This window comes from Aristolochia californica, unplaced genomic scaffold (genome assembly GCF_029961685.1).
Source record: "Aristolochia californica isolate CCGP_79_NKW_82.1479 unplaced genomic scaffold, dmAriCali1.0.hap1 SCAF_2, whole genome shotgun sequence".
Lineage (NCBI taxonomy): Eukaryota > Viridiplantae > Streptophyta > Magnoliopsida > Piperales > Aristolochiaceae > Aristolochia > Aristolochia californica.
In genome coordinates, this window is record NW_027181881.1 from 33385651 (window position 1) to 33529829 (window position 144179).

General features: G+C 37.8%; 3 protein-coding genes across 6 annotated transcripts; 1 reads left to right on the top strand and 2 right to left on the bottom strand.

Annotated features, from left to right (window-relative positions):
- The first annotated feature begins 3293 nt into the window (after window positions 1–3293).
- LOC137955723 (probable GTP diphosphokinase RSH2, chloroplastic) lies at window positions 3294–8199 on the top strand. The gene is made up of 6 exons (XM_068802816.1): window positions 3294–4542; window positions 4640–4825; window positions 6303–6763; window positions 7122–7280; window positions 7365–7716; window positions 7801–8199. Exons 1-6 carry the CDS (start codon window positions 3808–3810, stop codon window positions 8086–8088), a joined length of 2181 nt encoding a protein of 726 aa, XP_068658917.1. The 5' UTR covers window positions 3294–3807; the 3' UTR covers window positions 8089–8199.
- Window positions 8200–29642: 21443 nt separating this feature from the next.
- On the bottom strand, window positions 29643–38649 carry LOC137956216 (transcription initiation factor TFIID subunit 9). 4 transcript variants are annotated; one of them, XM_068803600.1, is made up of 4 exons: window positions 38496–38646; window positions 31906–32236; window positions 31105–31398; window positions 29643–29969 (listed from the first exon to the last, which is right to left on the bottom strand). In XM_068803600.1, the coding sequence occupies exons 2-3, from the start codon at window positions 32167–32169 to the stop codon at window positions 31126–31128; spliced, it is 537 nt and encodes a 178-aa protein (XP_068659701.1). In that variant the 5' UTR covers window positions 32170–32236; window positions 38496–38646; the 3' UTR covers window positions 29643–29969; window positions 31105–31125. The 4 variants fall into 4 exon arrangements, with proteins under 4 accessions (XP_068659701.1, XP_068659703.1, XP_068659702.1 ...); XM_068803602.1 differs by having other exon boundaries at window positions 29959–30002; window positions 38496–38649; XM_068803601.1 differs by lacking the exon at window positions 29643–29969 and having other exon boundaries at window positions 30947–31398; window positions 31906–32279.
- Window positions 38650–48360: 9711 nt separating this feature from the next.
- LOC137956686 (uncharacterized) lies at window positions 48361–116794 on the bottom strand. Its single transcript, XM_068804273.1, has 15 exons — window positions 116315–116794; window positions 110654–110899; window positions 101440–101564; window positions 82379–82592; window positions 82031–82156; window positions 81670–81926; window positions 81455–81562; window positions 80051–80192; window positions 79812–79977; window positions 67983–68140; window positions 66816–67139; window positions 60350–60424; window positions 60112–60181; window positions 59856–60013; window positions 48361–48835 (listed from the first exon to the last, which is right to left on the bottom strand). The coding sequence occupies exons 1-15, from the start codon at window positions 116582–116584 to the stop codon at window positions 48683–48685; spliced, it is 2592 nt and encodes an 863-aa protein (XP_068660374.1). The 5' UTR covers window positions 116585–116794; the 3' UTR covers window positions 48361–48682.
- Window positions 116795–144179: the final 27385 nt, after the last annotated feature.

Below are 144179 nucleotides of genomic sequence, written 5' to 3' on the forward strand. Positions count from 1 at the left end.
CGGTGCATGTACCAGTACCTTGAATCTTTGTTTGGGACTCATGTGTAATAGATACAAATCATTCTAAAGTGCATGGGGTCACACATGAAAACTTTTCAATTTTACCTGTGAGGTGTTTGGAGGCTCCAAAATTAATGATCCATGGGAATGACCTAGAACATGAAAGAAAAGACTACATACCAGTAGTAGCAATTGTGTCTAAAGTGTTGCTTTGAGGAGTGACCATCATATTCTTCCTTTGGAGGAATATGAGGATGGTTCACTAGTGGTGGAAGTTGATGCTTGATTAATTTTGAAGTATGGAGGTTTCCCATGTAGGTTCCAATAATTCTCAACCAAGTGATTGTTGAGCCCACAAAAAGTACACTTCCTTTCGTTGACCACTAATGTTATTTGAACTAGAGGTAGGAACATTCCCAACTTTGCCTCTTCTTTTTATTGATGTCTTCCCACCTCTTCCTTTACCTTTACAATAACCATTGGAAAACATAGCCGAATTTTCCACTTGGTCTGGTTGATTGTTGGACTCCTTAACAGGAATCCGTAACATGGTAGCACATACATCATTGAATGAAGGTTTTTCTATAGAGCTTAGCATTGAAGGAAGGTTTTTCTATAGAGCTTAGTACTTGTGACTTGGTAACATCCAAGTAAGATGGTAGATTTACAAGACATATAGTGGAAACAAGGTCCTCTCTCTGCTTTTCTTGTGTAGCAATATCAAAAGCATATGGTTATTCAACTTTCCACTCATGTAGTAACCCTCTGAATCTAGTAAAGTACTCATGAAGGTTGTCTTTACTTTGTGTTGCACATCTCCTGAAAAGTACTATAAATCTTCGAAGACTATCATGAGTAGAATATAACTCAAAACATGTGTCCCATATTATTTTGGCGATTTCTAGATGCACCACATTGTTCGCTGCATATTAATCCATGCTATTTATTAGCCAATTGATAACTAGAGTGTCTTCCTTTAACTGCTTGTGATAAAAATGGTCAACTATATGCAATGATGGTTGAGTTATATGCCCAACAAGGTCTCTAGTAATCAAGAAATGTTCAACACATTGAGACCAACATAAATAATTACTCAACCCTTTTAGTGGAATTGTAGTAATTCTCAAGGGATTTCCTTTGCTGAAACCAATATATGGAGACGAGGAAGATGAGTTCACAACTTCAAACATGATGACTTTTTTTTTTTTTTTGGAATAACAACACTCTTGAATGAATTTTAGAAGGAAGAGGACAAGATAGAATCAAAGGAACAAAAACTTGATGCAATGGAATTCAAAAACAACACTAACAACGCATTGAATTCAATAATCAAGCAAGAGAATAAACATAGCCTTTAAGCATACGAATGTGACTTCCCTTTTTTGTATATTTTTTTATCATTTTAAAGTTTAAACGAAAAATCTAATTAGCCAACAATCACTATTAATTAGCCAAACATAAATGAAATAAAAATTGGTATGAAAGTGGTCCTAAACACAATTGAACTATAGACTACTTTCCAAAACCAACTCCTCAACCCCTAACTTAGGATTTCAATGGATTAATTGATCAATTAATTTTTCAACAAGTCTGAACTCAAGGAGAACTTTTAGATAAAATTATTAAATATTATTGAAGAATTTTTTGTATAAAAAACAAGGCAAGGCATGAACTACATAATCAACATATGCGCATGCAAGTTTCAACCATTGAACTAGAAGAAAAACATTTTTTTTTTTTTGAGAATTTACTAGGCTTGACCATGAACAATTTTTAACTTTCAAAGATATGAAATTGATCCCTCATAATGTAAAAGATAAAGTGGAACTTAGTTGATTAAAGAGATACCATGCTGAGTTGATTGCAACCTTTTTCTTTCTTCAAGTTGGCTGAACCATGTATTGCTTGAAGGTTGATTTTGAGACACCTTTTCTCTACACTGGCATGACTTGAATAATTTTGATTTAAACCCTAGAATTCTAGCTCTGATACCATGTTAAATTCTAGGGTTTAATTCCTAGGAACTAGGTTTGAGAAGAAGAAGAAGGAAAAGAAGGAAAGGAGAAGAGAAAAGGAGAAGATGAAGAGAAGAGAGTTTGTGAGAGACACAAGGTTGGAGTGAAGATTAAGGTTTAGAGGAGCTCGAATAAACTTCCCCCCCCCCCCCCCCCCCCCCCCCCCACACACACACACACACACACTATGTTACTTATATAGCTGGGGGTTGAATGCCCTAGTACATAAGCAAATAAAGAAATTACTCTTTAACTTATAACTAATTACAACCTATGCCACTTGAATGTTTTCAACAAAGAGAAAGAGGGGAATCACTATTTGCCACCCACGATTCTATTTTATCATCATCCCAATTACCATTTATTTTTTTTTTCTTATAAATGACTAGATCTCTTTACTTTATAATGGGATTGGTATGATATTTATGAGATCGATGATAATTTTTTCCCCTATTTATCCTTCCTTTATTTTCTCTCCTGATTCCATGTTTCACAGAGAGAAAATCACATAAGAAAGGAGAGAAAGAAGTTTTCTCTTTTATTTTATTTTTTCCTAAATGTTCTATTATGGAAAATTGACTTTTATTTTTTTCTTCTTTTATTTTCTAGGCCATGGAACAAGTTATAAATACTATTATAATTAGAGCCTATAAACAGATGTACCAGGACGTTTCTAGTAGCGGCTCCATAGAGAAGATCTTCAAAGAAAAATACCAAGGGAAAAGCGTGTACAACAACGAACACAATTTTCTTGTGGCGTGTGAGGGAAAGGAATGGTTGGATTTGGGTTGACTTTGGATAGTGATCTTTTTCTGGATCGTTGAAGCCCTGCCTTGCACGCCGCATGCTTCTGTCGTGCAAGCACTGACCACGTTGCGGCCGCGTGACGATGACAATGAGACAGCTCCGACACGAGTTGATATAGAGCTCCCCACGCGTTGACGACGGACGCTAAACTTCTGACACGTGTTTGAACTACGCCGTCGAGTAGTAATCAGCGGAAAGCGGCGATGAAGCTGTCCTCGCTGGCTGTCGGCGATGAATCTGTCCTCCCGCCTCCACTCAGGACTAGTTGATACTCTCCAGAGGTCGTCTGGAGAAATATTAGCAAAATAGTACCTGGCAGCGCTTCTCACATTAGTGACCTCTCATTGTATTTTTTCGCAGATACTACTGTTCCGTGTCAACCTTGCGAAACTTGAGCTACGCTGACGTAATTCGACAGCATTCCAAGGAGAGTGGGGTAATTCTATTGTTAACTTTCCATTGCCGCATAGCAATCAGCTGTGTCGGGCTTCGCTACTCCCGAATCTTCCTTCTCTTCGATCTTCTTTCACATTCATCCCCCCAAAGTTCCAAGTTGCAAGTTTTCTTCCTCTTTCCTTCTCCTCCCACGCTGAAAGCCAGATCTAGGGCCTCGTTCATAATCACTATTCCGCGATTTCTCCCCTCTTTCCACGCCTTTGAATCCTGAATTGTTCTTTTCTAGCCGTCTCTGATTATTTTCATCTTGTTTTCCCTTTTTTCTCGCAAGAAATTTGGCACTTTGTACAGTTTCGAATTCCATAAGTTAGCTTCTCCTGTCAGTTCTTGTAAAGGATCGGATTCACGTCTTGCCAACGGAAGAAGAAGGATCAATTAGGGCTTTTTGCAGATATTAAATCCTCCACCTTCCTGGAAATCGATTAAATATTGATTCCGATCCTCTCGTACCGTTAAATGCCTCTTTCTTTTAGCTCTAGGTTTTAAATTTAAGGGAGAAGGAAGGAAGTTCCAATCTTCTTACGCGCCCATGGCCGTTCCCACGATCGCGCTTTATGCAAGCCCTCCTAGCAGTGTCTGCTCGACGCCCTATCCCTGCCAAATCAATTCCCACACTTCGTCCGATTATGACATCAACTATCGTCCGCCTTCCTCAGCTTCTACTCAAAAGCCCATTGTTGGGGGCCTCTCATGCCTCTTCTCTTCCCCCTCCATATGGCATGCGTCTTCCTCTTCCACCTTTGCTGGGGACGACCTCGGTCCTCTCTGGCACGACAGAAGCGAAGATTTCAATAGCTCTTTTTCTTACTCGTCTTATTCTTCCTTGAGTTCGTCCTTAAAATGTAGAGATCAGAGTCCTGTCTCGGTCTTTCAAGGTCCTATCTCGTGCAGCGCGGCAAGTTCCTCTCGAAGCCCGCCCACTAGGAGCTTGCGAGACCGGAATGGGGACGTTCATCTCCAGGCGTCTTTCAGGGCGAATCGCGATGGGCTGTTTAATGGATTTGTTCGGAATGCTTTGGGGCCTTGTCTCGATTACGACTCCTCTAGTTTTCCGATGCCCGGTGGAAGTGTTGTGCGGGACAACGAAGAGTCATCGGTTTCTCTTGTTGACGAGTTCACATTCACGATGGAGGGCACTTTCGCCGAGAGCTGCGGACCCTATGCTAAGGAGTTGCTCGTAGGAGCCCAGGCGAGGCATAAGATTTTCTATGATGAATTTGTTGTCAAGGCTTTTTATGAAGCTGAGAAGGCGCACAAGGGACAGGTAGCATTCTCACTGGAACCTCTGATGAACTTCTACTGTAACTTGAAACTTATTGTGGGACTCATTGATCTTTATTGTTTTTTTTTCTTGGTTTTAGATGCGAGCCAGTGGGGATCCCTACTTGCAGCATTGTGTGGAAACGGCGGTTTTGCTTGCAACAATTGGTGCTAATTCCACTATAGTTGCAGCAGGTCTTCTTCACGATACACTAGACGATTCTTTTATGAGCTATGATTATATTTTTCGGACCTTTGGAGCCGGGGTCGCTGATTTGGTTGAAGGGGTATGTGCTCTATATGGTTGTACTTTTGTCTTCGATGGCACATTTCGTATAAATATGCCGTGCACTTGTTTGTGTTGCGTTATGTGTGGAATGTTTACTGACTTGTATATTAATTGCATTGAAGTTTTGTGATCATCTATTATTTCACTATCTTGTTGATCTTAGCCATAAACCAGCTGAAAGATAATAGTTTCTTATGAACTGCAAGATTGAGATACGGAGCGTTTAATGTTCATCTACTCAAGCACATTTCTCTACCCCATATGTTTGAATGTCCATAAGTACAATCAAATATTTTCTTGAAATATTCATGAAAAATGGAAGTATATTTACTTCTGGATACTGTTCTGTAAAATTTCTTCCATCGTCACTGCCAATCATTAGACTTATGTGCAGAATGTAGCCATTAAAGAGTTATCCATCAAAGAGGCCACACAAACTTTGCTTGGACCAATTACTTACAAAAGATGGAACTAGCCTTGCCAGCGTTTGTCCTCAAACTTGATCTTGGCCTGTGCTATTCGTGACTGCATATCTATGAAGCAACTATGCAGAAGGGAAAGAAAAAAGTTATAAGCTCTAAAAATAGGAAAATATTGATGACACAATCTTGACTTGAAATATTGCAATGCTAGATTTCCATTGCTGGGCATGTTTTGTCTTTTTTTTCCCTCTGGAGTTGTTCTCTATGAAAATTCTGCTGATTACATCATTAATTTTCTTTTTCTACAAAAACATCATTAATTTCCTCAAAACAAAAAAAAAAAAATCATTTAGTCGAAGTAACAAGCCAACTGTTTGATGTGAAATATCTTGTTGTTATTGATTTTGAGATCAGGGTGCCACTGGGATGGATTAATTGAATCTATTATGCACCCATGAGGAAATCATTCCACAAAGGCACACCATGATCTAATGTCTTTATGGCACATTATTTTACAGAATTAAATATAATATTATGATGTTCTTTTATTATCAAAATTTTTCTGTTAAAGTAAGACAACCTGATTTAACTGACCTTGTTAAGAAAACTCGGATGTTTCAGTTGGTTTATGAGTGAGAAAGTAACTCTGGGCTTGAATGAGAGCGCCTAGATGGGGTTTGGTGAGGGTTAGGTGTTCAGACCTGCTGGTGGTCCTGATTCCCTGTCAGGCCAGTCAAGCTACTCATGATTTTATATTGTCTCCTTTATCATTATGGAGTACATACTGTGTGCTTTAATGTAGTTTTTTATTGGCTAGGTATTGTTTACTACCAATGTCGTGTAGTCGTTTGGAGCAACTTTAAAATCTTAGTTGTATAACCAGTTGGTGATCTTATTCCTTTCTTAACAGCAGCATAGCCACAAGGCTGTCTTATTGCTTTCCTTATCCACTCCGTCTTTCTTTTCTTGAAGGGAATTACTATAAAAAAATTTCTTCATTCGACTGATTTTTACTAGAGTAAGGGTTTCTTATTTAGTGATTTCCATACACAGGTTTCTAAGTTAAGCCAGTTGAGCAAACTTGCTCGTGAGAGTAATACTGCTAGTAAGACAGTGGAAGCAGATAGATTGCATACCATGTTTCTTGCCATGGCCGACGCCCGAGCTGTTCTAGTGAAATTGGCAGACAGACTGCATAATATGATGACACTGGAGGCTCTTCCGATGATCAAGCAACAAAGGTTTGCAAAGGAAACCTTGGAGATATTTGCTCCTTTGGCTAACCGTTTGGGGATTTCAAGTTGGAAGGACCAACTTGAAAACCTCTGCTTCAAGCACCTTAATCCGGAGCAGCACAAAGAGCTCTCTTCCAAACTAATCAAGTCTTTTGATGAGGAGATGAATAGCTCGGCCATTGAAAAACTTGAAAAGGCTCTCAAAGAAGGGGGGGTGTCTTATCATGTCCTTTCAGGGAGACACAAGAGCTTGTACAGCATTTACAGAAAAATGATGAAGTATGCTTTCCACCTTTCTTATAGATTTTATTTCTGATTTGGGACTATTATTATCTGAAAGAGCCTCTCATGCATGATTTTGCATTTAATATCTGCTAGGTTTTTATAGTTGACTTTCGGAAGCATGAGTCTTAATTAATAAACAGCAAAACAAAAGCCTATTGTGCTTCTTTTGCAATTTGTAAATATTGATAGCTACTATGAAGAAGTATTTGTTAGTCTCATAGGTGTTTGACAGCTGTCTGAGAAATTGTGTTTCTAGCTCCTGTTTCTTCCTTTTTATTACAAGATTTGTACTTGACTTGTGAAATACTGATTTATTGTAACGAAATAATGATGTATCGACATATTCATGCAGGAAAAAGTTAGCGATGGATGAAATTCATGACATACATGGCCTCAGATTGATAGTTGAAAATGACAAAGACTGTTACACTGCTCTCGACATTGTTCATCAGCTGTGGCCTAAAGTTCCTGGAAAGCTAAAGGATTACATTACTCATCCCAAGTTCAACGGGTGTGTACTGGATAAAGCCTACCGATTACATATGATGTATTGAGTTTACATGTCTTTCTCACATATAATTGGTATTGTTCTCAGGTATCAGTCGTTGCATACAGTTGTGACAAGTGAAGATATGGTGCCTTTGGAAGTTCAGATTCGAACCAAGGAGATGCATCTGCAAGCGGAATTTGGAATTGCTGCTCATTGGAGATACAAGGAAGGCGATTGTAAGCATTCCTCATCGGTGCTTCAAATGGTGGAATGGGCACGCTGGGTTGTGACCTGGCAGTGTGAGATGACGAGCAAAGAACAGACATCTTCTCTTGGCACTGATTCGATTAGGCCTCCCTGCCCATTTCCTTCTCACGCCAACGGTTGCCCCTATTCCTACTCTCCACACTGCAACCATGACGGGCCTGTGTTTGTCATCATGATAGAAAATGAAAAGGTTTGTTTTATAACACAATTCCGTATCTATTTCACACTTTATTTAGTTCGAAATTCTGAAAGTAAATATTCGTGTCGGCTGCAGATGTCTGTCCAGGAGTTTCCAGCAAACTCCACGGTAATGGACCTGGTGGAGAGACTTGGGCGTGGGAGCTCGAGATGGGCAACTTACAGGTTTCCTGTGAAGGAAGAATTGAGGCCAAGGCTCAACCATGAGCCGGTTAGTGATCCCATGAGCAAACTCAGGATGGGAGATGTAGTGGAGCTGACCCCGACGATTCCAGACAAGTCTCTGACCGAGTACAGAGAGGAAATTCAGCGTATGTATGACCGAGATCCGACGGTCATGACAAGGGCAAGCTGGAGAAGCTGACACTAACACCATTTATTCACACCATAGTCAATTTCCCTAGCTGCTTACATTGTTTTCGTGTATATATTAACATTTTGTACATAAGATGTTCCATTCAGGACGAAGGGCTCCTGTTACTGAAATAAAAATCCATTTCGTATTTCAGTTCTTTTTAAACGTTGCAAAATTAAAATTTAAGTGTGAAAGAATTTAAATAAAAATATAATTATTAAGTTAAAAATTATATATTGTAAATAACATCAAATATTTTGTTATCGATGTTTTTTATTGATATTTATTGTTAAATTTTTTTTTTTTTTATGAATATTAGTTTTAATAGTTTATAATTTATAAGAAAGATTTTGACTCTCTTTCAAATTATGTATGATTAAATATACGATTATAATATAATTTTTTTAAGAGATTAATTATATTTTAACTCTAGCACACTTTTCTATTTAGATTGAACAAGGTTTTGGATAAACCTATATAGCAAATGAAAATTATATAATAAAGAAAAACTTACACCTTTAGATTTGTCAAGAAATAATTTTCTCCTTGAAATGCCTAAGCCTCTAGCTTTTGATGCATAATGGGATGGATAGGAGTTTAACTAGAATGGGTTCAAGGAGTGGAATTTGAGAAAAGATGCAATGAATTTGCAAAAATATGCTCTTTCATTCTCAAAAAAGGAATTTTTAAAAAATTGAGAATAGTGTGCCGTAGGTGTGCCAACAAAAACTCATTAATTTCTCAAAAGAATGTTTGATAGGGTTATTATAAATTTCTCAAGCCAAGTTATCCATTTTTTATCCTGTTTTGTAAAAAGGTGACTTTACGTTGATCGATTAGTGTAAAATATTGATAGATTAATCCTGTGTAATGGCTATATTTTTTTTAGAAATTCACTTATTGATTGATGATATGATTGATTAATATCCTCCTATTGGGGCTGACAATTTAAGTTGATCAATCAATGTACATGGTATAATAGATCAGTTAGACTTCTTATAGGCAATGCATAACAAGTATGATCGATCAATGGCTTCGCTATGATCAATCATGCTTTATGTCCCTAGGTAGTAAAGTTCTAGATGATCGATCAATGTCTGGAGGTTGATCGATCAAACAACAAAATATCACATTGCCTGGACAATATTGATCGATTAGTCCCCTAGGGCTGATTGATCATGCTTTATAGCACAATTTAGCCATATTTTGAATGATTGATCAATCAACCCAGATCGATCGATCATGCTTTATATTTTTTGCCTGTGCACTTCTCGTTGATCAATCAATCCAGTGCCAGTTCATCAAGTGTTTTTTTAAGGTATTAATTGTTGGCCTATATAGCTTCTCAAGAAGGGGGTGAATTGAGATATTCAAATTAAAAGCGAGTTGTGCGTGTGATAAAAATTCATGCATAACAACTTCAATATAAAGTATAACATGCACATACTAGAAGAAAAAATAGATTTTTTCTTATCGATGTTCCCTTAGTGGTAGTCACCTCCCAAGAACCCTTGCTTCGAAAAATTCTAATAATTGCTCTAATAGTTGGAAAAATACAAAAGATATTTTTGGCTCTCTTTGGCCACACATAGCTCAATACAAGATTTGTACAAACTCAATCTCTCCAAAATATTGCTGTTAGATTCTAGCTTTAAAGGTCTTTCTATTTGGATTAAACAAGTTCTAGATAAAACCTTTCACAATTATAAATAAAAGAAAGGGAAAAAATTACACCTTTGGAGAGATCCTTCTTCTCGAGAGATTCAAGTTTCCTTCTCCTTTGTTGCACGTTGTGAAATGATTAAGGAACTTGGCCTATATGAATGCAAGGATGATTGAAAGAGAATAAACATTTCAAAGTGTGAAACTCTCTCTCTTTCACTCTAAAACACTTTTAATGGAAAATTGCAAGATAAAGAGTAATGGATTGAAGATTTGCCAATTAATGCTCATTCACTCATTGACTCATGGTTTGGTGGGGTAGTTATAGATTCCCCAACTCAAACTAGTTGTGATTTGCCCGTTTGCAAAAATCATTACTTTAATTGATTGATCATAACAACTAATTTTCTATCAGACAATGACTTATTGATCGATTGATTGATCGATAAATATTTTACCATTGGTCAATCGACTTTGGTTGATCGATCATGTTTTATATTTTTGACTTGCACAGTTCTGGATGATCGATCATTACCAGTGGTTGATCGATCATTCCAATGCCAGTTAAGAAGTGTAGACTTTTAAAGCATGAAAAATTTTCTCTAAGTGCTCTAGCATGTTATAAATGATGTTTATAATGTGCCTAAACATATTTGTATACAATTAATAACTTAAAGCTCTGATTTCACATATGTACTTAAGGAAAGGGAGTTTAAAAGACGCTTTTACAAAAATGACCGAGTATAGACATTTGTCTATTACACTTGAACTTTAGTCTTCTCGTTGTCTTCTTCCTTGTGGGTGCTTCTTCAAGATATGTTCTTCAATTGTTCTTGAGGTATTGAGTTTGGCTTTAAGCTTTAGACATTGAGATGCATTTACTCTTGAAGGTAAAATATATGAAATACTTAGATTTTTAAGTTGTTAGATCAATTAGGTTTTGTTATCATCAAAAGCAATATGAGAGTCAACCTACGGTCAACATGAATAAAAATTATCCTAAGTGACTCTAACATGTTTGAAATGTGTGTATGTTTTGGTAAAACATGTAGAAATGCACCTAAAGCTCCAAAAGTTTTCATTATTCCTCAATTTTGGAAGGTTTGGCGTGCTCTATTACATAGATCGAGTTTTGAGATTTTCATGACTTCCTAAACTCTAGTATTCAATGCTTTGCTTCTTATTTCTTAGGGTGCTATTAGCCCTGGTGGCTTCTTAAGGTGGGTGGGGGTGATGATTTGAGTTTTTGCAATTTTAAACTTAAAAGTATGTTGTAAACAAAGTAAAAAAAAATGCAAATAAAGATAAAAAAATTCACACGCCACAATTGAACACTTGTTTTATCAATATTCCCCTATTAGTATTCATCATCCAAGTACCCCCGCATGGAAAATTCCTCCAATAATATCTCTATTAGCTTGGAATTACAAGAAAAAGATTTGTCTCTCCTTCAAGCCATGTTTATGCTCAAATACATGATTACAAGTTAATCTCTCCAAGAAATTAGTTAGATTCTAGATCTAGTAGGCCTTTCTATCTAGATTGAGTAAGGTTTTAGATGCACGTATTAAGAAATAAAAAATTACAAAAAAAGGTAAGACTTACACCCTTAAAACCAATGGAGGGATAACCTCCAGCCTTTGATACGCAATGGAGTAGATATGAAGTTGACTATTATGAATGCAAGGAGATGGAAATGAGAAAGGAATAAAAGAGATGTGCAAAATAGACTCTCTATCTCAAAATAGAACTTAGGAAGTAATTTTAAAAGAATTCTAATGAAGTACAATAGGTATACCAATAAAAGCTCATTAAATTCTAAATGGAAGGTTTGGTGGGTTATTTACAAGTTTCTCAAGCCAAATTTGCAGTTTTTTGCCTGTTTGCAAAAAAGTTGACTTTATAAGACTCTATTTATAATAAAAGAAACAAGTACAATCCAATTAAAATTAAACTACTTAAACACTAAAAGATAAGTCCTAGAACAATTGAACAACAAACTTTAAATAGAAGACTAACATAACTAACTCTTCTGTGAGACCTCCTCTTGTGAGACTCTTGTAAGACTCAACCATATTAATTATGGCTTCGTGAGACTTCTTACTGTGAGAGAAGAAAATCACTTTTAGCTGTACGACAAAACTCCATATACAAATCAAAATGGTTAGAGTCTAAAACACACTTCACTCAATTTAAAGTCGAAAAATTGCCCAACTTTAGGGTTTAACAAACAAACTACTCACTTTTTAAGGGTTGCTCAAATGTAAATCACCTCTTAGGTGAAGAATAAAAGACTTGACTCAAGATAGATGTTGGGATACTCCTATAATTTTTAGGTAGTGGGTCTAAACAATGCTCTAAAGTGATAAAACATAAGATGATAAATTGAAGAAATACTAGAGGAAAACAACTTTAACTGAAAGGAAACGACTATGCAAGATTCATACTTCCAAAGTGACACACACACACACACACACACACACACATATATATATATATATTTGAAAACTTGGGGAGAATATAATGGTAGAACTTAATATATTTTAAAACACAAGAATTTGGCATAAATCAAGAAACAAAAACACAAAACTTGAAAACAACATCAAAGCAAGAAGTTTTTGCATACCTTGAACGAGCACATCATGGAGTGATTAAGTCTAACCAAGAATTTGTGATACAAGAAAAAATTGGTTAAAAAATCAGATTTTATGAGAAAGGGAAACTCAATTCACATCAATGCATGGAGGGATATTAAGAGAGAAAATAGGAAAAAAAATATTTTCAGTATAATTGACCTTTGGTAATTTTGATATCAATATCTCCCAAAATATAGCTTAGAATAATCATAAACGGTTTGTTGGTAAAGAATTTAGACTCAAATATATTTAATTTTATACCTAATTTTACATAAAAAGATCCATTCTTGAATCTTTTATGACCTTTTGATTTTCTTCATTCTTTAACTTAAGCCTTGCCGACTCCAATGTGAATATCTCCTTAAATATAGATCAGATTGACATAAAATTTTCTCTTTATGAAACTAGAATTTATTAAAATATAAAATTTATTCATAATATATAATTCTTTTTAGAGAAATAATCTGATAGATCTCAAACTCTATAATCTGGCCGAACTAAGTACCCTTTCTTCTTTGGCCAACATGCCTATTGACTCTTCCGAGATGGATATCTCCCTCTAGAAAACTCAGATTGAGATTTTTTTTGAAAAGATAGAAAATAGACTTACAAATATTTCTTTTGACATACATTTATCCATATAAAATCTCATCATTTATTGCTTAAAATGGATCAAAAAGTGAAGCTTTCTGCTACTGCTCAAACCTCTTTTTGCAGTTTGAGCTTGTCTGCCTCAAATATCAATTTCCCTTTGTAGAAAACACCTACTACTAAAATTATTTTTGAGTTGGAAATTAGACTCGAAGATATTTCTTCAATTTAAAATTTAAAATATTAAAAAAATTATTATGGAGGTACAAATGCCAAGAAACTAATAGTATTGGGACAGGAAAGAATGAAAAAAAGATAGAATACGAACCTAAACTACTAGAGATGATAGATCAGAAAAAGATCACACTATCTTTGTAGATTGATTGTGTCAACTCACATAATCCACTTTGATACCATGTTAAATTTTTGTAAAGACAAACTTTATTGAGTTGTTGTAATTTGAATACATAAGTCTCTATTTATAATAGAGGAAACAAGTACAATCCAATTACAATTAAACTACCATTGTCCCAATTACACCCAAATTTAAATTCTAAAAGATAAGTCTTAGAACAATTGAATATAAATAGAAGACTAACATAACTAAAAGTCCTTTAATTGAGACTCTTCTATGAGACCTCTTCTTGTTAGACTCTTAGTAAGACTCCACCATATTAATTTTGCTTTAGTGGGACTTTTTATTGTGAGGGTCATGTAAGACACTTCCTTATATGCTCTTCACCAAGAACCAAATATGATATCATCCACATAGATTTGAACGATAATCAAGTTTTGATAATGGTTCTTAGTGAATAATGTCTTATCTACACTTCTTCTTTTATGAACATTCTTTTCTATGAAGTCCCTTAATCTTTCATACCACGTTCTAGGAGCTTGTTTCAACCTATATAAAGCTTTATGTAATTTTAATACATGGTCAAACTTGCTCAATAGCTTCAAAACCTTTGGGCTTGTTCAACATATACTTTTTCTTCAATGTACCCATTTAAAATGCACTCTTTACATCCATATGGTACAATTTGAATTTCGTGTGACAAACATAGGCTACGAGGATTTGAATTGCCTCTAGTTTATCCACGGGAGCATAAGTTTCTTTGAAATTAGTATGTTCTTCTTGATTACATTCTTTGGCAACTAACCTAGCTTTGTTTCTCACTACTTGATTTTTTTCATTTACTTTGTTCCTAAAGACTCATTTTGTTCCTATGACTTGTTGATTTTCGGGTCTAGGTACAAGAGTCCAAACTTTGTTTGTTTCAAATTGATTCAATTCTTCTTGCATTGCAATAAACCAAAAATCATCCTTTTCGGCTACGACAAACTTTTTGGCTTCATTTGAGAAACAAATGCACTATTTGCCATTGTCTCATGAGTTGCTATTCTAGTTAAAAAATTTCCTTGAGGGTCACCAATGATTTGTTCTAGAGGATGATTAGGCATGAACTTATAGTTCTTTAGCTCCATTGGTAGTTCTTCTTGGATATTTAGGTCATTTGGGTTCTGTTCAAGATTTTGGTCTTTAGGTTGAGATCTCGGGTATGAATAGAAGGGGTTTCCCTCTTCGTCATTAGAAATTGGAGTTTGCGTTGGATTTCGCAAATCAGATTCGTCACACTCAACATGAACTAACTCATCCACCCTCATATATGTCTTGTTATAAACTCTATATGCTTTGCTATGAGTAGAATAACCGAAGAAAATTTTTATATCAACCCTAGAGTCAAACTTCCTTAGTTTTTCCTTTGGTTCTTTCTATATGAACACTTTGCATCCAAAAGTTCTAAAGTAAGTTGTTGGAACATACCTCAAAGTGGCATCGATGTGATTACCTTCCCCACGTCAAGGAGGTGGCAAAGGAGGTAATTTATAGGTTTTTTCATAAGGATGGTACAAGGGTGTAATTATCTAAGAAGATGTATATCTATTTGTCTTTTCTTTTTCAAAGCTTGTAGCCCTAAGGGCATTGTAGTCATTGTAAATTTCCTTCCACAACCATAAATAGAGGCTCAAGGCATGGGGTAGATCATTAAGTCTCCCCTCTTCTCTCTCAAATTTGTCCTTAGAATTGTCTCCTCTCCTAAGCTCCCTCTCTCCATCTGTCTAGTCTAGTTCTCTCTTATTTCTCTCTTCTCCTTACTTCTTCCCCTTTTGTTCCTCTCCTCTTTCACTACCTTGGTCGAGGAACTTGTCATGGGATCCTAAATTCAACATAAGTAATGTTGGGAAGGGTGCTCATATACAACTCATATGGAATTTTGTTGAGAAGTGGCCTTATGCTAACTTGGTTAATGATATAACATGGCACGTTTACAGCTTCAGCCCAAAACATATATGGTGTGTTGTATGCATGAATCATAGTTCTAGCCATTTCAATTAAGGTTCAGTTTCTTCTCTCAATAATACCTTTTTTTAGGAGTTTGAGGAGCTAAAAATGTATGGTCTATACCATTTTTTGAACAATATTCCTCAAAGTGTGAATTTTCAAATTCTCTTCCATGGTCACTTCTAATTTTGACAATGTTATGCCTTGCTCTTTTTGAACTTTTTCATATAGTTTAGTGAAGGTTGTAAAAGTATCATCCTTATGATCTAGGAAATCTACACATGTGAACCTGGAATAGTCATCTACTACCACTAGGGTGAGATGCTTCCCATCTAGGCTTAGGGTTCAAGTAGTTTCATCTAAGTCCATGTGGATTAGTTGAAGAGGATGAGAGGTTGAAATTACATTCTTAGATTTTAAAGAAATTTTCTGTTGCTTTTGAAGTTGGCAAGCATCGCAAGGTCTCTCTTTAACAATTGTTTTATCAGGTAGTCCTATCACTAGGTTCTTTTTCACTAATTTTTTCAAGTAATCTATTCCTATATATCCTAGTCCTTGTGCCATAACCAAGATTCGTTGATTTTTGCACCCAAATAGATGGCACTAGTTGAGGGCAAATTAACTATGTTAACTACATAGAGATTACTATTTCTATGTCCCTCTATAAATAGTTCATTGTTTTTGTTCTTTACTAGTCTTTTGTCTATTTCAAATGAAACTTTGTTTCCCTTGTCACAAAATTGACTAATGTTAAGTAAGTCATGCATCAACCCTTCTACATAATAGTTATCAGATATGAAAGAGGTTGAGGCACTGATTTTACCAATTCCTTTAATGGGACCTTTTGCTTTTGTCTCCAAAATTTACATGACCTCCATCTTTGATATTGACTTGAACTATTATGGGTTCATGACCCACATGGTCCTGGGGTTAAATATCTATGCCTTCCACTACTAACAGGCCGGTCTTTTGGGTAGTATTAGCTAGGTACTCAACATTTGGTATCAGAGTAGGCCAACATGGGGGAGTCATCCAACAATGAGGAATTGATAGCCAAGCTCGGGGAGATGATACACACAGGACAAGAAGAGAGTGAAAGTCGAATGGCTGCAAGGCAAGAAGAAAGTGAGGGTCGACTGGCTACGTTGTTGGACAACAGAGTCTCTCACCAGGTAAATTCACAAATCTAAGCTTTATCTAATAAATTGTATGAATTAATTGGGGGTAGAAACCTAACCTCACGAGAAGAGGGAAGAAGCCCTGCGACCAGGCAGTGGGAGCACTATGTTGAATGCGTAGAACATCTAGCACAGGGAGGGGGTTTTAGTCCAGGAGGAGGGACAACCCCAGATACACCAAACGGGATTTTCCTATGTTTAACGGGGTCAGAGGACCCTCTGATTGGGTTTTATAGGTGTGAATTTTTTTTTCTGACCAAAGGACAGTTGAAATAGACAAGGTAGGGCTAGCCGCCTTCCACATGCTCGATGAAGCGCAGCTATGGGGCCATCAATTGGAAATGGAAAACCCGAGCATAGAGTGGGATGAATTTAAATAATTGTGTACAATTCGGTTTAGGCCACCCACTCAAAGCAATCCATTAGGCGATTTAGTGCTGCTGCGACAAACGGGTAGTGTCGAACAATATCAAAAATTATTCCAAGAAAAATTGCAAGGGCCAGTAAAGTGGTGAGGGTAGACTAACAAGTCGGTCTGTTTACTGCTGGCTTGACAGAAGCCCTGCAACTGGAAGTAGAACTACTTGCTCCTACCAATCTAGCATGAGCAATGAATTTGGCCAGAGCATTGGAGCAAAAAATTCAAACTCGAAGGCCAACTTGGCAGTGGGTAAAAATAATGCTGGAGTGACCACTACAGCACCATCGTGGAGAACTAATGTGTCTACGGGTGCTCCTCAAGCCCCTAAGCCCATTCCTTCTAACCTAGCATACATCAAGAAATTGAACTAGGCAGAGATGGAAGAAAGGCGATCGAAAGGATTAAGTTATAATTGTGATGAGCAATATACGTTTGGTCATCAATGTAAAAAATTATTCTGGTTGGAAGTGGATGATGAGGATGAAGAAGCCCCAGAGGTAGAACAACAAGAGGTTGAGGACCCTGCAATTTCTCTACACGCTATCACAGGACTCCAGTCCACCAAAACTATCCAAGTATGTGCCCTAGTCAACGATCAACCACTCTTAAGTCTTGTGGACTCAGGGAGTACTCATAATTTTTTGAGTTTCAATGCCGCCAAACATTTACAACTTCAGATTCAACCTTGGCCAATAGCTTCGGTTTCGGTGGCAAATGGGGAAAAGGTTCCAAGCTACGGGGTCAGTAAGGCAGTTATGTTTTTAGTTGATGGTAACCAATTTTCTGCGGAATTTTTTATCATTCCACTAGCGGGATTTGATATGGTCTTGGGCATCAAATGGCTTCAAACATTGGGTCCAATCTTGTGGGATTTCGCAAGATTGACCATGAACTTTGAAATTGAAGGTCATACGGTTACATTACAGAGTCGTAAGGCTGATGTTACATCACATGTACATGGACTTCAGCAACAACAACATACAACTACCACTATAGAAAACTTGTTGGAGGATTTTACCGACCTCTTTTAGGAAACTACGACTGTACCGCCATTGAGACATTGTGACCACCAGATTTGTTTGAAGACCGGGTCTGAAGTGGTAGTTGTACTACCATATAGGTACCCACACCTCCAAAAGGATGAAATAGAATGTCAATGCAAAGTTATACTCAAACAAGGCCTCATCAGACCGAGTAAGTCTCCTTTCTCATCTCCAGTCTTATTGGTGAAGAAACATGACAATACTTGGAGGTTTTGCATGGACTACCGAGAATTAAATGCAAAGACAATCAAAGACAAGTTCCCTATCCTCGTAGTGGATGAGCTATTAGATGAATTAAATGGGGCTAATTGGACTTGCGCTCGGGGTATCATCATGTTAGAATGTTTCCTCCAGATATTGAGAAGACATCATTCCGTAGTCACCAAGGCCACTTTGAATTCATAGTAATGCCCTTCGGTCTGTCCAATGTGTCATCAACTTTCCAGGCCCTAATGAATGAGGTATTTAGTGCCTATCTCAGAAAGTTTTTTTTAGTATTCTTTGATGATATTTTAATCTTCAACAAGTCATGGAATCAGCATTTAGAAGACTTACGTTTGGTTTTCCAACTTATTCTAGCACATCAACGTTACTTAAAACGGTCAAAGTGCTCCTTTGGTAGAACACAAGTGGCCTATCTGAGGCATATTATTACAGCGTCAGGGGTCACAGTGGACCCGAAAAAAATTGCAGCTATCACACATTGGCCTCCACCGAGAAATATTTCAGCATTGTGGGATTTTTGGGCCTACCGGGATATTATCGAAAGTTCATTCCTAATTATGCGCTACTAGCAGCTCCTTTATTCAACCTTCTCTGACGCAATGCCTTTGAGTGGAATGAAGAAACCGATCAAGCATTCCAGAAACTTAAGTAAGCATTGGCCTATGTGCCTGTATTATAGTTACCAGATTTTGAGGCAGGTTTTTATGGTAGAATGTGATGCTTCAGGAGGAGGTATTGGGGCGGTGCTTCAACAATCTCAGCACCCTATTCCCTATTTCAGCCGCCAACTCGTAAACCACCATCGCAAATTACCACCCTACAAACGCGAACTCATTGGATTAGCTAAGGCGGTCCGCCATTGGAGACCTTACTTGTGGGCAAGTATTTTATCATCCGCACTGACCACTACAGTTTAAAATTTTTGTTGGATCGGCGCATATCAACTTCCCCCCAACAACATTGGATCAACAAGTTAATGGGGTTTGATTTTACGGTGGAACATAAGGCGGGTACATTGAACAAAGCTGTTGATGCACTCTCACGTCGGTCTGAAGATCCAGCAAAATTGTGTGCAATTAGTCATCCAAAACCCCTAATTTTGGAGTCCATAAAGGAGGAAACCTAGCTCACACCAGAACTGCAGGAGTTGTCTCACAATATTGCCGCATGGACATAGCCAAAAAAATGGTCCTTGCATGACAACCTTATTTTGTATAACCGGCGTATTTATTTATCTCACTCCTCACCTTTGGTGCCAGTGGTGTTATCCTCTTACCATGACAGTTATCATGAAGGCACTCAGAAAACATTAAATCAGATTCGCGGGGATTTTTAGTGAGAAGGGATGAAATCCTCAATTGCCACATATGTGACTGCATGTTAAGTTTGTCAAATAAACAAAGCAGATCATTTAAGCCCCGCGGGGGTGCTGCAACCACTCGCTCTTTCAACACAAGTTTGGTCCAATATCTCGATGGACTTTATTGAGGGCCTCCCTCAGGCTTCGGGGAAATCTATTCTTTTTGTGGTCACGGACAAATTTTAAAAATATGCCCACTTCATTCCTTTGGAGCACCCATATACAGCGGCGACCGTAGCACATGTCTTCTTCTCCAATATTGTTTGCCTCCACGGTATTCCGGAATCAATTGTAAGTGATAGGGATGTAGTCTTTACAAGTCAATTCTGGAGAGACCTTTTCAAGCTATGTGGCTCCAAACTCAATTATTCATCCGCTTATCACCCTCAATTGGATGGACAGATCAAAGTGGTGAACCGCACCATTGAAATGTATTTAAGGTATTTGGTGGGAGATCACCCTAAACGGTGGGTGGAATGAATTCCATGGGCAGAGTACTGCTACAATACATCTTTCCACACGGCCTTACAGGAGACTCCCTTCCGGATATTATATGGGCGGGATCCCCCTCACTTGCTTTCTTATGCTCATGGTTCCACTAGAGTGGAGGCCTTTGACCAAGCTCTTATGGATCAAGATCAATTACTGGAATCTACTCTCCAACGGCTTCGGAAAGCTCAAACATGAATGAAGGACTATTACGATCAGGGCCACAGGGATGTTCAGTACAATCCAGGTGATATAGTATGGCTCCGTCTATAGCCTTACCATTAAACTTCACTGGCGGGCAGTCGGCACAAGCTTTCTCCGAAATATTTTGGGCCATTCAAAATTATCCAGCGTGTGGGTCAAGTAGCATATAAGCTGCACCTTCCTCCAGAGTCAAAGTTCCACAATGTTTTTCATGTCTCTCTCCTCAAGCCATTCAAAGGACCAGATCCACCTTCTACTCCCTCTTTACCACCGATTGAGGACGGCAAAGTTTCTCTCATGCCCGCCAAATTTTTAAATGCTCCCCAGAATCGGAATAGGAGGGAAGTCCTAGTTCAGTGGACACACACAAACATCACCAATGCCACTTGGGAGGATCTAGAAGTATTTCAACATGTCTACCCTATGTTTGAGCTTGGGGACAAGCTCGTTTTCCAGGGGGGAGTGATGTTGTGGACTCGATAGCGGAACGAGTCATGCAGAGGGGACGCGGGTGAGTGGTAACTCAGTAGGACCTTCAAGTGCATTAGGAATTATGAGTTTACTTTATTTAAAACTCTCATTTCGATGCCTTGGCGTGATTAGCCTTTAAGGGGCTCACGGGGATGAAGGAAAGGTAAGCAGAGTTTACCCTAATTCAGGATCGGTGTTCTCCTTCATTGAACCCAGGATCAGCGTTCTCCTTGACGAACCCAAGGGTACATGTTTCCCCTTGACGAGCCTGATCATTCCATTCCATTTTCTCATCTCAAATCGCCATCATAGGTCACCCAGGTAAATCAATACATCCCAATTTACCCTCTGATTCCCTAAACGACCTCTCCCTTTGCTAAATCACACGATCCATGGTCAGAGACCACAAAAATTTGGTATCAGAGCTAGCGCTTGGTCACGAGTTCGATTCCCGGCGTGGGCATTCACGATTCCCAGACGTTGGCAATACTGTGATAATATAATAGCCTCCCCCCTCGCCGCTAGTGTGAGCCTTCGTGGACGTCGGCTCGTGAAGGTGGGTATGATGTTATGGGCTCATGACCCACTTGGTCCTGGGGTTAAGTACTTATGCCTTCCGCTCCTAACAAGTCGATCTTTTGGGTAGTATTGGCTAGGTACTCAACATGAACAAACTTTTTCTTATTATCGATGATGTACCTCAAGCAAGCGCTGTCCAAAATTCAAACATTTGTTGGTGTTGTTGAGGAGAAAACGTGGAAGAGTCTTACATGACTCTCACAAACCCATAATTAATATGGTGGAGTCTTACATGAGTCTCGGGAGGTATCACGGAAGAGTCTTAGTTAAAGGTATTTTAGTTATGTTAGTCTTTTATTTAAGTTTACTTGTTCAATTATTCTAGGACTTATCTTTTAGTATTTAACTTTGGGTAGGATATGGGTAATTTAATTGTAATTGGATTCTACTTGTTTCCTCGTTTATAAACAGAGGCTCATGTTCTAAAATTACAACAAGTCAATGAACTTTTTCTCTTTTTCATAAATTCAAGGCTCGGAGACAAACTTACATAATGAAAAGTTTAACCCTTAGAGATTCATTTTTGGTTGGGTCCCTTTGGGAAGACATTTGAAGTGCTAGATGATTTGGGCTTCAAAATTTGTTTTCCCAAGTTCTTTAGGGTTAGACAACCTTTTCGGTTGATTTGGGTACCCAAGTTATTTTGATGTCATTTTCATTATTAGCTTTTCAAATGTGGGCATAGTGACCCACTTCATTGCAAAGGTGGCATCAAATGTGAGGAAGGGGAGAGAATTTCTTGATTTGCTTTTTCTTGTTCTTCCCAACTTTGCTCTTGGGTGTGGATTTAAAAGATAAGAGTTTGACTTACTATTCTTAGTCTAAGCTCTTCTTCTCAAATGTATGTCTATCACTTGATAGTTTGTCTATTGATCCACATTGTCTCTAGGCATTGGCTATATGGCTTCATTAACCTCCTTCAAGACAATAAGCTTTTTCTTGAGCTTTGCAATCTCATGTAATTGAGCATTGTATCTTTTTTTTTATTTGTTTAGACTATGAATAGATTTTTCATGGTGTGTGTTGAAGAGCAAGTATGAAAAAGTCTCACATGACTCTCACAACAAGAAGTCTTATGGAGCCATAATATTATGGTAGGAAGTTTTATAGAATATTTTCAGTTAAAAAATGTTTTAGCTATGTTAGTCTTCTATTTATATTCAGTTATTCAATTGTTCTAGGACTTATCTTTTAGTGTTTAACATTAGTGTAACTGGGATAAAGGTAATTTAATTATAATTGGATTCTACTTGTTTCCTCTATTATCAATAGAAGTTCATGTACTCAAATTATAACAAGTCAGTGAAGGTTTTCTCTTTTCCAAAAAATCAACATGGAATCAGAGTAGGTTTTGTGACTTGACTTAGTTAATGCACAAAGATAATGTGAAACACAACCAATCAAAGACATAAAAAACCATTGCAAAGACCAGCAACCTTATAAAAAAAATCCTCCTCAACAACCTCTCAAACAATATTTTTTCGAGCTCTTTAGGAAGAAACAAGAGGATAAACAACTAACCGATATAATAATTCAAAAAATGGTTGAAAAAAGCTTAAATCATAGTAAACTTGGATTCCAATAAAAGAAATATTGTGAACTTTGATTCTTATAAAAATTCTAGTCACGAACATCAGCATAATATGCAAGAGAGCAATATCACAATTGGTCATGCAAGGGGAATAAAAACTGAGCATAATCACTATGGGCGAGCCACTTTCAAAGCCAAAAATATAATCACCGACTTCTCATTCAGATTAGATGAGAAAGCCATCCATAAACCATCTTTTAGAGATAAATAACTATCAGTGTCACAAGGTGGAACCCACCATGATCACATGAGGTGACATGATGAGTCATCACACGAGCTAGAATCTTTATCACATGAGTTGGAAGATTTGGCAATCTTCCTTGATTAATGTAATCGATTTATCTTCCCTTGATTTATGTAGATTTGGATAATCATGAAGGATGTAATTAGCGATATTAGAGAGCATATCTTGTCTCTTAATATGTAATTGAAATAGTATAAATAGGGGTATTGGTTGAGGGTTCAATCAAGCTCTCCACTTCTCAACTCGTGAAGAATCTCTCTCTAGCCTAAACTCTTTTCTCTCTTTTTCTCTTCTCTCCACTCTACTCGAGCTCTCTTTCTCACTCTCTTTGCTCTTTTTCTTCTCCCTCTCTCGTCTTGCTCGAGGTTTCAATCATGGGGTCCTAAATTCCACATGGTATCAGAGCATCAAATTTAGGATGCCCACAACAAAAGAATGCTCTAAGAAATTATGATCAAAGTTACTCATAGAAGGCTCTTTGTGAAGCAAGATTGAAGCTTGTGAGATAAGTTTTTCATTCTTGTTATTATTACTTCATACTCTTGGTTTTTAGATCTTTAGAAGATGGTTCAGAGATTATGTTATTGTTGTCTTCATCTTATGAAGTTATAGAGATTTATGCTTCTTGGATTAGAAGAAGTTTACCAAGGCAATTTTGCTGGTTTGCAAGTTCTTTGCTAAAAATCGGTTTATGTTGAGATTTCCTGCATAAAAGTTATAATTTTGTGGGAACAAGATTTTCCTGATGAAGAAAAATGTTCTTGAGCGTATTATGAGTGGTTTTTTATCCAATGGATTTCAGAAATCTAATTATTTAGATTCCATGCTAAGCTTCTACATTACCCGAGATTTTTGAAAACCTCTGCTCGATTTTGTGATTTTTTGGAGAATGTTTTGAGAGCCACGAGTTGGTTGATTGTTCTTGGAAAATCAAGAATAGAATATTGTATTTTACATAAAAAGAATCAAGCACAAAGTAATAAATGAAGTCACCTTTGAAAGTGTAGTTGACACCAATCCATTTAAAGAAAGATTGTTGTTTTAAAATTTCTCACAATATCTTATTGATTTGGCCTGATTTTATTTTATTTTAGATCAATCATATATTGCCTAATTCATGAGGAACTGAATCTAAACTGGTTTATCCCAAGCTGGAGTCAAATATATTTTTGGAAGGATCTTGGAAAGATCTAATTAGGAATCTCTTGAAGACTCACTAGTACTTTTACTCTACCTCTGCCTCTACCAAAACCTTTGGCTCAGCCCATTCCTTGATAATCTTACCTCGACCTTGACTAACCATGGTTTATGTCTCAAAAGGATCAGTTATTTTCTTAGTATGTTAGGCTGGAATCCAAAGTATTGTTGCACATATGTCCCCAAATGAGGGCTTTGCATATGAACTTAGAATTTCGATATTGGCAACATCCAAGTATGGGTGTAGATTATCAAGACAAATAGCCCCAACTAATTCCAGTATGGGTGTAGATTATCAAGACAAATAGCCCCAACTAATTCCTCTCTTAGTCGTTCTTGAACAATAATGCCAATGGAATAAGGTTGAGCAAGCTTCCACTCTTGCAAGAATCCTCTAAAATAGGTAAAGTACTCATCTAATTACTTTGTATTATAAATGACTTGAAAAACATCATAGAGCTTTTGAAGGCTATCAATACTAGAATAAAGTTTGAGGCACGTATCCCTTGTGTTTTTTTCAGTTTCAAGGTGGATGACATCATTAGCCACAAACTCTTTCATATTGTTAATCAACCAATTAATCACCAAAGTGTCTTCTTTAAGCTATTTTTTGTTGTTAGAATCTTATTCATTCAATGAAGGAGGTGGCTTTATGCGTTTCTCATCTAAGTCATGAGTGATGGCAATTCTCTTCGACCAATTGAGAACAACCCAAATTAGTTGGGACACCTATGAAAGGAATTGTAGTAACTCTTAAGAAATCATTTTTTTTTCTAAATTCATAGAAAGAAGATGAGTGGTGTAAAAAACATAATTTTAAAACTTTCAAGAACTCAATTCAATACGAGAAGAGAAAATATGGAGAGTGATTCTCATAAATATAGGAATCAGCAAAAGGAAACTTCTAAGAATAAGACTTAAATCAAAAATTTTAGCATGTAAGAGTCAAAAAGACAAAAGTATATGCAGAATTTGAATTCTCAATGTTAGAATATAAAAGCACGATATTGACTTTTACAAAACTTTTTGATGCCAAAACATATTTATGGGATGACTCGCCTTAAGGAAAGCTCTTATATGCACTAGAAGTAGAATCAATGATTGAATTCCATCAAACCCTAAATTAGGGTTTTAATTTTCATATGAGATAAAATAACTTAGAAAGTATAAAAATTTAAGGAGAATAAGTCAAAGGGAGTGGTAAAAAATTTCATGACCATAATATATTCCAAATCTGGCCTCTTTTGAGAAGATTTAAGAGGTTTTCAAAAAATAGAGTTCTTATGGCAATAACGATGGGGGAGGGGGGGGGGGGGGGGGGGAACAATGGGAGGGGGGAGTTGAATTGAGTTTTTGCAAATTAAAGTTGAGTGTACTCGATTTGGCTCTCTTTTAAGCCAAGTGTGTGCTCAAATACATGATTAAAAGAATCACCGCAAAGATTTGGCTAGATTTTAGTTCTAGCACGCTCTTTTATCTAGAATTCAAGGTCCTAGATGAACTTATAAGTTGAAATGTAAAAATATGAGAATAACAAAACTTTACACCCTTTGTTTGATGGAGAGATAACCTTCTCCTTTGAATTCCCCAAGCCTCCAACTTTGACGCATGAAAGAAAAGGATTTGGGGCTTGTATAAAAGTGAAAAGAGAGAATTAGAGAGGAGTTGATGAAAATACATTTTTCTAAGGATTTTTCAAGAACGAATGCTTTGATCAATATGGGTATGCCAATAAATACTCATTGAATTTTCAAAGGCACATTTGGTGGGTTATTTATAAGTTCCCCAAGCCAAACTTACAATTATTTGGCCATTTGTAAGAAGTTGACAACAAAATGATTGATCAATGTAAAGGTATGATTGATAAATCTTGTCTAACTGCTATATTTTTTGTCACTCTTTTGACCAGTTGAACAATGGAATGATTGATCATATTTGTTCGTGGGGTCTGACAAGTTAAGTTGATCAACCTATGCACTTAAATTGATCGATCATGCAATGATCCTACTAGTTGTGCAATACATGAATGATCAATCAATGTCAAGGGTATGATCGATCATGCATTTTGTCCCTCATTGGCATACTTCTCTATGATCGACCAGTTAGATGGTAGAATCGATCATGCTTTATACTTTTTCAATGCTTGGATAAGGTTGATAGATCAGTCTATCGAAAATGATTTATCATCTTTATAACACATTCTGGCTAAGTTATGATAGATCGATCAATTACCCCTGATTGATCAATCATGCTTTATATTTTCAGCTAGTACACATTTTGGATGATCGATCATTGGCAATGATCAATCATGCCAATGCCAAGTTTATATTCTAGGCTTCAAAGCATGATGAAATTGTTTCCTAAGTTATTCTAACATGTTTGTGAGTAGGTATGCATCCATGAAACATGTTATGAATACAACATATCTTATAGCTCCAAAATTTTCAATTGTACCTCAAGTTGAAGAATTGAGACTACTCTCTTACATAAATAGAGTTCTTGAGATTTACTAGATTACTTAGGCTCTAATCTTCAATTCTTCATTTCTTCCCATGTAGGTGTTTCTTCAAGATGACTTCACACATATGTGGAGTTTAAGGTCTTGAGATTCTTGTGCCGGTTCTTTTGCATAAACCATGATGTTTTGTGTCTCTTGAAGGAAATGCATCTGAAATGCTAAATTTGTAATTTTTAGATCAATTAACTTTTGTTATCATCAAAATATAGATGAAAGTCAACACTCGGTCAACATGGGGGATTCCAAAAAACATTAAAAATAAGAAACTCAAATTGAACCTTTAGGAACTCAAGGAGAGATTCTAAAAACACATGGATTATGAATACTAATCTTCATTGAGAGATTTCTCAAAAAAAAACTCAAACTTTTGGAAAACCCTTGGTTGAATTACAACTTTTGGTTGCTTCCTTATATGGCACATGAGTTTTGAGTTCCTCTAGAATTTCATGGAAAAATCTGATCAACTTCAAATTGAACCCTTAGAATCCCTACTCTAATACCATGTTGAATTCTAGGGTTTCATAGTCATTAGGGAAGAAAAAGAAGAAGAAGAATAAGGAAGAGAAGAAGAGAGAAAAGAGCAAGATAGGGAGTAATAAACCAAGAGGATAAAGAGAACTTCAGAGTATGTTGAGGAGCTCCCCCTAAGGCCCAGAATGAGGACAAGCTCCTATAGCATATATTTATATTATGGGGTTAGTTATACATTACATGTATGTCTTTAAGGTTTCTTATGAATAATGCAAGAGAACCAAAGTAACTAACTGAAGATAACAAGTTCACATGACATGTTGTACTCATTTCCTCAACCCACGTAAGGGTACATTTTTTAGACTCCCCCTTAGGTTGTTTTATTCATTTCCTCAACCCACTTAAGGGTACATTTTTTAGACTCACTACTATAGATGAGTTTTGGTTATGGGCATTGATGGGGAAGATCAAACTTGGTTTCACCTACGTTGTTTTGCTTAGGACGATCGACGTGGCCAACAATGTTCAGGCTTATGGTTTACCATTAGGGATAATCATTACTATGATTATGGTATGTAAGGGTATGGACTTTGATCTGGAGGTCTTCTCCCAAAGTAATTGGTCATTGGAGAAGTGAAGGTGGGCAAGTTTGGTTCGAGAAGGTCCGTGGAGAATGGATCCCCAAGCATATCCGAGGAAAGGTACCCCAAGAGGTGGAGTGCTCGGTGGATAAGCCTGGTTCTCATAGGGACCAGACCGACTAGTTTGCATTTATGAAAAAACAAGAGAGGTGAGAGGTTTTCTTAGCTCGAATCGGCTGACTTGGTTAAAAGATGACGTGCATGAGCTAAAGGAAGACTAGAAAGAGAAAAGAAGCTCAGATGGAATTGAAGACTTCTCAGGCATGGATGGACGAACTTTTACACACCATCCTCGCTTGTGTTAACTCTTACACCACCACCACGTCCACTTGATGCATGGAGTCTAGGCTCCATAGTTGTTTTGTCTAGGTTGACATATTGTATTTAATTTCTTTTTCAATACTTTGTACTTGATGTCTTGTAATCATATTTCATCATAATGCAATGAAAATCTTTTTGATAATCTTTCTCTCACTATAATTTTTTGTTTTATCTTAATGAATAATAAAAAAAGGGGAGATAAATAAGCATACTTTAAGGGAGAGTAAAATTTGAAAACTTTCAACTACATCCTTTATGATCAATCTTACACTTAGTTCCATGATCGATCAAATAAAAAACAACAAACCTTCAGCATAAATCATAATTGATCATATTGTATGCTGACAGGCAAGTTTAGAAAGCATGATTGATCATACACCTAGTTACATGATCGCTCATACGAAAACAACAAACCCTCAACATAAAGCATGATGTGCTTTATAGTTTGTTGACCGGCAAGCTCAGAAAGCATGACCGATTAACCCCCTTGGACATGATCTATCATACAGGATGTTGCAGGCAGAATTTATAAAGCATGAGTGACCAGCCTATGTAAGCATTATCGATCAACCAAGGCCAATGTATAAACCATGATTGATGCACATACAGTAGTATGATTGATCATTCGTTTAGCAAACACTTTGATCAATGCTATGATCGACTATAGCAACTCCAAAATATAGTTGTGGGACGAGCAATTGATCGATCAAGGAAAGTTATGATTGATCATCCCTTCTATGTAGTGTTTGTACAAATATCTAAAATGGCTAGTTTCATAAAAAAAAAAGTTATATATAGGGGCTCAAACTTAATCCTGAACAATTAGCAAACTTAAGCTTTCAAGAAAAATATGTTTGGATTGTACCCTTTTATAAGAGAAAATCCTGATTCCTGCCATATCCTTTCAAATCTCCTTGTTCTTGGCATTCCTAATTCCTTCAAAGCTCCAAACACATCATTATTTGTGCCTAAAGTGCTGAAAACTTCAAAATACTATGCATGTGACTATCTTTCAAAAGAAGGTTTAAGTTTTTCGATTTATCTTTTGAATTTTTCACATTTTTCAAAAGATTTTTTGGAACCTTCAATTCTAGAAGGGAGTTACCCACTAGAGATAAAATCTAGTTCTTTGAGAATATTTTTGGGAGAAATTGGGAAGTGTAATTGGGTATTACACAGCTTGTTCAGAATATCTTTTATAATTTTTTGCTAATAGACATATTAGTGAATTTTTCCTGAGTAAAGGTTCTAGGACTGTTATTACCACTAAGGGAACATCAAAAACAAAAAAAAATTGGCCTCTTGTTTGTTATGTGCATCTTTATGTAGTTTCTCAAATTTATTTGAACATCAAGCACTTCATTTTTAATTGTCATTCTCAATTCACCCTTGTCTTGAGACGCCAACTGGGCCTACAAAATCATCACGAGTTTGCAACAAATAGAAATTTTGCTTCAAATCTGTTAAATTCCCTTAAAGTCGTAAGGGAACTTGCACCAAGTAAGCATTTTGCCACAATTGTGTTGTTGTCCCTCTCAATGCCTCAAACTACAAGTTTAGCTTGAATCCCTACCATATTTCAATAGTAAAGTAGCAACAAGTTATTATCTTAGCAAACTACTTTCCGTACCATCTTAGGAGTCGTTGCCGAAATCCAAATCCAAATTTCCTTATCAAGCATCAAGTACAGACTAGATATAAAACCTGTGTCAGTCAACCATGGGAGGTTCCAAGTCACTACACAAACAATTCAAGGCTCAAATCAAGTTCACATGTCAAGATCCAATTAGAGAACCAAACCAGATATAGGACCTCATATAACTGAATTCTTGTAATTTTCCTTGTATTTGCAATCACATCGTTTCTTGAACCAGGTCTCTTTGTTCGTCGACATCAATATAAGGTATTATAGGTATTTAGAATCAACTATTCTATATATCATTTATTACCTATTAATCAGACAATAGAATGAGCAATCAGGTAAATAAAAGTAATAAAAATTAAAAAATCAAAATTTTATAAAACAAATCATATAATTTTATACACAAAAGAACATAAACAATGTTATTCTAATGTACTACAAAATCCTTTAAAAAATACGCTTTAACCATGTTCTATCTCTAATATATACTCACTCAAATAAAATTTATTGAACTACTCTTATGTATAATCTGTTAATTGAGTAACCAAGTACGAAATAACCCTTATCAATTTCCCCTCCATTTAATAAACGATAAACCAGTAATTCTGAATACCAGATCATGTAAAAAAAATTGTTCCCTGTTTTTTTTTTCTGTTTAATAAACGATAAAATAAAAATTGTATAAACAGGTAAAATTGACACCCCTACTCCATAAAATTCATGTCAAGATAAAGGTTTCTCGATGCCGGATTTCTCTTAAAAGCACATGCATATTTTAAAATTTTAAATAATCCGTCTTAAGCATGTTTCACATGTTCTGATCCAATTCTTACATAATTTTAAATAATGCATGATTTATTTCTTCAGTATACTACAGGGATTTCATAAACATTTTTTATTCACATTTTTAATATCGCATGTCCTTAAAATTTTCTCAGCATGCTTACTTTCCATTTTCCTGATGAACTATTACTGTCTCACCCGAGTTTTTTAATATTGCTCGGACACTTGTTTTCCCCCACAATCATTTGGGCGAAAGTACAGAAAAGATGGGCTCTCCCATATTCGCATTTACTTTGAGATTCAGTGGGATAAAAAAGATAACAGTCAAAAAACTTTAAAATCACCATCACCACCCTCTAACAAATATTAAAGTTCTTTGACCTTTAGAACCAGAATGAGACTGAAGAAAGATACCTGATAAATACTAGGATGAGCTTATCTAGGACGCTTTGCCGCAAGGGGGAAAGATACCCTTTGAGGCGGTTGTTGCTGATCTAGTTTTCGCTCTTCTGGAACATTTGCATTTGTGTTTACCCCCTCTTCATCCTCTGTTTCTTCAACTGTTGGGCTCGACTGTTTTCTTGGAATAGCTAGTTGGTAGTTGGGGCTGATCAATGTATCCTGTTCGGGTGGGAGGGGGATTCCGGGACCTCCAATAGATTTAGGCAAAGGAATTTTGTTCCTGTTCCTGGCAAGTTCCAAAAGTACCTGAATAGGAGACCACAAACTTTCCGTCAGCACCACTTATATTATAAAAGTACAGTACATTTAGTCTTAGCAAGAAATGAGTTCATAGCATGGAACAGAAGCGGGACTGCTCGATTTCAGGTTCAAATCGGAGGCAAGCCAGCAGGTGATGTAAGCAAACTCAAAACAAACGAAACTAACCAAAAGAAAAAAAAACTAAAAGCATAGGGGTTCACATATCTAGAGAGCAGGGGTTCCAGATCATCCTCTAGAAATCAAGAATTCTTTTAGTTAAACAGTTAATACTGCCCAGGATAACAAGAAATGTTTTCACACTAGTGAGAAGAAAATTTTGTTAGGGGTCAACCATAGCTCTTCATCAAATTCACAACTGATTTGTTCATGGCATCAGAGCCAGGTTCAGCCTGGGACCAGAGGTTTATTGGCCCACAACTGATGTGTCCCTACTCGTACACAAGATTCTCTGTTAGGCAAGATCGAGGAAGATACAAAGTAAAGTTTGAGTACCTCCCGAGGTGGTGGCTGCGAGAAGCTGCAATTGACCTTGGTCTGGATGGCAAGCTTGACATCATCACAATCAATAGCAGGCTTGCCAGCATGCTCTGAATACACTTGTGCATCTGTCAATATGTCAACAACATAACGGTACCACAGCTCCAAGAATTGATGGATTACACGCGGCTCATACTCACGTATTCCCATTGACTTGAGTAATGACTTCACAATCTTCGCATCTCTAGGCAGCTCATCATCTCCCTCTTCCTTCACCATCTTTCCCTCACTCACCTTGGTTTTCTGTTTCTAATCGCCCTTCCAATGTCGCTGTGGCTGCCCTTCCCTTGCAGAGTTTACACCCAAGGAAGTTGCATTTCAATTGCTATCTAAGTTTTCTCTCAAAAGACAACCCTTTTTCAATAGCAATTTTTTTTTTCAAATTTAAAAATCATTAAAAAGAAGAAAACAACTAATAACAATGCAGAACACGAGTAAGACCGTAGCCAATTTTTATCTTTCCAGTAATATAAGGACTCAGGTAACACATTGTTCATTGAGATGAATGACAGTCCAGTGTTAGAGTTGGTTTTGTGAAGCAATCAGCCAAAACACATTTTCATTTTTACATTATTTTAAAAAAAAAAAAACTTTAATAAAAAGGACAAAAACAAGACAAAATATTGAGCAAAAGATGCTCCAAATTTTCACCAAAATAAACCTCAACGAGTTAAAGCAATTTCGTTTAGAACCTTATCACATGCTCCTAGAACTGAATTTTCCATCAGATCCTAGCCATATACTAACTATCAATAGAACTTTTTTTGAGGACAGAACTGTATGAATACAATTAAACTAGCTCTTCCTGAACTAAAAACGACTAGCCAAGGTAAGAGCTCCAGCTGCCAGTTAAGAGAAAACTGACTAAATAAAGAGGCACTTCATTGCAGACATTCTCAATACAAAAAAGCAACCTTTAGGAAGACAATATATGACTAATACAAAACCCTAATAAAATAATCATAAAGAAATCTCTTATCTGATTATGATGAAAACAACAACTACAAGAAGGTTGTGGAGCTTCCAAATGAGGACAGATACACATCTAGTATTTATGAGGTTCTTTCTTCTCTTTCCTTCAAGAAGCCTATGAGCTGCATCCGATTACATCTTCTTGCCCTTTTAAGTGTTTGCATGTTTCTTTCTTGCCTCTGCTTGTTTGTTCTTCTCTTCCTTTTTCATGTTTGTTTTATCCTTTTTTGGGCCCTTTGTATGTTCTCTGTGGTTACAATTTCAATGCAGTCTTAGAGGAAAAAAAACATACATAATTCTTTATATGTTTCCTGGAACCATACTCTCCATTCTGCCAATAGCGTAGCTGATGTGCTTGTTAAAAAAGGGGTTTCCCATCCTTCCCTATTGATAGGAGGCTCATTTCCTCTTGTACCTTAATGTACTCCTAGTATTTATATTATTTCCTCAGTAACAAAGCTACTTCACCATTTCAAATATATATATATATAAAATAATTTCAATGCAAATCTATCCATATCTGCTGATACATATCTATTGATGTACTCTAGAAAATGAGACATGCTTGCAGTATTCCATTACAAATACATAAGGACCCATTTTTAAGGGTTTCATAGTTTTCCATTCATTTGCATCTACTTAGACATGAAGAGACCAATAAGTCGCCCATAAGTATTCAATAGGCTAGCCCATCCCATTATCACTCTGATTTCCACTTTCAAATATAGATGAATAGACACCCTGTTAAGGAATAGTCCCACATAGATTAGTGAGTACAAAAATCTTGAGTTTATTAGCTGGGAAAGAGGTTTCCTAAGTTGGCTAGTCATTTTGGGATGGGCCTTGGACCCAACTTCATATGGTATTAGAGCAGGCACTCATATGTGGGCCTACACCTAAACTATCCACTTGTAGAGCCACAAAAGAGGGCCAACGGCCTACTCGTGAGGGGGAGTGTTAAGGAATAATCTCACATGGATTAGTGAGTACAAAGATCTTGAGTTTATTAGCTAGGAAAGAGGTTCCCTAAGTTGGCTAGTCATTTTGGGATGGGCCTTAGACCCAACTTCACACACCCATTTACCACTTGAATTAGCAATAAAAATTTAAAATACATATTGTAAATATAATGTGACAAACAATTTCAAATTATAAAAAGCTTTAAATTAAAAGATGTTTCTAGCACTAAATATATTGAAACCAATAATAGTCACCTAAAATTTGCTACACTTACTAATAGCCCATGACTACAATTGTGGATCAGAAACCACATAGACTAAGTAGCAATCCAATGCTTATACACAGATTCAGCTCCTCCAATGCCAACATTCACAAAAAGGCATTTAGACCAAGTAGCATTTTGCCAGTGCTCACTGACAGGATCAAGGGTTTCAGGTCTATCCGTCAAAGTAAAATTAAAAGTTAAATGTTTGGCTCAATGAGGGAAATTAGTCTGTGTAATTTTAGTAGATTTAAGGCCCTGAAGCTTAATTTTAGGATATTTAAATATGGGTATATGTTGGATTTTAATTGTAGTGTTTGTTTTTTTTTTTTTTAGGTTGTTTAGGATATTTCATTAGTGCTGCCTCTAGATGAGCCTCATCATGTGTTAATTCTAGGTCCACTAAATCTCAGCCTTTAGTTTTTAGTTATCACAGCGCTTTAATATGTGCCTTTTACATATTAAGATTAGTGGCCAATTTATTTTATTCATCTATAAAGTCATAAGTCTCTTGTAATCAAATCAACTCATGAAAAAAGAACTACAGCAATTTGCTTTTGGCATTTGGTGTGAATCTTGTGGGAAGCAATTTCCAAAATAAAAAAGCCTAAGCCTTCCTTCTCTCCTCTCTATCTTAAACTCTCTTCTCTAACTTCCTTTCTTTCTCTTTCTTAAATTTCTTACTTCATCTTTATTCACTCTCTGATTATCTTTCCCTTATTTGTAAAAAACCAATTAGAGGTTACTAAAGCAGTAATGGTAGAGCATTCAATAGAAATCACTTTAGTACATTACCATAGCAAGTTACTATAGAGCAAACCTAAACTTTAAGGTTAGTTTTCCTTGCTCTTTGCAGCACTATGTTTCTAACTGCAACATCCTTTTTCTCATTCACACTTCGTTTTATCAGTTTTTGTCCACCTTTATTTCTAAAGGTTTGGTAATTACAAGCAAATTGGGACAGACCTAGCACATCCAACCTCTAAACCTTATCCTCACTAAAATAAAAAAACTTTTCAATCTTTTTTTTTTTTTTTTACCAAAGTTCCCTTTTTATTTGAAGAGTGTGAATTTATTAAAAAAGGAAGAGAGAAGTACAAACTAGGGGGGTCCTCCCGTTACAACAAGGGATTAAAGGGAGGTACCCAATTTAGTCTGACCGACAGCAAAAGTGTTTGCTGCTCTGGGGACATGATTCCAATTACACAGCAAGTTGTAGGCAATATTACAAATGTCTAAAAATACATCCCAATGTCTTTACCGGGGGGGGGGGGGGGGGTGATCTTTGAATTTAGTGCACCGGTCAACCTTGGAGTCACCATGAGCAGCCCAGAGAATCTGACACAAAAGATGATGAAACCAGTAAGAAGGCCCACGAGCTCCACAGAGATGGAGTCAAAGATGCCAAGAGGCCCAGTGTAGGCGGCAAGGAAGAAATCATTATCCAAACAGATGCCACCACCAAAGCCAGCCAGACTTGGACAGCCGGAGGCATTGCCATCAAAGTTTAGCTTGAGGGAGCTAGCAGGAGGGGGTTGCCATTCAACCATAGTGGTAAGCCGGGGGGGCAGCCCTCTGAGCAATCAACCGCTAGTTACTTCTCAAGTGTGTGCCTTGCAGATGGAGGAATTCATTCTTGGTCAAGAGCAAGGTGGACATCTGGCCAGCAATGGCATCAGCAAGGGAGTCGACGTTGGTGAATTTGCAAAGAAAACATTTGTTGTTCCATTCTTTCCAGAGGGACCAGGGTATGAAGCCCATGCAGCTGGAGAGGAGAAGTTTGTTGAGCGTTGGAAGGTGGAAGCCCTGAAGGGATTGGATCATGGAGGGAATATCCCGGGTGGCGCAGGTCTAGAGGCCAATCCGATGCAGTAGGTTAGTCCAGACTCTCCAAGCATAAGGGCAATGTACGAAAACATGGCTGACCAATTCGGCCTTGGCGTTGAAAAGAGGACTTGTAGTGTTTGGACTTGAATTACCACACCGAAGGAGGTTGTCAGTGGTTAGAATTTTTTTTAAGCTGGCTGTCCAAATGAAGAGCCAAGCACGCGAGAGGGCAAATAGGAGCCAGGTATTGGCAGCAGGAAACCGGTTGTTGAGAGTAAGCTGAGGAAACCCAGAAGGAACCACCCGGTTTCGGCAAGCCAGATGTCTGTCAAGGACATGGGACCGGATTTTGACTTGTGACAGGTCTCAAATGAGATCGGAGGCCACTAAAGCCTCAATGTGGGATAAGTCACACCAGAGCTGGAGGTTCCAGTTGCAATTGCCCTCCAAATCCATTTCAAGAGAAAAACAGAGTTTGTTCCAGAGATGGTTCTAATACCAACAGATTCTCTCTGTCTAACATCACTCTAGCCACAAATAGCCCTTCCAATAGATCACCCCCTCATGGATTCAAATGCAAATAAGTGTCATCGCATACGGAATATTAAGTACCTAATCAATATGTCAAAAACTCCAAAAGATGATGCAACCCAAAAAGTTAAGCCTTTTCAACTTATAGTGAACTGATCCCATACCCATGTCCCAAGTTGAGCCTCATTTGACACACAGCATGAATCTTTCACCCAATACTCTGTTTCCTATGTCTTACAAGAAAGAGATATCTTCAAGCAAACTTTTTAATCAAATGGCAATGGTAAAACACCTGTGCCCTTTCTTATCTTCTTACTTCCACTTATAATGTTCACCTACTTGTGGTCACCTTTTGTGTCAAAGGACCCCAACTAAAACAGTAGTCATTCATTAAATATCCTTATTGTAATAAATCCTTTGGATTTCCATACATAAGTTTCAGCTGTTCCGCAGCTTTATTGTCACGTGCATCTTTGATTAATTTCACAAAGCATTCACAAAGATTTATTCTTTTAATCTCCATTGGCAATTTCAACGCCCATGGGAGCTTCTTGATTTAGTAAATCAAACATTTGATTCTTCATCAATTGCTAATAGATCTCATATATTCACATTAATACATCTTCGGTACGAGTCCTACTTGTTCCTCCTCACCATCTATGGTCCATAATAGACTCCTTTTTTTTTCTTTTGAATAAAGAAAAATCAGTACTAGTAACTAAGCAGTTATTAACATTTGTTATGTTGTACACTCCTCAAAACTGTTATAATCATATCAATGGTTCAACACAAAATAGACAGTTGGAAATTTAGCATTTAGCAAATATATGGCAGAAGAAATTAGAGATGCTTGGGTTTTGTATTTAGACAGTACTTATATATAAAAGTTTCTAGTAGACCTAAAGATTTTGAGGATACAGGAAATAGAAGACTTGAACTCATCGAAAGTACACAAAAACTCATAGAAAGAAAATTATAAGACTTCCCGCTATACATAAACAGCAAAGAACAAGTCTTCTAGAAAAACACAGACCTTTTACCAAGACACTTTATTATTGAAGTATTCTTTAGATCAAACATTTGGTAAAACAATTGGATACAGAAATGACAATTTTTATGTGCCATGAAAAGAAATTGTTGTTCAATACTAAGATACAAAATGTTCAACATAACCTCAATATGGCATTTCATAAATGATTACAAACAGATAAGCGAATAATGCTCATCCATCAAAGCAATTAAACTCAAGACACTTAAGAATTGTGGTAACTGTAATCTCGTTCCAACTAGATAGAGATCAAAGACATCAAACAGAAAAGGTTTAACAGGAAATCACAAAAGCAAAAATTTAATTTTTGTAGAAAGAAAAGAGTGTAAGAAAAGCAACAAATGTCACTTGTTTGCATCTCTGTTTACATTGTAAAATGAATTATCATCAATACTCTAAACCTAAGGTAGGAAAAAAAGTTTTCGATTCAGGTACAAGTCTTTCTTTCATCATGCACAAAATTTGACTTATGATTCAATTATATGATAAGGTTGACAGGACGGAAATCGTGAAATTTCAGCAACAAATATAATTCCAGGACCCGGAATGGCTAAACTAGTAATCACGAACAGGAGAAAATACAAATTCAAAAAACAAAGACATCAGAGTTTGCTCTGAAAATGACTAAATCTAGGACTGCTCTCATTAGATTAATGAATAAACCAATGGAAATTGTAGACAACAAATCACAGGACAAACACCAAACAAGTGCGACAACAAAGAGTGATATCGCCAAAAAATCTATCGGGACGTAATATAAAGCAGATAAGATTGATAAATATCATAAAGAGGGAAATTTTCTGATTTCTGTTCCACTTAACTCGACCTCTTGTCGAACTTGTAACATTGGGAAGAGTAATAGCACACTAATGGTGGAGACTAGGGTACCAGTAATCTTACTAGCATTTATTTACTCCTAATTAAATTGGTGAAAGATAATCATACCTTGAAGAACCAAGGAAGCAGAAGCAAACAGCAAGAATGAGAGGAGTACGGACAGCCACCGGCGCTTTTGTTACTCGAAGAGCGAGGGGGAATTGAAAAGGGCGAGAACGGTGAGGAAATCGAGAGAAACCGGTGGGTTTTGGAGACAACAAAGGGGTGTCTTGCTTTAAACGGGAAACCGAGCTAATCCGACCCGATTTTGACAGGTTTTCCCTTCGACCCATGAGCTAGAGGAGTTTGAGAAGACCTGGAGGTTAATCTATGCGATGTATTTTAGAAATGATATATGAGGTTAAAAAAGAAAAAAATATTACTTGTTATATAAATTTAATCTATATATTTTTTTATAATTTTTAATTTCCTGATAGAGATAAAGATAAGGAGAGAAGTTGAGTTTGTCTCAATTTGTAACTCTGAAGCCATGTAAACTCTCTTAGTGATAATATTTATCATGTAAAATTTTATCTCCTTATAACCTATAAATACCTGTATTGATGAATGTAAAACATCGGAAAATTATTCATTTTTCATATTCTATATGGTATCTGAGGTTAGATCTCTCTGATTTCTCCTTTGTAACATCATTGAAGAACCAGAGATGCAACTTTGTTCCTTCCTCTCTGCCATTGTCTAGCTTGTCTAAATCGCCGCCATTAGGTGATCCAACTCCGGGGAAACCTCCGAAAGTCGCCGACAACCGCACTTGAGCCACTGCTCGGCCTCCCGACACCCCGCACCAACAGTCCTGATGAAGGTCCGATATCTCGCCACTACCACTGCCGAGACTCTGCAATCATCAACAGCAGCTCCCCGTCGTCGTCACTTAGCTACCACCGCGGGCTGTCCCACAGTCGCCAGAGTTGGCAGTACCCCACCACCGTGCGCCCTCCTGCAGCCGCCACCATAGGTATTCCCATTCCCTATTCTTCTACCTGTATTTTTCCCCCGACCTTCGGTTTAATCTGAGGTCTGATTTTAATTGAATCCAAGAAGAAGAACCGTGTGCACGTGTGACTCTCACATGTGCGAGTAAAAAAACACTCCATAAGTTGATTTTATACTCATGGTACCTGAAGATACTCAAATCACTATTCCCAATGCCCATGACCCAAACACACCACTTATGGTACTCCACATCCACAATTCGATCAAACTCACCTCTACCAATTATTTTAGCTAGAAACTTAAGACAAAAGTTATACTTTTTGGTTATGATCTCATCAAGTTTGTTTATGGTTTTTATCATGTGCCTTTAGCCACAAAAATGGTCAATAGCTGCTCCCAATCCTGAATACACTACATTGCTTCGTCTAAATAAACTATTTTTTTGTGCTCTTATTGATTCTCTCATTCCGTCTCTTATTCCACTTATCACTCAATCAAGAACCTCTTAAACAAAAATCATATGTATTTGATACTTTTTTTTCTGATTTAATTTTATTAATGAATTTTTTTTTGGCAAACAGATTAAGACACTCTATTTTGATGATGGGAGGAATATAAAGCAATGTCCTCTTTTTTTGCGACCAATGACATTTCTCATCTTATGTCTCCTCCCAATTCACCTAAACACAATGGGTATTCTAAACAACGACATCGTCATATTGTCGAAAAAGGTTTGTCTCTTCTTTCTCATGCCTCCATACCTCTCTCTTAATGGTCATATGCCTTCTCCACTACTGTCTGTCTCATCGACCGTCTACCTACACCCACACTTAGTCTTCTTGCACCATATGCTAAACTTTTTGGCAACCCTCCTAACTACTCTAAACTTCGTAGTTTTGGTTGTCTTTGTTATCCGTGGCTCGAGCCATACTCCTCTCCAAACTCACTCCATGTTCTTCTCCTTGTGTGTTTCTAGGATACTCTAACCTCTCGTCTTTATGTGTTGCGTCATGTTAATTCGTTGAGTCTATCATCCCCTTCACTTCACTTCAGTATAATCTTGATTGTCCCTCGTCTGACACACTCTCTCACTGGTGTTCATTTGTGTCCTTCCTCCCGGTAACTGGCACATCATCTACAACTTCCTGCATCTTCCGAAAGCTAAACCTAACAGCCCAGGTTCCTCCATCTGCCAATTGTGAACCACAACCGTAACTTAAGTTCTCACCGATGGCGTTAAGCTATATCTGATAAGTATGATACTCTTGTTTGGAATGGGACATGGGAACTTGTTCCCTCAGATCCCTCATAGAATCTGGTTGGTTGCAAATGGATTTTTTGTACTAAATATCTTTCTGATGGCTCTATTGACAAGTATAAGACTCGTTTAGTTGCCAAAGGGTTTCACCAGAGCCCTGGGGTTGATTATCGTGAAACCTTTAGTCCTATTGCTAAACCTACCACTATTCGCATTGTTCTTACCCTTGCAGTAAGTCATAGTTGGTTGCTTCGACAACTTAATGTTAATAATATTTTTTCCAAGGTACTATCTGAGAACGTCTTTATGACACAACCACTATGCTTCAATGATCGTGACAATCCCAATTATGTCTGCACACTTTGCAAGGCCCTCTACAGTCTCAAGCAAGCACCTCATGCTTGGTATCATGAGTTGCGCCAATTTCTCATTACCTCGGACTTCAACAACTCTCATGTAGACTCTTCTCTATTTATCTTTCACACAGATTCAGTTGTGCTGTATATTTTGGTCTATGTTGATGACATCATTATTACAGGAAACAATGATCATGTTATGACAACGTTCGTCCACCTACTTGCTCAGAAATTCTCACTCAAGGATCTTGGCTTCTTGACTTATTTTCTTGGTATTGAAGGTGTTCCTTATTCTCAAGGCCTACTTTTGTCTCAATGTCGATATATCTCTAATCTCCTTGCTCACACATGCATGAAAAATACAAAGCATGTAGTTACAGCGCTTGTCACATCATCTACACTCACGCTTCAGTTTGGCACGATACTCTCTAATGCATTTGAATATCAGACTGTTATTGGGAGTCTGCAATATTTGTCTCTTACTCGCTCTGACATTGCTTATGTGGTAAATAAGTTATCCTAGTTTATGCATTGCCCTACTACTAATCACGGGGATATTGTCAAGCACTTGTTATGCTATCTCCATAGGACTTTGGATCATGGTATCCTACTACATCGACAATCTTTTTTGTCTCTTCATGCGTTCTCTGATGCTGATTGGGCAGGTAACAAGGATGATTTCATTTCAATTGTGCATATATTATTTACATAGGTCACAATCCTATCTCTTGGAGTTCTAAGAAGCAACGAATTGTGGCTCAATCCTCTACTGAGATAGAATATTGATTTGTTGCAACCACTTCAGCTGAGATCCGTTGGATCTGCTCTCTTCTCACTGAACTTGGTGTTTTTATTCTGTGACAACCAATACTTTATTGTGACGATATCAATGTTATAAATATGTTCTCCAATCCAGTCTTTCACTCGTGCATGAAACATGTAACTTTAGATTACCACTTCATTCAAGAACAAGTTTGTCTCCTCTACTGACCAATTAGCAGATGCTCTCACTAAACCGCTTTCCCAAACACGCTTCTCTTGTTGAAGACCAAGATTGGACTCTCCTCTCAGAGCTCCTTCTTGTGGGGGCATGATAGAGATAAAGATGAGGATGAGAGAAATTAAGATTGTTTCAACTTGTAACTCTAAAATCATGTAAACTCTCATAGTGATAATGTTTATCATATAAAATTCTATCTCTTTGTAACCTATAAATACCAGTATTGATGAATGTAAAACATCGAAAATTATTCATTCTTCATATTCTATACTTCCTTTGGTGAATTTGAGTTTAATTCGTTTTTAAACCATTAGAGATTTTTGTACATATAGTTTAAGAACCTGATCTATGGCACAAGTAGATATAGTTATGCGAACTTGATTTATGCCACAAGTAAATTATGGTTATGTAATGTCTTTGTCTTTCTTAGATTACAAGTGTTACATTTTACAAAGTTATATTTGCAGAGTGGTGGTAAGTAGCTCCAGCTAGATGTTATTCTCCTTTCCATTCAGACTCTAATGAACACAATCACGTGCTCCATACAACAACTTGAATTTGGGTTGTTATCATAGAGAGGGACAAAGAGGAGAGGCTTGCCATCCCAGGTTATATACGTCATAAAGTTTTTTAACTTGTGACATTGAAGTCTACTTTGTACTTTCTATGCTTGAATTATTCCATTTTCTAGAGCCCACTTTCTAGGTTTGTATTCCATTTCAATTTATTTGCCTCATTATTATTCTAATAAACAGGTAAATAAATGTGAAATTAATAAAAATAAAAATATTCACATAAACATAAAAAAATCCTTAAAAAGGTTATTAAGACTATTAATCTTCATCTTTTTTTAGGAAAAATTAGGGCAACATCTTCTGATTTATTCAATTGATGCTATTCTATTCTAGTCATACAATAATCAATTAGTAAGTACGAAATAGCTATTACCCGATTTCATTCTATTTAATAAACAATGATTATTCCATTCTTGTTCTATTTAGCAAAAAGTGAATTCTGGGTAAGTGAGGGCGGTAGTGCACTTGGAAAGTAGATCACACCTATGGGAAGAAAAAGTGAAACTGGAATTCCATTTTCCCAATTGATCTACTTTTCCTATAAAATGTAATTTTTTGTGTTAGTGCACGTTCTAGAAAGTGCAATGACGGTTTTTTTTTTCGTTTTGTTGAAGCCTTATAGAAAGAGTAAATGGAATTCATTAACAACTAGGTTACCTTTAAATATGAACGTAATGATAATAGGCTCTCGCTATTATTTTTAAATGTTTTTCTTGACTTATATACTAAACTATATATAGAAAAATCAAGAAAGGACATTAGCAGAAAGGTTTGTGATATTTTATGTAAAATTATTGAAGTATCCTTATCATTAAAACTAAGAAACCATATAACTTCAAAACATATAGTTGTTACATAAAATTACCAAAATAGCCCTAACATCAATTTTTTAGAATTTAGGATTCCATATTGATCCTGAGTCAAAGAGGGAGAGAAGAAGAAGAAGAAGAAGAAGAAGGAGAGGAGGAAGTGAAAAAAGAGAGATAGGAGAGAGAGTTTAGAGATCAAATTCCAAGGGAAGGGAGAGGAGAGTTTGGACGAGATTGAGAAATGAGGTAAGAATTTAATGTTCAACCTCTTTGTCAAGGGCCTCTAGTTATGATTTTACAGTGCCCATAGGGCTACAACATTACAAGAGAAGAGACATAAATAGACAAGGAATTACATCTTTATGCCATCTTTATGAGAAGTTTTCATATTTTCCAATATGCTACCACTTGCGCGTGTGAACTTTCTTCCTTGGACGTGTGGGCTTGAGTTCATCTTCTAACACTCCGCCTCAAGCTGGAGGAGAGAAAACATCATAAATACCTAACTTGCCACATGTAAAGGATAGTATCTTAAACATAACTGGTTTAGTAATAATATATGTTATTTGCTCTTGTGATGAAACATATTTGAGGGAGATGATACCCGCTTGAAATTTCTCCCGTATAAAGTGGTTGTCCACCTCAATGTGTTTGGTTCTTTCATAGAACACCAAATTCGAAATTATATGAATAGCTGCTTGGTTATCACAATATAGACTCATAAAACCTCCTTTATAAAATCCTAATTCGGTAAGATGGGACCTTATCCATAGGAGATCACTCATTGTGTGAGCCATAACTTTGTATTATGTTTTTGCATTATTTTGCTTCTTGCTTCTCCATGTAAGCAGGTTCCCTCCAACAAGAGTGCAATATCCAGATGTGGACTTTCTGTCATCAGGTAATCCTGCCCAATCTACTTCTGAGAAACCTTCTATATTGAAGTGGCCATTTTTCTTATGAAGTAATCCTCTTATTGGGGCTCCTTTTAAGTATCATAATATCCTTTCCAAGGTTTGCCAATGGGTATATGCATGTACTGACTTACCACATCTACGACATATGATATGTTTGGTCTAGTTACCGTGAGGTAGATAATTTTGTCCACAAGTCTTTGATATTTTCCAATATCAATATCTACTTCAGAACTTGCACATAATTTAATATTCACATCCATAGGTGTGTCAGTTGGGTGGCACCCCGTAATTCTCATTTCTTTAAGGAGATCCAAGTCATACTTCCTCTGAGATAATATTATCACATACTTGGACAAAAGAATTTCTATACCCATAAAATAATTTAGAAGTCCATGATCTTTAGTTTTAAATTAATGACATATCATGTTTTTTACTTCTTGTATGTTATTCGCATTGTTGTCGGTTAAGACAATATCATCAACATACATAACCAATAATATCTTTCCTTTTGAGGTATCTTTAATAAATACTGAATGATCTACTGAGCACCAACGAAATCCAAACTATAGTAGTGCTTGGTTAAATTTATCAAACTAGGCCCAAGGGAACCGTTTAAGGCCATAGAAGGACTTCTTTAAGAGGCATACAAACTCCGTCTCAACCACATAACCAGGGGGTTGAATCATATACATTTCTTCGTGTATATTACCATTTAAGAAAGCATTTTTTACATTGAGTTGATAGACAGGCCATGAAGAGTTAGCAACAAACGATAACAGGATACATACCGAATTTAACTTGGCAACAGGATGTACGCTTTAGTGATGAGGTGGGCGTTAAGGTGAACAACGGACCCATTCGGATTATGTTTAATGGTAAAAACCCTTTTACAACCCATCGATTTCTCACCTGTAGGAAGTGGACCTAAGTTCCATGTATGATTTTCATATAAGGCTGCATTTCCTCATCAATAGCTATCTTCCATCCATGATGTTTCGAGGCCTCCTAATAGTATTGTAGAATAGAGATAGAAAAAAGAGATGCAAGGAACTGATAACATACGGAAGACAACAGACAGTGAGACATAAAGTTGAAGATAGTATTAAAAGTGGTGCAAGTACAAGGTTTTTTTCTTAGAGCAATGGGTCGAGTATCAAACTGTGGACCAAATGGAATAGGGGAAGAAGAACTTACCTTGGTAGGATCTGAAAACTCTACAGGTGTGTTGTTGACCAATGCTTCGGGGGGTAGAGTGACATCAGCATTAAAGGGTACAAATGGGCGAGGAGTGGCAAGAGGGAATGAAAGACCCAAAGAAGCATCATTCAAGGAATAGAATGAAGTGTCCTAAAAAAAGTCACATCCGCCGAATGGTAGGATTATTACACACATAACCTTTTTGTGTGCGAGAGTAACCCAAGAAAATACACCTCATAGAACGAGGAGCAAGTTTACTTTTATGAGGAGATTTGATATGGACAAAACAAGCACACCCAAAAACCTTTACGAGAGCATAAAATGGGTATAATACAAAACATGGAATCTTATGACCAAGTATAGATGAAGATGACCTATTGATAAGGAAACATGTTGAAAGTATGGCATGAGGCATATAAAAGTAGGGTACCTTCATGGTATAGAGGAGGCCCCGGGCAACCTCAAGGAGATGATGATTCTTTCTTGCAGTAATACCATTCTATTGAGGTGTGTAGGCACGTGAAGTTTGATGGATAAAGGCCATTATCTTGACAAAAGTACTAAAACTCACTAGACAAGTACTCTTTAGCATTATTAGACCTAAGTACTTGAATTTTCTTGCCAAACTAGGTTAATACCATAGCATGAAAGGCCTTAAAGATAGTAAATATTTCATATCTTTCTTTAAATAGATATAACCAAGTAACCCGGGTAAAATCATCAACAAAAGTAACAAAGTATTTAACATAAGAAATATTAGAGATACACAAGGTTCCCCACACATCATAATGTATTAGAGAAAAAGGAGCAACACTTGTATTTTTAAGCCGAAGAGAATATGTACTCCGTTGGTGTTTGCTTAATTAACAAACCTCACAATTGAAAGTAGACAAAGACTTTAAAGAAGCAAATAAATGGCGAAGAAAAGGTGTAGACGGATGGCCAAACCGGTGTGCCAAACTTGTGCCTTAGATGGAGAGGATGAAAGTGTAGTTAACGGAGGTTGGTCCAAGTAATACAAACCCCTCTTTTCATAGCTTCCACCAATCACCCGCTTCGTTGTTAGATCCAGAAATACACAAGAAGAGGGTAAGAGGGTGAGAAGGTGACAAAACAACTTAGATGTTTTGTGAGTTGACTTACCGAGAGTAAGTTTAAAAGGAATTGAAGAACAAATAGAACATTTCGAAGTGGGATAGAGAGTTTAATAGAAGATGATCTCTTGCCATGTACTTTGGTTTGGGTACCATTAGCTATAGTAACAAACTTATTGGGAATACATGGAGATAAAAAAGTTAGCATATGTTTGTTACCTAAGAGATGTTCGAAGGCCCAAGAATCTATTGTCCAAAATGAAGAGGAGGAAGTAGAAGAAATCATACCTGAAGCAATAGTGGTAGCAATCGTAGATAAAGATGTAAGGGAAGACCCCATAAATGACTTCATTTTTCTTAAATGTTTCATAGTCTTCATGTGTGAGAGTTATCTTCCCGCTTAGTGATTCAGTATTTTCTTCCCGTTTATCATTGGTCTAGGTGTTGAATGGTTGACTCTAGTCGCAATTTACAATGGTCGAAAAGTCCAGGCGGCCATGGGTCTTGTTGTTGAGGCATGAAGAAGAAAATCTACTATTGATGATGATAATGGTTGTTCAATTTGTGCTTTTTATTCTCCACAAACCATCGGCCCTTATCAAATCGAGCATCTTTGAATAAGTCCGGTAACTCACAAAACTTGTTCCGGTACCATGTTGAAATTTCAGGAAAGAAAAATAATTCATTAACTCTATGTAAATTGAGTAACTAGGTTTCTATAAACTCTATAGATTTAAACTACCCATATCCCAGTTGCCCCATAATAGAAATCCTAATTAGAAGCAAATTAAATAAATTTTATAGAGAACTAATAAAACTAAAAGGTCTCTTAATTGTGAGACTTCTTTACATGAAACTCCTTTAAGATTTTGTCACATTAATTCTTATTCTATGAGATTTCTTTTTGTAAGAGTCAAGCAAAACTATTAATTTCTCCCAACTTACATGAATTATTCAAAAACCACTTGGCGTTGAGATTTAACATTCTATTGAAGGTGGATATAAGGAGAGCTTATGACAGTCCAAATTGGGATTTTTTCAAAGCCACAGTATGTGCACATAACTTCAATTAAAAATGGAGCATTCTAGTAATGAATTGTGTTGCAACTGCTTCCGTTCATATTATGAAAAATGGTTCTCCTTCACCAGTTCTTCCTGCTTTTGGCTCTACTTTCTTTGACTTTTCAATACCGTCTGGAAGTTTTTATTAGACACAACGTAGAGCACTGACAAAAATTGTTTAAAAAGATGAGACTACAGTAGTTGCCATACGTACTTGTGTTGATGACACTTGAATTCTGTCTCATGCAATTACAGCCTCAGTTGATAATATTAGTTTCCATATTATGTCCATTTTCAAGGACATTAATATCAGAATTGAAAATTGACTATAACAGTGGAAAGGGATATTTCATTACTTGTACTTGGCTGGTCGTTTTGTTTTTGCTCTCCATAAATACCAAGTTATAGTTTAGCATCGTTCTTGGCCCCAACTCCGTAATAAATAAAATTGGAAATCTCAAATGCTAGTTTTTATAGCTAAACCAAAGCTGTCATAGCAGGTACTTGCTCAGCTTTAGGCATTGAAGTCTAAGGTCATGAGAGAACTGTAATTACCTTGTGGGAAAGATTTTGATCCACTAGCATCAAGAATGGCCTTGAGGGTCTGGAAAGTCACATAGAAGCAAAAGACTGTTTTACTTCATGGCTTCTTACACAAGGTTGGATAGCCTTAATGGGTGGTTAAGATGCCAAATTGTTGGGTTTGCTCTGGTTCTCTTGTGTATAATAAAAAATTTATGGTCTTCACAATGCTTGTAAGAAGATGCGTTTCTCTTCGTACTTCTTGCGTCGGAATGAGTTCAAGAAGAAAAAGGTCAAAAGTAGTTTACAGTTCTCGTTGACAAATTGCACTGATCATGTAATACACTCAGCAGTGATTTATAACACGTCAAAAAGAAGGGATGGACAACTATGATCAACAAGCAACTCAAAATTTTACTTGTTACTGCTGAACATTACAGAAGGATAATCGAGCTTGCAGACTTATATTTCAGGTTTGCTTGCGTAGGGTCTCATCTCTTGTGTAGCACCACTTACAATGCTGTGACATGGCAAGATTCATTGAGGAAGAGGCAACCAAAGACATAGTTGAAAAAATCACTGCCCTTCACTAATTCGTTGCTGTTTCCTACAACGGATCTGGTATCATATTTGCATGCTCTGGCACAATCAGGGCAATATGTGACCTGCATTTGACAGAGGCTTATGTCAACTTCAAATTATGCAACTATGGTAGCACTTTAAAGTCATGGATTGAGACTTTAATTGGTGGCCTCAGAGCGACTACTTGATATCCGCAAGATCAAAAAGATCAAACTAGTAATGGAATTGCAAATGGAGTACTTCTAAGGTAGTACTTTTAAGAAGACGAGTGCAGCAATGGAATTACAAGTGATTGATCGCAAAATATAAAAAAAATACCAAACCAACAGCTATGTAGTCAGGATAAGGGTCTGGGGCTCTGACAATCATGAACCACATGAAGAAGGTGAACACAAAATAAGGTAGGTCCAGTAATCTCTATGAAAAACCCAACCAAAAGGTATAGGCTGAATCTGGATAAATCGTAAGACTGTCATTTCCAAATGCATGTTCAAGAAAGCTTGTATGCAAAAGTCATCATGAAACTTTGTCTCAAATTGGGGTCGAGAACATGAATCCAATATTTTGCAACCTAGTCCAGTAAAATTTACAAATAATAGAATAATATGTAAAGAAAAATTAAAGCAAAAGAAATTTACCTTCCTGTGGCCAAAAAATTACAGAGCAAGCTGTATACACTGAAAAATAAGGAAGTGAAGTGCATCAAAGAGAACCAAAGAGAGGCACTGGTCCTTCTATTCATTGCAAGTTTGGTCTTAATCAAACTTTACACCGTTTAAACAGAAATTCATTTGTCCAATGACAGAAATACTCATCACTAAAAACTCTGGAAAGACTCGTCACTTAGCCTATGAAGGTTGTGTTATAGTATTCAATTTGATATGCATTTATGATTTATAACAGTTTAAGTGGGAGGGGTATTATTGTAATTTTCTGTAGCTTATCGTTTAAGAGACTATGTATATAATATATGTGCAACGGGAAGAAGGGGGGGACGAGCATTTTTCGACGAAAAACTTTTGGGTTACTTCGATTTGGACGAATCTTTTATCATGGTATCAGAGCTGCGTTTGGAGATCATCGTTGGCATCTGAGGAATCCTTTGACGCTTTCAGAGCTCTCAGAGGTGAGTTATCTTCCCCCTTGGTTCGTAGGTTCTCGGTTCTTGGCTTGTCGTGGAGAGGAGGTTGTTGGCTATGTTTGCTCTTTGTGGCTCGATGCTAGTCTAGGGTTTCTTTTCTTTGGGTTTTCAGCTTTTCATTTGTTCTTCACTGAGGAGGAGATGATTTCGGAACTCTCGTTTTAGGTTCTGGTTTGGGTTCTGGGGTTACGGGTCTGACTGGAAACAAGATTCCTGGTTCTTTGAGGGATTTGTGGTGGGGGTTTCAGCAGCTATCACGGCAGCCATTTTAGCTGGAGTTTTTGGAGTTTCGTGAATTTTGTTGTACATTTTACAGGAGACTGAGTTGGTGTTGAAGGAGACGGGCGAGGTCTTTTGTTTTACTCAGTTGATTGGAAGTGATTTAGAGGTAGAAGTGTTCCGTTTATTCCGAAGATACAAAATTGGAAGTGATTTTGAACCATCTTTGCTCGTAACGCATTCCTGTAGTGAGATACAGTGAGGCGTGCATTTTTTTGGTGGGTTTTTGTCTAGAGAATTTTCGGTGTCATCTGGATTTTATCATGTCATCTGATAGCTTAAGACTCATTCCCTATTCGTTTCACGGGTAAAAATTACACTGCCTGCGAATCTCAGTTTTGTTTATTTGTTATGGGAAAGGAATTATAGGGTCATATAGATGGGACTAATCCCGCACCTCAAGAGGTCGAGGCTTTGTCCAAGTGGAAAGTCAAGGATGCTCGGGTCATGACCTGGATCCTTGGCTCCGTTGAGCCTCACTTTGTTCTCAATCTGAGGCCTTATAAAAATGCAGCTGACATGTGGAATTAGCTTCACAAGGTTTACCATCAAGACAATACGGCTCAGCGTGTTCAATTGGAGTATGAGATGGCTAATTTCACACAAGGAAATCTCTCCATTGAGGAATATTTTTCTGGTTTTCAAATTCTTTGGGCTGACTATGCCGACATTGTTTATGCTATTGTTCCCGTTGTAGCTCTCTCTAATGTTCAAGCAATACATGAAACAAGCAAGAGAGATCAATTCTTGATGAAGCTCTGTTCTAATTTTGAAATTGCCCGTTCTAATCTGATGAATCATCATCTTGAACCTCTAGATCCTTGCTTCAGTGAACTTCTTCGAGAGGAGCAGCGTATACTAACTCAAGCTGGCATGGAACATCGGGCTAATGTTAGTGCTCCTGTTACCATGGCTTATGTGGCATAGGGGAGGAATAAGGGTAGAGACGTGTGTTGTTCAATGCTTTAGTTGTAAAGTCTTTGGTCATATTGCTCGGGATTGCCCTAAGAAGTTCTGTAACTACTGCAAGAAACAAAGCCATATGATCTCTACCTGTCCCATTCAACTTGAAAGGAAGCAGGATACTGCTTATCATGCTTCCGCTAGTGCCTCTAGTTCTGCTGCAGTGCCTGCTGCCTCACCGGTTGTTCCTACTCCTGCCCCTACAGCTAGGGTGGCTTTGAGCCGAGCCGAACCCGAACCTGCCTATGTTCGAGCCAAGCTTGATTTAAATATTTTGAACTCGAGCTTGAGCCGATCCCAGCCTCGAGCCTAAAATTGTTATCGAGCTCGAGCCCAAAAATTTTAACCGAGTTCGAGCCAAACTCGAGCTTCAACATTCATTTAAAACTTTTCAAAAAATACATATCTCGAGTTCGAGCTCCAACATACATTTAAAACTTTTCAAAAAATACATGTTAAATAAATTGTATATAAAATTATGCATACATTTTACATAAAATTGGGCATACTTTTTACATAAAATTAGGCATGACCTCTACATAAAATTGGGCATGACCTCTACTTAAAATTGGGCATAAGGATGACATCGAATTGAACTGAGCCCGAACCTTCCTATGTTCGAGCCGAGCTTGATTAAAATATTTCAAACTCGAGCTCGAGCCTAAAATTGTAATCGAGCTCGAGCCTAATAATTTTAACCAAGTTCAAGCTCAAGCTCTAGCCGAGTTCGAGCTTAACCTACATTTAATACTCTACATAAAATATATGTCAAATAAATTACGTATAAAATTATGCATACATTTTATAAAAAGAAAGATAGGGGAGGTTTGGTATTGAATCTTGATAATGGATTAGAACGCACTAATATTAATCTTTTTTACCCCAAATGTTGTCTAGCTTATTTTGTAATTTTTGAATTTGGTCATAAATTTACTATGGCTTTCTTAGTGCCCCTAGTTGACAACACGACAAATTTCTCATGCTTCAGAAAGTGAGCAGTTTAATCATGCACCAAACTCACTCATTGAATTCTCTTTTTAATCGTTTTTTCCTTCTCTGAAATCGTAGAGTTGATTCGGATCAATCAGTCGAAGCTGTCTTTTTATGTTTGTCTTGATGCAGACAGTAGTTAGATTCAGAAACTGCCCCTTGGCCTCGCTCTTCTGTTCGCTGCGGTGAACGACTTTTTCCGTCTTAGAGGGCTGGGAGAAATAATAGGCCGGGTCAAATGGTGGGAGTTTACAAGTACCGAGAGAAGGAGAGTGACAGTGCGTAAGGAGCACGAAGACCAGGAAAAAAGCAACACATTCCACGCACCATGAGTGGGAAGAGAGTCAGAAAATTCAGATGTGTAGACTCCTACTAGTGGGTGAAGCGGAGGAAGATATGAAGTATTAACAGACTTCACTTCCTGAGTTTTCTCCATCGGTAGCAGGAATAGCAAGGGAGGAGTTGTTTCTAGGTTCCGTTCAGTGGAAAAAAATTGGCATATTAGGGTCGGCAAAGGCGAAGGGGGAAGAAATCGAGTGTCAACGGCGACGGAAAGGCAGAAAGCAGCAGGCGAGGCAGTTGTCGACGACGACACAGGCGGCTTGTAGCAGACAGAAGGAGCTCGGAGGTGACGAGGGGAGAAAGAATTTTTTCCCCCCTCGCTCTGCTCAGCGCTCCAGCTCTTGGTCCCAACTCCCCCAAATCCCCCGAATCCCATGCCGCTCATTAAATTAACGAGTCGGCTTGCGAGCTTTCGAGCCAAACCTTGATTCGGTCGTGCTTGGCTCTTTAATTTAAACGAGCCGATCCCGGATCTCGAACTCGGCTCGAGATCCAGCGAATCAAACCGAGCCGGAACCGAGCTTGTAAGCGGGCTCGGTTCGAAGCCACCCCTACCTACAACCTTAGCAAACCCGAACAAACTCACTCCTGAGATGGTACAACAGATAATCATTTCTGCTTTCTCTACTTTTGGGCTCTCAAGTAATCACAAAGTTTCTTCTACGCCATGGTATTTTGACTCCGGAGCCTCTAATTATATGACCAATATTGTTGTTTCTCTTTCCAATGTAAAAAATTATGATGGAAATATGAAAATTAACACTGCTGATGGCAGTTCTCTGCCTATCAGTGTTGTGGGTGATCTTTCCTCTTCTGTAACTGATGTTTTTATGTCTCCTAACCTCTCCAAAAATCTTATTTCTGTTGGTCAATTGGTTGATAATAATTATAATGTGCATTTCTCTCGTTCTAGTTGTGTCGTGCAAGATCAAGCGTCAGGGAAGATGATCGTGAATGGACCTAAAGTGGGTGGACTCTTTCCTCTTTATGTTTTTCCTTCCGCTATTATTCCTACTTTTCCTTTACTTTCCTCTGCATGTAATGTTATTGGTTCTGGACTAAGATGTAGCATAGACGTCTAGGCCACCCGAACTCTGATGTACTTCGTAAGTTGTTTCATTCTGGTTTATTGGGACATAAAGCATATTCTTATCTTGATCTTTCTTTTGAATGTCCTTCATGCAAACTTGGCAAAAGTTCTACCTTTTCCTCATCATACATCTCATGCCTTACAATGTTTCGATATTATTCATGGGGGATTTCACCTGTTGTTTCTCATGCACATTACAAGTACTTTGCTACCTTTATGGATGACTGTAGTTGTTTTAGTTGGGTTTACTTCCTACGAGCTAAGGCCGAAATTTTTTTAGTATTCAAGCGTTTTCTTGCGCTTCTTGTGACTCAATTCGCTACCAACATCAAGGTCTTGCACTCTAATTCTAGCGGCGAATACATGTCTAATGAGTTTCAAGACTTTCTTCAAAGCAAAGGGATCATCTCTCAACGTTCTTGTCCTTCAACACCGCAACAAAATGGTGTTGCTGAGCGAAAAAACCATCACCTTCTTGATGTGGTAAGAACCCTTTTACTTGAATCATGTTCCTCCTCGTTTTTTGGTGTGAAGCGCTTTCTACTTCGGTTCATTTGATCAATCGCTTACCCTCTCCTACATTACATCATGTTTCTCCCTTCTGGTCATTCTCCTTCATATTTTGATCTTCGGACATTCAGTTGTGTTTGTTTTGTGCATCTCCCTGCTCATGAACGACATAAACTTACAACTCAATCTGTTGAGTGTGCTTTTCTTGGTTATTGGAATCAGAGCAAGGAGTCCAATGTGGATAAGTACACTCCATTTTGTATGGTTAGCTTCCCATCAATGGTTAAACAGATCTAATAAGGGTAATGCATCTATGGAAGACTTTCAAGATTTTATTACTGATAATACTTTGGTTGATGTGTCAAGTGCTTCTATACTAGATCAGATGGCAGAAGAATTCCAACATGGTCAAAGCTTGATAATTTCATGGCATCACATGAGAGGTTGAATCAATTCGGTTTCGGGGCAATACATTTGTTTCTGAGGCCAACTTCAGATTACTGTCCCATTCTATTTCAGTAGTGGAGTCTGTGCCCTTTTCATTTTTAGGTAATGTGGATTCAAGGCTACTCTTTCATGTCTTTATCAGAAACATGGTGGAAGGATTACTGGTTTGTGGTTCTGCCAGATTAAGGAGTGGAATCTTAGGTTGGAGCCTTGTAGAGATGAAGGATATATTTTACTTTAAAAAATTCAAGAATCTGGATAGTATTGAGGGAAGTAGAGCTCTTTCCAGCGTGGAAATGTTAACGAGAGAGGTTGACAGTGAAGGTGATACTATCCAAGAAAGGTCTTTTTGGAAGCGAAGGGCCTGTTTCAAGTAGACTAGTGAAGGTGATACTAATACAAGTTTTTTTTCATGCAATTGCATAGTCTCATAGAAGGCACAATACAATCTCTATTTTCTACTAATGGAATGCACATCATGAATAAGGAGAATATCTCTTATGCATCTATTCATTATTCAAAGATAAATATCAAGATAACTATGCTAATAGACTGTTTCCTTCTAATCTGATTTTCCATTGCTTCCCAAGTAACACTGCAGATGAGCTGATTCAGCCTTTCAGAATAAAAGAAATCATTGTTGATTGACACCTAAGGACAAGACCCCGGCTCCACATGGTTTCACAACAGAATTTTATAAAAAAGGAAGGCCGTTTCTTAAAGATGTTAGCTTATTGAATTTTTTTATAATAATGGGTTATTTCATCTAGCATAGGTGCTTCTTGTAGTGCTAGTACCAAAAAAGAGGGTGTGGAAATTCTTAAGGACTTCAGACCCGTTAGTTTGATTGCCAGCCATTATATGCCGAGCAAATGACTCACTGAGAGGGTGTTTCCAATCCAGTGATCGGTCCACAATCTGGCTGTGGATCCATTACTGGAAGAGATTCTGGAATGCAGTCTCTTAGTTCTAGAGTAAGATGTGATTTGCCTCCAAATGGGAGAGAGTTTCCTGTTCGAGAAGTCATAGAGCCATCTAGTGTCATTGCCAATTCCAAGCTTGGCCAGAATCATCTTCCTCCAGATAGTATTATCAGGCCTACCAAATTTCCACACCCATTTTAGGATGAAAGCCTTGTTGACATCTCAAACTCACCTTATCCCCAGTCCTCCAGTGTCTTTGGGTCAGCAGAAATCCATCCAGTTAACCAGAATGAATTTGAATTCCTCAGAGGATCCTTTCCATAGGAAGCTTCTTTCCATTTGAATTATCCACTTGTAAAGTCACAAAAGCAGGCCTACACGTGTGGGAGGAATGTTAAGGAATAGGCCCACATGGATTAGTGAGTACAAAGACCTTGAGTTTATTAGTTGGGAAAGAGACTTCCTAAGTTGACTAATCATTTTGGGATAGGCCTTGGACCCAATTTCACATGGTATCAGAGCTGGTTCTGCGAGTTGACTCGTTCAACCCACAGAGATAATGCGATCCTTTTCTGATCTATTATTTCTAGCAGTTTAGGTTCGTATCTATTTTTTTTATCTTTTTAGTCCCAATATCCGTTTTTTGTTCGCGTTTTCACCTCTATAATGTGTTTTTCATATTGCATATTATATATTGACGGAAAGATATTCGAGCCTACTTTCCAACGTAAAACGAATTTAGGCAATCAGAGTTTTCTATAAAGAGAAATCTATATTTGAAGCAGCATAGGTCAGACTGCAAGAGAGGTTCGAACAACAGCAAAAAGCTTCAACTTTTGAGCCATTTTATGCTATCAAGAACTAGACTTTATATGGAGAATTATATATAAAAAGAAAGATTTGTAAGTCTATTTTCTTACCTATTCAATCAATTCTCGATCTAAGAGGTGATGAATTAAGTTGGGAAAGAGATTTCCTAAAATAGCTAGTCATTTTGGGATAGGCCTTGCACCCAACTTCACAATACTTGTTCTTCAACACCCCCTCAAACTGGAGTTTATAACTTCAACTTGCAATGAGAAAAATTTTGGTTTTCAATCTTTGTCTTCAATCGTCGTTGGCTAAAAACTTGTCATAGATATCAATTCTTCATCTTATGTTGTCCAACCTTACTGGAATATTTCGATCAATAAAAATTACCAAACATGTGAAATTATATACTTTTTTTCTTGTACTTCTTATATTTCTACCCCTCAAGTAGGGGATAAGGACACAAAGACTCAGCATGGACAAAACACGATATAGGAGAAGAAAATCACTCATAGTTGTATGACAAAGCTTCACACAACAGCCAAAACGGTCATAGTCTGAAACACACTCTGCTCAATTTCAAAAGTGGAAAAATTGCCCAACTTTAGGGCGTAAGAAAGAGATTATTCACTTTTTAAGGGTAGCTCAAGCACAAATCACACCTTGGGTGAAGAATAAAAGACTAGACTCAAACTGAATGTTGGGTACACTCTTATACCTTTTAGTGGGTCTAGGAGAAAACACTTGAGGAAAATAACTTTAGCCGAAAGGAGGTGATTATGAAACACTCATACATCCTAATGAATCTAGAAGTGACCTTTTTCCTTTTTAAAAAAACTAGGGGAGACTATAATGGTAAAACAGATATAACTTAGCAAATTTGACCAAGTATGACTTTTGGGAGGTGACCACAATTTTTTGGAGAATACAATGCAGAGGATACTCAACCAAGTAAAAAAAATGCAAAAAAATAAAAACAATATTGAAGCAGGATATCGATACCTTGAACGAGCACATCATGGAATGATTAAGACCAACCAAAAATTTCTTATTAGAAGAGAAATTTGCCTAAAAAACTAGGACTCTAGCAGAAATAATACGATAGAAAATAGGAAAATCAGAGATTTTGGGTAGAAATTACCTTTAGTATTTCTTATATCGATATCTCCCACAATATAGCTCGGAATCACAAACGGTTTATTTTTCAAGAAACTAGATTCAAAGAGCTTTAATTTGATACCTAATTTGACATAAAAGACTTCATTCTTGAATCTTTTATGACCACTTAATTGTTTCGTTATGTAGCATGACCCTTGCCGACTCCAATGAGAATATCTCCTTACATAAAGATCAGATAGACATTAAAGTTACTCCTTCTGAAACTAGACTTCAATATCTTTCATTAAAGTATATTTTTCCTTCATGAAATATATTTCTTTTGAGAGAGAATCTAATAAATTTCGGACTTTGCAATCTGGCCGAACTGAGAACTCTTTCTTTTTTGGCCAACATGACCATTGACTCTTCCGATATTAATCTCCCTCTAAAAAACTCAGATTGAGAATTGGTTTAATAGGTTAGAAAATAGACTTACAAGTATTTATTTGGACATATAATTATTTATATAAATTCTTGTTTATGATAGCATAAAATGCCTCAAAACTTGAAGTTTTTTGTTGTTGCTCGAACCTCACTTACTGTTTGACTTGTTGCTTCAAATATTGATTTGTCTTTGTAGAAAAATCCAATTACCAAAAGTCTTTTTGGCGTTGGAATGTAGACTCAAAGTTCTTTCTGTCAATATATAATTTGCAATATGAAAAGTTCAGTATGGAGGTGCGAACGCCAAGGAAACAACAGGTACTGGGACAGGAAAGAAAGAAAAAGGTAGAATACAAACCTAAACTACTAATTATGATAAACCAAGAAAGAATTACATTATCTTTGTGGGTTGAGCAAGTCAACTCACAGAATCTGCTTTGATACTATATTGAATTCCTGGAAAAGAGAAATATTTCACTAACTTGTTTATACCTAAGTACAATAAGCCTTCATTTATAATAGAAGAAACAAGTAAAATCATATTACAATTAAACTACCCATGTCTCAATTACACCCAAAGTCAAACAATAAAAGATATGTCATAGAAAAATTAAACAATTGAACATAAATAAAAGACTAACATAACTAAAACACCTACAATAAACTCTTCTGCGAGACTTCCTCCTGTGAGACTCCTTTTAAACTCCACCATATTAATTTTGGCTCTTATGAGACTCTTGTTGTAATAGTCACATATGACTCTTTCCTACTTGTTCTTCAACAAGGTCTAGGGGTTTGAGGCAAGGGGTTTCTCAACACTTTTCAAACACAATTTCCGAAGAAGGAAAGAAGTTCTGGCATATCTCTCTATCTTTTTTTTTTTTTATGGAGTATGTTAAGTTGGGTCGAAGGCCCTATCCCAAAATGACTAGCCAACTTAGGAAACCTCTTTTCCAACTAATAAACTCAAAATCTTTGTACTCAGTAATCCATGTGGGACTATTCCTTAACACTCCCCCTCACGTGTAGACTATTTGTTTTTGTGGCTCTACAAGTGGATAATTTAGGAGTAGGCAGTTTAGGTGTAGGCCTTCTTTTGTGGCTCTACAAGTAGATAGTTTTTTAGGTGCAGGCCCACATATGAGTACCTGCTCTAGTACCATGTTAAGTTGGGTCGCAGGCCTATCCCAAAATGACTAGCCAACTTAGGAAACTTTTTTTCCAGCTAATAAACTCAAGATCTTTGTACTCAGTAATCTATGTGGGACTAGGGCCTTCGAACCAACTTAACAAAGCATATTAATATAAAGGAATTCTAGACATTCGAGGGTTCTCAACATTCAGTTGACAGAGTGATAGAGAAATCAATTCTCTCATGGGTTCACTCTTTTGGGGTCTTTTCTTCCTACCCAAGTTCTATCATTAGAAGGAATTGGTCCAAGTTTGCAAGGTTTTAGTCATATCTACCACACATATGGTTAGTTGGAAGCATAGGCTGGATTTCTCACATTAAAATTCGATGGCAGTTCTTTAGGTAATCCTTGGCCTACAGATATACGGGGACAGTTAAAGATACTTTCTCCTGTCCAATTGGTAGGTGTGATGGAATGGAAGTAAAATCAAAGCTCTTCTTCATGGAATTCAGCTTTATGTTCAAAATTTTCTAATCCTTTCTTGGGTTGAAGGAGACTCTTCTATAGCCATATCTTGGTGTTCTGGTTCCTAACTCCTGCCTGGTATCTTCAGCATTATTTTGATGATATCGTGCACTTTTATTCTGATTTTGGTCTTGCAAACCATCTTGCTGAAAATTTAACAAAATCAGGTGCAACAAGATCTGGTCTTTCAGTTGGAAATTCTTTCTCCAATGGGAATTGAGTGCTCTTCTCTCCTCCTTTTTTGTTCTTTCTTTGCCCATATTGAAGTATCACCATTTCAAAAAGAAATAGAAAAGAGAAAAAGGACAATGGCGACTTTGACACCAAACAACCATAAGAATATAGTTCTTCGTTGCCTGTCCTTGCAAACTGCAATAAACTGACTAAAAGATCGTATTGTACACATACCTCTAATAGCTTTGGCTGAAAAGATGAGTCAAGCATGACATCAACACCATACATGGCCCTTGACATTGAATTATGCATCTCTGGGTGCACAACTGCAGCTGCTTCAAACACAGATCGAATCATCCTTCGGACTCTCTCATGAATATCCTGCCATTTTACTGCATGACCACAAGAGAATAACCATGCAAGTCCAAAAATAAGTCTAACATGTAAAAGTGAAATAAATAATCCATATGCTTTTAACATGGTTGAAAACCTTGATGCTCCTTTTCAAATTCCAACACAAATTCTGGAGTATTCATGTGATTCAACCTCCCAACATAATTCTGGAAAAGCACAAAAGTCAAGATTACATTCAGCGCATCCAAGAGAAATAGTGACAATTATTATACCGCAGCAAATCTCATGGAACTAAAAGAAAAAAAAAAGTCAACATTGCCATGAACATTTTAATATCTCGCTCAAGTATTGTTCCGTCCAATAATGCTACTTACCATAACAGTGAAATGAGTTTCATACTCGAACAATGTACTTTTCTCCAAAGAATATCTATTATTCGCTAATCTAGTCTGCAAAACATAAATCACAATTACTATAAAATACAAGAATAAAAGCAACTCATCCTCCCTCTCGGAAAGAGGACAACTTCTTAAACCAAAATACCACAAATTATTCGAAGGTCAGAGTTCCACTTGCATACAGTATTAGAGAATCAAATACCCTATAATCTATTCTTTCCCGCAAGTGCAGGTCATAAACAGAAGAAAGGAAAATTTATCCATTAAGATTTCCTACCAATGTGAATGTTGGAAATGTAGCCCAAAAAATCATAGAAAACCAGAAAGATCTTTTAGATGTATAGAGTTGATTATTTTGAGAAATTCTCCTAGTTGTCTACAGATAGATTTTTATTAGAATTTTCATCTGTAACAGTGAATAAAGGTGGCCATTGTACCAACTAGATGTGGAAAATACATTTTTCCATGTAGATTTTTGGAAAAACCCAAGCTCTCAGGCAGAGATCAAGGGGTGATTTTGATAGGGGATGAGTGGAGAGGGAAGAATGAGAGAGAGTGACTAGTTGAAGATTGCAGGGTTTTAGCTATTTCTAACTTAAAAAAAAAAAAAAAAAACTATAATGTGAATGTTGGAAATGTAGCCCAAAAAATCATAGAAAACCAGAAAGATCTTTTAGATGTATAGAGTTGATTATTTTGAGAAATTCTCCTAGTTTTCTACAGATAGATTTTTATTAGAATTTTCCTCTGTAACAGTGAATAAAGGTGGCCATTGTACCAACTAGATGTGGAAAATACATTTTTCCATGTAGATTTTTGGAAAAACCCAAGCTCTCAGGCAGAGATCAAGGGGTGATTTTGATAGGGGATGAGTGGAGAGGGAAGAATGAGAGAGAGTGACTAGTTGAAGATTGCAGGGTTTTAGCTATTTCTAACTTAAAAAAAAAAAAAAAAAAAACTATAATGTGAATGTTGGAAATGTAGCCCAAAAAATCATAGAAAACCAGAAAGATCTTTTAGATGTATAGAGTTGATTATTTTGAGAAATTCTCCTAGTTGTCTACAGATAGATTTTTATTAGAATTTTCATCTGTAACAGTGAATAAAGGTGGCCATTGTACCAACTAGATGTGGAAAATACATTTTTCCATGTAGATTTTTGGAAAAACCCAAGCTCTCAGGCAGAGATCAAGGGGTGATTTTGATGGGGGATGAGTGGAGAGGGAAGAATGAGAGAGAGTGACTAGTTGAAGATTGCAGGGTTTTAGCTATTTCTAACTTAAAAAAAAAAAAAAAAAACTATAGTTGAGGACGTGTCCCCCTACCCAGCCTTCTCTATTTATAGATGTACATCCATAATTAGAATGAAAGAGAAATTCCTAATCTAAAGCCTAAACAAATTAAGAACTTCTAAGCTTTATCAAACTAGGAAACTATTAAGAAGTTACTAGGAAACCCAATTTCTTAATAGAAGGATAGGAAGCTCCTTTCCTCATTGAGGAAGGAGAGGTGGCACCCCCTTTCGCAAAACCTCAAAATACCTCTCCTTTTGAAAAGTAATTCCAACCTTGTCCCTTAGTCCCCTTTTCACACTTTTGGCCTTCCGTTTACATAGCATTGACTCCTCCCAAAAGAATAACCTTGTCCTCAAGGTATGAAAGAAAGAAACTAACATAGAAATTCATCTTCAAACCCCCAGGCAGCATCTTTGGTTGGAGAAATGACCTCATTGCATAAGATTTCAGTTCAGAGTCGGGTCCCATAGAAAATTGTCGCTTCTTAAGAATGGCAAGGGGCTTTGGTTGAATAGCAACATCATATGAGGGAAGAGGGAGGACATCCATTGTTAAAGCTTCGACATGCTTTTTGAGATGGGAATTTGGAAGATTGAATGGATAGATGATCCTGCAGGTAATCCAATATATAGGTGCCACCTTTTTTAAGTAATCGAAAAGGCCCATAGAATTGAGGGAAGAGCTTTGGATGATGCTAGGCCACTTTCAACTGTTGGCAGGATGGTTGAAGTTTGAGATAGACACAATCACCTACAGCAAATTCTAGCTCCCTACACTTTTTATCATGTTGACATTTCAACTATTGTTGAACTAAGAAGAGCTGATGCTTAAGAAGTTTGAGAGCCTTCCACCAAGGCTTACTGCATGCCTCAATTGGAGTGGTGCCTAGAACATAAGAAGAAATGGCAAGGGTGGTTGGCCATAAATGACCTCAAAGAGTGAAGTCTTGAGAGATGAATGATAAGAAGTGTTAGGAGTACTTGGGTTCGGGTCAAGGTAGATAATTAGTTCACTAGGTAAGCTTGTTAGCAAAAAAGCCCTGGAGATAAGTCTCTAAGTACCTATTAATTGCCTTGACCTGGCCATGAGGGGAAATAAGTTGTGCTCATCATCAAGGTGGCCCACTGTATGCAAGCGATGCATAATTTAGTTCAAACCAGATGTACTGCATGAAACCCAAGAAGCCATGCAACTATTGATTATAGTGGGCAAAGACCACTCTTGCACAGCCTGAACCTTCTCACTCTCAATTTTCACTCCACTACTCCGTATATAGCCAAGGCAGTGAACTCAAGGTGTAGCAGAAGTGCACTTTGAGATATTCACATCTAGGCAATTAGCTTGAAAATTTTGCACAATAAATTTCATGTGATCTTGGAGGGATTTGTTATGGGCCAAGATATTATCAAAGAGTACGAGAACATTGTTCCATTTGGATAAGCCCCGAACTAAAATTTTTGAATTTTGAACCAAACAGTCAAGCAACTGCTGGCTGCTGCCTGTGCACGCCTGCTGCACCCCTCACACCCCCTGCATGTGTGGCCTCTTCATGCATGCAGCACCTGCTGCTGCCCCTGCATTCACACGAGCCCTACAGCTGCTGGCAGCCAATGCCCCTGCACCCCATGCTGCTGTTGTGCCTTAGCTATTTCAGTTTTCTGAGCCGTTTGAACCTGTTGTTGCACCCGGGTGGGCTTTTTGATGACTTGGGGCTGCCATACCACCTTGAAAACACCATTTTGACGCCATCACCAGTGCTCTCTATTTTGGCTGTGCAATATACAAATTTACCGAAATCAGCTGTGTTGCGTCCATCTATGAATGTGCCGCCCATGTCGCGTTCGCCCACGTATCACATGTGCTCCTTTGGATGGCCTTCACCTTGACACGGGTGTCCTCCGATTGAGCAAGAAGGTGTAGAATATGGTGTAGAAAAGGGTAGAAGAGGAAAAAAGGATAAAGGCAAAGGGAAGGGAAGGTTATCTCATCAGATGAAGATACCTAGGTCACGGCTGAGTCTAAGCACTGGCTGCCCCTACATCTCCACCAAATTGCTCTAATCCCCTTTAATTTATAGGCAAGGTGAGAGGGCTGAATTTCAGGACATAGGTGACCTAATAAATGGGTTGGTTGAGGCGTATAATGAAGATTTCGAGGTAGGAATATGAATGGACTGACGTAAGGCAGGTGACAAGATTAGGGTTTCGGAAGTTTAAGGTTATTCGGGTGAGTTAGGGAGGTAGGAATAGAAAACCAAGATTATAGTTTTGTTGTTCAAGGAGTTAGGAAATTAATGGTATAGGTTTTGTAGGAGTTTGAAGGGAGGAAGACTAAAAGTCAGTGTATTGGGATCGAGCTTCAAGTTAAGGACTTGAGTAGGAAAACAACTAGGGTTCGAGTTTATGGGACTCTAGAGTGGACAAAACTTGGTATTCAGAGCCTAGAGAGAACTAGGTAAGTGATAGGAAACTGGTGGGTAACTTTTGAGTTAGCTAGACAGGAAGGTTACTCGAGAGAGGAGATTGCCAATCTCCAAACTAAAGCAAATTTCCCTAATTTAGACCTAAACCACTTAACACAATCAAAGACAAACAAGAACTCTTTAATAAGAATTCTTGGGCTCTAAAGAAAGAAGGAAAGGACTAATTAAGTTAGCCTAGAGCACTAGTGTAAGACTCGTGTGAAAGACTTGACTAGAGAGGCACTCCTTTAACGTGAACTCTCTTAGCGAGTTTCACTCTCTTAAGGCTAAACACTAACAAAACTAGGCTTACTTAATTCAAGACACTAAAGACATAGGACTAGGGATACTTAACTAGGATACTATACCATGAATGCTAAAATAACCTTGAGAGAACTTCGATTAATTAGTAAAGATAGTTTTCACTTAGTGAGTAACACTTGCCACACATGAACCCACTAAAACTACTAGTGTCTACTAATCTAATCTAATCTAATCTCAAACACTCTACAAGAGTAAAGCTAAAATAACGATGGGATAGAAGACCGATTTGGCTTACCTTTGCCAAGGGCAAAACCTCCTTGGGAAGATACCCTTTGATCGGGGGATGGGTGCCTAGATGACCTTTATGTCGTGGATCAAGACACCTTGGTTGGTCAAAGCTAATATTTAACCGAGGCCAAAGGGATTTGTATTCGTAAAAGATGATTACAAGGCATGTGGAACACTCTATTTAAGAGGAGCTAATTCTACAATTCTTCCTATGTGGAACTAAGAGCTAAGCGTGCTTTTGCTTGGACAAGTTCTCCCAATTTTTCTTTGGCTGAGTTGGAGCCACTTTGAGAGCCTCTTGGACAATTCTGCCCCTGCTTAGCTGGCGCCTCCTTCCAAAGTGTCAAAAAGAATGAAATGTCAAGTTGCTCCTTCTCCCATTCTTGGAATGAAATATGAACAATTTGAAGAACTTGAAGAAGAATTTGGAAATGAGCTTTCAAAAAGTAAAGCCCAGAAGATCTAGTTGTATTGCAGAGAAAGCAACTTCTCAGGAATATAAAATTCAGATATTTTATATTTATATTAAGCCAATAAATGCAAGGAGTTAATTTCTTGCCCAAAAAGGTATTTTGGTCATTTGTCCTTAGTTGGCATATGGACATCAATGACATTTGTAAGGGAATAGAAGGTTGTTGGGTTCAATACCCTAATCTAAAACCTCTCCCACACTTCAGTTACGAATTTTAAATGAACATTGTTGCTTTTTCCTCTTCAATCACAATTCCTTTTGAATTTAGTTGGAATGACAAATCTTAGGACAGAATTACAGCAATTCTTTCTTTGTCAGAGTCTAGTTGAAGTGCAAAATGGCTGAATTTCTATTTTTCCTACAGATTTGAAGTGCAAACTTGGTCTTTAGGATTTATTTTAGTTCCACATTGGTGTCAGAGGGCATGGAAAGATTCTTGGAGAATCCAAAACTGCAAAGAAGCAATGTAAACCTCCATTGGAAGCTTAGAAACCTTAGACAGCAAGGTAAGTGGTACAGTAACTGAGTTTCAGGGCTTCAAAAAGGAAAAAAGGAGGATATAAACGATCCCAATTCAGCTTGGAGAAGAACCAGAAGGTAAGGCTCCAATGGCTATAAACCAGTCAAGCCCCCATGAGGTTCACACTAAAGTTTAGGAAGTAGAGTTTCTGACTGCTCAATATGCTGTCATTTAAGATGTTCAACGAAATTCCAAAACTCTTAACATAGGAGTTGGATAATGGATTGAAGTTTGAGATTCCACAATTCAAGGGAAATAAGTATTTTACTTGAGGTGCTTGTAGATTGGCTAAGCACTGTAGATGAAGTATTTGAGTTCAAAGGTGTTCCAAAGGATAAAAAAGTGCCTTACTTGCACTAAGACTGAAGAGATGAGCTCTAGCTTGGTGTGACAGATTGAAGGTGTGAAAACTAGATAAAAAGGGAAAATTTTGAGGTTTGGAAGTGAAGAAGCAAAAGGTGCAAAAGAAATTTCTTTCTATGGACTACAAACAAAACCTTTTTTCTCCAATTTCAAGAGCTAAGGCAAGGCAACAAGAGGGTAGAAGAATAAACAAATGATTTTATACACTCTTAGCCAGAAATACTTTAAAGGAGGCTAGGGATACCACAGTCTAATAATGCATCACTTAGTTTCTGAACAAGTGAAACTATAAGGGGTAACTCTACGAGTTACAAGTTATTTCTGGTTTTATGATCTTATGCAGCTAGGACTAGATTTAGTAACTGCAACTTAGAATCTGTTTACTAGAATAGGAAATTTCACAAAGAAGTTTCTTATATTGAGTTTGTAAGCCTATAAAAATGCTTCGTATGTAACAGAAATAATCTTTAATTTACTGACCAAGTTCTAGTTTTTGTTCTCAGTTCAATAAAGTTATCCTTTTCCTTTATTTTGTTTGTTATTTTCTAATAGTTACAAAATCCTATTCTGTGCTTCAAGTTTGACCAATCAAACTTTAACTCATATTGTGGTTTTTAGATGCATTCCAAAATCTAGGTTACCCCATACTCTACATAGGTCTTTTCAATTTCCTATTCCATGAACTTGGCAATCCATTGAACATATTAATGCTGACAAACAAGAAAATAACATAAAACATTTGCCCAGCTTACACGCAAAATGGAAATAATTATACACACCCAAAATATATCTGTCAGAAAAATTTCCAAAGGTTTGATACTCCGAACCAAGACAATGTAACGAAGATCAAATTTCTTCCCTTTGAACAAAGCAGGATGATCAATATACTTCTGGCATATCTTTGGACCAGTTTCCATATGTCTGATAATAGCAGATAATTCTCCAGTAACAGTTGTATCAATTGTCCGTGCCATATTCCATGGTTTCAAAATCCACAAATTGTTGAGACCATCCCTTTTTCGCACACAATAATCTCCAATAATATGTGACAACTGTGTTTCTAGGTTATAAGTAGGCTGAAGCCACTCAGGAGATCCTTGAGCCTACATAAAGAAAGCAATGGAGATTATTGGGTAGTTTCCTTCAAAACAAAAATATGATAAACCAATATTCAAGGAAAGCAGAATTAAAAGCATTCCTCAGACAGGAAGTGAAAGCAGCCCTAGGCATATCAAGTTAAGGATCTGTACTATTGAACAGCTAAGGACTCGTGTAGGTAACAAGATAATATAATTATTCATTCATCTATCCTTCTAATCATCCTTCAAGAACATTATAATCATACAACAATTTGGTAAAGTATGTCCATGCATATGGAGTTTGATATGTTTAGGAGTCTTAAGAAGTTTTGTCCTAAACAGTTTAGAGAGATTCCTTCAGGATAAAGTGACAGAACCAAAACAAACATCTTTGGAGGATATTACCTTAGTAGCCTTTTTTACCTGTCAAGTGATACACTGGTAATTATAGTGCAGAGTTAAGTTTTGAGATCAGAAGTTTTAAAGGTGGGCATTTAAGTCAAACATGAGGGTTTCATAGATGACATCCAGGGCATTTTTATACATGTTAATTAAAGAACTGGGTAATGAGTATTTGAGGAAGAGGGGTCCTGCTTAGACCCTTACACAATTCTGTATTTGACACCAAACAATAGTTGTCCTCCTCTTTATTTTCACAATACCTAAATAGACACATACTTTTAAATGAAAGTATGCTTTCAGCCATTTCACAGATTTATTTTATATAACAACCATTCATGGAGAATGAGTGGAGCTCATTCGAGAAAATAATCAACTGTACAATGCCAAATTGTCAATTTTTCAAGTTAACACATACATGTAACCTGATAAAGTTTACAGAGGAGCTAAGCGGAGAAAGTTCCTAACCTCATGAATTGTCTCAGCCAAATGGTGCTTCATAACCAGGCAAGCTTCAAAAGGAAATTGATTTATATATTGGTGGTCCTTTAATCCAATAGCTTTTTTAACTTCTGCATCCACTTGCATACCAGTCCATATGATATCTGCCTCTTTTGGATCCGATGCTGTAAAGAGGATGTGATAAAGAAAAATAGATAATGTCAAGATTAGGAATCTAGTCAAATGGGATAGCTTCTAGAAGTATAAATTAAGAAGAAAAAATACCAGAATATAGAAGAAAACAAAATAAAAAGGAGAAAAAACAATGGAAAATGTAGCAGGAGAATCCAGATTCACTACATCAAACAGTGTCGTTTCTCTTGGGGTCATATTTCAGTTCTGTTACCGACAAGAAGGACGTTTGAAGAAGAGAAGGAGAAAAGAGAAGAAGAATATGAAGAGAGAGAGGAGAGAGGTGCCTTAGAAGCAGCACCTCCTTAGGAGTCAAAAATCAACCCCTTCTATTTTAATGACTTTCAAGTAAAAAATGTTAAAGATGACAAAAATTGTCCCTCTAGGACTCCTTTACATAAAAAGCAAACTAAATCAGCAAATAAGTAAAATAAAACAGATCCAATGACACCCCATCACTTAAAAAAAACTATATAACCTAGAGGAGCTGCAAGTAACATGTAAAAAAACCAAAATACCCCTGAACTCTAACACTCTCCCTCATGTTGAACCATAAATATCATGAAAGCTCATCTTATTACAAAATATTAAAAACTCATGTTTTCCTAGGGGTTTTGTAAAGATACCACCACTAAGCTGAGCAGCTGATATCACATATAGAGTAACATTTTTTCCTAGGGGTTTTGTAAAGATATCACTAAGCTGATCAGCTGATTTCACATATAGAGTAACAATTTTACCATTGACCACGTCATCCCAACTAAAGTGGCAATCCACCACAATATATTTTCTCCTCTCATGAAATGCAGGCTTGTTTGCTATAAAGATACTGGCCTTAATTATCAAATCCCATTACCATAGGCACTAGAACTTCAATACCCAACTCCACTAGCGTAGATTTAACCCACATAACCTTCTTTGCTGCATAGGCTATAGCTCTATACTCTCCTTTTGCATTGTATCAAGTAAGAACCGTCCACTTCTTGCTCTTGCAACCCAGAAATATGTTGTATCCCTAGGTATGCTTCTATCAAGCTTCCACCTGGCATAATCAGCATATGAATGCCCCTTTACTTCAATGTGCCCAAGGGACTTCTAGAGAAGCCCCAGACTTGTAGCTCCTTTTAGATAGCTCAACAACCTTTGTGCACCCAAGAAATGAAACCTTATAGGATTTCCCGTAAAACCAACTTACCATGCCAACTACAAAGCAAATGTTGCATCTAGTCACCGAGGCATAGAGAAGTTTATCGACTAATCTCCGATATTATGTCTTATCTCTCATCAACGGACTCTGATCATCATGTAAGTATGGATTGACACCTCCATAGGGATATTAACTGGTTTTGCTCCTATTAGCCCACACTTCTATAGAAAATTCATAATATATTTCCTTTGGGACAACACCACTCCATCCTTTCCTTGAGCCATTTCTAGACCAAAAAATACCTCAACTATCCGAAATCGTTTGTTTGAAAGTGTTGTTTCATGTAATGCATCACTTCCTCAACAAGCACTTTCTCACTTTCCAAGGGGATGATGTCATCCACATAAACAATCAATACTACAACTCTTTTTTTTTTTTTTTTTTGAAGAAGAATATATACTACAACTCTAGAATGACATCAAAGAACAAACAATAAATATTCACGATGACTGTGAGAGAAGCCGAAAGCAATGACCACTAGACTGAACTTCTCAAACCACTCTTGTGCTTTGGTATATCCCATATATTGTCTTATGTAATTTGCACATTCAGCCAGTCTATATTACAAACCCACTTTCCCAGCCCTTGACTCAAACTCTGGACTTGGCCACAAAGACAACCTTAAGAGGACTCGGCCATGCTATGGAAGTTGGCTAGACAAGTAGAGGAAGGAGAAGACAAGATTGTCCCTGCATGGGACCAAAAAGAATTTAGTATAATCAATTATCAGAAGTTTATTTCAGCAAGTCTCTTTAATTAATTAAGCAAACAAACTCGAAATGAGAGGTGAGCATCGAGACGAGAGAAGAAGACCCCGATCAAGATATTCCCCCGATCCCGAAGGCCGCCGTCAGTGCCCTTCTCGTTAGTCTTGGAGATGAAGCCCAACGTCGTCGCGAGATATTTCTTTCCAGTTCGATGTCGATAATCGACACGATGAAGGAAATCACGATAATTTTCAATTTTCAATTTTTGGACTTGTATATAGGAGATTTAATGTATACATGTATGAGGGGTAGAGAGGACTTTTCCTCTCAACTCAAGTGATAAGAAGTGTTAAAATACAAGTTCAGGGGTATTTTGGTCATTTCTTAGATTTTCAATATTACATTTTTCTCTTATTGTATGACTATTATTAGATAGAGAATATATTATTTTATCTCTAGTTAAATTTTCATTCAATTTAGACATGTATTTTAGGAGATATGTAATTTTGAGTATTGAAGGGCATTTTTGTCCTATTGTAAAATTTCACTTAAACCCTGATTATAAAGAAGCAGGAAGGGCCTTTCTGGCTTGGATTCCAACGCACCAAAGCTGCCTCTCTTCCAGAAATTCATTTTCTCTTCTATTTTCTCCCCAAATCACCTATTTTTCATGGTATCAGAGCAGTAACGCACGTCTCGGGCAAATTTCTTTGGTTTTTGTGGATCTTCTCTCCATTTTTAGCAATCTCCATGAAATTTTTCCCCATATTTCTGGACTGGTAGGGTAAAATTTTCCTTTTTTTTCCTTTTTCTGCCTATCTTAGCCTATTGGCTAATGATTACTGCTTCTATTTGACTGAATGTTGGGATTTAGAAGTGTTTAATGATCCCAATTTGAGAAAATTTCTCAAATCTGCCTGCGTCGTCAACCTAGTGTTTGCATCATCATCCATATAGCCTACGCCATCTTGATTTCTTACAATTAGATCATTCTTTCATTGATTTATGGTCTCAATTGCTGGAATTGATCACTATTGGTTCTAAATTGAATGAATTGGGTACTGCATTGCCCTAATTGAATTCGGTGTGGGGCTCACTTGACTACGCAAATATTGAAATTTGGGGAAAATGCTTCCCTTTGGTTAATTGACGACCTAGTGTACTGAATTGTGGTGTTTGGTGATATTTAATGGCTGGTTCCAGCACACGGGTTGCTGTCCTAAGAACTACTAAGAGCTCAGATGTGAAATTCTCTCAGTCTATTCAGATAACTACGATCCAATTGAATGGATCGAATTATGTAAAGTGGTCTAGATCAGTTTTGATGTATTTGAGGGCCAAAAGAATGGCAAAATATATAAATTATGATCCCCCGGTACCAGTTACTGAAGATTGGGTTGCAAAAGATAATTTAATAATGACCTGGTTGGTCAATAGTATGAAATCCAGATTTAGTGATCAGATTTAGAGTTGCAATACTGCTAAGGCAATGTGGACTACATTGGCTTCCATTTTGTCTCAAGAAAGTAATTTATTAAGGATCTATAGGAGATTAGTACATTCATCCTTTTACTAAAAATATTGAAGACATCCGTAAGAAAGAAAATCAGACTCAAGTAACCCATTTTTTGGATGATTTGGGTCATGAGTATGATGCTATTAGAGCCCAATTGTTGGTTAATGAGGATGTAACCACTCTTAAGCAAGCTTTTAATAGAGTTCTTCGAGTTGAAGGTGCAGTTGTAAATAAGAATGAGTCAGGTGGAGCCCTCTCAGAAGCAGCTGCTCTTACCTTCAATCTTCTACTGGTAAGCCCAACGGTCAGTTTCATGGTGGTAGTAATAGAGGTAGAGGTCGTTCTTACACAACCCATGGTCATGGCCAAAATGATCGGGGAGATCGAAAATGTGTTTATTGTGGTAAGACTAATCATATTTCTGAGAAATGCTGGGACAAATTTGGTAAACCTACCTGGGCCAATTCTATAGTCACAAATAAGGACGCCTCCTCACACACTGGATTGTATGAAGAAATTTAGCAGTTATTACAACGACTAGGTCAACTGACTGCTGCATTAACTGCTTCTCAGACTATCGAGACTCCTCCTTCTACAGCGAGTGCCACAATGGCTAGTACAGGTATGAATGCACTAAATGTGTCTCATTCCCCCTCTTGGATCATTGATTCAGGAGCTTCTACATACATGTCAGGTATGCCCTCTCTATTTCAGTCCATTAGTCCATCTCACTCATATCATCGAGTTACTTTAGCTGATGGATCCACCTATCCCATTCAGGGGGAGAGTATAGTTTACACTACTCCACAAATATCCTTAGATTCTATTTTATTTGTACCAAAGTTTTTAGTTAATCTCTTGTCTGTGAGTCATATAACTAAATCTTTAAACTATTTAGTAATCTTTTATCCTACTTCTTGTGTTTTCCAGGACTTGCAGACGAAGAGAACGATTGGTTCAGGACATGAGATGGGAGAGCTCTACATGCTAGATGATGTATCCATTTCTCAAGCTATAGATCTCACTTCTACAGATTCTTCTTACTTGTGACATTTGCGCTTGGGACATCCTCACCAGCTAAGTTGCGTCAGTCTTTTCCTTCTCTACCAGTTGATATTTCATTTGATTGCGAATCCTGTCAGTTGGGAAAGCATCGTTGCTCCAGTTTCCCAGTTAGTGCTAGTCATATCACCAAGTTGTTTGAATTAGTCCACTCTGATGTATGGGGTCCATGTCGGGTTCCTAGCCCATTTGGGTGTAAGTATTTTGTGTCGTTCATTGATGATTTCAGTAGTCACTTGGGTGTATCTCCTACGGGAGAAGTTCAAAGTATTTGATGTATTCCTCAATTTTTTTAATAAAATAAAAAATCAATTTGGTGTATGTGTTCATCTACTTCATACTGACAATGATTTGGAATATTTTAACCATAAATTTTTAGTATTTTGTGATTCTCATGGTATTACCCATCAAACATCATGCCCTGATACACCACAACAAAATGGGGTAGTTGAACGTAAAAATAGACATCTCCTTGAGATTACAAGGACACTATTATTGCATATGAATGTTCCTAAATCTTTTTGGGGAGAGATGCAGTTTTAACTTTGTGCTACTTGGTTAATCGTATGCCCTCAACTGTTTTGAGAGGTCAAGTTCCACTTCAGATTTTAAAACCCATTTGTAAATTGTTTGGTGTGGTTCCTCATATTTTTGGATGTACCTGTTTTATTCATATGCTTGGAACTTCGGTCGATAAGTTGTCACCTCGATCTGTCAAATGTATTTTTTTGGGATATTCTCGCCAACAAAAAGGGTACAAATGTTATGATCCTGTTCGACGGAAAACATGTGTCAGCCGATGTGACCTTTTTTGAACATACTCCATATTTTTCATCATCTATTGAGCTTCCTGTATCACCTGAATCTCCTTAAGACTGTCTTGTTCCTATTGCAGTTTTGGATGTACCAGCGTCATCGAGTTCTTCATTGCCTCTTCGTGTTTATAGCTATCGCTCTCATACTCCTGCAGTGCCTCCAGCAGTTACCTCTGGAGCTCTCTTCGCATGATCCACCAGCTTCCTCATTGCCTACAAATCCTGTTGTCTTTGATTTGGATCTGCCTATTCATCTACGAAAAAGGTAAACGGTCTTTTACTTCTCATCCGATATCCAAATATGTGTCACTTGATTTTTTGTCCCCATCCTTCAAGTCCTTTGCTATGTCATTGTCTACTTCCCATATACCTCATTCAGTGCAGAAAGCCTTGTGCTCTCCAGAATGGAAACAAGCTATGAATGATGAGATGAGTGCTTTGGTGTCTCGGGGAACATTGAATCTATGTGATCCACCTGCAGGAGTAGCTATTATGGGGTGTCATTGGGTTTATACTATCAAATATAATGTTGATGGCTCTATTGAACGGTACAAAGCTCGGCTGGTAGCGAAAGGGTATACGCAGACTTTTGGAGTTGATGTCTTTGAGACATTCTCTCTTGTGGCCTGACTTACTTTGGTACGTATCTTAATATATGTGGCTATTAATAAGGGTTGGCCTCTCTTTCACGACTTAAACAGAGTCCACGGGCCTGGTTTGAAAAGTTTAGTGATGTGGTACTACAATTTGGGTTCTATAGGAGTCATTGTGATCATTCTATGTTCCTACTTAAAAGAAAGACTAGTATGGTGGTTTTGGTTGTCTATGTAGATGGCATTGCGTTATATGGTGATGATCTTGATGGTATTACCGAAGTTAAACATTATCTGGCCACACATTTTCCAACAAAGGATTTGGGCTCTCTCAAGTACTTCCTTGGCATTGAAGTCGCTCGTAGCAAGCGAGGTATTGTTCTTTCTCAGATAAAATATATATTGGATATGTTACAGGAGTATGGTTTATTAGGTGCTAAACATATAGACACCCCCATGGAAGTTAATCATAATATACATGACACCTAGGGTCCTATACTCAAGGATAAAACTCAATATCGACAGTTAGTAGGTAAACTGATCTATGCTACAGTTACCAGGCCGGATATTTCATTTGTTGTGGGAGTTGTGAGCCACTTCATGGAAAATCCTCAAAAAGTCCATTTAGAAGCTGCTCAGAGGATTTTGAAGTACTTGAAGGGTGCACCTGAAAAAGGTCTTCTGTATACTCATAATGGAAAAATTGATGTGCTTGGGTATTTTGATGCGGATTATGCTGGGTATAAGATGGATAGACGTTCTACATCAAGCTATTGTTGTTTTGTTGGAGGCAACCGGATAAGTTGGAAAAGTAAGAAACAGACAGTTGTGGCTAGGTCCAATGCAGAGGCCGAGTATCGAGCAATGGCTCATACAGTTAGTGAGCTTATGTGGATTAAGTTTGTGCTTCTTGAGTTTGGTTTATGTTACCTAACCCTATGGTTATGAATTGCGATAACCAGGCAACCATTTTTATTGTCAGCAACCTTGTATTCCATGAGAGAACGAAACATAAGAGGTTGACTGCCACTTCATTAGAGATGTAGTTATGCAGGAGAAGATGGTAACTCCTTATATAAAGTCTTCAGACCAACTAGGAGATATAATTACCAAGCCTTTGGGGAGACGTGAACATGTATCCTTTAGTGACAAGCTGGGATTGTTTGATATCTACTCCCCAGCTTGAGGGGGAGTGTTAAAATACAAGTTCATGGGTATTTTGGTCATTTCTTAGATTTTCAATATTATTTCTCTTATAGTATGGCTATTAGATAGAGAATGTCTTATTTTATCTCTAGTTAAATTTTCATTCAATTTAGACATGTATTTTAGGAGATATGTAATTTTAAGTATTGAGGGGCATGTTTGTCCTATTGTACAATTTCACTTAAACCCTGATTATAAAGAAGCAGGAAGGGCCTTTATGGCTCAGATTTCAAGGTAGCAAAGCTGCCTCTCTTCTAGAAATCCATTTTCTCTTCTATTTTCTCCTCAAATCACCTATTTTTCAAGAAGGATTAGGGGTCTCGAGCTTTTCCCCTAACCCAAAGCTTACGTTCTTCTTCAAAATCATCTCCTCTTCTCCCCATCTCTCTCTCAACTCTCTTCTTCTCAATATTTCAAACTAGGCATATACATAAAGGACCTAAGACATGGGCAACATAAATGGAGCACAAACTAGACGCAAGTCCGTAGACATTCTCCTCTAATACCATGTTAAGATTGACCCCAGTTCTATCCTAGAATGACTAGCCACTTAAGTGGCTTATTGTTCAACCACATAAGCCAACAAGTTTTCTTAACACTGGTATTCTTCTCCCTCTTTTTTTTTTTTTTTTTTGAATAATGATATATAAACTATTATTATTTTTCATTTTAAAAAATAGTTTATACATCATTATTCAAAAAAAAAGAAGTTTTCTTAACACTTATCTATATAGGACTATACCCACTAACACTCCCCCTCACATCCAAGCTTACATATGTTGATTGAGACGTGGATAAGCACAAACTGAGCCCAACAAGCAGACTTCTTGCTCCAAATGTCGTGTTAAAATTGAGCCCAATTTGATCTCAAAATGACTAGCCATTTGGAAGGCTTATTGTTAAAATTTATAAACAAACAAATTTTTATAACACTTATCTATGTGGGCTACTCCCACTAACAGAAACTCTAGAAGTGATTTATTCCTATTCCAAATAGTGGCTTGAATATTTTGTATGCATTTTCAACTAAATCACCACAAATTTTAGGACCATCCAAAAGAAATAAATCTATGTAGAGTAGTGTTGTTTCAGCTACTGCTGAAATCCTTTCCTAGAATAAGTTTAGTAATAATTGGTTTTATTAAATTTCTAGGAAAGAGAAATACTTCACTAACTTGTTGTATTTTGAGTACATAAGCCTCTATTTATAATAGAGGAAACATGTATAATCCAATTACACATAAATTTCCCTTATCCCAGTTACACCCAAAAGTTAAACACTAAAACATGAGTCCTAAAACAATTAAACAACTGAACATAAATAGAAGACTAATATAACTAAAACACATTTAACTGAGACTCTTCTGTGAGACCTCCTCCTCAGAGACTTCTGTAAGACTCCACCATATTAATTCTGGCTCTGTGAGACTTCTTATTGTGAGAGTAATGTAAAACTCTTCCATATTTGCTCTTCAATACTCCCCCTCAAGCGGGAGTTTATAACTTCAGTTTGCAATGAAAAGGATTTTTGGTTTTCAATCTTCTTTTGCTGATAAAATTTTTCAACTTCTGTGCTCCCTTTTCTTGAATATTTTGCTCACATAAAATTACCACAACATGTGGAACAAAATACCTCTTTATTGTACTTATTCTACTTCTCCACCCTCAAGATGGGGATAAAAAGAACATAGAAACCAAGCTTGGACAAAACACAATATGGGAGAAGAAAATCACTATAGTCGTACGATAAAGCTCCGTACACCAGTTAAAACGATCATAGTCTAAAACACACTCTGCTCAACTTTAAAACGGGAAAAAATGCCCAACTTTAGGGCTTAACAAAAAGACTACTCACTTTTTAAGGGTAGCTCAAATACAAATCACCTTTTGGGTGAAGATTTAAATACTTGACTCGAGCAGGATGTTGGGCACACTCCTATACTTTTTAGGTAGTGGTTAGTCTTGCTCTGAAGTGATAAAAACACCAGATCATAAACTGAAGAAATACTAGAGGAAAATAATTTTAATCGGAAGGAGGCGACTATGCAACACTCATACTTCCAAAGTGACCTTTTTTTTTCTTGAAAACTAGGGAAAGCTATAATGGTAGAACTTAACAAACTTGACCGAGTATAACTTTTTTGGGGTAACCACAATTTTTCGGAGTTAACAATGCAAAAGACACACAACCAAGTAACAAAAATGCAAGACTTGAAAACAACATTAAAGCAAGATATTGCACACCTCGAATGAGCACATCATGGAATGATTAAATTTGACCAAAACTCTTTGATTAGAAGAGAAAATTTGGCTAAAAAACTCAGATTTAAGGAGAAAAGGATACTCAATCCATGTCAATACATAGAGAGATAATAGGAGAAAAAATAAGAAAAAATGAGAGATTTTTAATAGAATTGACCTTTGGCACTTTTGATATCAATATCTCCAAAAATATAGCTCGAAATCACAAAAGGTATGTTGCTCAAGAAACTAGCCTCAAAGTGTTTTCAATTGATACTTATTTGACATAAAAATATTCGTTCTTGAATCTTTTATGACCTCTTGATTTGCTTTGTTCTGTAGTTTGACCCTTGCCGACTCCAATTCAAAATATCTCTTTAAATATAGATAAGATTGACATACTATTTTCTCCTTCTGAAATTAGACTTCAATATCTTTCATCCAAGTATAACTTTTTTTCATAAAATATACTTCTTTTGAGAGAAAAAATCTTATAGATTTCGGACTTTGTAATCTGGCCAAACTGAGTACTCTTTCTTCTTTGGCCAACATGACTATTGACTCTTCCGAGATAGATATCTCCCTCTAGAAAACTCAGATTGAGAATTGGTTGGATAGGTAAGAAAATAGACTTACAGATTTTTCTTTTGATATATAATTCTTCATATAAAGTCTCGTTCTTGATGGTACAAAATGCCTCAAAATTTGAATATTTCTGTTGTTGCTCAAACCTCTCTTGCAATCTACATTGTTGCTTCAAATTTCGATTTCTCTTTGTAAAAAACTTCGATTGCCAAACTTCTTTATGCATTGGAAAATAAACTCGAAGATTTTTCCGTCAATATATAATTTGCAATATGAAAAATTCAGTGTGGAGGTGCAAATGCCAAGAAAACAATAGGTACTAGGATAGGAAAGAAAGAAAAATGAAAGGATATAAACTTAAAACTTCTAGAGATGATAAATCTGAAAAGGATCACCTTATCTTTGTGGGTTGACTGAGTCAACTCATAGAACCTACTCTGATACCATGTTGAATTTATGAAAAAAATAAATACTTCACTAACTTCTTGTAATTTGAATACACGAGCCTTTATTTATAATAGAGGAAACAAGTAGAATCTAATTACAATTAAATTACCCTTATCTCAGTTACACACAAAGTTAAACACTAAAATATGAGTCCTAGAACAATTAAACAACTAAACATTAATAGAAAACTAACATAACTAAAACACCTTTAATTGAGACTCTTCTATGAGAGCTCCTCCTGTGAGACTCCTATAATACTCCACCATATTAATTCTAGCTTTGTGAGACTTCTTATTGTGAAAGTCATGTAAGACTCTTCCATATCCGCTCTTCAACTGGTTTGACTTCATTAACACTTACTTGTTCCATTGTATTTTGTAATTGGGCTTAGTTGGCAGACATACATCCTAAGGGCAATTTTGTACGTTTACATTAACGGTAGTTTGGGACTTTTACGTTCTATGTTACCTCTCCTTGGTTAGATAATCTAATCAGTTTAAATTTAGTTTCATGCTCAGAATACTAATTTATAAGTAACTAAGGAAAAGACGGTCTGTTTATACTTCTATCTTATTTTATCTAATGCTTATATGGAGAGGCTAGAGGTCAAACTTAACCCTTAACCAGATTCTTTCACTTTCTGCAACAAATCCATACTTGTTTCCCAGCAGTTTGCCAGCATCTGTCCATACTTCATCAACACAATTGGGCTACTATATGTCTTCCCAGCAGTCTCGCTCAATTGTGCCTTCTTAGACAACATATCAGACTTCATGTGTTCACTAAGATCCTTCTCTCTGCTTGTCTAGCTCACATCCCTTGAAGCATATGGTTGGAGTCAAATGACAGAAAGTTTAAAGGCAAAAGCAGCACACCTGAGGATGTCATTAGTCACATATCTCTATCATATCCTGGGTCAGTATCCTCCCTGATTTTCAAAGCCTTCAAGGTGGAAACCTCAGAGCTAATTGGAAAATCATTGCTCATCTTTCAGCTCCTCAGAGAAAAGAAATTGTTGAATCGAAACCGCTGCCCTTGAGTATGATCAAACTCAATTTTGACATGTTTGGTTTACCTCTAACCCTTCATAGTATCAGAGCATTTTGGGTTTCCGCAACATTTGACAAGAAGACAACCTTTCTAAAATTCTCCAAGGTGCATATTATGTTCTAGAAAATGAATAGATGTCAACTGTTTCTTCAACAGCATGAATTAGGGACAAGAAGAGTGAGGAAAGAGGAGACAAAAATTTTCATACCACAGCAGGATTAGCATAGGCACTTACTGAGCGTAAACTGAGGGCATGTTAGAAATTCCTCCACTTGTGGATTATCAGTGTAAACACGTAATGCGCGACCATGACTCGGAAGTATACTTTTGGTCCATGGGATTTCTACAGTTAGGGGACAAAAGATTTTCGAATTCAGTTGATGCATATAGTTCTCGTACCCCTGAAATGAAGCAAAAGTTTTAGTATCGACTTGACTACTCTTAAAGCCTAGGAAAAATTAAATCGGCACTTACTCGGATAAAGTAATTCTGTGGAGTATGAAACCATGCTGTAAGCCTGGCAGAACGTTGCCTATCTTCTTTAATACCAAACAGATAATCTCGAGTGCATTCCTCCCCTTTCAAAATATTTTTAGTGGGCCACAACAGAGAATAACTGAAAAGATCCAGTTAATAATAAATGTAAATTCAAACAAATCTTTTACATACTCATTGAAATAAATATAAATGACCATATCCTTCAAGGCTGTGATGATGATGACATCAACAAAAAATCCCATCCATATTTCACTATTGTCCTGTTTAGGAAATGGTAACTGTCACAATCAGTGCAGATATGTTACATTATGTGGATTGGGCCTTACGGCACTCTAGTGTCAAGTCTAGCATTCAAGTCTCATCAAGGGCATTGGATGTAAATGCGGGTATGATCCACATTCAAAGAAAATAGAATATGCTACATAACCCCACAAAAAAAAAATGTTATTAGCAACAAAAATCCATGAGTGATATTTTGCAAATTCAAATCAATTCCTCCTAATAACATAACAGGGATAGGAAAAGAACACCCCAAAATTTCATCAAAAAAAAAAAAAACAGAACACCCCAAAAGAATGAAATCACAAGAGAATAAAATGAATAGACTTTGAACCACTCCTCCCACCAAGTGCTGAAAACCTTGGAAGGTCCTCCAGAGGCGTTGCTAAAGTTAAATGTCAATGGAAGTTCTTCTGGAAATCCTGGACCTACTGGTGATGGAGGGGTAGTCAAAGACAGTTCTGGTGCAGTTAAATTTACTTTTTCAGGTCCTCTTGGACGGTGTAATGCTATGGAAGCAGAAATCACAGCTTTACTTTTAAGGCATTCAGCTTTGTGTTCAGTGTTTTTTCCTGCCCTCTTATTGTTGAAGGATACTCTTCAACAATTAATATTCTGGTGTTTTGGTGTCTCAATTCCTGCTTGGCGGCATCAGCATTATTTTGATGAGATTATGGATGCTATAATCTTACCGTTTGTTGGAGCCATGTTCCTACATCAGCTAATCATATTCTGATAGTATTGCCAAGTCTAGTGAAACAAAAAAAAAAAAAGTATTTCTATTGGGGCTTGAGGGCTTTCCTCTCCCCACTTTCCAGTAATCTTGTTTCATCTTAATGTATCATTTTGCCATTTTTCAAAAAATAAAATAAAACCAAAGAGCCTATATAATAAGCAGGATATTGAACCCATGAGCATGGAATTAATTGTGCATGGGGTTGGAAAGACTAGAAACGACTGGAGAACTACCAAATGATAGAAACAGATACATTAACATTGCTAGCAAAAACAAGCTATGATAAAGATGATAATTATATCATTTGATGATAACAATAACATTGACTTGCAAAAATAAACATAAGAACCAGAGCTGCAGAGCACCTCACAGCAGATGCCAACTTTCCCTCAGGCATGAACAGGAAAGGAGAAACCTGGAAATTTGGTTCATCACTATGTCGCAAAGCCGATCCTAGTTCGTCCATTACGTACCTATAGTGCATACACGAGCACTAAACATTAGAAACATGAACATTTTTAAAATATCACATAACATGATTAGACATAATACTTTCTCCACCTATTACATGATTGCTTACCATAAAGAAGTTTCATCAATCTTTTCATCATCAGAAAGTCTATATGTCATTAAGTATAGCCACATTGCACTAATTACACGGTCAGAAAGAGGTTCACCAGATTCCCATTCAGGAAGACGAGGCTGAAGCGTAGAGTCAACCACATGTTTTCCACTTTCAAAAATATATGATGCACTAACACCATTTAGCTGAGAGAGATTAGGAAGAGATTCAAGAATATGCACTGCACTCTTCCCAAGTGGCCCTGGGATGTCAGTCTGCCAGCAAAATAAGAATATTAGAATATCGATCATTGCAATAAGTTCCATTTTTGGTCTTCAAAAAAATAAAAAATAAAAAAGGAATAGCAGTTAGATGCAACCTCCAATGATTTCAAACTCCAGAATCCTTGAAGGATCTTCAACAATTCATCCACAGAGTTCTGGTCCAATGGATTTCCCTTTAGGTTCAAGCATGAAAGCAAAGGCATTTCTGAAGAAGAGAAGGCCTAATAAAAGGGGAGAGACTCAGATAAAATATAAAAAGATTTATTTCAGCAATTCATAGACATGGGTTTCAGATGTACTGAACGAAATTAGAAGAAATCGGAACCTTAACATTATACCATGTTCACAACCCACACTTGCCAATGCAGTAACATAGATATTAAATAGGCAGGGCAAAGTATCAAAACTACATAGAAATGAGACAAGTAATGAAAGCACCTGACCTTGTTGGACAGACCGTGTATGCATCTATCAGACAAATCAAGATTGGTACCATTTGCCAACGGATGGGCATTTTCAGCACTAAACACGTTATCTGCACTATAGACTCCACCACAAAAACCTAATGCCCATTCACCAAAGTTTGGTGTGAAATTTGAGTTGTAGATCTCCAGCCCAGGAATAGCTGCAACAATCGCATCTGCGATATGTTTATGACTGAAGAAGCACAGATTAATTTAGTTATGACAAGAAAAAAGAAATCGCAACCTCTAGCAAGCTACTGAATGAAAGGAAAAATTCTTTTGTTAGATGTGGGCTATCATTGCTGTTTTTTTTAATTTGAACTGCTTATTCATCGAGCTACTACCTTTATTCTGTATTGACTAGTTTTAGCCAACATTATAGCTTAACTGGTAAAAATAAATTTTATGGAAAACAAGTTGTTATTCCGTGGCAGATTCTTTGGCAAGCCAAGGAGTTTCTTTGCAGGATCTTATTGCGGGAGATTCTTTTCCATTTGATGTTTGTTGATTATAATTGTCACTTTGATTTTTTATACTGTAGAAGTTAATGTGAAGACATTCATAAGAAGTAGATTCTGAGCGATTTTGGGCGATTTCGGGCAAATTTCGCTTAACGTGCGCCTTTAAACCTTCAAATGTGAAGACATATCATGCGCCGTCTATTTCGAAATTGCTAACGTGCGCCAAAAACCTTCAAATGAGAGAGATAGCATTCCCGACGGTTGCCAGCCGAGAGATAGCATTCCCGACAGTTGCCGTCCCTACGGCCGGCGACCGGACCACCCCCGTCGACCACCACTACTCAGGCAAGGCTACGGCGAGCCTTTCCGACGCCGACAGAGGGCTCGACGATGCTGCGACGAGAAGAAATGGAGGAAATGTCTCTCCACGACGAGGAAGAAAAACTCACAGACGGTCGGATCCATCCAGCCACCACACCGGCAAGCTTTTTGAGGCTCCGACGGAGGAATACGAAGCTCGCTGGATGATGGTCTCTCGCCGGTAGAAGCGAAATAGTATTTTTCGCTTCAGCTACGGAAAATGCAGAGTTACCGTCGAGAGAATCATCCGGAAATCAGGTCCGGTGATCCGAATCTCCTCAATCGACGGATCAAAACTTTCATTCATTTGTGTCCCAGTAGAAGCGGTCGACAACTTCAGGCTTCAGTTCCAGAGAGCTACTTCGGAAACTGAAAAATCCCGTGAGCTCTGGTCACGAGACTCAATGTTCCTCTTCTCGGTGACTACCTTTCGTGGTTGTCGGGAATGTCGGATCACCTATAGAAGAGGAACCTCCATTTTAGCCATGCTATTCATACCCGAGGCCACAAACTCGGGTTTTGGCTGGAATGAGCTAGCTGATGCACTCTAGAGCCTCTCCCCGACGCTAGCCACAACAGAAGAGCCAATCCACCCCGGTGATGCCAGAGTAAGATTTCTACCTCTATTCCCAGCAACCAAGTGCCCCCAACCCCCCCCCCCCGACATCCCCTCCTACTCATATCAGCATCTCCTCCTCGCCGAAAATTCCTGATTTGCCCCCAAAACCATGCATCAGTCCCCCCTACCCCCACAGAAACACCCGAAATCATCCAAATCCAACCAAACCTTCTCCATGATTGTTAGGATCCTCACGAGCCATGGATCTTGTCACCCTCCTCTCTTCTCTTCCTTCCATTACCTTGCTTGACGTTGAGATGGAATTAGGGGTTGAAGAGAATTGATTTTTGGAAAGGAGAATTGGGGGGAAAACGGAAGAGAGCTTGAAGGAGCTCTTGACCTGTTTATCTAAATTACGTTAACTAAAGTGAACTCAATTGATAATCTTCATTACCCTAGCCGTCCCCTTAAATAGGGTGGAGGACGTCCAAAACCCTAAAGACCTCTTGGGTCAATGGTTCAAACCAATAAATGCTAAACCAACCCAAACCAAAGACAAAACCAAACCAAGAAACAATTACATGGAAATTGAAAAACACATTGATTAATTCCTACGCCTGTTGGTAACTCGTGATGCTATAGAGTCCATAACATCACCCCCCTCCTGGAGAAAGAGCTTGTCCTCAAGCTCGAAGGAAGGATATAAAAGTCGAAATGCTGATAACGGCTCCCATGTGGTGTCACTGGGATCGGCATCTGCCCACTGGCCTAGAATTTCCCAATCCCCTTGAATGTGGCGTGCTTGTATTACCTGAGCCGGAATAGAAAGGACTCTGCCCTCATGTAGTGGCAGCAGTGGAGTGTGCAGTAGGGGCGAGTCACCCTGGAAGGGCTTCAATTGGGAGACGTGAAATACATTGTGGATCTTTGCTTCCGGTGGTAGCTGCAAGCGGTATGCCACAGGCCCAATTTGGTCCAATATCGGAAATGGACCATAATATTTTGGAGACAGCTTATGGCGCTTGGCTGCAGTCAGGGACAACTGGCGGTAGTGTTGAAGCTTTAACCACACATAGTCTCCAGGGCAATAAGATGCCTCCCGGTGCTTCTTATCATAAAAGCGTTTCATAGAGTGTTGGGCTGCCTGCAGATGTGTACGTACCTCAGTGAGCATAGCGTCTCGTTCAGCTAATGCTTGGTCCAAAGTGATGACTTTGGATGCCCCCGGTTCATATGGTAACAAACGAGGTGGATCTCTGCCATAAACTACCTTGAAAGGAGTAGTACCCAGTGATGTGTGTTAAGATGTGTTATAGCAAAATTCTGCCCATGAAAGCCATTTCACCCATCTTCTAGGTGCGTCCCCCACAAAACAACGAAGATACATTTCAATCGTGCGATTGACAACCTCTGTTTGGCCGTCCGTTTGTGGATGATAGGCAAACGAAAATGCCAATTGGGTGCCCTGTAATTTGAATAATTCCTTCCAAAAGAGACTGGTAAAAATGGCATCCCTGTCACTTACAATGGATGAGGGAATTCCATGTAATCGGACAATGTTGTCCATAAATAATTGAGCGACCTGAGCAGCAGTATATGGATGCACCAAAGCAAGGAAGTGCCCATATTTTGAAAACCGATCAACGACGACGAATATCACCGATTTACCTGATGAAATGGGAAGTCCAGCAATGAAGTCCATGGAAATATCAGACCAGATTTGAGATGGTAGTTGCAGAGGTTGCAGTAGGCCGGCTGGACTTAAAGATTCGGCCTTGTTTCTTTGACAAATCTGACAAGCAGCTACATAATCAGCAATTATGCTCTTCATGCCCTTCCAGTAAAAGTCCCGACTGATTCTGAAATATGTTTTCTGTTGACCCTCATGTGTGCTATCATGGATAGAGGACAGGATGGTGTGAAGAAGTGGGGATGTATTATGCAAAAAGATCCTGTTTTTGTAGAGAATGAGACGATCCTGAATCGTCCAATGAGGAGCAGCTGTCCCCTGTCGAATATCCTGATATAATGACATGAGATCCGGATATTGATTTACTTCCTCACGAATAGAATCTAATAGCAGTGCACGTGGGTGACTGATAGCATAAATTTGAGTGGCGGAAATATCCCGACGTGATAAGGCATCAGCCCCCAAATTCGAACTACCAGGCTTATAATGAACCGTAAAATCGAAGCCCATGAGTTTAGTTAACCAATGCTGCTGTGGGGATGTGGTGAGGCGCTGTTCAAGAAGATGCTTGAGGCTGATCTGTACGAATGAGGAACGGTCGTCCCCAAAGATAAGGTCGCCAATGTTGGACAGCCTTGGCTAACCCAATCAATTCTCTCTCATATGCAGCTAACTTATGGTGGTGTTATCCCAACTGACGGCTGAAATAAGCAATGGGGTGTCCCAATTGTTGTAACACTGCCCCTATACCTCCCCCGGAGGCATCACATTCCACCACAAATTCTGCCCCAAAATCTGGTAATTGTAGGACTGGCGCTGAGGCTAAGGCCTCCTTTAACAGGTTAAAGGCCTGTTCTGCTGAAGAAGACCAGTGGAAGGCATTTTTTTTTAGCAGGTTATTGAGTGGTGCTACTATCTGGCCATAAGATTGGATAAATTTTCTATAATATCCCGCTAAGCCCAAAAATCCCTTTAAGGCTGTGGTGGAGGTGGGAATTGGCCAATCTGTAACTGCCTGTATCTTGCTCTGGTCAACTTTCACGCCCACAGCTGATATGACGTGGCCCAAATATGCCACCTCAGATGTACCCATAGAACATTTCGATTTATTCAAAACCAAATGATGAGAGCGTAGAATGGTAAATACCTGATGGAGGTGGTGGAGATGTTCTTCCCAATTTTTGTTGTAGACCAGAATGTCATCAAAAAAGACTAACACATAGTGGCGCAGAAGTGATGAAAAGACCTCATTCATGAGGGCCTGAAAGGTGGATGGTGCATTGGAGAGACCGAAGGGCATGACGAGGAACTCGAAATGACCGTGATGTGTGCGGAAGGCAGTCTTCTCCACATCCGCCTGGTGAACTCGTATTTGATGATAGCCCGATTTCAAATCTAATTTGGTAAAAATTGTAGCACCATGTAACTCATCCAGCAACTCGTCCACGACTGGAATGGGGAACTTGTCCTTAACTGTGTGCAAGTTGAGTTACCTATAGTCGACACAAAATCTCCAAGATTTATCTTTCTTACGTACAAGTAACACTGGTGAGGAGAAAGGAGATCGACTGGGCTAGATCACACCCTGAGCGAGCATATGCATGCACTGTCGTTCTATTTCATCTTTCTGGATATGCGGGTAACGATAAGGCCGCACCACTACTGGATCAGTTCCCAACTTTAAACGAATGCGGTGATCGCAATGACGCACTGGTGGTAGACCTGTAGGGTCATTAAATAAATCCGTAAATGTTGTAAGTAAAGGAGCTAACTGATCATCACCCGTGTGTTGAATATGCAAAGTGTGAAGTGCGTTAGGGACCTGTGCCACAATGCCTTGTAATGTAATCTGGCCCTGTGGTGCTGAAAATGTCATAGTCCGAGCCTGAAAGTCCCATAATATCGGTCCTAATAACTGGAGCCATTTGACCCCGAGCACCAAATCAAATCCAGCCAATGGAATGACTAGTAAATCTGCCTGAAAGGAATGCCCCTCAATGGTGAAAGGGGTGTTAGCACATAACCCCACACTAGCAATTTTGGCCCCATTGGCCACTGAAACTGAGAGTCCCCTTTGTTGTTGAATTTCCAATCCCAATTGTTGCGCGGCTGGTTCACTGATAAAATTATGTGTGCTGCCCGAATCAACTAAAGCAAGTAGCATGAGATGATGTAACCTGACCTTTACCTGCATGGTATTAGAACCTGACCTTTACCTGCATGGTATTAGAACTACGCAGGCCATGCATGGAATGGAGGGAGAGCTCTGCTTCCTGTTGTACCTCTTCAACAATTTCATTTTCAAGAAGCTCTTTTGAATCTTCTTCCAACAATTCAATACTGAATAAACGTTTACAGGTATGTTCGGGCAGGAATTGTTCGTCACAATTAAAACATAGGCCCTTTGCCTTTCGAGCGTCCATTTCCTGTTTAGTCAAAAATTTACGTGGCATAGAGTGTGGAGGCACACTAGTAGCCTGACCTGCTCGGTTAGGGGCAGAGGACCCAAAACGTGGACCAGATGCAGTACCCTGTATTCTGTTTTGCCAAAATGGTTTTCTTTGTAAAGACTCTTTTAGAACTCTCTGTTTGTGTTCCACAGCTCTGGCATAATTCATTGCTGAGTCCAAATTTGTCGGACCAAGTAATTCCACTTCCAATCTGACTGCCTCTGTCAATCCAGCATTAAAAATCTAAACATGTAGGTGAGGAGGAATAAATTCACTAGCTCTGGCCAACCTTTCTTGGAACGTTTTTTGGTAAACTTCTAAGGTGCTGGTCTGTTTGTAGTTGATCAATTCCCCCACTGGGTTGCTGCTAGCTGGAGGTCCGAACCTCAACTAGCAAGCATGTTTAAAGTGCAGCCAATCCTGAATGGAATGGACATTTCAGTAGTGATGGAACCACATGAGCGCTTCATCGAGCATGTGGTAGGCGGCCAAAGTAACCTTGTCCATTTCCACCGTTTGTTGATGATAGAAGAATTGTTCACATTTCGTGAACCACAGTAAAGGATCTTTAGAGCCATCATATGTAGGAAAGTTAAGTTTAAAGTACCTGGGAACCGTTGATGGTCCTTAGGCGTGAGTGGTCATTGAACCCATTGGTTGGCACAGGGGTGGATTTGGTGGTGGCGTGAATTGTTGATGGGGAACTGGTTGTGGTTGAAAATTGGTTGCTGGTGGTGGCATTGGTGCTTGAAGTGCAGCAAGTTGTCGGAGGATGGTTTATAGAGATGATTCCAGAGTTTGTAAGGTAGTATTGATGTGAGAAATTTCAGTACCTTGAAGAGTGGATCGTTGTTGAAGTTCTGAAAGGACTTGACGTATGTCCTCTGGAGAAGAGGAATCACCGAGGATGGACCTGTCTGATACCACGTTGTTAGGATCCTCACAAGCCATGGATCTTGTCACCCTCCTCCCTTCTCTTCCTTCCATTACCTTGCTTGACGTTGAGATGGAATGAGGGGTTGAAGGGAATTGATTTTTGGAAAGGAGAATTGGGGGAAAAACGGAAGAGAGCTTGAAGGAGCTCTTGACCTGTTTATCTAAATTACGTTAACTAAAGTGAACTCAATTGATAATCTTCATTACCCTAGCCGTCCCCTTAAATAGGGTGGAGGACGTCCAAAACCCTAAAGACCTCTTGGGTCAATGGTTCAAACCAATAAATGCTAAACCAACCCAAACCAAAGACAAAACCAAACCAAGAAACAATTACATGGAAATTGAAAAACACATTGATTAATTCCTACGCCTGTTGGTAACTCGTGATGCTATAGAGTCCATAACAATGATGGGCGCAGAATTTTGACTTGCTCCATTCATGTCCAAACATCCCCCAAAGTCATCAAATCAAGCATGCTTCATTGGTTGATTGACACACTTCACCTCCCTTACACTCCCAGAATCTTCTATCTCAGTCCCCAAGCTTGGCTCGTTCATTTCGGAACCCAGCAGGAGTCTTTTGCGGCTCTTACCATCATACCCCACACCAGCTCTGGCATCATCGGGATCTCAAAGCGGATCCCCTCGGCACCTTCTAGCCAGTACGGCCAATGGGTCACAGTTATAGGGCTTCCTACTGAGCTATGGCAGAGCGCTGTCTTTTCGAGAGTCGTATCTGAGTTTGGCTCTATCATTGCTTTGGACCCACTCACGGAACACTGGCATAGTCTGGATGAGGCCCGGATCCTCATCAACCCTCTTCACCCATGTGAAGGGCTATATTTCAGATGCGTTATGGTGGATAAAGCGCGATATTGGATCCGTATCAGCATCGCTGAGATGGATGATTTTAGAGATGTCGTCCCCGAAAGCACAATCAAACCTCAGGAAATCGCACAGGCAAGCAGTGTGATGGGAAGTACACCTCTCGACTCTACCCCCTCCCAGCAGTTGTGATCCCCTCCAGGCAGCTTTATAGCTGGCATGGGAACTACACTCGCTGACCCCCAGGCATTCCCTCCCCACTCATCCGACACATCACTCATCCATCCACAAAAAATACCATTGGCCCAGATCCAGATGTCGTTCACCCCTCTGTCTTAACTCCAAAAATACCCTTACCCTCACCTTCCCTCCCCCCCCCCCCCCCCCCCCAATAGAAACCCTCACAGACCCTCCCCCAAATCATCCCCATAACCCCCACACTCCACAAACTTCCCCCCAGATATTGGAATCCCCCCCTAGCTCACCCCCGAGAAATCCCCACCCTGAAAATTACCTCTCCGACGCAGAGTCCAAAAGAACTGAGCGCACTCCTCGTGCCCACACGCAAAACAATTCTTCCCCCTCCTGTTGTAACCTACCAGCGCCGAGCTAGAGGGCAACAGAGACAACTTCTACAAGGAGGACTCAGTGCCACCATTCGATACCCCTGCAACCCAGAGACGGGAGGTTTCATAATTCCAGAGTCGGGCGAATGACCCCAACTGTTTATGGCAGCTCTCCAATCAAAACAACACAAATATGACCTAGAAACCAGGGCCCAGATAGTGGAACTTGCCAAGGTGATGGGCACCGTCTTCGCGGAGCCTCTCCCGGGAGATAACCACCCATCTAAGAAGTCAAAAAACTGAATAATGATCAATGATCATTCTCTCATGGAATATCCGTGGAATTGGGTCCTTGCATCGTCGCACATCCACTTGGGACCTCCTTGCCTCTACCAAGGCAAATGTTGTTATTCTCCAAGAAACCAAGGTGGCTTCTCTACCCCTTGGATACATCCGTGAGTTGTGGCACCTAAAGGAGCCCAGCTGGGCTTCAGTGGATGCAGTGGGATCGGCAAGCAGTATCCTACTAATGTGAACACCAGTACTACTGAGGTGCTTGATCGTTGCAGTGGCTCTTACTCCTTTGGCATCAAGCTGCGAGATAGAGGTTCGGGGAACATTTGGTGTCTAATTGGTGTCTACGGCCCTACCAGACACCATGAGCGCCACCTATCTTGGGAGGACTTTTCAAGGACTTGTAAGATGTGACCTATTCCTCTGATGCTTGTGAGTGACTTCAATGTCACTCGCTTCAACAACAATTGGCTGGCGGACCCCTCTTTTGATCTATCTCTCCAATCCTTTTGGGAGAATATGACCGTTGTAGGACCAAGAGGGTGGGCCTTCCCAATCAAGCTCAAGATGTTGAAGCCGCTACTGAGGTCTTGGGCTTCTGAAAGAAGGCCTCTTCCTCAGTTGAGAACCGATGCCCTTGCTCAGATAGCCGTTCTCAACTCGAAGGAGGAAGTCAAAGGTCTCTCTTCTCCGGAAGTCTCTCAAAGGTATGCCCTTCAAGGGCAATTGCAGTCCTTCGCCCACAGCGACTTAGTGCACTGGAAGCAACGTGCAATATTCAAATGGCTCTCCGATGAGGATGCTAATACTAAATTCTTCCATGCAATCACCTCTACACAAAGAAGGGCCAACTGCATTGCCATGCTCAACGTCAACAGTGAGATCATCTCGGACCGAGTCATTATTTTTGAATCACTGGTGAATTTTTTTGCAGATTAATACTCTAATCACCAGCCATTTCGGCCAATCTTCCAAAGGGTTAACCTTCAAGTTATTCCACCGGTTGCAGCTAGTCTCATCAAGCTTCCTTTCTGTACGAAGGAAATTGAAATTGCAGCCCTTGGTCTTCCTTTAGATCATGCTCCTGGCCCGGATGGATTCAACGGGGAATTTTATCGTCGTTGTTGGCCCTTCATCAGAGAAGACATTTCCAGCATGACCCACTCCTTTTATCAGCATGGCATCAGATATAGGAGTATTCATCGCCCTCATCCCTAAAAAAGATGGGGCAAAGCTCCCATCCGACTTCCGGCCGATCAGTCTCACTACCAGTGCATATAAGGTGATTGCACGCCGCCTTGCTAGTCATCTCAAGGCAATCCTTCCTATTGTCATTCACCATGGACAAAGTGTTTTTATTAATGGAAGAAACATTCTTGATTCAGCCATGGCATGTCAAGAACTTAGTCATCATTGATTCATCCTCAAGCTTGACTTCGAAAAGGCATTTGATAGAGTTAATTGGAAGTTTCTGGACACCCTGGAGAAGATGGGATTCAGAGAAAAATGGCGCTTCTGGATCCAAAGTTGCGTATCCTCTGCAAGCTACTCCATCCTTCTCAATGGAACAATTTGTGGGTACTTTAAGGGAACCAAGGGAATCAAACTGGGAGACCCCCTCTCCCCCCTGCTCTTCAATGTGGTGGCAGAATACCTATCCTTCTTGATCTACTCGGCCAAGATCATGGGATGGCTCCTACCCACGACTGATTGCACAGCCTTTGATATTCCAATTCTCCAGTTTGTAGATGATACTATTTGCTTCGGGGTTGGTACTATGGATCATATCAGAAAACTGCGTGTCATGTTGGGATTATTTGAATTGGCTTCTGGTCAGAACATAAACTGGGGAAAAACCATTGTCCTTGGTTATCACATTGATCCAGTTGGGCTTTGGAATATGGCGGACTATCTGGGACGCTCTGTGGGAAATATGCCAGCTACATATCTTGGGCTCCCACTTTTTGATTCTCGGCCTTCGGCGTCTCTATGGTCCCCCTTCATTGAGAAATTTGAAAAAAGGCTAGCCACTTGGAGGGGTAAATTCTTATCAACAGCGGGGCGTCTCACTCTCCTCAAGTCATGTCTGGCGGAGCAGCCAAATTATCTGTTATCATTCATGCACTGTCAGGCCTCCGTTTGCTCCAAAATTGATGTCATCCGTCGACGATTTCTGTGGAGGGGTTCAGAAGATACCTTTAGATACCATCTAGTCAGTTGGAAGGATATTTGCATGCCTCATAATAGGGGAGTATTGGGCATCCGGCCTACAAGGGAAATGAACAAAGCTCTTATGATCAAATGGATTTGGAATTCAACAACAAGCATAATAGTTTATGGAAGAATATGATGAAATTCTACCTTCAGTTTTCGGGTGCATGGTGGAGAGAGGGTAGCGTTGCTCGCCTCCTATCCCCGATATGGAAATCAATTTTCAAACCCCTTCCAGTATTCAGAGATGCTACCACATTTCACACAGGCAATGGAAGGACCCTTCTCTTCTGGTCGAACGAATGGTGTGACCCCCGATCTCTCTCAGAGGACTTCCCGGGGTTGCATAGGGTGGCAAGCCACCTCTCTTGCTCTGTGGTTGATTCATGGAGTGATCACTCGTGGAGTCTTCTGTTCCATCAGGGATTAAATGATGAGGAATCGTTTGCCTTTTGCTCTCTCCTTACTAAACTCAGTAATACTATTATTCGGGAGCACTCAGTTGATAAGGTGATTTGGAAGCCCAGTAATAATGGCCAATTCACTATCTCTTCGGCTTACTCTCATATCAGAAAGCAAGACTACAGTCCTCTTGAGCACAAGGCAAATATGGCTTAGAAACACTCAGCACCAAGCAAAATCAAATTCTTCGTGTGATCAGCCATCAGAGAACAGATTTTTACTTCAGACAACCTTCATAGAAAAGGTTTCACTGCCCCCGATCTTTCTTGTCCCCTTTGAGGTGAATGCGAAGAGATAGTCCAGCATGTCCTCTTACACTGGATTTTCGTGGCAAGTTTGGATGAAGATCTTTCAGAAAATCGGGCTCCAACTAGGGCTACATCAGGACCTCTTTGGCACCTTTGAGATGGTTCAAGGGATTCTCCTTCCTCGGCTGGGCAAGTTAATTCTTTCGGCCTGTCTTGCGCATGTTCCATGGTGCATTTGGCTCGAGCGGAACAACCGGAGATTCAACTCCAAAGCTAGCACCCCAGACAACACGGCTTCTCATGCCATCGGCCTCATCTTGAGTTGGCTTCATACAGAGAAGGATTTTGCCACTGTATCGGGGGTTTCCCTTCAGGAAAATTGAAATTTGATCGCTCACATGTCTGGCCCTAGCAGAGCTCCGAAAAATGGCTATCTGGGATCCTCCCCCTTGGGATTGCATAAAACTGAATTTTGATGGTAGTGCTATTGGATGTCCTGGTCCAACAGAAGCAGGTGGTGTATTCATAGGGCACAATGGAAACCCCATTCTTTCTTAAGTTGGTCCAGTGGGCATTGTCGATTCTAATACTGCTGAAGTTAGTGCTCTGCTGTTCGGCTTCCAAATTTTCAGGAATCGTCTCCATGGCAAATTAATCATTGAAGGCGACTCGAAGACGGTTATTAGTTGGTTTTCCAAAGACAGCCTTCCCCCTTGGCGCCACTGGCCCATCACTGATAGTATTGCTGACATTGTATCTTCTACGCATTGTAATTGGAATCTCATTCCTAGATCAACCGACTCTTTGGCAAATAAATTGGCAAAATTCGGAACTTCCCAGCAATCTCTCATTGTATGGGAAGGATTCCCTCCTTTGTAATTTGCTCTTTTGAGCTTTTGTCTTAATAAAAATCAGCATGATTTCAAAAAAAAAAAAAATATATATATATATATATTGTAGAAGTTAATGAAAGAAGTGTTTAGGAGAAAGGAGAGAAGAGAAGACGACAAGTTTGCGTTAATAGAGAAAACATGAGCTTAGTGGTCAAAACTAAACCCCTCTTTTTTATATTAGGTCACTTAAGTAAAATCTTAGTACATGGGCTAAAATTCACTTCTCCTTAGTACATGTTTATCTACTAATTTAGGTTATAAAACAGTAGATTAAACACCAATAAAGATATCAAATGAACTATAATACTTGAAAGAACATATTACTGAAATCGCTTCAGCCAGAATGACCAAACTCCACCTAGATATTAATTTAACAGCAATTTTCAAGTCAAGCACCTCAGATCACTAGCGAGGGATTTCAAGTTTTATCCATCAAACTTTATTCAGATCATAGTTTCTTTTAGTTTTTGCTGAAAACTAGGTTACTCACACTCTGAAAGAAGCATTCCTTGAATCTAACCACCATGCTGCATCAAAATTCTATCCAGATTTAGAGTTTGATATGGATTATTGCCAATCCCACCTTTCTTTTCTTTTCATATTTGAAATGCATATATTCTCCATCTTTTAGCTTTTCTATCTCTTTGAGATTGTTAGACACCTTACAAGGAGGGGAATTGATGTAATTTGGGTGTATGAAAGACATGGAGTGTAATTACAGACATTAGGGGTTAGAACATTCAGTTTAGAGGAATTAGGTCACAAGATTTATGTAATAGGGGTCCACTTAATGAGAAATTCATAGTTGAATAGGGTAGCCAAAAACCACTAACTCATTTATTTTTCTGTCTTCTTGTGAACACTTAACCACGAATTCTAACCAACCTATCTTCCTAGATGGAAGGGACTTTTCTGTAATTTTTTAAGCTAAAGTACTATATCATGAACTACTTGCATTTAGGGTCTTTTCTTTAGTTAACAGCATAATCACCCTTATTTTAAAGGAAAGGCCTAAAGAACACATAAGCAATGAATAAGTGTTACTCTATTCTAAGATATTTTTATTTAAGTTGCATCCAGGTCCATCCCTAAATGACTAACCGGAGTTAAAATGCATCTTCTTCAAATGATAAGTATAAGATTTTTCTAATCCTAGATCCATGCGGAACTATTCCTATCAGTTCTACTTATATAGTAAGATGTCTCCCTCTATACTCAACTCTAGGGGTGTAAATAGAACAGACAGATTGGAGTATGCTACTCTATAGACCATTCCAATTCCTGGTAGCTTATTTTGCTTCCATTCTGTCAAACTATATGTAAGAGCGTTCTGTTTCCGTTTATTTACCAGTTTATCAATTGGGTGAATGGATAAACAGTAAATAATTACTAAAAACCTTAAAACATATAAAATCTTCAGAAAAATTTATCAGATGAGGAGACTACTGAAGTGTCCAAGCTTCTGTTCTTGTTGGAGAAAACAGATATTAGAAGTCAGGGGTTTGACTCCATGGTTTGGAGTCCACCTAACTCAGGCTCATTCACAGTAGACTCCTACAACTCTCTTATAACAGCATGCTCCCCCACCTCAAAGCTTTAGAACTGGTGCTGCTTGGAAGTTGCTGGGTCCTCAAAAGAGATATCAGGATAGCAAGTCATGGTGAGGCCCTCACATATGATGAACTGACCAAAAGTGGTCGGCTAATCATGACAACTTATGTAAGATTTGTGGTTTGGAAGAGGGCATTAAAGAAATTCTCCAGCTCCTTAGACCATATAATTGAGCTAACTATCCATTATGCTCTCTCTAGGTATCTATCCTCTCTTCAAAAATGCCCCCTTTCCCCCAGCTCAATCATAAGGAGGCACTAGAAGACTATTATAACTTTCAGGATCACCCACCTCCCACGCTTTCAAAATGGTAGCCCCCTTCTTGTTGTTGATTGAAACTAACTATATTGACTCCTTTATTGGGAACCCAGAGCCTCCAAGCTAAGGGGGATGTGTGCAGGATGATGAAGAGACTGTTCCATGTTACATTCCCACTTGCATGCAGTGACTCATAAGCATAAAGAAGGACCTCAGGAACCTAGTGGAAGCTTTGTCCAAAATAATTGGAGAGGTTTTTACGTATAACTTTTTCAAAGAAGCCTAAACTGGAATTTTCTAGACACGTTTTGGAAGTGTTTTGATAGGAAAAAGGATCTTTTCTAACTCGGCGCCAACTAAGGAAAGTAGAATTAGAAAGTCTCTTTAGAATGGGAACTTGGAAATACTTGGAGAGCAAGACCAGGCCTCTTTTGGGAAGGGTAAAGCCTCCTGTAGGATGTGGGGGACTCTTGACAAGGATAGGAAAGAGTTGGATTTAAATATGTAAACTCGTAGAAAATTTCCATCTCCTTACCAAATTAAACTTTCCTAATTTAGACTCAACTCGTGGAAAGACTTAGACTTGGATTAGGCCACTTGGTTAGGGACTCGTGGGTGTCTGAATGGATAGTTTTGGATTCTTAGAGGTTGATAGGAACTAGTGATAGACTCGTGTGGGAGCCCAGTGAGCCACTCCTTTACGTGTAACTCACTTAGGGAAAACTACACTTACTAAGACACTTCACAAGGACTGAACACTAACACAGACTCGTGTCTAGGACTAAGGACTAATTCAAGACACTTAACTTGGGTACAGACACCTACTCAATTCAGGCTATAATGATAGGGAAGGGATGGTTGCCTAATGAATGAAATTAGCTGAAAACTGGTGAAAGGGATGGTAGTTAACCAATGTTGCTTACCTTTACCTAGGGTAACCATCCTTGGGTGGTTGGCTGGAGTTTGTGAGTCTCCTTACACCAATAGACACCCTTTAAACAGGGTGCTAGCTGCCTAAAGACGTCTTGGCTTAGTTAGAGCTAGATAAAGAGAGTTGTATTAAATTGGATGATTTGAATGCTATTTTCTAGCTGGTGGCCACACCTCAACACTACCGGACCAGCAGGATGGCACCTCCCACAGAGACTCAAAACTTTTAAAAACTCAGCTTAGAGTTTGGTCCTCAGTCAACCGGCTGATGTCATTGCTGAGAAAGCCTCCCTTTTAGCTCAGATTGACGCTCTCGATGATGCTGACTAACAAAGAGCTCACTCTTCCACAGGATTCAACAATAGAATCTAGCTGCAAGACAAATTCCAGGCTATTTCCCACAGTGAAAGAATCCATTGGAAGCAGAGTGCACATTTCAAGTGGCTGGCTGAGGGTGATGGAAACACCATATTCTTCCACAGTTGCTTCGGCTAAAGAGAGGACTAACCGAATTACTTCATATACATCAACGATGAAGTATTATCGGATAGGACCTCAATTACTAACTCCGTCATTAGTTTTTTTGTAGATTTATAGTTGGAGGAATGACTTGATCAACCAGTATTACAACGCCTATGATTGTCCAAAATCACACCACGGTAGCATCACTACTTGAGCTCCCCTTCTCTACCAAGGAAATTGAGGGTGCTACTTTGGGTATAACAAATGATCATGCCCCTAGCCCTAACTGCTTCAAGGAATTCTACAAGAGGTGTAAGTCAAAGAGGACATCTATCCATGTCTCGCTCTTTCTACCAGCATGGCATATCTTAAGTAATGGTGCATCCTTCATCATCCTGGTTCCTAAGAAAGAGAAGGTGAGGCAACCCATGACTTTCAACCTATAATTCTCATATCCAGCCCCTACAAAGATATTGCCCGGTCGCTTGCTCATAGACTTAAGGCTGTTTTACCCATGATGATCCACAATGGTCAGTGCACCTTCATTAAGGAAAGAACTATACTTCACTCCACCATGGCTGCCCATGAAACACTGGACCATTTCAAGAAATCAAAGAGACCAAGAATTGTCCTCAAGCTTGACCTCGAGAAAGACCTCGACTATGTCAATTGGAGGCTTCTTGAAGACTTGCTTGAGAGAATGGAATTCAGAGACTGATGAAGATTTTGGATACAGAGTTGTTTGTGTCTCTTCTGCATCCTACTCCCTCCTCCTTAACGGCATAGTATGTGGCTACTGCGGCAGTTTGCTGAATACCTATCATCTCTGGTCTATTCAGTAAAACATATCGGGTGGCCCAGGCTTGTTGCATCTCAGCCAGAATTTTGACATTCCCCTCCGACAATTTGTTGACGACACTCTTCTCTTTGAGAAGGGTACTCAGAACAAATCCAGAAAATCAAAGCACTCGGGCTATTCGAGCTATCATCTGGTCAGAAGGTCATCACATTAACAATGATGAGCCCTGCAATATGGCCTCTTACCATACACTTATTTCTCTGTCCACCACATAAATGGGACTGCCTCTATTTGATTGCCGGCTATGAAAGAAACTTTGGGCTCCAATGATCAAAAAAATTGAGAGATGTCTAGCCACATGGAGGGGGCAGTTCTCTTAAAGGTTGGGCGACTCATTCTAGTCAATTCAAGCATTATTGGAATCTCATATTACATCCTATCCTTCATACCCTTCCCTGTTACTGTTTGCCATCGAATTGAATTGCTAAGGAGACGGTTCCTATGGAGAGACTCAAACAGAGAATTCATGTATCATCTAGTTGGATGGAAGGATGTTTGCAAGCCTAAACCTCTCAGTGGGTTGGGGATTCAGCTTACAAGAGATATGAATAAAGCTCCAACTAGATGGAAGTTCAACTCTTCTCCAAAGACAATTTAGAGACCCATGATTGCTACCAAGCTAGGTGGGACAGGGCCTTAATGAACAGCTGGGGGATGCCACCAAACTCCCCCCTTTGGAGATCTCTCTATCCCCTTCTTCCAACCTTTGGGAATGAAATTTGGTTCTATATTGGTGATAGAACAAAGCGAAGATTTTGGACTTATTGGTGGAATGGCAATGGCCCCTTGTATGACAGCTACAACGCCTTGAAGAGAATAAGTACATGTCAAACTGCCACTGTTGTTGAAACTTGGAGTCCAAATGCCCACTAAAACTTCCAGTTCCCTTGAGGCTCAGCTGGTCTCCAACCTCTTAGGTGATCTTCAACCGACCAGAATCCAAGACCACACTCATGACAAAATAGTTTGTAGGTATTACGACAGTGGCATTTTTTCCGTTTCTTCAGCTTACAACTTCATCAACGGATGGACCAAAAACTCCAAATCACATGAGCCGCTACTGGTTGGCGTCTTTCTGGCCCACTAAAAGTCTGATTCTTCCTTTGGTGTGCCCTTCTCAACAAGATCCTAACAGTAGATAATCTAAGGAAGAGGAGTAATCTCACCCCCTATGCACTATGTCCTCCGCTTTTCTAATGATCTCTGTAGAGCTTGCCAGATGATTCTTGGCACTCACATTCCAAAGTTGGGAAAAATCATTTTTTTGGCCTGCCTGGCACATATCCCATGGGGCATCTGGAAAGAGAGAAACAATAGGCATTTCAACTGCAAATTCAAAAGTATTGAGGACGTCTCCAACTGCATCATTGGCCATGTATCCTCATGGCTCCATACGCAAAAGGAGTTTGCCAGCATGACAGACTTCCCTCTTTGCATCAATTAGTGTATTATGGCCTACATGTCTGCCTCCCCTCGTCATATTGCCGAACCATGGAAGCCACCTATCCCAGCCACTCTTAAACTCGATTTCGAAGGTAGCGCACACGGCAATCCAGGTATTGCTGGTTTTGGTAGAATTATTCGGGACTTTGAAGACTTTACGCTCATCACCTACTTCAGCCTATTGGGGATCTCTGGACCCACCTCTGCTGAACTGTTTGCCCTACTCTAAGGACTCATCGTCTCCTGTGACCACCTCAGCAGTCCTCTTGTTATTGAAGGGGATTCCAAAGTTGTGATTGGATGTGCTCCAACCTTGCTGACCCCCCTTGGCGAACACTGGCCCGTCTTTCATAAAATTGTTGACATTGTATCTTCTCTTAATTGTGAATGGTCCCATATTCCGAGATCATCAAATAACTATACTAACTCTCTAGCCAAGCAAGGAGCTTCCCTCCAATCTCTTGTCGTTAAGGGAGTGCTCCTTTAGCTTGCCTTCTTGTAATTGATGTTTGAAGGAATAAAATCTCACTTCATTTAAAAATAAAAAATAAAAATAAAAAAATGGATGATTTGAATGCTCTGAGAGCTTACATATTTATAGTACCTGAGTAGCAAACACTTCTCTTCTACTACCTATGCAAGAATATCCCTTTCCCACATTTTCTAACTTGAGAACCAAGCAAACTATCTCTAGATTCTTCTAGGCTAGAAGCTTCTTACTCATGTGGAGTTTACTAGAGGGAAGAATCCTCCTCAGGTCTTACATAATCTTCTCCTACTTAAATTAGAACTCTAATTATATTAAAAAAGAGAGTTTTAAAAAAGAAAAAAATTAATTCTACTTGTCCTACTAGGTCCCACACAAGGCGGAATTCGTCCTTCATTCCTCTAGCCATCCTCCACAGCTTGGTCGAGCCCTCTAAGGCTGAGTCTGGGGCTGGAAAAGTGGGTTCACAACATTCCACTTGATGTGTGATTGTTTGGTCAAGAGTTTCATAAATGCTATAAGACTGTTTGCTGAAACTAACTATATTGGCACCTTTATTGGGAAACCAGGGCCTATGGGCAATGGAGGCTGAGTGACGGACTACTCTTCCACTTTATCTATTAAAAAACTCTTGGTCTATGTTATTGTTTGCTCAAGAGCTTCCTAAATGGAATGAGATTGCTCTCTCTGTCTCTCACACACACACTCATGTGAGGCTATCCTTGACACTCTCCTTCACTTTGTGACTCCAAAGTTGGATTCAAGATTCACCCCAAAATGGCTAGCCATAGTTAAGAGGCCTCATCCCAAGTAACAAGTGCAGGATATTTCTAATCTTGGAACATGTAAAACTGTTTTTAACACTTATTAAACTCCATCTCCTCAATTTGCTCATCTCTCTGTTTATTTTTTGTTCTCTTTTTTTCTCTATCTTCCGTAATTGTTTACAAGTAGATTCCTAGCCACATAAACTACATAAAGTGCTAGAACATAAAATCATACTTAACCAAAATGCAAAAGCAGAGCCTAACTTACCAGTTAGCCAACACTGGGTTTTCGTTCAGCCAGAGAGCTTTGAGGTTTTGGCATTTTGTGACTTCTCTGATAACAACTTCCACACTCCCAAGCTTGTTTCCCCACAGATTAAGGGCAATGAGATTCTGAGTATGATGTGTTGATTAGAGAATATAGTGACCATAAGTTTTAGGAAAGTGTTCTCCGACAGAACATATAAAGATTAAAAGAGAAAGTAATCATGCAGGTATAGAGGATGAGGTGGCACAGTAAGATACACAGGGATAAGCTTAAGCAAACATAGAAAAAAGAAAGATTAAAGAGAAAGTAATCATGCTGGTATTGAGGATGCGGTGGCACAGTAAGATAAACAGGGATAAATTTAAGCAAGCAAAAAAAAATGGCAATAGGGAATGTAGCAATGAATCAGAAACTTTGAATAAAAATATTTGTACAGTAATCAACGAGTTAAGAGTCAGCACTAATGAGCTTGCAGTAAGAATCTCAATAGCAACCAAACAAGAACAGTCTCTTAGTCTTGCCAGATAGGGTAAGATAGTATCTCTCTCGTTTTCAAAGATATGCTTAGATTACCCATCGATCTCTTTTTTTTTATTATTTGAAATGTCCCATAAATTATATATTTTTGGAAAGCTCTTTGAATTTGCTTTCCAACGCCAAAAGAGTTTCAACAATTCAATTTTCCCACCATGAGAGATCGACATCTGAAACATCAAAGGTCGGATGACAGGAAGGTTATGTGTAGTTGCAGAAAGTTTCAATTTTTGTGACTATTTGACCCATCTATCTCTTTGAAAGAGGCATATCAGCACATTGTCAGAAATATTAAAGATTCTGATGCTGAAAAATTGTAGTTCTTTTAGAAGCCTTAGTCTACATATAGAAAATTGTACTCTTAAAATATACACACATATATAGAGAAAATTGCACTAGATTCAGTCCATTAGTAGATAAAACTTACTAAGTTAGATTTGTTAGAAAAATACAGCCTTAATGGTAGTTTAGTCTTTACACAAAATGTTCCTTGTCGTATATCCAGCGGTAGCAGTCATTCTGAAAACTTTCTACTTAAGTTTTTGGGTCCCATGTATTCTGTTTGGACACTGTTCGTGGCAATTCTTCAACCAGGTGTGAGTTCTGGAAATGATATAGTGGCCGAAGTGAGAAAGAATGGAGTTTCCTAGAATTTTTTACTAGGAACTTCTTTGTTGGATATGTGAAATGTGGGAACATTGCTGATGCTCGTTGGGTATTTAATGAATTACCTGCCGTTGACCTAGTCTCATGGACAGCAATGATTTTGGGCTATACACAAAGAGGCCATCCTAGCGAGGCCATGGAACTATTTCCAGAAAAGAAGTGGGAAACTATGGTTCCCAATTCTGTAACTATAACTGATCTTCTTTCTGCATGTTCGCCGTTAAGGAAGGTGAAAATGGATCAAGTTGTCCATTTGCTTGCCATTCAATTTGGATTAGATGAAGATGCTATAGTAAGGAATGATCTTGTGGATATGTATGCAAAATGTGGTATGGTTGGATATGCCAACTTTATTTTCTCGTTTAAGCTATCTGAGGATTTGGTTCCATGGAACTCAATGATCGGTGGATTTGCTCTAAATGGTTATGCGATTGAAGCACTGTCATGGTTTCCCCACTTGAGATCATCTTCTACCTTACCAGATGCTGTCACTTTGGTTAATGTTATTTCAGCTTGTGCTTACACTCATGGTATGTTAGTACAGCATGCTGGCCAATGTGAGGAACTTGGACTGGCTCCAACGACTGAAAAACTGTGACAGCAGGGTGGCTATTCTCAGTACAGCAGGGTATGCACATAACAGGCCACCTGAAGAGGCTTATGGGTTCTTCAACAAAATGATGTCTGCTGTGCCAGTGCAGAAAACAGTGCTGCCAGACAGCCAAGAAAACAGTGCTGCTGTGGCAGTGCAGAAAACAATGCTGAAAACAGTGGCAGTGCAGAAAACAGTGCAGCAAAACATTATTGAACATGATATACCAGTTCTGCTTTTCGGTGGTGCTCAACATTCTGTTGTCCACCATGTCTTGCAGTGGGGTTTGAAGCTCCTTATGGGGATCTTGAATGGAAAGCGGAAACTCACTTTTCATTGGGTTACAGCTTGTTTGGCAGCTCAGTATCCTGTCCCTGATGAGGCGTATGAAGTTAGTCCAAATATTCAAAATCCAAAACTTCACGTGAGGAAGCAGCATTATGAGCTACTGTATCCGATAGACGCTATTGATAACGAACGGCTTCAGGTGACACAGAGACAGCAGCAGCAGCTCACTTTCCTTTTGTCACAAACCAAACCCCATGGACAATTCCAGCATACCAACTCATCCTGTGCATTGACTTCACTCATGGATGTGGAGAGGAGTCATGGTAAGTTCAAGGCTGTTATCAAGACGGCCATAGCTGATAATTTCCTGTTTTGCGTTATTCCTAAGCAGATAAATGCCATAGAGAGCGTGGTTGGGGTAAGTACTAGAATTATTTCTGTTTTCCATAGTACTGCAATTTCTGGGTTTGATGAGCACTTGCAAAATTCAGAGTTGTTTGCTCTTGACGTTTTTACTGCTGCCTACAACCCAGTGATGAACATACAATCTATTCTTGCTCAATATCCTGTAGTGGGTTTCATCACAACTTGCACCAATCTGAGTGCATTACATCAAGGAAAACAAACTTACATCAATATAGCTTTTAACTGCCCGCATTCAAGCTGCTTTTCAGCAGCAGAGGTTATCAATAAAAATTTTGCATGCTGTTGCTGGCTGTATATGCTTATGCGGCTCATGTTGCTGGTCTCTATTATGGGATAAACAATACCGAAAGTGGAACCCAGGTGCCAATGATTTCAAGCCAACTAATGTCAGTACCAATTGAACCTGATCTGGGTCCAAGTTTAGGAGTTGCTAGTGTGCCAGAAATTGGATTTATATACACAGAATTCGTCAGGGCCGTAACCAGTACTGCCGCGGCTGTTTGTGGAGTTCCAAAGGATATGCTGAGTTATCCAAGAGCAGCAGTTTATGCACATAAAGGTGAGGATACACTGGAAGAAATTTGGCAGACTGCAGTAATTATGACTGATGGGATTTCAAAATTCAGAGTTTTGTCTCAAATTGAAACTGCTCAACCTTTGGTATGTAGGGTGTATGATGCTGCCACCCAGTTTCATGACATGCCTGTCAAGGCACTTAAGGTGGATGATACTAGCAGAGTTTTTGACCAAATCTCACAGAGGAATTTAATTTGTTGGCATGCTATGATGTGGGGACACTGTCTTCATGCCTGTCTTGCAGCAATAGTGGGTTTATTCTCACATGGGTTTCAGAAGATTATGGTGGAACGTCTTGTTGGCCAGTCATGGTCTTGCCAAAATGGAAAAAGTGATAGTTCAGACTGTTGTTTGGTTGTTTGACTGTGTGGTCAGTTGCTGCAACGAGATATGCTGGCAGTGTTGGATTCTCAAAAAATAAATAAATAAAATAAAAAAAAATCGTTTCTTAGGTGGAATGCTCCAGTTTTGTCGTCCAGAGGGCTGACACAGATTCCGCGGATGCTACTTGGGAACAGGTGAAGACATTCGACAAGCAGACCCTACCTTCGAGCTTGATGACAAGCTCTTTCTCCAAGGGGGGGCGTAATATTATGCACACAATAACATTGCTAAGTTATTTAGAGTCTAATTAATTGTTTTTCTTTACTTTATTTTATTTCAGTTAAAGAATTAATAGGCCACAGGGACATTTTTGTAATATTTTATCTTAAACCTTGTAAGGGTGAACCCTATGTAAGGGGTAAGAGTAATGAGAAAAGGCAAGTATTGATTTAGAGTAAACAAGGGTTTTGAGTTCTCCTCAACGAGCTCAGGGGTGTGCGCTCTCCTTAACAAACCTAGGGTTTTCAAGCTTCCCTTAGGCTTGATTTTTGTCTTTCTCTTCTTCTTCCCTATGAATCGCTGTGTTAGATCCGGGATCATAACACTTGCTAGGGAGTGTTGGGATTCCATCCTCTGATATGGTTGTATGCAGAAGCCACCGACAAAAGGCCATTCGCATTGGGTCTCCAAAATGTTTATCTTGAACATTCTCTCGGAAGAGGGAGCTGAGAACATCAGTTTTCCCTTCATTTAGGCCCCAACGAAAGTGGGAAATCCAGGATTGGTTACTCCATGCATCAACCACAGTAATACCTTGAAATCCTAAATAGGGAATTGAATTCATCCAAGAGGCGCTTGGAGCCGCACTATGTCACTCTAGAAAAAGAGATTCTGGCCATTTCTAGCATAGAAGGACGTCACTGCTTGGATTTCCAAATTGGGGACAGGCAGCGACAAGAACCTCCCTCTCTCCACCACTGACGAGACCACTGCATCATAAATCCAACCATGTTCCTCCATATGCTTTTTTGCTTGGAGTTAAAAGTTACAAACCCATTTTAGGAGGAGGGTGTTGTTCATCTCTTTAGAGGGACGGATACCCAACCCACCCAAGAGCCGAGGCAGGCCGACTTCCTTCCAATTGACGAGGTGATATCTGAAAGAATCTTCCAACCCACACCAGAGGAAGCGTCTCCTAACGGCGTCAATCTTCTTACAGACCAATGTCAGACAGTACATGAAGAATAGAAGGGTAGTTGGGAAGACCAGCCAACATTGATTTAAGTAAGGTGAGTCTACCTGCAGCGGAAAGAAGCTTGCCTCACCAGGTAGCCAACCTCTAATCAAACATTTTAATGAGGGGAGAACAAAGAGCAGCATTTGGCTAACTATCAAACAGAGTGAGTCCGAAATAGGTGGATGGAGTGTTGTCCAATGAGCAGCCCAGAAACTCAGCCATGTCTTTCAAGGTCTCAAAGTCAATGTGGTATTCAAAAAGTGTGGTTTTTTTTTTTGGTCAACCATCAAAGAACAGATTCTTACTTCAGACAACCTTCATAGAAGAGGTTTCACTGCCCCCGATCTTTCTTGTCCCCTTTGCGGTGAGTGCGAAGAGACAGTGTCCTTTTACATTGTGGATTTTTGTGGCAAGTTTGGATGAAGATCTTTCAGAAAATTGGGCTCCAACTGGGGCTACATCAGGATCTCTTCGGCACCTTTGAGATGGTTCGTGGGATTCTCCTTCCTCAGCTAGGCAAGTTAATTCTTTCGGCCTGTCTTGCGCATGTCCATGGTGCATTTGGCTCGAGCAAAATAACCGGAGATTCAACTCCAAAGCTAGCACCTCAAACAACACGGCTTCTCATGTCGTTGGCCTCATCTCAAGCTGGCTTCATACAAAGAAGGATTTTGCCACTCTATCAGGGGTTTCCCTTCTGGAAAATTGGAATTTGATCGCTCATATGTCTGGCCCCAACAGAGCTCCGAGTATGGCTATCTGGGATCCTCCCCCTTGCGACTGCATAAAACTGAATTGTGATGGTAGTGTTATTGGATGTCCTGGGCCAACAGGACCACGTGGTGTATTCAGAGGTCACAATGGAGACCCTATTCTTTCTTATGTTGGTCCAGTGGGCATTGCCGATTCTAATACTGTTGAAGTTAGTGCTCTGTTGTTCGGCCTCCGAAGCTTCAAGGATCATCTCCATGGCAAGTTAATCATTGAAGGCGACTCGAAGACGGTTATTAGTTGGTGTTCCAAAGACAGCCTTACCCCTTGGCGCCATTGGCCCATCACTGATAGTATTGCTGACATTGTATCTTCTACACATTGTAATTGGAATCTCATTCCTAGATCAGCCAACTCTTTGGCTAATAAATTGGCAAAATTCGGAACTTCCCAGCAATCTCTCATTGTTTGGGAAGGCTTCCCTCCTTTGTAATATGCTCTCTTGAGCTTTTGCCTTAATAAAAATCAGCATCATTTCAACATAAAAATAAAAAAAGTGTGGTTTTTCTCTAATTAATTTGCTGGCCCGAAGCGAGTTCAAACAAACCAAGGAGAGCACGCAGTTTTCTAATCTGGTCCATAGTGCCCACACCAAAGCAAATTGTATCATCAATGAATTGGAGAGTTGGGATGTCGACTGCAGCATGTTCAGCAGAGGGAAGTAACCATCCAGAGTTTTTAGCTGAGTAGACTAAGGAGGAAATGTATTCTGCCACAATGTTGAAAGACAATGGATCTCCTTGTCTAATACCCTGGGACCCCTTAAAGTAGCCACAAACTATACCATTCAAAAGCACAGAGCAAGTGGCAGAGGAGATGCAGCTTCTAATCCAAAAGTGTCATTTCTGTCAAAAACCCATTTTGCCAAGAAGAATGTCAAGGAGCTGCTAGTTAACCCAGTCAAATGCTTTTTTCAAAATCCAACTTGAGGGCGAAACGAGGGAGTTGCAACGTCTTGTAGTGAAGGAGCTCATGGCTGGTCATCGCAGAATCCAAAATGTTTCATCCCTTGATGAAGGTGTACTGACCATGGTGAATGACAAGGAGCAGCATAGCCTTAAGATGATTGGCCAACAGTCAAGTCAGAATTTTATAGGTATTGCTGGTGAGGCTAATGGGATGGAAATCAAAGGGTTGTTCCACTACAGTTTTCTTAGGAACGAGAGCTATAAAGGAGGCCTCAATACTCTTGTATGTGATACCCTGATTGTAAAAATCTTGAACCATGTCGATGATATCCTCACTAATCATTTGCCAGCATCATCTATAAAATTCCCCATTATGTATGTCTGGACTAGGCGCCCGGTCCAGAGGAAGGCCCAAATATAGCCTCTTCAATCTCATGGAGGAAGAAAGGGAGCTCAACTAACCCAGCAACCACAGTCGGGATCATGGGTAGATTGGCACACTGAAAGTATGGGCGGTATGGGCAGCTCAGCTAACCCAGCAGATGTTGTAGCTGATGTATTAAGGGCATTAGCTTCACGCACTTTAGTATATTTTCCAGCTCTAGGCGCAACAGTCTTTTCAACTCTTTGTACCCTATTAAAGGTTAGATATTTCATCTTAGGCCAAAATTTGTGCCTTTATGCTATCAAATTCTGCACCCAATCCATCTAGAAATTTCACCACAAGAAGTTGACTATGTTGTTTTCGAAGTTCCCTTTCATCCCTAGTAAAAGGATGAAAGACATTAATTTTTTGCCAAATACTCAGGAAATAATTATAGTAGTATGTCATAGTTTTATTACCCCTTTTTAATCCAAAAAAAAATTGTATATAACTTATAAGCCCTGGAAAGATTGCTCTCTTGTCCATAAAGAGCTTCCAAAGACGGTCACATAGCCTTGGGAGTTTCAAAATTCATAACTTGGCTCCTAATATTAGATTCCATGTAGTTGGCAAGCTAAGTCATCATTTGACTATCTTCAGCCTCCCAATCATCATCCTGAGGAACAAGAGGGTTATCTCTAATAAATTCCAGTTTTTTTCCGCTAGCTCCTTCCAGCCAAATCCGGCATTGGTGCTCTCCGGAATGAAGACCCGAGCCAAGATGGTGCTTCCCCGAAGTTGGGTGATCAGGCAGTCCCGAGGACCACGGAATGTGGTCATAGAGAAGGTGAAGGCCGAGCTACCCAACCAGAACTCACCCGACCTTCACTTCCCCACATCCGTGCAGTGCAGAAATTGTTGGACGACGGCAGAAATGACCACGGTTGGTATGCAGAGGAAAGACAGCTTCGGTCCGCTCACCTAGCTTATGCAAATGACCAGACCTGAGCTATGATTCACCTGCTCAAATGTAACTCTGCTTTTTTCGTAAGAGAAACGGAAAAGATGTTGTTGTCGCCGCCACCGGGAGATAGGTCCATCCCGCATCGTTGGGTTCTGTTGGGGCATTCGGATGCTCATCGGCATGGTTTCTAGGGTTTGTCGATCGTCGGCTAGAACTTTGGCCGTTGCTGGAAGGGATGATCTTCCTGTTGCTTGGAGACACTCGAAGCGATGGTGGCCGGCATCGGAGTTGACGATGGCGGGGCTGCCGGCGATGCAGAAAAAGATCCTTCCTGTTACTAACCAGCAGCCAAAAAACTGGAAAAAGATCCTTCCTTTATGTAGACGTCTGCTTCAAGAGGAGAAAAACTTACAAAAATCCTTCCTAGATGCGATCTACAACTCCGATACCATAAAAAAATGAGAAGAAAGAAGGTTGAAGAAAGAGAATGAGAGTTTAGAGACTGAGAGGAAAAGAAAGTGGAATTGAGTAAATTGAGAAAGAAACTGAGATGGGGGACCTGCACGTCCCCCAGCTTCCATTTATAGCTTAGGGTTGAGGGGTTGAGTACAATTCACAATGTTGCCCCTACTTTAAGTGAAAACTCTAATTCTCTATAACTCCTATTCTACATGTCCCTTTTACATAAAATTTGGTCCATAGATATAGTTTTTTTTTTATGAAATCCATAGATATAGTTTGACATGTAGAACAAGATTACATCAAGATAAATAACGACAAGGTAAAATAACCAAAATGCCCCTGTTCTCGTTTTTCAACAATATTCTTAATTTTTTTACAATGAAATGAAGACACAATTTGATGCTTCGCTTCATATCTTACATAAAGATAATGGATTGAGCTCATGACCCATAAATTTCATTCATTTTGTCAGTTCACCGACATTATTCATCAATATTCCTCTGTGTATACTCCATAGCAAAATGGGTTGTAAAGAAGAACCATCATTTGCTTCAAGTTGCACACACTATGTTATTTCATATGCATCTTGCCATATCTTATTTGGTGATGAGGTTCTTACTACCTACTTTCTCATTAATCTCCCCCATCAGAGTGTTGGATAATCGCACTCTTCTCCTCACTCTTCTCTCTATTATTCTTTTTCTCTTCTTTTCTCTTACAGGTTTATATGTTTATTTTTACATTTCAAAAAAAATTATATTCAACTCATTCAACAAAAATGGGGTGGCACATGTAGATTACAAGATCATGCTCCTAAACCACAATCACAAAATCTTTAACCAACATATTCTACATAGTTAACAGTTAAGCAGAGTATATCCAAACTCTAACCATCAACTTGTTGATAAAATATAAAATTAATTAGAAAGGAACTCATCAATCTCAAAAATTCAAAAATAAAAAATAAAAAAAGGAAAGAAAAAGTCACAAAATGAAATTTCATTTGATACTTTTTTTTTTCTCTCAAAGAAAATCTCACCATTCAACTTTCCAAAAAAATCTAATCATTTCTTAAAAAATAAAAATAAAAAAAGCCACAAACCGGAAATTTATTTGATAATTCAAGAGACTTCAGCATGTCATCATCTATGTCAAGCTCCTCAAGCTCCAGCCAAGTAGAATAGTTATTCCCATTATATTGAGTTTTATAAAACTCCCTCTCCACAATCTCTGCCACATTTCCTTTAGTTATGGGTTTAGAATCCACTGTTTCAGTTTTTGAGCTCAAATCAAGATCAACACACATCAGTGCTCCCATCCTCTGAGCTAATCCAGGAACTTCATCAAGCTGCATCACCCAATAATCCGAGAAAAAGGTAATCAATATTATAAAGCAGAGAAAAAAGAAATAAAATATGCACTTGAAATTAAATTATCAGTTAAGACAATTGCAATTTTTTTCCTAGGAAGTCGGATGGTAAATTATATATTTTAGTGACTAAATATGTCTGTTTACACAATGTTTTTTACACAATGTTTTTTACACAAGAAAGTAAAAATAAAAAAAAATCTGAAGAGAAAAAAAAAAGAATTTAACCTTGCAAGCAACTATGAGCAAAATTATCAAATGTTCTCAAGCTTAAAAACACTGGAAATGTTCTCAAGCTTTAACATTTGCAAGAAGGCATTAGATTTTATTTTATTTTTGAAGGAGAAGAATGTATTAGATTTAAAAAATTAAATTATATTACAACTTAAAATCATTTTTGGGGTGTCATATAATTTTAGAGACAATTGATCAAATGACACACTGAACAGATCCCGTCTTCATCCTCCAAGAAACAAAATTGCAAAGCATGACACAACCTAATCTCGGACATCTGGGACTGTAGGTCAGTCAGATGAGCCATAGATGCTATTGGTTCATCAGGGGGAACAACAATTTGTTGGGGCAGTAGAACATGAGGTCATTGGTACCCAAGCGATGCCTTTTCCTATATGTTAAAATAAAACAAAAGTCAAATGGGAATATTTGGTCTCTTGCTGCAATTTATGGACCATAAACAGTAATGAAAGGGATGACTTCTTGTTGAACATTGCAGGTGTCACTACTCTTTGGCCCATTTTGTCACTTACTAGAAGTGATTTTATTGTGATTTGATATCATCATGAAAAGTCTAACCCTACCTCAAGAATAATCCCAGCCATGGCAGTGTTTGCTGACTTTACTAGGAATATGTATCTTATTAACAATCCATTCTCCAGAGCTCCCAATACTTGGTCAAATATCAGAGATAGCCAAGCAAGTCTAAATTGGATTGTTGTCTTGCCACACACTCTAGGGTTGACTGTTTCCACAATGCTACTGCTCAAGCATCGTCAAAAATTATTTCCAATCACTGTCGAATCCTCTTGGATTCATTCCAGGTCACTCATCTTCAAATTTGGGTGTGTTTAGGTTTGCAGAGAATAATTTTTTGAAACTTATTGAGATTTGGTGGAATAGTTATATGTTTGTTGGTCCTCCTGATTATTATTTTTTGCTAATCAAGAGTTGGACAGGAGAATCATTTGGTGAAATTAGAATAAAAAAGGATGGCATCATTGCAAAATGCAGCACCTAGACAATATTGATGATTCCACCTCTTATGAATAAAGAACCCTAGGAGTGTTCCACATACAAGGCTAAATATGAAGGCACCATCAGTCGAGTGATAATTTATTGGAAACAGAGTACTCAACATCATTAGTTCGAGGGAGATACAAATACAAAATTCTTTCACATCATTGCCTCACTGCTTCCAGACATGAACTCTACATCAACCTAGAAGGTGATCCATACTCTTTTCCTGATTTGAGTGTCAAGAACCTGATTAGAAGATCTAAGGGATAATTAATTATACAACTAAGAAAGTAGTAAAAGAAAAATAAATTGGCTTTGAGAACGTTTGTCCCCCCTTGCCCAATCCTCTCCATATATAGATGCTAATAATTACATAATTTGAATAAAAGAGAAACTCCTTATCTGAGCCTAATCAAAGTAGGAATTCTCCAAACTAGAAAACTACTAGGCCCGATCAAACTAGGAAACTATTGAAAAGCTACTAAGGGAGAAACTTCCTACTTCAAAGAAACATCATACTTCTAAGCACTTCCTATAAAGAAACATCCTACTTCTAAGAAACTCCTACTCTTCCTATTTTATCCTTCAAGCTTAACAAGTATTACAATTATACCTCATAGCTTAAGCTCCATTTCTATTTTCACTAATCCAACCTTCTACTTAAAATATTAATTACAAGTACACCTTTATTATTTGTGTTCTAACATTGCGCCCCCATACAAGAACCTCATCCCCAAGGTTCGGCTTCAGACATGACTTTTTGTGTCATCCATTGTCCCACGGTCTTGGGTTTCGATAGATGTTCGCTCCCAGTGGATATTGATAGGTGAATTAAAGGCCATAAAGAATGGAAAAGAAGTGACATCTTGCATAAGAACTCCAACAAGGCCTACACTTGTAGTAGAAAAAAGTTGAATAGAAAGACTTGTTGGCTGGTGGATTGGAGGAGGTCTGCCTGCACACTGACAAAGAAACATTCAACTTAGGACTGGAAGTCACCTATAAGATGGATGCTGTCTTGTTGTTGGTCATGCTCAGCAAAAGGGATCTGTAAGAGCAAACATCCAGAACTCTTTGACTAGGCAATCTCATCGAATGGTGAGTTAACCTCCTCGTATAAACAAGTCAGAACCACATCTTGCACCTTTCTCCGAGGGAGGCAACAACTTCCTTTCTTCTTCTTCCAAACAATTTTTTGGTCTCCATCTAGTTTTAAATAGAAAAAATCAAGTCTAGCAAGGGAAGGCCGGAGGGTGTCATCATGTGGGGAAGACGATTCTCCTAAAGGGGTATAAGGAGGAGAAGAAGTGTGTGGCCACAATTGGAAGACTTGTGAAGAAGTGTGAGGTGGGGCACAACCGAAACGTAGGTGACAGTGACGGAATAAAACATGTGGATAAGGTGAAGCAAAGTGAGGGTTGTGTAGTGAACTATGGGATAGGCTGCATTTAGTAGGCAGGGGCACTTTGTTGGGTAAAAGGAGATGGGAGTGTCAACATTAGGAAGGTAGTTTCCATAGGTGGAAGGTGGGGAAAAAGTTGGTGGCTATGCTGGCTGAGGAGGGAAGTTGTCAGAGGTAAAAGGGGTTGGGTGGTGTGTCTGAGTGGGGGGTGATGTGTGATTGGCAACAAGGATACTTGTAGCAAATGGTGTAAGGGAGGAATTGTGTGCAGGCTGGGCTGGAAATAAAGGTGACAAGTGAGGAGGGAAGAGGGAGCAGAAGCATGAGTGGAGTGGGGTGAGCTAATACCTTGTTCACCAACTTTGGGAGAGAAGAAGGGCCAAGAGTCCCACATGTCCAGCCGAGCCATCCAAGTTCATCTTTGCCAGTATCCCCTTCAACTTAGCATCTAGCTCAACTACATCCATCTGAACAATCACCTTTTTCAATTCAGATAAGTCCTCAATGGTTTAGGCTCCCCACCATTCTTGACTAAGAAAAGGTCCCCAAAGTGGCTTCAAAATTGACCTTAGCATTTGTATTTTCCTCAAACAACAGGTTTTCAATATGACCTTAGCTTCTTCCAATGTTGATTTCTCTCAGTGGAAAAATCCGATTGAAAAACCATTTTTTGCATTTGTAAATGGATTCGCTGATCTTTCTTTTGATATATAATTTGCTAGATAAAGTTGCATTCCTGATGGAGCAAATTGTCGCGAAAATTGAAACTTTCTGCAACTACACATAACCTTCCTGTCATCCGACCTTTGATGTTTCAAATGACGATCTCTCATAGTAGGAAAATTGAATTGTTGAAACTCTTTTTGTGTTGGAAAGCAAACTCAAAGAGCTTTCCAAAAATATATAATTTATAATATGAATATGATAGAACTCAGTTTCTTGTAGAAACACACCTGGACCAAGGTAGAAGAGGGATAAAAATTGTAATTTCGGGTGCCATTTATTTTTAGAAAGTCTAGGGGACACCACTTTGGGGGTACTTTTGTAATTTATTTTGACAATTCAAAAGAGTCTTAAATAAGTATCCAAGATATGGTGAAAGACTTATTAAGAATCCTAGATAAAGTTTTAGATAGAGTTTCCAAAATTAAGAGGTAAAATTGAGTCCTAGTTGGAATCTTAGAAAGAGTCCTAGTAGAAGTTGTAATTGGATAGGATTAGAGTCTTAATCGAGTAGAAATCTTAGGAGTCCATTCTTAGGAGTCATGGTTGAAGTTGAAGTCTCCTTATGATGTAATTGCAACTCTAGAGCATGGCTAAGGGTTGGACATGCCAAAAGCCATATTATTATTTTTTGCTTGTTTCTCCCCTCTTTTTGTCCCCTACTCGTGCCCAACACTCTCTCCCTCTCCCTTCTCTATTCTTCTCTCTGAATTCGAGATCTCACCCTGTTTCTACTTCTCTTCCTTCTTCTCTACTTTTTTATCTACTCAAGCCTTTCAATTCTTCTATCTCCCTTCTCTTTTCCTCCAAAAATACCTCTCTCTCTCTCTCTCTAATTTTTCTTCCTTCTTCCCTTCTCTGACCTCTTTTTCCCCTCTAGAATTACCTTCACCTAATTTTCCCAGTCACTTAGCCTCCACTTTCACTCTTTCCCTACACTTGGTTGAAAAAGATAGGAACTCCCAAAGAAAGTTCTATCAGAATATTTTGGGATGATTGTGCAAAATCCGAGGAAAGAACCACTTTCACACCCCTTGATACGAACTTGATTGGAAGATTTAAGGGATAACAAATTATACAACCAAGAAAGCAGTAAAATAAAAATATAGTAGGGCTTGAGGATGTGTGTTCCCCCTTGCCAATTTTCTCTATCTATATATGCTAATAATTATATAACTTAAATGAAAGAGGAAGTTTTGATCTAAGCCTAACCAAACAAAGAACTCTCCAAATTAGGAAACTACTAGGCCTAATCAAACTAAGAAACTATTAAGAAGCTACTAGGGGAGGTAGTTCCTACTTCAAAGAAACTCTTTATTTTTAAGCAACTCCTACAAAGAAACATCCTAATTCTAACCAACTCCAACTCTTCCTATTCTACCCATCAAGCTTGACAAGTATTAAAAATATATCCCATAGCCAAAGCTCCCATTCTATTTCACTAACCTACCCTTCTACTCATAAAATTAATTACAATTATACCTTTATTATTTGTGTGCTATCAAAAACCCTTCTTTTGTTCACCCAATAGCAAGACGTGAGTTCCCTTGAGCCTCCTTTCATTCTAAATGAGAAAAGCAGTCATGAAATCTATGCCCCTAGGCAAAGCATCGAGGCCTAACGATATCAACAAACATTCAACACTTTTATCCTAAAAAGGAGGGCGCTGAAAATTTCTAGAGACGTTCAACCCATTAGTTTGATTTTCAATTCCTACAACTTCATCACCAGTGTTCTGGCCAACCGTCTCCAAAAAGTCCTTTCATTCGTCAGCCTCAACCACGGCACATTCCTATCAAGTAGACAAATCCACTAAGGCAGAGCAATGCACTCCTCTTCGTGCTTTGAGACTATTCAAGGAGGGATTCATTCTCAACTCTGCTTACTGTCGAGGTTGAGTCCATGGTGGTAATCAGCACAATATTCCAGCCAAACTCAACCTATCTCAGTCTCAAGTATATCAAAACGTGAGAAATTGGCAGTGAAGCAAAGAACCGTTCCTTCCGGTGTCTTACCTGTTTCCTCACATCAGATACCCGAAACGTCCACGCATGGTCGACCAGGAAAACCTGAGTCTCCTTCCCCACAAAGTCGGCCGAGAGGACGAGGCGCCTTTGCCTTCCATCCTCGCATGATTCCACCTGGAAGAAATTGCCTCCATCAAAAGTCTCTGAAAGAAGTTTCTCAAAGAGTTGCTGATAGAGAGACTGAGGGACGCCTGAAGAAACGAGCAGAAGATGGTGAACTCGTACAAAGTCGTCGAAGTCGGATATCATTGGGGGCATGAGCGAGTAGCAGATGGTTTTTAAGCTAAACTAGAAAATTGGTTCTTCTAAGGAAAAATGGGTAACTGTTTCTAGGAACTAAGAGCACAGAGGTGCAACAGCTCTGCAGCTAAAAGTTGAACTTCGAGACAAGACAAGAAGGTTTATAGAAATGATGAAAAAACAGAACCATTCAGATTTCTACAATTACAGCGGTCCAGTGAGGCGGGAAGTGGGCAAGAGGACTGAACGTATCAGAGGACCATCAGAGGACCTTCGAAGCTCCGACAGCTGCGACGTTTACTACAAGGGCCAAACTCGGGCCAATATAAAACAATTTTTATATATAAAACAAAAACTGATACCCATAATAGAAGTCATCCGTTCAATCAAAATCTGTTCATTAAATTAAACGAATACTCAAATCTGCTTATTAAATTAAACGGACATGAATAAAGGTCATTTTCAATCCGATTATCTAATTACCCAAAAAGGAAAAAAAAAACTCTTGACAAGAAAAATATTTTAATTTCAAGATATTTGGGTCAATTAAATTATATGTTTAATTAGTATTTTTACATGATTTTATATGTTTAATTAGTGTTTTACATGAGTTTATATGTTTGATTAGTATTTTCACGATTTTATAATTATTTAAAGCTATTTTATAAGTTTCCATATTTTCTTACAAATTTATACATTTATCCTTAAGGGTCTATTTGGAGACCATAGAAAAAAGTATAAATAAATAAATAAAAAATGAGAGAAAAAGTGATTTTCTATTGTTTGGCAGCAAAAAATCATGGAGAGAAAAGAAAACAAGATGAAGAATCATTTTCTCTTTTAGTTAATATTTTTTCTTTGAAACAATGATAGAATTTGGGGAGAAAATAAAAGAAATAGAAACTCAACAAAAATATTTATCGAGCTAATTTGAGATCTTGCACATTCCATATGTTCCCTTTTTTCGTCGCACCCTATATCCTCCTCAATCAAGCTCCTTTGCTTCGACGAACAAGAGACAGCTCCTTCCTCCCCTTCGTTGTGCCAATACACTAGGCGATCTACAGATACCTCCCTCTCCTCTCCTCTCTCCCTTCCTCCCTCGCTATGCTTTGATGATGTTTCAAATGACATTATTTGGTTTATCCCAACTATAAACAAGTTATGTTCTTATTCGCCATTGAATTTTTTCTTCTAACAATTTCAATGTTAACTAATGTTTATTTGAAAAAGTCTAAGCATCATTCATTATTTATGTAGAACACAACAAGTTAATAGGCATTTTCAAGTTATAAATAGAAGGAGAAAGACAATCATTCCTTTTTCCTTGGTTTGTAAGCCATGTTTTCCCATTCTACTTAGAAATACAAAGACCATTTGGTTCTTTTATCCTTATTGCTTCCATCTCTGTCCAAGAAAGAGACAAGAGAAACATCATTCGAATCAAGTACATTAACTTGTAACTAGTTTTTTCTTTCAATGGCATAGTTTCTTCTTGCTTTTCTAAAGCTCGTTTTTTACATGAAAAAACGTAATAAACGATCAACTTAGAAAACATACTTATTACGTTTTTTACAAGTCATAATCTTTCACAACTCAATTTCATTTAAGTTTATGGGTTTTGGTGTCTGGTGCTTCTCTTTATGAATTAAACATTTTTTATTTGTCTTTTTGTTGCCAAATATTTGGTTTGATTCCGACATTGGAATATTTTTTATGAGATATCATGTTCTGATCTCAATTGTGGTGGTTTAGTCTCTATGGTGAGAATGACTTGTTGTTTGTTTATGGATGTCGATTGTTGGTTGATTGAAAACAATTTGTTATTTGTAGAGAAGAAAAATAATCTATTTGATGTTGTCAAGACACGATAATGTAACTACAGATTTGTGGCTTTGTCAATGCTAGCGTTGTGTATTAATCTTTAAGAAAAAATTGCTTGAAAAGAAACTCGGTAAGAGACTATTGGAATGTTTACAGTATAGACCCAATGCTTCAGAGAGTGTTGGGACACCTATCTTGAGGGCTTTAGATATGTCTCTCACTTGCCTTTATGGGTTTTAGGTTCTATCTGTTGAATAAGAAACAATTTGATTGTTTGTTCTTCTATAGCAACCTATTGTCCCCTTTCCATTGTTGCTATGCATGGTTGTAGAAGTCATTGGACCAAAAAAAAAGTTGGTTCACATGGATAATGGAACTGGTAATGCCTTTAAGTCTATGAATGCCTTTTTTTTAATGGCACACCTATGAATGCCTTTACAGCTTCTTCAAGTTCTTGATCTAGTTTAGATGCAACACTTGTCTCTTGAAAATCTGTAGTTGATAGTTGATCCTAGGAATAATGGGATTTTGGTTAAAACAAGTAGAATGAAACAATTCCCAAAACTTTGATTTAGATTTTGAGGGGCAAGATTCAAAAACTAAGAAAAGAGAAGAGGAGAAAGATTCTTACGTGGTTGTGACATAGACGAAGATCGGGGGCACATGTGTTACAAAGTGGAGGCATGCCTACTTTTTTCCAATAGGTGCATATAAAGCATAAAATTAGTAGCTTTTTGAACTATTTGACAAATTTGGCTAGCTTTATATAAATACAAGAGTCAATAAACTGCTTTTTTAGGGGTGGGCACGGGTCAGGTTGGGGTTGGGTTTATTAAAACTCGAACCCGAACCCGATACCAAAACCCGAACCCAAAAAAATCCAAAAAAAACCCGATTCATCAAACCCAAACTTGACCTAATCACCATCCTTGTAACCCCGTCCCTGCCCCATCCCTCTAAATCAAACTTAAACCTAACCTGTCCCCGCCTCATTCCCGTAAAACCCAACCTGTCTCAACATATTATATCTTTGTCTCATATGTTGGTTGGGTTCGGGTCGGGTTTGGGAAAACCCTTCCTCGACCCAAGAACCGACAGTTTTTTCCCCCACTCCGTCCTAGATCTGTGGGGTGAAATTACAAACCCGAACCCATATTTTTTGGGCCAGGTCGAGCTAGGTTCCTTGTAAAACCCAACCTGATGCCCACCCCTATGTTTTTGTCACCTAGGTGGGAAAAGAGGAATAGGGAACATCCAAATCAATAATGGAAATTTTGGTCACATAAGTGCTTTCCAATTTCTACATCTATACATAGTGACGTAGTGTTGAGAATTGGGAGGATAGACGAAGCCCCATACGTGAATCTGCATAGGTAAATCGTCATGAAAATCTTTAAAATCTACACTTGACCCAATCTTACTAAAAACTTTGTTAATCATATCATATTTACTGGTTTACCAATTTATGAAAGTGGTGGTTTTGTGGCTTTTCTAGTGCAATCGTAACTTTGAACCTGATGGTTGGTAATTACGTAAAAGTGAGTTAAGCTGTTGAGAGCATATTAGTTGAAACATATAAGGAAATTTTGGAAACCTAATGAACATTTAAATTTTTATTTTTTTAGATTTCTTACCTACGACAACACTTGGAAGTATGGATGCACCGACTATTAAATGTAAATTACTTAATACCATGATTGGAACCCACTTGTATAGACCATGTTATTTGTATTGGTGGATTGTTAGACTCTGCCTTGGTACAATCCATATTGTCATGGAAAGGTTCAAGTAGTTTGGTTGATCCTTATAGGATAATGCTAAAAGTTAATGGACCTCATGAAATATTTGGTATGTTTATTTTGTTTGAGAAACAATTTATATCTCTTATAGGCTAATTTGAGGCAATCTGAAATTGGCTATTTAATCCTATGCCTCTTCTATTGCTATTGTTGGAATTGGCTTAAGAGGATATAGTCATCTTGATTAAAGAAAGTAATGAATGTATTGTTAGATGTTTTATTTTCACTTACAACTTCTAAGGCACATTTTTCTTATGAGTTAAATTTATGGAAAAAAGAAATACTTCATTGACTTGTTGTAATCAGAGTACATGAATCTCTATTTATAATAGAGGAAGGTAGTAGAGCCCAATTACAATTAAACTACCTTTGTCCCAATTACACCCAAACTCTAACACTTAAAGATAAATCCTAGCATAACCAATATAAATAGAATACTAATATGACTAAAACACCTTTAAACTGAAACTCTTCTGTGAGACCTGCTTCCATAATAATTTTGGTTTTGTAAGACTTCTTATTCTGTAAGACTCATTATGCCACCTCACGTGATCATGGTGGGTCCCACCGGCTCATGTGGTCATGATGGGTCCATATCTAATGGGCTTGGGCCCATCTTCTAATACACTTGGATATGTGGACCTTCCTTGGTCATGTGGGTTTGGGCCCATCTTCTAACATTCCCCCTCATGCTAGGGGTGAGAGAACATCATGAACTCCTAGCTTACTACAAATGATGTATAGGATCTTCTCGTATAAAATGACATATAAAATGGCAGTCCTTCATATATTCCAACACTCCCTCTCACACTAGTGGTCTCTTCCATGAGTCCCAACTGGCATAAGATAAGTGAGAGTTGTTGGAAGATAGGGCCCAAACCCACACGACCAAGGAAGACCCGCAAGATGGGCCCAATCACAAAAGAAGTAGGACCCACCAAAATTACCACAAGTTGGCATCCTTATTACATAAGTTGGAAGATCAAGAAGGTCACACAAATACATCTTTATCTTATGGTCACGTCGTAGAAGTGTTCTACTTTGAGTTATGTTTGTTTTTGTATCTATAATGAGTTATTTAATTATGCTCGGACTTATCTTTAAGTGTTAGAGTTGGGGTGTAATAGGGACAAATGTAGTTTTATTGTAGTTGGAGTCAACTTTCCTCTATTATAAATAGAAGTTCTTGTACTCTAATTATAATAAGTTAATGAAGTATTTCTCTTTTCTATAAATTCAACATGGTATTAGAGCAAGTTTTGTGAGTTGACTTGGTCAACCCATAGAGATAATGAGATCCTTTCTCTAAACCCTAAACCCTAAGTCTAGTTTCGTAGTTTTTTTTTTCAAATCCCTACACCTATAGTTTGCTTTACGTTTTTTACCTTTATATTGAGATTTTCATGTTGCAAATTATATATTGATGGAAAAATATTTGAGTCTACTTTCCAAGGAAAAATAATTTTTTTCCGATCAGAGTTATCTATAGAGAGATATAGATATTTGAATGAGTGAAGGTCAGATTGAAAAAGAGGTTCGAACAGCAATAGAAAGCGCCAGATTCCGAGCAGCAAAGGTCAGATTAGAAAAAAAGGTTCGAACAACAGCAAAAAGCTTCAACTTTCAAGGTGTTTTATGCTATCAAGAAAGAGACTTTATATGGAGAATTATATATAAAAAAAAATATATGTAAGTTTATTTCTTACCTATTCAACCAATTCTAGATTTGATTTTTTTATAAGGATATATTGATCTTGGAAGAGTCAATGGTCATGCTGGAAAAAAAGGAGAAACAATGCTTAGTTCGGCCAGATGACAGAGACCGAAATCTATCAGATTATTTACCTTCTGATAATTATATTATATGAAGAGAAATTATACTTGGATGAAAGCTAGTTAAGTCTAGTTTCAGAAGAAGAAAATTTCATGTCAATTTGATCTATATTTAAATATATATTCACATTGGAAGAATCAAAGGTCATGCTGGTATTCGGTTGCATTGAAAAATCCAAATTTAAGCCATTTGTTTTGCGTCATTTTTTGAGTTGTTATATCAAGAAAATATCTCACTTCTCCCTAGTTAGAGGGCTTATTATTTATACATCTATGTTATTTGGGCTTATTACTGCATCTATGTTATTTGGGCTTATTACTGCATCTATGATATTTGGATCAAGCTAGGATCACTACCATTACCTCCCAGCTTGAGGGGGAGTAGAAGAAGTACAAGAAAAAAATATTTTATTCCATATGTTGTGGGTAAGTTTATGTGACTAAAATATTCAAGAAAGGGGAACCCAAAAAGATGAAGCTTATGCATCTAAGAAGAAATTTTTATATCGGATTATTTCATGGGTTCTTTTACAAAGTTTATTATTTGGTTTGTGTTATATGTGTTGGAAGATGGTCATGTTATATTCAGCTACAACTATTATTTTATCTTTGGGGACATTATTATTGAAGTAGAGATGGCCTCATACAATTATTTATTTGTCCCCTTAAAAAAATATAAAAAATGTCAACGGTTGGGATTTCATGACGGAGGAAATTAATACCCCGTTAAAATAGTTGGGATTCCATGATGGAAGAACTTAATACCCTGTTAAAAATATCAAATGTCAATGGTTGGGATTCCATGACAGAAGAACTTAATACCCTATAAAAAATATAAAAAATATCAACGGTTAGGATTCCATGATGGAGGAACTTATTATTACATCTTTGTTATACGCCCCTGAATTGGCCAGCTGGGCCTCATGGAAGAGACCACCGACGTGAGGGTAGTGTTGAAAGATTGGAAGACTGTCATTTTATACAAAAAGATTTTATACATCATTTGCAACAAGCTGGGAGTTCTTGATGTTCTCTCACCCCCAACTTGAGGGGGAGTGTTGGAAGATAGGGCCCAAACCCACACGACCAAGGAAGGCCCACAATATGGGCCCAAGCACATAAGAAGTAGGACCCACCATAATTACCACAATCTGGCATCCTTATCACATAAGTTGGAAGATCAAGAAGGACTCACAAAGGCATCTTTATCTTATGGTCACGTCCTAGAAGAGTTCTAGTTTGAGTTATGTTTGTCTTTTATCTATATTGAGTTATTTAATTATACTAGGACTTATCTTTTAGTGTTAGAGTTGGGGTGTAATTGGGACAAAAGGTAGTTTTATTGTAACTGGAGTCTACTACCTTCCTTTATTATAAATAGAGGTTCATGTACTCTGATTATAATAAGTTAATGAATTCAATGAAGTATTTCTCTTTTTTATAAATTCAACAAGAGTAAAATCACTCTAAGTCGTATGACATTGTTCCATACTCCAATCATAACCCATGTTGGATGTAGGGCACACTCCTATCTTCTATAGGTAGTGGGTATATACACAATGGTCAGAAGTGTAATAAAACTCCTCAATCACTGTGTCTAAACCCTAGACATTGATTCTCAAGTGGTAGAAGTTATAAATGCCAATTAAGGGGGGTAATGGGTAACAAAGATGAAGTAATAAGATCCTCCATCACGGTCTCCCAACCTGGGCACTGACTCTCAAAGGTAGAAATGGGTGATAAGTGGGTAATGCCTGTCATTCACAAGATGACGATAAAAGACTCATGGGTATATATATAAAAAGGTGTCAATGGACTTAAAACACCCATATGTATTTATGTATGGACTAAAAACACCAACCGAAGCAACACACAAGAGGTTGGCCCAATGGGATATTTGATAGTCAAATAAAGGATGGTAGGAGAGAAGCTACCAAATAATTAATGGGTAATGAGTAAAGAGGAAGATAGGATTTTGAGGCCACCACTTCTTCAATAATAATGTCTCATCCAAAGAGACACAATAGTTGCAGCTGAAATGGGTTTGGACCCATATAACACGTACCAAATAATAATTGTCCTTGTAAAAGACATGAAATAATCTGATGCGAGTATCTGCACCAAATAATATGTTGACCAAGGAATATGTTGTGAATACCTCAAAATAATAATTCAGCTAGACAAATAGAATCGAGTTGCGTCGAGTCAAATAGTAGACCAATATAGCCGAGTGACGACAGAAATATACGTAACACTTTGGACCTGGGCCCGTATATTTGATCCAGAAAACAAGTGGGCCGAGTCAGTTGACCCATACCCGAGTTGACTCACTGAGTTGGTCCGACCTACTGGATTAACCCGAGTGGACAAAATGAGTCTGGCGGGTCGCTGGTTCACTGGGTTGACCTGACAAGGTCTGGTCTGAGATGGCAAAACCAGCGCTGGATCAAATAAGTTTCCTAACTTAGGAAACATGTAATTTTGCAATAGTCATCGTCTTCCTCATGGCGCCAAACAAAATGGAAAAATCAGAGAGCAAAATCGATTGTGGGAACAAAGAACAACGAAAGTCCAGCAACAATGTGTCTTCTTCCTCGAAAAGCACTGGTTTCCGAACTACACGGCGATGAACCAACATGATCAAATGTAGTCGATGCCTTGAAAGAGATTCACAACACCAAAAAAGTGTCGTCTTCTCCAACAACGACAATGGGATTGTGATTCTCAACAAAGATACTTGGAAATCTATTGGCAACAGTAGTGGAATTATGACAGTAAGGCATAGTCAAGCAACAACGCAAAATAATCTTGTGGATTTGAAGAGACGAAGGCGGAGTTTTTTAAAAATAGCGGAGAAGATATCTCCAGGAGAATAAGTGAGGAATGCCAAATCAGTCAGCTAGCAGTGTGGAATATTTTACGACAAAACATCATTTTGAATCAATACAGAGGCACTAGAGAGAATATCATATTTTCACACTCACCGCACATAGAATTCCACTGTTAATGTTCGAAGCTTGATGACGATAGCGGTGATGACAACCAGAGCAAGAGAAAACTTGTGAGAACTAGTAGAAAGTTTTGAGACTCCAAAGAGTGGTGATGAGATAAGATCTAGCAGAGGTTATCACGGGAAATCAGCAACGTGATGAAGCCTGAATAATAGAGATTAATCCAGATATGTAGACGTCCAAATTGTTATATACATATTCCCACAGATGGCGCCAAGGGGGAGAAGCTTCAACGACAGAGAGGGATCGTCACGGTCGGCTGTCATGAACCAAGAACTCCTAGAAATAGAATAGTAGTATAAAGTTGAAAACATAAAGCAAATAATGGGTATAGGGATAGAAAAAATGATAAATACGAACCTAAATTGCTAGAGATAATAGATCAGAAAAGGAACACATTATCTATGTGGGTTGATCGAGTCAACTTACAGAACTTGCTTTAATACCATGTTTAATTTATAGAAAAAAGAAATACTTCATGAACCTTTATTTATAATAGAAGAAGGTAGTGGAGTCCAATAACAATTAAATTACCTTTGTCCCAATTACACTCAAACTCTAACACTTAAAGATAAGTCCTAGCATAATTAAATAACCCAATATAAATAGAAAATTAACATGAATAAAACACCTTTAAATTGAAACTCTTCTGTGAGACATGCTTTCGTAATAATTTTGGCTCTATACGACTTCTTATTGTGTAAGACTCATCATGCCACTTCACGTGATCATGGTGGGTCCCACTAGCTCGTGTGGTCATGGTGGGTCCATATCTTATGGGCTTGGGCCCATCTTCCAACACACTTGGATATGTGGGCCTTCCTTGGTCATGTGGGCATGGGCCCATCTTCCAACATTATGCATGATTGTATTTTGTTCTTTCATTTGCTAAAGGATGAATATTAAAGATAACAAGAATATAAAAATAAAGGTTGTTGTAGTTTCTGGAGTGAGTATGGCATATACTGAATGTCATGCAACAATATAGTGTTATAAATTTTTGTTGACAATTCGATCTTGGAGGGAAGTAATAGTAGTAGAAGAGTGCTATTGGAGTAGGCTACATGTTCAAATGACACAAAATTGTCGAGAGAAAATACACATGGGTTGATGCATTTAGAAGATTTGTTAACATCTTGAAGGAAACATGATGCCTTAAGGATATTGTATATATTTTTCATGGAGGAACAAGTGGCACTATGTAGTTGGCAATAATTGGAAGAACCATTTGGTGAAATTCCATTTCTTTCGTTATGGAGAAACAATTACCCGTCACTTTCATCAAGTCCTCCAAGTAATGATATCCGTGGAAGACATTTTTTTCAAACAACTTGATGGATTAGAAGCTCCTCCAGAAATAAAAAACAACAATAAGTTCTAGCCGTACTTTCAGGGTCGTGTATGAGCTACTAATGGAACACATATTCATATGAAAGTAGATGATGTACAAAGATATCAAGGATGAAAGAAGCATCCAACACAAACTGTGTTGCTTGCATGCACATTTGATCTAAGATTCATATATATTTTGGCTGGTTAGGAAATGTCTGTATCTGATTCAAGGATTTTAAATAATGCATTGACAAGAGAAGTAGACAAGTTGATCGTACCTAAAGGCAATCTCTAAGCTATAAATATAATTATTTTTAGTAACTTAATTTTAATAAAATAATTATTTTTTCCTTAGGTAAATATTATGTAGTGGATGGGGGGTTTATGTTGAGAGTCGGCTTTCTTACACCATATCGAGGCAAACACTATCACATTAAGGAGTAGTTAGTTCGTGGTGTTGAGAATTTTGAAGAGATGTTTAATCATAGACATGCCCAGTTGTAGAATGCGATTGAAAAGACAATTGGTGTATTAAAAAAAGATTTTCCATTTTGAAGACAAAGCTTAATTCTCCAATTCAAACTCAGGTGGATATTGTATTAGAAACATGTATTATTCAAAATTATCTTATGGGGGTCTATCCAAACCTAGAGCATATTAAGGAGGTTGATTAAGAGCTTACGAAGTAAGAGATTGACAAGGAAGTGTACTCAATTAAACATTTTTTCTGAAGAGTGTGGACAAGTAGAAAGATAGAGGAGAAAAAAGCTCCAAAAATATGGCATGATGAGATGTAATGAAAAAAACTTATTTAAATGTTATGTCATTGTACAAACATGAGAAATCTTCCTGAAAATTGTTTATGTTTGAAATATGTATGTATTAAGTTAGACTTATAATTTATGTAGTTTCAAGTTTTAATTTCCATGTACGCATGTATTTCAAGTGTTTAGCATTTGATGTCTAAACATTGAAAAATTGATATTGACTATTTTCAAGAAAAAATGGATAGTAGTGGAAGTGATAAAAAGAACATTATATGGAGTCAAGACATGGATAAATGTCTTATCTAGACACTAATAGATCAAATAAATAATGGCCAAAAAATTGATAGGACATTTACAGAAGTTGCCAATTTAGTAGCTTCCACAAGACATGGATAAATGTCTTATCTAGACACTAATAGATCAAATAAATAATGGCCAAAAATTTGATAGGACATTTATAGAAGTTGCCTATTTAGTAGCTTCCAGAGTTATGTAAGAGAATTATGGATTTTTTGTGGCTTGCAATGTATATATGTTCAACATATTAAAAACCGACTAAAGACATTGAAGAAAAACTTTTCTACACTTCAAGAACTCCAACGTAATAGTGGTAGTGGATTTGGTTTTAATCAATCAAACATAATGTTTGAAGCAACTCCACAAGTGTGGGACAGTTACATAAAGGTATGTTCACACACATTTCATTTTTTTATGTTTTAACTAACCTTTGCATAGTAATTTTGTTTAATAATGTTGGATTTATTAAAAAGAGAAAAAACTCCACTAACTTGTTGTAATTTCCATGCGCATATGTTGATTGTGTAGTTCATGCCTTGCATTGTTTTTTATGCCAAAAATTCTTCAATAATATTTTATAATTTTATCTAAAAGTTCTCCTTGAGTTCACACTAGTTGAAAAATTAATTGATCAATTAATCCATTGAAATCCTAAGTTAGGCGTTGAGGAGTTGGTTTTGGAAAGTAGTTTATAGTTCAATTGTGTTTAGGACCACTTTCATACCAATTTTTATTTCATTTTTTTTGGCTAATTAATAGCGATTGTTGGCTAATTAGATTTTTTGTTTAAACTTTAAAATGAGAAAAAAATACAAAAAAGGGAAGTCACATTCGTATGCTTAAAGGCTATGTTTATTCTCTTGCTTGATTGTTGAATTCAATGCGTTGTTAGTGTTGTTTTTGAATTCCATTGCATCAAGTATTTGTTCCTTTGATTCAATCTTGTCCTCTTCCTTCTAAAGCTAATTCAAGAGTGTTGTTATTCCAAAAAAAAAAAAAAAAACAGAAAAAAGAGTCATCATGTTTGTAGTTGTGAACTGATCTTCCTCCTCTCCATATTGGTTTCAGCAAAGGAGATCCCTTGAGAATTACTACAATTCCACTAAAAGGGTTGAGTAATTATTTATCTTGGTCTCAATGTGTTAAACAATTTTTGATTACTAGAGACCTTGTTGGACATATAAGTCAGCCATCATTGCATATAGTTGACCATTTTTATCAGAAGCAGTTGAAGGAAGACACTCTAGTTATCAATTGGCTAATAAATAGCATGGATTAACATGCAACGAACAATGTGGTGCACCTAGAAACCGCCAAAATAATATGGGACACATGTTTTGAGTTATATTCTACTCTTGATAGTCTTCAAGGATTTATAATACTTTTCAGGAGATGTGCAACCCAAAAGTAAAGACAACCTTCATGAGTACTTTACTAGATTCAGAGGGTTACTACATGAGTGGAAAGTTGAATAACCGTATGCTTTTGATATTGCTACACAAGAAAAGCAGAGAGAGGACCTTGTTTCCACTATATGTCTTGTAAATCTACCATCTTACTTGGATGTTACCAAGTCACAAGTACTAAGTTCTATAGCAAAACCTCCCTTCAATGATGTATGTGCTACCATGTTACGGATTCCCGTTAAGGAATCCAACAATCAACCAGACCAAGTGGAAAATTCGGCTATATTTTCCAATGGTTATGGTAGAGGTAAAGGAAGAGGTGGGAAGACATCAATAAAAGGAGGAGGCAAAGGTGGGAATGTTCCTACCTCTAGTTCAAATAACACTAGTGGTCAACGAAAGGAAGTGTACTTTTTGTGGGCTCAACAATCACTTGGTTGAGAATTATTGGAACCTACATGGGAAACCTCCATACTTCAAAATTAATAAAGCATCAACTTCCACCACTAGTGAACCATCCTCATATTCCTCCAAAGGAAGAATATGATGGTCACTCCTCAAAACAACACTTTAGCCACAATTGCTACTACTGGTATGTAGTCCTTTCTTTCATGTTCTAGGTCATTCCCCTTGGATCATTAATTTTGGAGCCTCCGAGCACCTCACAGGTAAAATTGGAAAGTTGTCATGTGTGACCCCATGCACTTTAGAATGATTTGTATCTATTACACATGAGTCCCAAACAAAGATTCAAGGTACTGGTACATGCACCGTTTCACCATCTTTTTCACTTTCTAATATTTTATTTGTCTCTCAATTTCCATTTGAGTCTTATGTCAATGAGTCGATTAACCAAGAAACTAAATTGTTATGTTACCTTTTTTTCCTTCTCACTAAGTATTACAAGACATCAAAACGAGTCAAGAGATTGGTGGCGGCCATGAGAGAGGGGGTCTTTACAATATGGATCCTACTAGCTAGACATTTGTAGCAACAACCATAACAAAGAGGTTGCACAGTGGCATAAGAGGTTGGGTCATCCTTCCTTAAAAAATTTAAAAAGTTTAGTTATTTCCTTTCGTTTTGTTTCACAATTGTCATGTGAGTTTTGTCAACTAGGGAAATATCATAGATCTATTTTTCAACACAGGCAAGACAATATTGCCTCTAGTCCTTTTCCTTTAGTTTATTCATATGTGTGGGGACTTATTAATGTCCCAAATATTTCACAATCCATGTATTTTTTTTAATATTTTTGGATGATTATATGAGGGTTACATAGTTATATTTGATGAAAGATAGGGTTGTGGTATTTTCTCTTTTCACCTCCTTTTGTGCTATGGTGGAAAATCAATTCAAAACCAAGGTACGAATCTTTCAATCTAATAATGTGAAAGAATATTTTTCCTCTACCCTTCAAAGTTTTTGCAAGGAAATGAGATTATTTACCAATTCTTATATGTTTATACACCTCAACAAAATGGTGTCTCAAAAAGAAAACATCAACATCTTATAGAGGTTGGCCGCACTATTATGTTGTCTATGAATGTTCCTCAATTTTATTGGGCCTATGCAGTTATCACTATACGTTTTTTTATTAATTGTATGCCATCGAGTGTGCTACAAGGTGCCACCCCATTGTCAAAATTGTTATTTGATTCAGTTGTTTTCCCCTTTCCACCTTGGGTATTAAGATGCACCGCCTTTGCCCATCACTTGGGGGCTCACCAAAGTATATTTCTCCCCTAGGTTGTAAAGTGAATCTTCCTAGGGTATTCAAAAAACCAAAAGGGCTATGTGTGTTACTCTTCATCCTTGAAGAAAACATTTATGCCGGCCAATGTTTCCTTTCTTTAACAACAACCATATTTTTCAACAACAACCATATTTTTCAGCTAGTTCTCTTCCTAATTTTACATCATCTCCAAGGATGCCCAAGCCATTTATTCTAATGGATTATGATGTTGATTTTTTGAAAAGAGAAAAACTTCATTAACATGATGTAATTTGAATACAATGAGCCTCTATTTATAATAGAAGAAATAAGTAGAATTCAATTACAATTAAACTACCTTTGTCCCAGTTACATCCAACGTCAAATACTTAAAGTTAATTCCTAGAAAAATAAAACAAATAAACATAAATAGAACACTAACATAACTAAAATATCTTTAAATGAGACTCTTTTGTGAGACCGCCTCCTATGAGACTCCAATAAGACTCCACCATATTAATCTAGCTCCGTGAGACTTCTTATTATAAGGGTCATGTAAGACTTTTCCATATCTATTATTTAACTAGGAGTTTATAACTTCATCTTGCAATGAACAAAATTCTTGGTTTTTGATCTTCTTTTGTTAAATAAAATTCTTCCGAGATACAAAATCTTCACCTTTTGTGCTCCCCCTTTTTGAATATTTTGGTCACATAAAAATTATCACAACATGTGGAATAAAATATTTTTTTCTTGTACTTCTTCCCTTCAAACTGAGGATAAAAAGAACATAGAGACCCAACTTAGACACAACACAATATTGGAGAAGAAAATAACTCCTAACTGTACAATAAATGGCGGAAAAATAATTCCTAACTCCTAGTTTGAAACACACTCCACTCGATTTTAATGGTGGAAAAACTACCCAACTTTAGGGCACAACAAAGAGACTACTCACATTTTAAGAGTAGCTCAAATACAATTCACCTCATGGTGAAGAAGAAAATACTTGACTCAAGTTGGATGTTGGGTACACTCCTATACCTTTTAGGTAGTGGGTCTAGGCATTGCTCTAAAGTGATAAAAATACATGATAATAAATTGAGGAAATACTATAGGAAAACAACTTTAACTAGAGGGAGGCGACTATGCAACATTCATACTTCTAAAATGACATTTTTTAGGAGAGAATATAATGGTAGAACCTAATAAAGTTGACCAAGCATATATTTTTTTGGGGCGACCTCAATTTTTTGGTGTTAACTATGCATAAGATACACAACCAAGTAACAAAAATATAAAATTTGGAAACAAATGTTGCATACCTTGAACAAACACAATATAGAGTGACTAAATCTGGCCAAAACTCTCAAATTAGAAGAGAAACTTGGGTAAAAAACTCAAATTTTAGGAAAAAGGAAAATTCAATTCATGTCAATGCATGGAGAGATAATAGGAGAGAAAATAAGAAAAAAAAAAGAGATTTTTTTATAGAAATGACCTTTGGTACTCATAATATTGATATCTCCAAAAATATAACTCAGAATCACAAAAGATTTATTTATCAAGAAACTTGACTCAAAGAGATTTAAATTGAAACCAAATTTGGCATAAAAAGCTTCAGTCTTGATTCTATTATGACCTCTTGATTTTTTTCATTATGTAGCGTAACCATTTACGACTCTAATGCTCTAATGCGAATATCTCCTTAGATAAGATTGACATGAACTTTTCTCCTTCATAAACTAGACTTTGATTCATTTCATCCAAGTATAAAGTTTCTTCATAAAATATACTTATTTTCTAATAAGGAATTTGATATATTTTAAATTCTATAATTTAGCTAAATTGAATATTTTTACTTCTTTGGCCAACATGACCATTGACTCTTTTGAGATCGATATCTCCCTCTAGAAAACTCATATTGAGAATTGGTCATATAGCTAAGAAAATAGACTTATATATATATATATATATCTTTTTATTTATAATTCTATATATAAAGTCTCGTTATTGATGGTATAAAACTCCTAGAAAGTTGTAGCTTTTTGCTGCTTCTTAAACCTCCCTTGGAGTTTGACCTTTGCTACTTCAAATATTGATTTTTCTTTGTAGAAAACTTGTCTGCCAAAATTTTTTTTGTGTTGGAAAATAGATGCAATGATATTTCCATAAATATATAATTTTTAATATATAAAGTTCAAGTATAGAGGTGAGAGTGCTAAGAAAACAAAGGGCATTGAGAGAGAAAAGAAAGAAAAAAAGATATAATACGAATGTAAACTACTAGAGATGATACATAAAAAATGTATCACATTATATCTATGGGTTGAACGAGTCAACTCACAAAACTCGCTCTAATATCATGTTAAGTTTTTGGAAAAGAGAAAAACTTCACTAACTTGTTGTAATTTGAGTACAATGAGCCTCTATTTATAATAGATGAAACAAGTAGAATCCAATTATAACTAAATTACCCTTATCGCAATTACACCCAAACTTAAATTATAAAATATTGAATTTATCACCCCATACTTCAAACCTCGAGCAAGATGAGAGAGGGAGAAGAGAGGGGAGAGAGAAAAGAATAAAAGAGCAAAGTCGAGTAGAGAGGAGAGAAGAGAAAAGGGAGAAAAGAGACTTTAGGTTAGGAGAGAGAATCTTCTACCAATTTGAGAAGAGGAAAGCTTGATTGAAGGCTTCAACCAAGACCCCAATTTATAAAATTTCTATTACATATTTAGGGAAATTTCTCAATCAATTAGGATCCTGTTGGAAGATGGGCTCAAGCCCACGAGCTCAAGACAAGAAGCCCACACATCAAAGGAGTGGCATATGTATAAAATATGGTACTTTCCATAAATATGGCATAGAAGTGTAAATATGTGTTCCTTTTATGTCTTTTGTTTTATCAAGTTGTAGCCCTAAGGGCATTGTAAAACTATAAATAAAGGCCATTGAAGCACTCTCCTCTCTTTCCACAAATTCATCCAGCCCTCATTTTTCTTTTTGACGCAACCCTCTTCTCCCTTAATCCAAACTCTCTCCTTCCTTGTTCTTCTTCTTATCTTCTCATTCTCTCTTCTTCTTCTTCTTCTTTCTTGTTGATCTAAAGTTCCTTTCATGAGATCCTAAATTTTACAGATTCCTAATTACATAATTCATGATTAGCTAAATTACATCAATCAAAAGAAGATCAATCAATTACATTAATCAATGAAGATTGCCCAATCTTCCACCTCATGTGATGAGGATTCCACCTCGTGTGATGACTCATCATGCTACCTCATGTTTTATTTTTCCCTTACAATTATTGTGTCTACCTCTGTCTCTTTCTCGGGCAGAAAAGGGATTACTCCTTCTCCAAAAATGAGACATTGTGCTTAACCCTTTAAAAAATCAGAAAGAGAGTTATTTTTCCCTTTGATATATTCAACATCAAAATCAAAGACCCATAATACAACTTGGCAGCTAGCAAATATTTGTTTAAATGCTAATTTTTTTCATCTTTTTTTGAATTTGTTTAGCAGTAGAACAATCTACTCTTAAAAATAAATGTTGATTGAGTCAATCATCTTAAAATTTTAATAATACATTTTACTATTGCAAGGATTTATTCTTTAACAATCCATTAGTTCAACTATGCTTGCTTCCATAGGCTTGAAGTAAATCGTACCAATTCCTCTTTATTAGAAAAGATTTAATTTTTTTGAAATTCTCCGTACCCAATATGAGAAGCATCGGTTTCAAAAAATTCTCCCATTGAAGGTTATCTAGAGAAAGACAAGGGAGTTGTCACAATACATTGTTCCTAATTAATCACTTAAATATAACAATTACCCTATGGGGTTAAGTTATTATATTTTGTTGATTAATCATAATTTTTATGTCATTGAGCTTAATGTCACTAGATATTTTCGTAACTAAGAATGTTGTGCCTATCAATCAATCACTCAAATGTAAACCAAAATATGACATCAAAATAATTTACTAAAATTTATGCCAATTATTAATTCCTTATATTTAGGTCAACCAAAAATATGTATAGAAAATTAAGTATGCATAAAACTTGAATAAAATTTTCACAATAGAAAAATTAACAAAAATATGCATATATACATTTATATATGCGTGTACAATTATTTAATTCATATGCATTAAATGAAATAAAACATAAAAACCAAATATGCAGATTTTCTAGTTGTTCATATATGAATTAAATGTACTAATTATGATTCTTGAGGTGAGATGGCTAAGTGGTCTTAGGCCACATACTTGAGTTGAGGTTGGGGGTTCAAATCCTCTATCAATAAAACAAAAAAAAAAAATCACACATATTCATGTGTCACAATGTATGACATAAGTGCGTTGGGCAACAACATGCAAAATAATAAAAATAATAATAATAATAATAATTATGTTATGCGTGTTGGTGGTTGTTTTCAACCTCCAGCCATGAGCAAACAGGACCTCTCGGTTCTCTGGCACGTGCAGCGCTGCGGAACCATTGAGATCTCGACGTCGATGCACACAACACTGGTCTCCCTTCATCCGACGCACTACCAGACTGTATTGCAGACATCACCGTAAGCCCAAACCAAGCATAAAATGCTTGGCCCATCTTCAATGTCAAACTGTGCAGTGGCGGGGACCCCTTCCTCCTGCCTCTTTATTTCTCCTCTTTATTTCTCACAGGACGTTGAACTAGTGGGTAGTAGCAGTAAGGACTATGAACACAACTTATCTCCACATTAGTATGATATTGTCCACTTTAGGCTTAAGCCCTCATGGATTTGCTCTTGGGGTTTACCCCCAAAAGCTCATACCAATGAAGATAATATCCACACTTATATATCCAAGATCCTCCCCACTTCTTACCAATTTGGGATTTTTGGTCCTATACCCAACAGCAGCTTCTCCGCTGGTAACACATAAGGGCGCAATCTACACTAGCGCACGTAGCACCTCCGACGGTGCCTCCTCCTCCTAGCTTCAATGTGAGGAGATTTCTTAAGTCTCGACAGCAACAGCAAATACGACGACGTTGAGGACACGCTGCATGGGAGTAAAAATCTTCCTTGCCACAACTTCCTCTCCCGACACTCTGTGAAGTCGAGCATCGAGAGTTCGACGTTGGCGCACACATCGTCTCTCTCGGCGCCAACTCCTGGTGCGCACATCGTCTTCGACGCACTGCGCACTACCAACTCATGCGCACTAGAGCAGTGATCCAAACCGGTTGGGTATGCTATTTGGAAACAGCACTGCCTCTCTCGGACGACAGTTTTTGTTTTTATTTTAGGGAGCATAAGCCTGAATGAGGTCCGCCAGGCACCCAGCGTATCGACAGTCGCCCTGGCGCCCAAGGCAGTCAGAGAAGCACAGGGCGCCTGTGACGCAATCTCCTAGCGTTGAGCTGCCGAGGATCAGTGTTTGTAGTTAAGTCTGAGTCCGTCGGGAGCTCAACCCCGGTCTACCGAGGAAGCATACGTGATTCCAATCATCCGTCGAGATGATCCAACAGGTCGAGACCTCCAACTCGGCACTTAAAAAAAATTTATATGGCAGAAAGAAAAACAGAGATGGCCTTTGGTAGAAAATTTAATGAAATTGTAAGCCAAACCAGAGATTCTACTCCTATACCAAAGACAAGAAGAATTTCTAGAAAATGTCAAGTCTACCCAAAGTCCGTTGATGGAGAACACACTTATTTACTAAACCAGATTCCTTTTTCGCATACAACCTCTCAAACCCTCATTCCCATTAAAAGAGAAGTTGATATTGATGGGCAATTACAACTGCCCCACTAATCCTACATCTAAGGGAAACTACCTAATAAAGGGTCAACTTAAAAAAAAAAGTTAAATTCTTGAATGTTTCTGTGGTTTTGCTAATGTACGAAAAATCATATCTCTCCGGTCACAAAAAAGGCGATATTAAAAACCCCCTAATATCTTTACTTGGAATTCGATCATCATTACTCACATGGGAGTACACATTCTTATATTTTTATGTATCTTTTTAATTATGACAAAAGGGGGAGAAATATGGTAAAGTATGAAATGTAAGAGGCAATAGAAATTAAAGGGCAGTTCACTTTAAGGGGGAGCATACCTTTAGGAAAAAATATACATTTAAGGGAAGCAGTTTATTTGATTTTATTATTTTGAAAGATAATATCCAATGGTTAAATTTAAATACTGTTCATCAACTATTTCATTTGGTTGCCGAATTTCGGAAGCCAAGGGTAAAATGGTAAATTTGTACTTCCAAAATCCTCAACCCATGCTTGAAATGGATTTATATCAAGCACACTTCAAATTTGTACATCTCGAAAAATTCAAGGCTTAGACTTAGTTATAAGACCATGTAACTCTAACCATGACATCGAGTGTCGAGGTGTGAGAATATAACAAATTGAAAACCTTGAAGAATTCCAATTGGATGCTCGGCAAACAAAGTTTGCAAAAGGTTAAAAGAACCATCTTGAGTTGCAACCGCGGACCCTTCCCAGATTAGAAGTTCTATTTTCAATTAACGTTCGACATTAAAAAGGTTCTGATGTCAACTAATGGACTGATTGATCTTTGGTAATGGGCAACTCTTCACAATAATGGCATTTAAAAAGTCTCTTATTTGGGATGGTAATTTATATGTCAACGAGGAAGGATTCATAAAATATGTAAAGTAAAAATTTCATGGGCATGAAAACGTAATTAGTTGTAGAAAGTAAACAACTACAATGGGGATTGTAATATGCAGCATAAGAAAGATTAACATATCAATTGAGCACCTTTTTAACCTGTAAACAAGTTTGTTTGTCACAGTCGCAATCCTCTATTAACAGGTAGTTAAAATCTGTGAAGACACTAAGATAAGCATAACTTTTCAATTAAGTTAGTTGAAGAGGAAGCTGATAATTGATGTTAATCTTTGTTTGGCTTATCAAGTGTTAAGGGTATATAAGAAAAATAAAAGGAACATTTTCATAAAGTTTTTTAATAGTTTTTAGCATGTTTTCTTCAAATGTGACCTTCTTAGATATCTTATTTATAAGTATAAGCACCTTGATATGGTATTTTCAAATCCGATATTAAAACAATAATTTAAAGGAAATTTTTGAGCCAGTAATCATCTACAAGAATTATATGGATTACCCTCTCATGCATGAATGTCTATATTTTACAAAATGATTGTATCACTTCATTTATATAAATATAGCAAATAATCACTTCTAATATCAAACCCCAAATGAAGGCCATGAGAAGAGCTATTGTACCTTGATATAAAAGTATGTTACTTTATATATTCTTCTTCTAGTAGAAATAGGATTGAACACCTGAGGTTGAGAAATGATCATTTAGTTCATATTTAACTTTAAAATAATATCTAAACTTACTATAATAATGTTAACTTAAAAAGTTTTTTTTTGATTTATCCTAAACTAAAAAATTAAAAAATATATATAGTTGATGGAGAGTAGGGCCACTTCCTATTCTTGCGGTGCACCCCTTCCCATTTCCTTGCTTTCCCAATCAGCCAACATCTCGCATGCACATGAAGGGGACCTCTACTTTCTACTCACCCCACTTAAACATATTTTCCCATTTTAAATAGGGACCAAGAGGGGTAGGACCGCACCTCTTCTGCAAGAAGGGGGAGACCAGTTACTCCCACACCTCCTCTTATTGCATCATAAAAAATTGAGAGGGACCGGACCTCTTACCCTCTATTTCAATTTGGAGGGATGGCGATGCCCATCCTTGCCCAAAAGGAAAGGGTGGTAGAAAGCCTCCCTTTTTCAATGAGAAAGGCATTATTAGAAAACAAGGACCCCAATAGTGCCCCATTTTCAAATCCTCTAATTATATTTTCACATCACATTTGTAGCATTTATACACAATTAATAAACAAAATTCCTTACATGTTACTTTGATTTATACATCTTATCTAGTGGAACAATATGAAACTTGGTAGAATTGTGATATCATCATTTTGTAGAAAGTAATCATCAAAATAATAGTTACAATGCATAAGACTGATTTTACAAATTGTTTACTTCTAAAGACTACTATTTTAGATTATAAAAAGTTTAAATAAGGTACTCAAATCCCAACAAAAGGGCACCCCCCATCACCCAATGTTGTTCGTACCCAAGGGTGAGGGGGGGGGGGGGGGGGGGGGGACCCCTAAGAACAATTTTATTGGGTTGGGTCAAGTTTCCCATTTAACTTAACCTGATGCCCAACCTCTTGCGAGGAAGTATTAATGGAGTATGGCCATCACTTCCTCTTGATTTTTATTTTTTCAGCTTGTAAAGAGATCAAGAGAAGTGGAAGGAATCTTCCTCTCCCCCTTCTATATTTTTGTTAAAGAGTGATGCCATCCCCACCCCTACCCTTGTCCTTTATGATCATAATATGGGAGGGAGGCATACAAAAAGTAACTTCTTGTACTCCCTCGAATCTAATATTTTTCTCCTTAGCAATAGAGAAGGAATTTTATTTAAAACAAGAATTAAATTTTAATAATATTGAAAAATGAGTATAATCTTCCATCCCTTGGGGATGAGGATTTTAATTACAAGAAACCTTAAATTTATATCTATATATGCATCAACAATTCCATTTGCAAGAAAAAAATATTTTTAAAATAAAATTTAAACTTTTTCTTATGAAAAAAATAGATATTGTTAAGAACTCAAAAACTATTTCATGTGTAGATTTACTTGGGAAATTTTACTGATCCATGTTGGTATCCAAATATTAGATCGATTACCCTCTCATGCTTGCAAGTCTATATAAACTATAACCACTACAAATATGAAGCCCAAAATGGATGCCATGAAAATAGTTGTTGTACCTTGATGTCTTTAGGTACTCTTCCACAAGCTGAAATGGGTTTGGACACCTGTTGAGTCTCAAAATCGATAAGCATTCCATCTGGACACTTGATTTTATATGCTATGTTGAGTAGACAACAAGCTTGATTGTCACCAGATAACTTCATATTGTCGAATTCTGAGAAGTTGAAACAAAAATTAGATCATAAAGAACCGAAAGATAGTTTATGCTATTGTAAGAAAACAAAATGATGAAAAAATTAATTTTATTTTAATAAATTTTTAAACGATAATTTTTATATAAATTCTTTGTGACAAGTTTTCTTGTGCTTGTACCGTTGTGATTTACCTTTCCCTCTACTCTAGTACTTTCCATATTTCCAATTGGAATGTTAGGAAACTCACTTTCTACCCTTTTCAATATTTTGTGGGACAAGAGCATTTCAAGAAAAAGTTTACTCAAATCCCTAAAACAAACACAAACACCAACAACTTTTAGTTAAATAGAAAGCTTTTTAACATATTGAGGGAAAAAGAACAAAAGTGAAAGAAATTAGAGTTTACCATGCTCTTCCTGAAGGCAAAATGCTTTGTTTGCACTTATTGGCATTCAAACCTTCTTATAGCCATAGATGGCACCCATTGGACATTGCAGTTAGGAAAATTCCTGTTATTGTATCCGTATACAACAAAAGTTCTCTTATTGTATAATTGCAGGAGATATTTTCCATTTTAAAAATTCTTTGTTTATAATTATTGGCACTCAACCCTTCTTATCGCCATAGATGGCACCCGTTGGACTTTGTATTTTAGGAAAAATCATGCCATAGTGTCAGTATCCAAAAAAAGGTTTTCTTATTGTATAATTTCAGGAGATATTTTCTATTTTAAAAATTCTTTAAGTGGTTTGAATCGATAATATCTATTTAATTACTACTATATATAGAGCTTAATAACAAATTTTTGAAATCTAACCTCCTAATATGATTTTTCCTTACGATGTATTTGTAACTATGACCTCTTAAATGTTGAATTTTTTAAGTAAGATGTCACAATATAAGTTTATTGGACAATCATGGTGGTAGTCATAATTTTACTTTGAAAATTTTTTAAGGAACACCATATGATTTAAATATACCATACAACCACATTGGTAGTTAATAGATTTACTAAATACCTTTTTTTTTCAATTAGGAGGGGTGAAACTTCACTCAAAAGAAAATAGAGGCAGAAGGCCACCCTTCTTCAATGAGAACCACCATTCCAATAAAACAAGTGATATAGTGGACCCCATTTTTCACTTCTCAAATAACATATTTGATTGAGGTTTTTATTAAATTGACAAGTTTAATGGTAACCAATTCTATGGGCCATATTTGGAAATAAGTTATATGAAAAATACCATATCTAGGTGATCATACTTTGAAATTCTCTACTGTTAATTCATTGGTATTCAAGTGTTGATTGTGTTGATTTCTTCTAGATGTCATATTTTCTACTAAGAGATTAATACTTAATCTTTGTGTATATTTAACATTTTATCATTTTTTGAAGATCCATTATCCTCTTCTCTTAGGTCAATGATACTAGAGAAAGGAACTGAGAAGAGGTAAGAGGAAGACCTTCACTACCAATGTTTTTTGTTGCTTAGATGTTATGATCCTAAGTTAAGTGTTTGGCTTTCTGCTACCTACTAGGTCGGTCTATTGGGTAGTATTGACTAGGTGCTTAACATTTGGTATTAGAGCTACTACTTACGTTGTGAGTTTGAATCCCGAAGGGGGCGACCTAGTGGTGTTCAGAAAAGGATCACATTACCTCTGTGGGTTGACCGAGTGAACTCATAGAACCTGTTCTGATACCATGTTGAATTTATGGAAAAAAAAATACTTCAATGACTTATTGTAATGAGAGTAGACAAACCTCTGTTTATAATAGAGGAAGGTAGTAGAGTCCAATTACAATTAAACTATCTTTGTCCCAATTACACCCAAATTCTAACACTTAAAGATAAGTCATAACATAATTAAATAACCAATTATAAATAGAAGACTAACATGACTAAAACTCCTTTATGAGAACTGTTTCCATAATAATTGTGGCTCTGTTAGACTTCTTATTGTGTAAGACTTCTTATGCCACCTCATGTGATCTTGGTGGGTCCCATATTTTATGGGTTAGGGCCCATTTTCTAACACTCTTGGATATATGGGCCTTCCTTGATCTTATGGTCTTGGGTTCATCTTCCAACACACTTGGATATGTGGGCCTTTCTTGGTCATGTGGGCCTAGGCCCATCTTCCAACAGGAGTGTAGGAAGAATCGGCAAGAGAGTTGATTAGCCAGTCAACCTGGGATTCTCTGCTATCTACGTAATCTCATTCAAGAAATCTAATTTTGATGGCTGCTACCTATCTTCAGAAGTTTTTTTTCATTGATATCTGATTGCCGTAAAATTCGCAATCCCTTTGTTGGTTTTTGAAAATCCCGTAATCTTTGTTGCTATTTCAGGATATTTACTGGGATTGGTTCTCCACTGACAAGCCGAAACTATCTCAATAGGAAAATGATCACATCGTTTCTGTGGGTTGATCGATTTAACTTACAGAACCTGCTTTGATACTATATTGAAGTTCTAAAAAGGAGAAAAACATCACTAACTTGATGTAATTTGGTTATACGAGCCTCCATTTATAATAGAAGAAACAAGTAGAATCCAATTACAATTAAACTAACCTTATCCCATTTACACCCAAAGTTAAACTCTAAAAGATAAGTCATAGAACAATTGAACAACTGAACATAAATAGAAAACTAACATAACTATAACACCTTTAGACTAAGACTCTTCTATGAGACCGCCTTCCATAATAATTATGCCTTTGTTAGACTTCTTGTTGTGAGAGTCATGTGAGACTCTTCCATACCTACTCTTTGTCGGAAGATAAGATCAAACTCAAACGACAAAGGAAGGCCCACATATGTAAGATTATTATAATATGGGCCACATGACCAAGGAAGACCCACAAGATGGGCCCAAACCCATAAGAAGTAAGACCCACAATGATTACCAAGAGCTGGCATCCATATCACATAAGTTGGAAGATCAAGAAAGACTCACAAAAGTATCTTTATCTTAGGGTCACGACCAAGGAGAGGTTTAGTTTAAGTTATATTTATCTTTTATCAATATTGAGTTACCTAATTACGTTAGGACTTACCTTAAGTGTTAGAGTTTGGGTGTAATTGGGATAAGGGTAGCTTTAATTGGACTCAACTACCTTCCTCTATTATAAATAGAGGTTTATGTACTCTGATTACAATAAGTTATTGATGTCAATGAAGTATTTCACTTTTTCATAAATTCAACATGGTATTAGAGTAGGTTCTGTGAGTTGACTTGGTCAACTCACGGAGGTAATGTGATCATTTTCTCTAAACCCTAAACCCTAGGTCTAGGTTCGTAGTTATTTTTTTTAGTCCCTACACCCATAGTTTCCTTTGCATTTTTTACCTCCATGCAGAGTTTTTAATAATGAAAAATATATATTGAAAAAAATATATTTGAGTCTACTTTCTAAATAAGAACTATTTGTTCCAATCGGAGTTATATACAGAGAGTTATCGATATTTGAATGAGCGAAGGTCAGATTACAAAAAGCTTCGAGCAACATCAGAAATATTCAGATTCCGAGGTATTTTTTGCTATCAAGAACTAGACTTTATATGCAGAAATATATATCAAAAGAAATATTTTTAAGTCTATTCTTCTATTCTTTTACCTATTCAACCAATTTTTTATCTTAGTTATTTACAAAGGAAATCAATATTTGAAGCAGCAAAGGTCAGATTGAAAAAGAGGTTCGAACTGCAGTAGAAAGCCTCAACTTCCGAGGTATTTTAAGCTATCAAGAAATAGACTTTATATGGATAATTATATATCAAGAGAAAGGTATGTAAGTCTATTTTCTGACCTATTCAACAAATTTTTGGTATGATTATTTTATAAGGAGATATTGATCTTGGAAGAGTTAATGGTCATTCTGGAAAAATCGAAGAAACATAACTTATTTCGGCCAGATGACAGAGACCGAAACCTATCAGATTATTTATCTTCTGATATATATATTTTATGAATAGATGTTATACTTGGATGAAATTTATTTAAGTCTACTTTCAGAAGGAAAAAATTTCATGTCAATCTGATCTATATTGAAAGAAATATTCAAATTGGCAGAATCAAAGGTCATGCCGGTATTCTGTTGTATTGAAAAATCCGAATTTATGCCAATTGTTTTGCGTCACTTTTTGAGTTAATCAGGAAAATATCTCACTTCTCCCTGGTTTGAGGGCTTATTTATAAATCTCTGTTATTTGGGTTTATTTCTTCATCTATGATATTTGGTTCAAGCTGGGATCATTGCCATTACCTCCCAGCTTGAGGGGGAGAAGTAGAAGAAGAACAAGAAAGAGGTATTTTATTCCTTATGTGGTGGATAAGTTTATGTGACCAAAATATTCAAGAAAGGGGGAGCACAAAAGATGAAGCTTTTGCATCAAAGAATAAATTTTTATATCGGATTATTTCATTGGTTCTTTGACAAAGTTTACTATTTGGTTCGTGTTATATGTGTTGGAAGATGGTTGTGTTATATTCAGCTGTAGCTATTATATCTCTTTGGGGACATTATTATTGAATAAGAGGTGGCCTCATGTCATCATTTATTTTACCCCGTCAAAAAGATCAAATTTTTTTGTGGTTGAGAGTCCACGACAAAGGAACTTCAT

Excerpts from the sequence above, each read along its gene's own strand:
- LOC137955723 (XM_068802816.1), top strand. The coding sequence starts at position 3,808 with ATGGCCGTTCCCACGATCGCGCTTTATGCAAGCCCTCCTAGCAGTGTC. Across the intron at positions 6,764-7,121 it reads ATTTACAGAAAAATGATGAA|GAAAAAGTTAGCGATGGATG; the intron begins GTATGCTTTCCA and ends ATATTCATGCAG. Across the intron at positions 7,281-7,364 it reads ACTCATCCCAAGTTCAACGG|GTATCAGTCGTTGCATACAG; the intron begins GTGTGTACTGGA and ends TATTGTTCTCAG.
- LOC137956686 (XM_068804273.1), bottom strand. The coding sequence starts at position 116,584 with ATGCCCCCAATGATATCCGACTTCGACGACTTTGTACGAGTTCACCAT. Across the intron at positions 80,193-81,454 it reads AAGTTGGCATCTGCTGTGAG|TTATTCTCTGTTGTGGCCCA; the intron begins GTGCTCTGCAGC and ends GGATCTTTTCAG. Across the intron at positions 67,140-67,982 it reads TGGCTGAGACAATTCATGAG|GCTCAAGGATCTCCTGAGTG; the intron begins GTTAGGAACTTT and ends TTCTTTATGTAG.
- LOC137956216 (XM_068803600.1), bottom strand. The coding sequence starts at position 32,169 with ATGGTGAAGGAAGAGGGAGATGATGAGCTGCCTAGAGATGCGAAGATT. Across the intron at positions 31,399-31,905 it reads CGCAGCCACCACCTCGGGAG|GTACTTTTGGAACTTGCCAG; the intron begins GTACTCAAACTT and ends TCTCCTATTCAG.